We start from the raw sequence: 144,179 nt of genomic DNA on the forward strand, positions 1-144,179 counted from the left end.
ATATGTTCAGTTCTTTAGGATAGAGGATGTTGTATGTATAGAGATGTACTTTGATGGAAATGTCAAAAGCCCTGAATACAGGAGGAAGTTGCTCAAGGTACCATCTCTGTGTTATATATATATATAACCTATATATATTCTTCCTAAGAGTACATTTAGGACTTCATATTAATTTTTTTTTTTTACTTGATAGCATATGGTAAATACAGCTATTTGCAATATTAAAAACGGGTAAAAAAGAAAAGAAAAAAATCAGTATACTGCTACACTGCTACTCTCTGAAAGTGGTGATGAGAAAAAGAACAGCATGTACTTTTTTCATACCCACTGCAAGCAAATAGACAAAACAAAAAACACCTCCCCTCTGGTCAGACAACCAGAGAGATTATTATTCAAAGTGTTTGGTTTGATTTGATCATTTCACTGATTTCTGAGCCTTCATCATTAGGCACCACACATGCTCAGACCGTCTCCGGGGGGGCTCCTCCTGGGAGCCTTCAAAGCTGCCTCCTGCTCCTCATGTTGCCAGGACAGCAGACAGTGAACTAGCAGCACACGAGTCAGTGTCTCATAGCAACAGATTGGCTCTAGAACCCCAATCTGACCAATCAGGAGCCAGGCGCTTGTAGAGGAATCCCTGTTGTTGCTCCTCTCAGATGTGTAGGAGGATAGGGGGAGGAGTCACATGGTGTGTGGTGGTACACAAAGCATCCTTCAGTGCAGAGATGGTAGTAACTTAAAAGATATTGATATCATTCAACAAAAACCTCTGTCGGCTCCTTTCCAGTGATAAATGATTCAATAAATAACAATAAACTTCATCTTACACACAAACAAAACACAGACCAATTTTACCAGGTGCAGTAAATGAATGATGTTGCCTTTTTATGCTATTCATTTTTCTTATAGTGCTAGTTTGGAGTATGCACACATGTGAAAAGGTGGAGGTGGATTTTAAACAATCAAATGACAGAAAAAGAGAGATTTTCAATTTAAAACTTAATTTTTCCTTTGATATATACTATTCCATTAAATGCTCATTCACAAACAGAATACATAACCCCATACATAACTACATACTAACATTCTGACGTACAGAAATCAAGGAAATACATTTTAATCTTTTCAGGAAGGGTATAGGCACATAGGTAAGTCTGCCTAATTTGGCTTGCCGTTTATTTCATAACAGTTTGTTCTCTGTCTGAAGTCAGATTTGAAATCTAAAAGTAGTCAGACAATGTGAAAAATGAGGGAGGAGTGGAAGGAAGAATGAAATGTCCCTCGTCAGATGTTTCTACAGCGTTGGATCGCTTTACTCGCAGTGTCCTTTCACCTAGATGCCAGCTTGTAGTGATGGTGGGGAGGAGCAACTGACTGACAGTTTTCCACAAGTTCAAGTGAGCACACAAAGTTTTCTGGATGCTTGTGTAACAAATGGCCACAAAATTGTGTAAAACACACAGAAATAAGTATACATACTTTTTCAATATCTTCAGCAGTGATCTGAACATTTATTTTGACTTCCTTACAGAAGAAAACACAAAAAAAATTGTTGACAATACCGACCGGTTCACATAGAGCAGAAGATTTCATAACACCACAGCATCCGTCTTTCTGTTGAACTAGGTTGTTCATCTGGTTCTCTGCTGTTTGCTGTCCCAACAACAAATATACAAAATGATGTGACAATGATAAGCACTATGGGGACTTGGTGAATAATCACATCTGTGGCCCTTGTTATGGTGATGATGAGGATGGTTTGTATAGCATCGAATACTCTTCTTGCCACTTTACCTTTAAAAGGTCAGAATATTTAACAATTATCTAATGAAAGGATTCTCAGCTTGAAAGATCGCTTGTCATTTTATCAAAATCAATGCAAACATGTCAGTCATGCATTTGTTTTCCTAAATTATTTCAGACATAAGGGAGTGCTCTTATGTGAATATAAACCAATTTCAAATAAAGAAAATGTATTCAAAAAGCCTAGTGTTGCTCTTCTCAGCAATGGGAAAGACATCTCCAAACTAATAACAATAGAAAACAACATTATGATAAGTATAATGTTGCAGTCTACCTTTTATAATAACATTGTAGAGTTTGAGTAGAGATGCTTCATGTGGAAGTAACACTCGTGTCTACATGACACTGCCTGTGGCTGCCTGTCAGAGCTCTGGGGCTGTTAGTGAAATATAGTCCGTAACCCTGCTGGGGCAACTCCCCCCTTTGCGAGTCCGCTCTTGGAGTTCCTGAGTTGGGGGAGTTGGCCTGACAGGGGAGGTGTGCATGCAGAGGCCCAGATAGGGCCAGTGTAACCTTTCCTCCAGATTCCCTAACTAAGTTGAAGCTGACTGCCCCACTTATATCACAAACAGGCTGCTGTACTTAGGCCCGAGCTGCCTGTCATGCCTGCGTGCTAACTCGTTTTCCCTGTAACTCCTCCTCTTTCTCTCTCTTCTTGCTAACTGCTGGCACTGAGGTTGCACTGCTGCAGCGCTGGGCCCTCATTGCTCCCTGAGGTCATGCTTATGTGAGTCATACTGAGGCACGGCCTTCGATAGAGGCCAGGCGCTGCCAGAGCGAGGCCAACACACCTGCTCCACTCCCTTCTGCTGCAGGCAAGCTGCAAACAAACAACAGTTTTAGAGTGGCACAGGCTTAAGTCTGGTCACATGAGGTTTTATATAAATGAGAAACAGAATATTTCCTATGCGCATTGTAATGACACCAGTCAACCATTATTCTGACCAGAGGATCTTGGCTATATTGAATGAATCAGCCAAGGAGAAATACTGTTAAGCATGCTGTGGCCCCGCTTGTATACCATGGCTCCCAGAAGTTCGTTGGGGCTTCTGACACATTTTTTCCTTTGTCTAAAAGCAGTTGGTGATGTAACAGCAAATGTAGGTCAAGACCATTTTGAATTCACTGACATGCACTTATGGGAATGATCTCATGGAGACAGTCTGATAGTAGGTCACATATGTCACAAATGTACATTAAGATTTATGTTACGTTTAAAGACTGAGTTTAGTGTCACGGGAAAAAAGCATTAAATTCTTTACTTCTCAGGAGAACAGCTTATCAGTGCAGTGTATCTGTAGACTTGAACTACATGGAAAATCTTTGTTTACGGACTTAGTTTGCTCCTAATGTAAATGTAATTATGTCAATCAAAAACTTAATATAACCCATATGGATGTATATGGAGCTCTAAAGTTAACGCCGCCGCAGAATTCCTTAAAAATAGCTACACCCACAGACCATGAGTGGGGTGCACCAGTTCAACTGTTGCCTTTTTCATTTATGTGTACCGTATATCAAGTTTAATAGTTAACCTTGTTTTTATAAAAATCTGAAAACATTACACACTGGAAATCACAGAAATAATAGATATTTTATTACACTTACTCTTACACTACACAGGCTGCAGTGATAACATGGATTTAAAAAAACACTCTTGTGCCATAGCTGGTGAGTTTGCATTTGTGTAATTAAATATGAGATTGTCAACAATTTAAGAACTTCTTTATCTTTTTTTCTGTGAAAAAACTGCACAAATATTTCCAAAAAACAAGACAGAACTCTTCATCTGGCACTCGTGTTGCATTCAGGTGTTATGGGAAAGGTGGGACAAATGACTTTCTCACATTCAAGTTTATCTTGAAAATGTTTTGGATAGACACCATAATTAGGCTACAGGCGATCAAGTCAAAGTAGTATGCCACTCTTTGATTGCTTGAAAATAATAGGGTCATAAAGTGGGACAACCTTGCCTACTTCTTTTGCAAAGTGATAACTACCGTAGACTACATAGGCTACTATGATTGACCTTTTGCGCAGGATGCAAATTCAGACTGCAAGGGAAAGCACAAAATGTTCAATGTAATGCACAAAGTAAATCAATATTTACTTTACTGACTGTTTGATCTAAAGATTACTCAAGTCAACTCAAATAACATTGTGTAGCTCAATAATACATGCATATAGTAGGCTACAATATATGTGGTGGTGGTTGTTACACTGTTGATGGACTACAAATGTGCCATCCTAAAAAATAGTTTCAACTTTGAAATTTAAAAAATAACATTGATAAAAGAAATCATGCATTTTATTAATATCTATTCAATCCTATCCAAAAGTAAGCCAGATCTCTGCTTTTATATGTTTGTGTCTTGAATTTATGATAGTTTGATACTGCTGCTGTGTTGTTCTTTGATATTGGCTTGTGATTTCCCTTCATCAAAATACATTCAGATTATTAGTTCGATGGCGAGTATTGTTTAAGTAGTCATTTTGCCTTTTGAATTATTATAGTATTGGTTTAACTGCGGCATCGAGCTGTCCGTTCTTCCGTTTTCAGCAGCGTGTTCCCACAGCAAGCGAACGCCTCATAGACTGGATCGACCTTTCGCCTAGTTAAGCGGCTGGCAGTTCATCGGGTTTACCCTGACACTGCTGACTCCGCGGCCACGCCCACCAACGGCCACGCACCCTATTTCCTCCAACCGTCCTGCGAGCACGCACTGTTCACGCGCTCTCTGCCCTCCCATTGGCTGCCGCTCTGCACACACTCGATTCTGATTGGTCGAGTGTTGCCACCCGCCAGTGCGTGTTGTGAGTTTTGTTTTTCTTTTTCCTTTTTTTTTCTCCTCCTCCCTATGTTTTACACACACAGCTGAGAGAAAAGGCAGCCAGTCAGTGAAAAAAACCTCCTCAACCCTACCACGGTTCAGGCAGCAGCACTGGCAACCGCCGTGTCTTTGTTCTACACTGGCTTTGACAACAAAAAAGAGTTATTTAACTATTTTATTCCTCAATGCCATCGCGAAAATTCACGGAGATGGACTCCAACGGGGTAAGACAAATTCTTTAAACGAATATTTATTTTGTGTTTACCCTTTCTGTCCAGTGTCAGTCACTTGTTTACTGATAAATTTTAATTTTCAGTGCTCACGTCACTAGCACAATCCATCCTCTCTTTAATCTATTAAAATTGATATTAGTCTGTTTGATGACAGCGTCCAACTGGTGCCAACTCAAACTGATACAATTAATTTGTAAACACCTGACTTGTTTTTAAATTGTGCAATGACATTACAATTTTTTGCATTTGCATTTCATTGACTCTTGAATATGTAACACCCTTATATGACTCCGTCTGTCTGAACTAACAATGTTGTTTTGCACTGGAGCCTGTCAGTGTCATCATGAATCATGAGCTATTGTGGATCAGTGTAATGATTTGTTTACTGTTAAAAAAAATGTATCAAAGTTGTAACGTGATAAGCCTACTTCCTGATGCAAACCCGCTTTATGGGGATTTCACATGGCTCATCTCGGCAGCACGTCACTGTTTGGTCTATATTTGGCAGTGGGAGGTGTCCTGGCGCCAAGCCAGAGCTAGTGCATGCTGGGCTGGGGTGTAGTCACCAACACCCCCCTCTCCCTTATTGGCAGCATCATGCAGTTTGGCCCGGGAACTTTAGATACTGGAACAGTGACTGAACATATGACTGGAAATAAAAAAAAATGTTATTTTTTTGGTCATCCTGGGTAGTGTCATAGGAAGCCCGTCTTTTGTTTGTATTCATGCCAGGGTCAGACCAGAGTTGAGGTTGAATCAACACAGCGTATCACGCACTTGAAATTAACCACGGAAACTAAATGATGTGGCAATATACTTTGCTCTGCCTCCTTTGTCTGATGTTTATTTTATTGTTCCTCTCAGACTGAGTACATGGATCACTGTGTGTCGTACGCAAAGAGAAGGCGACATGACAGCGAGCAGTCTGTCTCGAGTGGAACCTGCGGCCTGGAGTACACGGACCTGGAGGCAGCTGAGGCGCTGGTGTGCATGAGCTCTTGGGGACAGGGCCTCTTCCTCAGCAGCAACAGGCCAAACCCCTGCAAACCCAGACCCCTCACCCCGGCGTCGGACTCTTGCGACTCCCTCCTGCCGCCAGAAATTCCTGAGCCCCCAAAGGACTTTGTGTCTCTTTCCTCCCTGGTAAGACACTCTTTACACTGCATAGGTGTCAGAACATTCGTAGGTATGGGCATTGAAATCACAAGGAGCTGTGAAACCAATGAGATAATTGATGTTTAATTATTAAAACATATTCCTTAATGCCAAAGCTGCTGACATTAAAACCAATTGACTTTCAATGTCATGACCAAAGATAACTGTAGTTTATGACATGAGACGTGGGTTGACCTTCAGATAAAGTTTGTCCTTGCAGATGCAAGTTCATAAAAGTCTCAGCTGATAGCTCAGAGAGATCATTGTTCTAGGTTGCACCTGCACGCCACTGGTGATACTTATCTCTGTAAACACAGTTCTTTAAAAAAAAAAAAGGGTGATTTTAACGCATATGCCTTTATATTTCTATTTTCTTTCTAGTGTATGACCCCTCCTCACAGCCCCAGCTTCGTTGAGACTTCAACATCCAGCACCGGCCTCCAGTCGAGCTCCAGCCTGGCTGTGTCTTCGCAGCGCAGTGGGTCCGGACTTCATCAACCTGTCCAGGCCCCCTCCCTCCCCCTCCCATCACAGTCCTGCAGAGCCATGGTGACCAGCGTCATCCGCCACACCGCAGACAGCTCCCCCTGCCAACACCACATTCCAGTAGCCCCCAGTCCAGAGAAGACTGGAGACTCAGTAATGGCTACGGTGGTCTGCCAGCAGCAACAACAACAACTGCAGCAGCAGCAACAACAACACAACACAAAGACTGAGCAGATCATCACACGTTCATCTAGTCCTGATCCCGTCATTAACTTTAAGACAGAACAACAGCTCAGTCCCATGAAACCCTGTTGGAACAGTGTCTCCACCCCAACTCCTCTCAACGCTCAACTGATACACAGCCCGCTCCCTCCCTCTGTTCCGGCGACCCTGTCCCCACCTCCAGTCACTAGCCCGCAAATCATCTGCCAGATGTTCCCCGTCAGCAGCCAATCAGGGATAATCTCAGCCTTCATCCCCAGCGCCGTTCAGACATCTAGCGGTACGATTCGGACTGCCACCACACCCATCCTCCCCCAGCCCACCTCAGCTAACGCCACGTCTGTCCAGCAGTCCCTCATTGTGGGCTCAGCGGTGCCACAGGGGACGGTGATGCTGGTTCTCCCCCAGTCCTCGGTCTCTCAGGCACCACACTGTCCTCAGACTGTCATGACCCTGGGCAACACCAAGCTGCTACCTCTGGCCCCGGCCCCCGTGTATGTGCCAGCGGGGCCCAGCGGTAGCGCCACAGCCACAAAAATGGACTTTTCCCGTAGGAGAAACTATGTCTGCAACTTTCCTGGCTGCAGGAAGACATACTTCAAGAGCTCCCACCTCAAGGCTCACCTCCGAACACACACAGGTGAGCATTTACGGCACTTACGAAATTGTTTTCATATGAAATCACATGAGGATGGGGAATAAAATGTGTTTACCACAAGAAGAGTGGTGCATCCTGTTTGTAAAGCATTCCCGCTTTGGCCTCTTGATGGGAACAGAGTGAGCTCATTGTTTCATGTCAAACAGAGCACTGTGACGTGTGAAGGTTTTATGACTGCAGTGTGACTCACTTGCTGACTCCCTACTCCATGTTTTTCCTCTCTTTCCCTCTTCTTAGGTGAGAAGCCCTTCAGCTGCAGCTGGGACGGCTGTGATAAGAGGTTTGCCCGCTCTGACGAGCTCTCGCGTCACCGGCGGACACACACCGGGGAGAAGAAATTTGTGTGTCCCGTTTGTGACCGGCGATTCATGCGCAGTGATCACCTCACCAAGCACGCACGACGCCACATGACCACAAAGAAAATTCCCTCCTGGCAGGCCGACGTTAGGAGCTTGAACAAAATGGCTGCTGGCAAAGCTCCTCCCTCAAAACCTGGCCTTGCTACACTAAGCATGCTGGTACCTGCCAGTTCAAAGTAAACAACGAACACTGCCATCCTACCCACTCCCAAGATGCCACAGGGATACAGGGAGCAGCCAAGCACACAAGGCTGCTGCTATTTAACTCATGGGAATGAAAAACAAAACACATGCACTGGACTCTTTCTCCTCTTTACTGCTAATTTGTATGTGTATTTTCCTGTAAAGGATTCTTATGTTTACTTTGATATAAATGATAATATGTATGCACCCTTGCCAAAGCCTTTGTATGAAGTTTGTCTTACACATTTCACCCTTTCCACCCCTCCTACAACACCTTCTGTATTTGTTAATACTATATAGTATATATGTATATATATACACACACATGTATGTGCATATACATATATGTCTTTGTGAATGTACTGTTTTTGTTTTACTATGAAATGCATTTATTTGTCATATTTGGGAATATATTGATACAAAAACAGTGTAAATATGAATATTAATCAGTAATACCATGATTATTACCTTGATTATATCTCCCTGTCTAACTTTTCATATTATTTAATACGTATTTGTAATAAAAAATAAAAAAAAAAGTATCAGATGAGTCATTTGTATTCATTTTATGATTTTCCAGTAACTAAGCCCGGAAAAATAGTGTTGGATCAAAGTATAGGCTGTAATCTTTGGTCATTTCGCACAAATGCAGTATGAGTCTGCCCACATCCTGTGTGCGTCACAGTGACTGCCCCCCACCACCGCCCTCTTCTTGTCAGCTGAAGCTCACTCGTGTCCTTTAAAATGTGCTGACTGGCCTGTGGGTTGCTTCCTGCTGCCTGAATGATTTTTTTTTTTTGGTGTTATAATAGCTCTTCTGGTGAGACCATCTGCAGACGTTTTGTCCTGTTCATTAGCTCAGAGCCAGAATGCTTGATGAGTCAGGGCAGACATAAACAGACAGAGATTTGTTTGCCTTGTATTGGAGTTCATTAACAGATCACTTGAGCCCATTCAGCCCTGTCACATGGGAACAAGAAGGCGGTGGGTGGGTCTGTCGTTGCATAACCACTTACGCTGCTGAATTTTATTCATTCAAAATTATTCTGTTTTCAATCTGGTATATTTATTAATTATTTATTTTATTTGAAAGTTGAAATTAAGATATACAGCTAAAAAAAAATAACAGACTCTCCTTATCCTACCCTGGAGAAATACATGCACTGAGAGAGTGTGGTTTTAGTATTCCACAAGTATTCACACTTCACCTGTATAAATAAACTTTGCAAGTGATTATTTTACAATTTTAACAATAAAACCAAAGTATTAAAGATTAATCTGGACTGAGATGTGCTCTCTGCAGCATCCATCCTTTCTCATACACACATTCATAAGCGGTGGTCCCACACCTAGTAACAGCACACCCCCTCCAATCAGACTGTGAGAAATATGAACTGTTGGGGGTGCGACCAATCACCTCCATCCGCTGCATACCCGCCCCTTTGCCTTACTGACCGACTTTACTCACTGGCCATGTGCCACCTGCGCGCTGGTCTGTAGCGACACCTGCTGTTACAGAAGTGTCACATCACCATCTAACAGTTTATCATACAAAGAGAAAAAACGCTCATAATTGACAATCATTTCCCAGTCACATTTGGTGCTTTGGCCTAAACATAAGAGTTAGTTGTTAACATTTTCGTTTGTTCTTTGCCATTGTTATTTGTAACTAGGGAACTCAAACTTTATATACATTGTTTGTAAAGAAGATGTACTTTTAAGCAACAAATAGGCCTGTTCATGATGTGAATGACATGAATGGATGATTTTGTGACAAGGAGGAATTTCTTTAATGCATTTGTCCTTTTCTTCCTTTTGCCCCAATGAGTTGATTTTGTTGTCACTGTTCTTTATTATCACTTACCACTAATTCATAGGCATGTACTTTTTTGTTTAACATAAACAAAGATTTAAAAAACAAAAACAAACATGGTACAATAAAATGCCAAACATATTATATTATATATATTATATTATCATATTGCCAAGTTGTTCAGGTCAAATGTTGTTAGTGCATAAAATGACAAGCACACATTTTAAAGTGTGAATGTTTGAATTGTAAACAAAATAAAGTACAATTTTAATTCTATATTTGACTTTATTAGGGGAATATTCATTCTAAGTATTTTACGCCTTGTGTTGTGAAAGATTGAATGTTTGGGCATAAAATCACCTACAAGGAAATATGTACAATAGAAATAACCCACCTGTGTAAACAGTAACCTTATATGATTTCTACATGTATTTATGGTTATGTTATTTATTTTAGATAGATTTTGTTTTTCATTTTAAAACCACTGTTTTCATCTTCATCCAACCTGTTTCTCGGGGGAAGTGTTTCCTTGTTGCACCGTTGCGGCGGCCTTCGCGTTGCTATGGTTACGTCCACACAGCAACGGACGCGGTAGTTTTCGGCCGTTTGGAGTTTGTGGTCTCACAACAGGAGCTGAAATACGTAAATTTAGGTAAATGGTGGTAAATACTGCGCACTTTTATTTTTTATCAAGACCGGACTCTAGTTTGTGTGTCAAACTCTTACTTTGCCTCTCAACAGTGTTTCTGGACTGTCAGGAGAGTTGGTGGATAGACTCAAGCGTGAGTTAACATGGAGGTCGGAGAAAAGCTGAAAGAACTGGACATGACAGTGGATGAAATCGAGAGGCTGACAAAAGCTTTCAAAGACGAGAAATTCAGGGAAATGCTGCGCGATTACGCAGAAGAGCTGGCAGACCCAGAGAATAAGAAAAGGTATGAAGAGGAGATCAAGCTTTTGGAGCAGGAGAGAGGAAACAACATCGAGTTCATCCACCCGGAGCCGTTCAAGTCGTTCAAGACGAGCGTGGACGGCAAACAAAAGTGTTTCATCAATATCTGTGCCAATGATAAAATCGGAAGGCCCTCATGTGAGGGTGGAGTGAGCGAGCATGGCCGCAGGGGGCAGCGCTGGTCGCTGCCTCACAGTCTGCATCCAGGAAGACAAGACACAAATCCAAAAGGAAACAAGATTATGATCTATGATGTTATTTTCCACCCTGACACTCTCTACTTAGCGAGCAAAAACAAGAGATTCATGGACATGGTAGACAACACAGCCATTCAGGGGATCCAGACAACTTTCAAAGTGACTCTGGACAAAAACAACGTGCGACAGATGAACTGTAGCTACAAGGGCACCCCACAGCCTTGTGTCATTAGAAAACCCATACCTGGATACAAAGCCCAGGATCCCTCAGATAAGCCTGACCCTCTTGCTTTCCGGTACCCGGATGAAAAAACGCCCACCACATCCTCACAAACGAAACCTACAGATTATCCTGCAACAAACAACAGCAATGATGTCAAACCAGCAAGTTTCCCTATCCAGCCTCAGGAGACCAAAGAGCCAACTAAGCCAACCTACACCATAAAGTATCGATCTTTTATTGACCTGCAGGACTTTAGATGCTCCAGAGACTCAGGCAGGAGCCCCAGGCCCAAAGAGATAGTCGTCACCATCGACACGCCGCTGTTGAAGTCCATCAGAGACACCAGCCTCGAGGTGAACGAGAGAAACCTGCTGCTGGAGTCCAAGAAACCAGCGTACAGGCTGGAGCTGCCTCTGGCCTACCCTGTGGACGAAGACAAAGGAGAGGCCAAGTTCAACAGGCAGAAAGGACAGTTGACAGTCACACTGCCTGTTCTTCCATCTAAAGAGGCTTTTGATTTCGCTTTGGGACCTGCTACGACTGTTAGTGAAGCTCAGGGTGCAGACGATGATGAAGGGGAGGAAAGGGAAGGTGAGGAAGTTAAATGGGAAGAGCAGACGAGAGGAAGCAAGGAAGGTGAGGGGGAGCAGAGAGATGTCGAGGAGGAGAAGGTAGAGGATGGAAGGGAAGCTGAAGAGGAGGATCTGAAGCAGACAGAGGTAGAGAAATGTGAGGACAAGGAAGGAGGTGATCACATGGGGAAAGGGCAGGGAAATAGAAAGGGGGAGGAGGAAAGTGTATGTGAAGGTGAAGAGGAAAAAAGCAGAGAGCAGAAGAGAGAAGGAGAAGCGAGTAAAGAAGTGGAAATTGGTTTGGAGGAGGAGGCAAAATGGCAGAAGCAAGACCAAGACAGTGTGGTGGAGGACGCAAGAGTTGAGGATCAGAAGAGTGACACGAGTTATGAAACAGAAGTAGAAGAGGAGAAATTGAAAGAGGAGAACCAGGAAAACGAGAAAGAAGATGGAGAACTGCCAGAGAGCCAGGACATTTTAATCACTGCTGAACACACAGAGATAAATCTGAACTCACGTTTGGAATCAACACCCGAAATAAATAGTTCAGACATTCAAGAGGAGGCAGAGAAGACAAACAAAAACATCCCAGGAAGCGAGCAGGTGAGATGAACTCTGACAACCTGGTTAAAGGTAAAAGTGTGTGTTCGACCTAATCTGATAAACTTGTTGACTTTTTATATTTCTGTGCTTTAGATGGAAGCAGATGCTGCGTTTCAGCATCACTCATCCTGTGAGGAGGAGTCCTGCGCCCCTGCTGCTGCCACTGCATCTCCTCCATCAGCTGTGGCCAGCGCTGCAAACCACAGCGTTGTAAAGGACTCCTGCGTTTCTGAGGGAACAAAGCAGCCGGCAACAGATGAAGAAAATGAGTCGGGTAGAGTTTCAGATACAGGAAAGCAGCAGGAGGAGGAAGAGGAGGAGGATATGGATGAGGACGACCTACCAGCAGAGCAGATCTTCCAAACCACAGAGCGTGACACCGAGCCAACGCCACTGGCCGCATTGAGGGAAATTGATAAAGATGGAAACGAAACAGTGATCAGTGATCACTCCACTTCTGTTACGCTCACCTTCCAAAACACCCTGATGTACGAGCTGGACTGAGGGACTTCTTGTATTTTCTTGTATTGTAACCGTTTCTTTTTAAACACAATGCCTCATATTACATAATGGTGAATAAACTACTAAAGACACGACAATGGATGCTTTTATTTTATTTAAGTTTTCACATGTATATAAAAAAAGTTGTGGGTCATTTGCACAGTAAAAACCAACTCCCTTTCAGTGGCACTGATGGACCCTGAGGCACTCTGTTCAGGAGATTTATCTCATGTCTTTATTCCCCTGCTTAGTAGAAGTGGGTCAGTAGGGAAACCTGCGTTTTCCTCTTGGAGGCAGAGAAACCAGAAAAAGACTTTGTATGAGAATCTTTTTGTGTCAGTGTTACTGCCCACTATGATTACATACAGTCAGTGCCTCGTACATACAGGCAGAGCAGGTATGAAGGTACTAAAGCTTGTCTCTTCATCCGTCCTTGATATGTGGAAGTGCATTATAAGTTGAATGTAACTGTAAAACAGGCAGCTTGAAGCACTTGTCAAAAAACAAAGCTTAACACTTGTTACTGTCTTATCTGATAACCTTTTACAGTATCTCATAACTTGCAAACTACTGTCGTATCCACAGCAATGTCCAGCTGTTGGTGGGTTTTCAGTAAAAACCAGAGTTTGTCTCCCTCATCTGATTCCTCTCTGGAGGGAGCTGTCTAGGAATTCAGAGTAACACGAGAGGGAGCAGAAGTGCTGCTGCACCGGAGCGTCTGTGCCTCCCATGTCGTCCACCAGCACCACGGTGTGAGAGACCTGGTGCAGGTTCATGCTGACCGCCGTCTTGATGAAGAAATTGATGCAGACGCGGCCGCAGTCGCAGGTCTTGCCGAGTTCAAGGTCCTTACACAAGTGGGCAGGGATGAGGTGAGGTCCGTATGGTATCCTGCGAGGTGAGGGGAACCAGAAAGAGTAAGGATTTCATCAGTTTCATTTAGGGGATATTTCATCATTTTGGCAAATTGGCCCATTGCCATAATCCCTATAGTCATAGCAGTGGGTTCGTTACCTTTAATTGTCGGTGCAAGCTATTTTTAGAACAGCGGAGCAGAGCTGCGAGCTGCTCAGAGCTACGCTACGGAGGCTCATGGAATTTCTTGGTTTCCCTCATCAAACTCATCAAATACACAATCCAACAACTCAAAAACGCTGGATTGTGTATTTGATGAGTTTGATGAGGGAAACCAAGAAACCCCTATAGCCTCCGTAGCTTAGGTCTGAGCAGCTCACAGCTCTGCTCTGCCGTTCAAAAAATAGCTTGCACCGACAAATTAAGGTAACGAATCTACTGCTATGACTATAGGGATTATGGCAATGGGCCAATTTGCCAAAATGTTGAACTATCCCTTTAACAGCAATTCACAGTTTATATAAAAGATGATAGTCTGGGTGTGTTTGCCTCTCACCTGAGGTTGGACACAGCTCTGGAAGCCATCTCTTGGAGTGTGAGGGGGAATGTGAGCTGCATTGTGTGGTCCAGAGGGTTGGGCTGGATAAACGGGTTTCCAAACAAGTCCAGGTTCTCCAGACTCAGCTTGCGGAAGTCGCCCGGCAGCACGGCCAGCTGGTTATGCGCGGCTGACAGGAACCTCAACTTGGAGAGTCTGCCGATGTGGAAGGGCAGACAAACAAGCTCATTGTCGTCCAGTTTGAGGTTCACCAGTTCTCTGAGCTGGCAGAACTGAGCGGGCAGGGAGTGCAGTCGGTTCTGGCTGAGGTCCAGGAGCTGGAGGGTCCGCTGCAGGGTGGACAGGCACAGCGCCTCACTGAAGGCTTCCAGGTGGTTGTTGTGGAGGATGAGTTCAGACAGGCAGCTGAGGTCGCCGATGGTAGCAGGGAGCTTCTTGATGTGATTGTTGCTGAGGTCGAGCTTGCGGAGAGCTGCAAAAAAAAGAGAGAGAGAAAAATGCTACTTAAAAAATATAACTGGGGAGATGTTTTATATGAAACATCCTTAAAGCACTAGATCAGGGCCGCCAAACTCATCTTAGTTCAGGGGCCACATATTTGACCTCAAGTGGACCGGACCAGTAAAATAACAGCATAATAACCTATAAATAATGAGAACTAAAAAATCCCTTTGTTTTAGTGCAAAGGAGTACATTATTAAATGTTTACACCTTTTACAAAATATATTCTTAACAACCTGACATTTTTTGAGAAGAATATGTGCATTTTCAACAAAATTATGCCTCTTTTGTCTTCAATGTAATTTTCACTCTTGGCATATTCATCCCTCGGCCCGGGCTGGACCCTTTAGTGGGCCGGTTTTTGGCCCATGGGCTGCACGTTTGACACCCCTGCACTTGATTGATCATGTTCCATAATAAAAACAATCAAGGTTATTTTCACACCTTGAAAAGCTTTCTCCAGGTTCACAGAAGACTTTATACAACTACTTTGACAGGGTGACGACTGTTAATGATAATGTGTAAAACTATTGGATTACCAATTTAAATCTGAGACATTATGCCATTATCAATGTTCTGTCAACTTGTCTATTAAAAAAAAGGGAGTAAAGTACAGAGACGGTCCAGAATATCATTTTCAATCTAAAGCTGAAAATCTAAATCAACTCCCTTTACCTTTAAGGGACAGCATCCGCATGTCCACACGTGACAGTTTGCAGTAGGAGACCTGGAGCTGCTCCAGGGAGTAGGGGAAATTGGAGGTGAGTGGGTAGTCCTTCTTGGAGACGATGGTGAGTTTCTTCTTGGGTTGCTCTACGTCCCTGGCACGGACAGGAGTGAGCGTGGACAGAGGAAGGCTGCTCGTGTCGCTACCCCTGTCGGCCAAACGAGCGGCTGAGAGGAAGTTTTTCAAGCTGTTTGCATCAGCCTGCAAATATACAGGTAAAAATAAAAAAAGTTGAAGACAGCTCAATAGATGAAACAGGTGACAAAAAAAAGCACAAGAGTTTCAGTTTCTTCTCAGGTGGTTGTGTATGAGCCACTTTGAAATATCTAACCTAAATCCACTAGCCTAGAATATCCTGACATACTTCCTTTGAATGAACATGATGAACTCTTTGCTGTTGGGAATTTAAAACATGTGAATGATTCAGGTTGGAAAGTACAGGGTTTATATGCCATGTCTGAATGCTTGTACAATCCAATACTCAACACAGACATTTTCATTTAAATTGAAATGTACGGACAGGGTTGGAGTCTGTGTGATCTCTGCTGCTGGTATCATGGTGTTTAGAAAACTCTGCAGGGTAACCGAACTTTGTTTTCCTTGTGCACCTGCATCGTATGATATCAGTCGGTTTTCTGGGTGTGTGAGTGCATTTCTGTCAGTGGCACAGGTTAGGATATGGGTGAAAGGTCACCGTTGTTTCAAAACAACCAGAAGAGCTTTACAGCGGGTGGAAACAATGAGGCTGCTATGGTGTCTGTCCAGGCACTGGGCCGCAGTCAAAACAACTGTAAGCGTCTGTCTGGTTGATAAATGAGCGAGCGAACAGCCTGACTTTTGTCTCTGAGCATTGTGTTGCTGCTCTTCTTGTATGATGAAGACTTAGAAAAGAGCAAACACCACAATAAATCAGCGTACATCTTGCACTCGTCAACAAAATGTCTTTCTGTGTAATTTATGAATCACCTGTGATTAACTTATTGAGAAAACAAGACTCAAGTTGCAACATCACAAGTCTGAAAATGATGGTCGTCACTTGTAAACACCTTCGTGCACAGACGGAGATTACAACACGCTGGATGTCATACCTTGCTCAAGCAAATGTCGACCGCAGGTTCCTTCAATCTCACAGTGGCTTTGCCCTCCTCCACAAACCACGTGAAGAACTTCTCTATGTTGTCTTTTAGCTGTAAGAGAAAGTTGGCAAATGTGAGTAAAGGAAGACTCACATTTCACAACAGTAGGATGTGCAATGCGTGACAAGTGTAGACAGGGTTGCTCAAAGCTATTCAACCTTGATGTCATCAAGCTGGTTTAGGCCTTATTCATGAAAGTATGATTCAGTAGTTATTAAAGACAAACCAACAACACTTAATATGGTTTCCAATCTCAGTCTCCTTAAGAACATTGTCAAATAATTATTAAAAAGAAGGTAGATTTAAATTTCTCAGATGATTGAGGGAGCTGAAAAGCGAAATAAATTTAGTCAATACAGGTTGCTGTTTTGCCAGTGCCTGACACAATTGGTTTAAAGGTGAAACAATAACAGAAGATCTGGTTCTGTTACAGTGACTGTCTGACAGAGAAAAAGGCTAAGAGAAATATAGCATGTACCGGTAAATAAGATGGCTTTACAGAAAATGCCATGTCTCCAACTTTGTTACCAAGTTGTGTGACGAGTTATGTGACCAAGAGATTTTGCTTCAGAACCACATCTGTCTCAGACTGTATACATTTCCTTTTTTCCACATTTCACCCACCAGATAAGTAACAACATGACTTCATGTACTAACTTTATATCTGAAAATGAATGAATGACATTAAACACCTAGTTGTCTTGTGTATATATATGCTGGAAAAGGCTTGAGCCCCTGTCAGAGGACTCAGAAGACAGAGGACAGACAGACTTGAAAATGAATGAATCTGTTGCTGAAACACAAACACATGCTACACAGACAGACTCAAAATGAGAAAAGACTGTGACTCATGTGTAGAAAATGTGAAAATAACATAGCTAATACCATGTGTGTTTATTTGTCAGTGATTGTTTGTTTTCATACTCTCAAACCTGCTTCATGATGGCCATTTAAGTTACTCTGCTGTTTTCAGACTTCATTGAAAAGCTCCTCTGTAGTTTAATTTAATATAAAAGCAGCCTATACATACTATAACTAGAAGGATCTTTCAATCAGCCTGATTTGACAACAACAACAGAGGCCACTTACCCCAGAATATAATATGAACTCAACCCTGTTATGACAGCCAGCAGATGTAGACCAGTAGCTATATAACACTAACAACAACAGTAACAGTAACAGCCCCACAGACCTTGTACTTGGACCCTGTTCTGTCTTTCGCTGTGCAGATCATCATGTAGATGTTGCTGCGCTGGCTCGTCTTGTCCAGGTGTCTCCCGATGGACAGCACCGCTCTCGTCCCCTTCCCTCGACTCCTCATCCCAAACGTGGGGAGCATCCGATTCACCACCTCGACATCGCACTGCAGCTTCATCTCAATCAGGTCACCACACGGCTGGAAATATCCGGCTCTACTGCCGCCGAGTCCAAATCCACTCAGGCTCTAAACACATACCAGAGGGGAGGGAAACTTCCGCGAGGAAAAGTAACGTTAGCTTGTAACTTGTCCCGTTGACAGAGTCACGTCATGGATGTCAACAACAGAGCAGCTCTCTCTCTCTCTTTCTTTCTCTCTCTTTCTCTCTCTCCGCCCGTCGACGACACTTCTCTCGCTCCGCAGCGGGGATGTCAGGACTTACGTTTCGACGATTGTTAGGGTTTTGTTGTCAGTTATCGTCACAAACTGTATCATATCCTCCTCCTCAGCAGCAGTTTCCAGGTGTCAGTTGGGCTGTTAGCTGCTGCTGCTGCTGCTGCCGCGCGCTAGCAAGAGCCCGCGCGCGTGGGAAGTGACGTCACACAGAGAGGGAGAGCGAGAGAGCAAGGGAGGCGGCAGCTGCGAGCACATTGGACTACAGCAGCGGGACACGACCGGACAAGACCCTCGCAGGTTACATTAAACATTAAGATGTTTCATTGGGTCCATGCCTATGTTCCCACAGCCCTATGTTCCCATATCCCTATGTTCCCACAGTTCTAAGATCTTTCTCAAAATTAGGCCCTATGTTCCCACTGGACTCTCTCTACCTATCTGGACTCTATCTATCTGGCCTGTCTAGCCTCTACCGGGTCTTTTTTTTTTTTTTTTTTTTAACTAAACTTAACCAACTATTTTCTTCATTGCCTAAACCCAACCAATGGTGGGACCAAAGGGCTGTGGGAACATAGGGCCTAATTTTCAGTGACAACAAAAATTAGAAATGTGGGAACATAAGGCTGTGGGAACATAGGAATGACCCCGTCAATAATTATTAAACACGACCTATAATCAACTTCTGTGGTGGAGAAAGAGAGTTGAGATAGTTGTCAATAGTACAAAAAAAATAAATTTAAAAAAAGGTGGTAAAACTGCTGCAACCAAATACAGTGGCACTAGCAGCAAGCAAAAGTATCATCTTCCACTTTTTTGTTATATTACATTATCTTAACTATCCATTGTTTTTGTCCAACTTCTACAAGTGTCAAATAAATGTAGTGAGGTGGAAATATTAAATTGTAATAATAAAGTGTAAGTAGCCTACTACAGCTTGGAAATGAACCGTTAAGTAGTCCTGCAATTGAGATATTTTTTGTTATAGTTAGAATACTATTTCCAAAGTACTAGTAAACATTGGTTTGATTCATAATAGTTCATTGGGCCACAGAAAAATGAATGAAGATAACCTGTTTTCCTCATAAACCATAGCGATATGGTGACATCTAGTGGTAATTTAGAGAGAAAGCCATTAATACACTACTAATAGCCTACTACTATACATTGACATACATATGATACATTGTGGTAAACTACATGATTATAAAAAGGTAGTTACAGTTACCTGCCAGCTACAGCTGCAACTACCACGTCAATGCATCAGTAACAACAATCCCATAATGTAATATATGCTGAGGACATAACCTTGATTGCTTGAGCTGCTACTGTATACTTCACATTTGACTTTGAATTTGACTTTGCTGATATTAGTTCTTTACTTTTACTTCAGTACATATGGTATATTGAATCGGATTAGTGCTGGTTCCCATGGAGACAAGATGATAGGTTGAAGTTTGTTTTTTACTCATGACATTATGACTTTTTGTCTGTGGTCATCACTGCACCACAGTGGAAACAGTGTAACAAGAAAACTCCTACAATGGGGTTCAAAGAAAAACATTTTAGCAGTGAAGTCTGACAGTGACCTTTTGTTAAATGCTTCACTTTACCTTCGTACCAAGCTCAAGCTTTGTGTACAAATATGGAGTCTCTACGGCCCTCTACCCTTTGCCTCAAGGCCACATTAAAGAGTTGCTGGTAACTGAATATCAGGGTGTTTACTCGAGCAGAATCCTTGTTTCTCCTCCTGTATTTGTACTTGGTACTTTGTACTTAGGACAGCAGGGTCCCAGTGATCCGTGAGTCTGAGTGTTTGACATCGTCTCCTCAGATCAACAAGATCACAGGAGCAACTTCACTCTGATCTATCTTCTCCTCCTTTCTCCCCTCTGTCTCATCTTCAATACTTATGCACACAAGATGTAAGTTTGCTACCTCAAAAAAGGGAATTTACCACACTCATGATTCATTGCATGATTTGCAAGTTTTAATCAACTTATGAGAGAGAGAGAGGGAGAGGGAGAGTGACAGAGAGAAACACAACCCGCAGTTCCACCCTGTTATGTTATCTTTTCCCAAAGGTCTCTATATCATTACTTTCTGTTTCCACTTTGAAAACATTCCTCTCAGTCTGACAGGGTAGAACAAATTCATATACCTTACAAGTTGACATTAAATACTTGTATTCAATTATTCAAAATCTCTCACTGTCATCAATAAAATAATAACAAAAACAAAAAAAGTAGAATACACACGTCTTTGGCTTCACCTTGCTGTCTATTAATAAACTAAAAGACAATAACCTTTGGTAAAAACATGCATTTACTTCTTATTTTCATTATTCTCACATATTCCTTGGCTGGGATGGACCCCCCCCCCCACACACACACATAGAGACAGACATGAGAACAGGTGAAATCTAGTTTCCCTCGATTTTTGAAAAATATAAGTGATGATAACATGTGGAAATGCTCAGATCGTGCAGTGTTATATATCAAATTTATGTATGCACCGTTTATTAGATTTCGACAGCTGTCATACCCACACACACACACACACACACACACACACACACACACACACACACACACACACACACACACACACACACACACACACACACACACACACACACACACACACACACACACACACAAACTGTAGATGACACAGTCTTGCTGCCACAAGGAGAGTATGACAATGCCAAGGTGAAAGTGTCCCAGTGCATTTACGTCATCACACCTGCATCTTTACTTTTGCTTCATATTTACATTGGGATTTTCTGAAGGACCGCACAGCCCCGTCCTTTAACACTGATCACTCAGTGTCTGTTTGTCCTTCACAGAGCCGTCTCCACGCTGGACGACCCTCTGCGTATATAATACCGCCTCACCTCCGCCCCGTCCTCGGTGCCACAGCCCTCGGGCCGATGCACGATGAGAACCGGGAAGAACCGAGCGTCCCTGTAAGTGGGCGGACTGTCGCTGAGGGCCAGCTGGCTGGAGTCGGACCTGCAGCACTGCTCGTCCACGCAGCAGGGGTCCGTCAGGTTGCTGCTGCGGCTCCTCCACAGAGCCACGGTGCGGTGGGAGCCGTACATGCGGCAGAGGGACAGGCGGGACGTGTCCGAGGAGAGGTGGGACTGGAAGAGCGCTCCTCGACAGGAGAAGATGGAGGAGCAGCTGGAGCTGGTGACGGTCCTCCGCCTGCCTCCCCCGTCTCCCCGTCCGCTCAGCTCGTTGCATTGCTCGCAATCGACCTGGCCTTGGAGAGCGCCGTAGCTCTGGGCCGTCTGGCTGCTGTCCAACAGGAAGCAGTTTGAGGACGAGGTGCATTCAGTGTCTTGTAGAGAGTTAGAGTCTGCTGTGCTCATGTTTATCAGCATGGCCTCCGAGTAGCTGGGGATCACCTGGCGGTTGCAGCGGATGTGCCACTCCATTTCGGTGCTGTCCAGCGTGTCTACTCTTGGGACGGAACAAACTATGTTGTTTCTCCCGGGCCCGTCTTCATCCAGAGGCGAGGGGCTGCTGTGGCTGTACTCTAACCCAAATAGTTTCTCTATGCGGTAGTGCACATAAGCTGTGCGGTACTCGATGAGCACTCTGAGAGGCCAGGACAGCATGAAGAGAGCTGCCAGCCAGAAGGCAACCTGGGACGTGTACCACGGCATCCTGTCTGGGTCCACGAAGGCGATCAGGTTTTCTCTGAAGTCCACGTTCTTCAGCTGCATCCCCTCCCTGGCCTCCATGTAATCATCCAGACCCTCGATCTCGGAGAAGAACCTGGCTCTCTGGTTGAGGTAATCGTTTTCCGGGCCGGCCTCCGTGAAGCTGAAACACTTGGTGAAGCGCAGGCGAGTCGCCGGAAACGCCTCCAAGTCTCTGAGGTCACGCGACACGTCTTTCATCCCACAGTGGCCGAAGTCGAACTCCCCCTCCGCCACGTGCGTGTTCACCCTCTCGTGGTACACCTGCGTGGTGGTGTAGGCGTCCCCGTTACGGTATCGGGTGACCTGCCGAGTCCGTCGGACGAAGTGGTAGCTGATGGCCTTCCACCATATGCAGGGCTGGGCCTGCCGCATCCGCAGCACGCGCTCGTACACGCTGTCCACGTCCGCTTTGCACTGCATCTCGCTGCGGGCCCTGCAGTGCCAGCACTCCACCATGTACAGCACATAGAGCACGAGCAGGAACGCCAGGGGGATGTAGATGTAGCCGTCGGAGCAGGGGCTGTCGTGGTAGATCATGGAGTGTCCCCCGACGCCCATCCCGGACGCCCCCCGCAGGGAGGAGGTGAAGGAGGCTGTGAAGGAGGACGTGAGGGCGGGGTTGAAGCTGATCTTGGTGACCCGGGTGAGCTGACACCAGGCCACCGCGCCCATGCAGCTGTACATGAGCAGAGAGAGCAGCAGGCAGCGCCAGTGGGACTCACGGCAGACACAGGCACCCAGGGACTGCTTCACTGGACGCTGCTGCAGAAAGAGAGAGAGAGAGAGAGCAATAAAGAAAAGGCACTTAGAGCGATGAACCCGCTGAAACATGGCCGTGATATCATGACTTGCAGTAGAAATGCAAATGAACTTGGCTGCACTATAAATTACCAAGCTTTTCCATACCTAAGCACAAAGTAAATCAAACTAAAGAAAGCTCAGTGGGATTCAATTAAAGCATGTAGTGTCCCTGTGAGGCAGTGTCAGTGTAGCTGACAGAGAAATATTAACTGAAATGTTTTCACACATCTATCTCTGAAATTAATTTAATGTATAATGCATTAGGGCAAATTTACTCGCTAGAAACGATTTCACATCGATACCACAGTGTAACCACAGCTTATCTACTGTGTAAACAATCCTGAAAGTCTTGGAGATTAAAACGCACTCGGAAACGCAGCCTGAATGACACTAGGGTTTTGCGGCAGATACCAATATTGATATTTGAGTGTTAAAACATTTACAACAAAACATTAGCTAATTTAAGTTTTTGTTTTAAAAAAACATCAACATACATTTTTTTTTGACGAACTCTATATTTTACAGTGTAAAGAGGGTTTGTTTTGCTTTTCTTGGTTGGATGTGGACATGATTTTTGGGCAATAAGTTGGTAACATGTTAATATGCTACTGTACCTTAGGCTTGGGGACACCATTAGAAAACAAATGATAAAGCAATTTATTCGTGATGGAAATAATCAATAGTCATTTGGAGGCCAACATATAATATAATATAATATAATATAATATAATATAATATAATATAATATAATATAATATAATATAATATAATATAATATATAATATAATAATATAACATAACATAACATGTACATCTCAGTTTTACATTTAATCTGCTGGGCACTGGTTAGCTCAGTGCAGACAAACAGAAACAGAAAGTGCTCACCTTTGCAATACTGACCAGAAGTCAAATGATCCCATTCAGCAGAGCCACTGGCCCAGAGCTACCCCATCAGTAACAGTAACAGTAAAAGAAGCTGGAGTGTAACTCGTTATGCATGAAGAGACAGCACCAGGAGTGAAACATTTACTGTTACAAATGTAATTCAGTCTCATTCCATCAGTCACATTCAGGGAGATATTTTTTTGAACGACTTTATGGCGCTTTGTAATATAATGGTTTGTTTTAAGTGGAGACATTTCTCCCTATGAGATCCAGTGTTGTTGTAGACCACCACTGGTGTTTTATGGAGTGAAAGGATTTATGCTGACAACCAGCCATCCATTACTGCACTGACACACGGGTGGAGATGTCACTTTGCTGGTTCCTCCTCAGTTATTTATGGAGCAAACAGTGATTCAGAGAGGAGGGCCTCTTCAGTAGTTGAGGCGTCCTGACTGCAGACATTACATTATATATACAGACTTTACTCATTTACCTCTGTGTTAATAGGCTGGGTGTTGCTGCATCATATATTTTATACTGTACTTATATGCAAGATGTTCAAAGATCTCAATCTAAAAAGTTATTCTGGTATTTAGTTTCTAAATCTAGTCAAGCTTATCCCAGTAAGTAAATGAATAAATGGGCCAAAACCAAGCAACTGAATTAAATCTGTTTCCTGATGATGAATGCGCAAATAGAGTTGGTGAAAAAGTTTACTTTAATCTGCTCCACACAGCACGGGTATATGGACAATAGCTCTATGACAGCTTGTGTCATTTTACTGCCTGTGCATCATGGCTGGCTGCACACCACCACCAATTGCCCAGATGGATGGAGTAATCATGGCAGAAAGAGAGGGTGGTGGAGGAGGAGCAAATGCAGACACATATGCTATATGCACTTCAAGTGGACTTATCAACACTGAGGAGAGGCTTTGCACAAAATACGTAACTCTCTCCAGAGCCAAATATATCCATTTGTTAACGAGAGTACCTTTCCACATGACTGGAGTCCACTGCCACTATGTGAAATGGGCTGTTATGACATTTCAACAAGAAGAGGCTGCAGGTGGAAGCAGCTACTGTATACTGTGATGGCACAGAGAGGATATCAATGGATAGTCTTTATTTTGTAGTGAGCTACTACAGCACTGAAATCAAAACACTGTTTTAAATATTGAGCTACTTAAAAGAACATTTGTGTATTTTAAAGTGAAGTAAAACACATGTTTTAGATTAGTAAACTTGTATCTAATTGTGGCCTTGTGTTATGTTGCAGGAACAGGCAATTGATGGTTCATTGCTTAGCCTACTTGATGTTATTGCATACTTTACTTCAAGTCATTGATTTATGAGACCTGTCAGATGTATAATTTATAACTGATGTATGTGCATATGTGCCTTTTCTAACTTACAGATAAAGAATTGCTTATAGTTACCTACCTCTTCAGGGACATCACTCTCAGCCGGTGAGTCTTCCTCCTCCTCCTCCTCCTCTTGCTCCTGCTCCTCTTCCTCAGCATCATTGGGAGCACTGGTCGTCGTGTCCTCCGCAGCAGAGTCCAGGTCGGAGGAGAGCATGCTGCTGCACTTTTCGCATGTCAGAGAGAAATTATAAACTCATTCCCTCTTATTCGCATGCTCTGCTCTAGATGTCTTCTTCCCGTTTGCTCCCCCGTTTTGTGCCCCATTCAGCCCAACAGCGTCTGGGCCGGAGCCAGCAGACTGCCGCCGCTGCTGCTGCTGCTGCTGCTGCTGCTGCACGGAGGAGCGGGGATCCCGTGGTGGTCCTCCCGACTGGCAGGAGGACGACGGAGGGGGGCGGGGTTGAGGGATTTCACCGCAGCAGAGACAGCAGAGGTTGACCATGGTGCAGTCAGCGATGCTGGTTGTCAGTGACCAATGGTCCGCAGTTTAAATCACCTAATAAAACCATAAATCATAAATAGTAACTTACAACGAACATCACCGCCCCGAGTTCATCATCCGGATACCAGTTGTCCAGTCGCCTGCATCAGGGCGAGAGGAAAGATGCATCCTATCTTAAATATCCGTGGCATCACGCGACATAAATTAGAAATGGTGCTTTAAATGTCTTATAATAATTCAGGTAAATTTTCTAAGCCGCCTAAAGCCTTAAAATTTCTATTTTCTGAAAGAAGGACATCGACGCACCCTCCCCTCTCCGACGGAGCTCTTATTTTGAAGGTGAGGTTTGGTGTTACAGTGAATATCTTCCGTGTGTTCCTGAGTTTCGACGAGTACGGATCCTGCGCTTATCTAAAGGTTAGCCAAACACACAGCTGTAAAATGCGTTAAAACAACAAAAAACAGTCACACCGAGGTAATAATGTGTTGTATAATTTTAAAGCTTGAACTGAATCGTAGCTGACGTTAGGTTTACGTGAACTGTGCGCGTCGTTTATCTCTCCGGTGCGTGTCCGGTGTAAACTTCAGTACACGTGAAAACAACTGAGTTTTATTTAGCTAATATTACATTTGGATTAATTATTTCGTTAATTAGTCTATGTTCGTCACTTGCCGTCCTTGCTAACACTCTTAAATAGCACCTGTTTAGCTAAGTTAACGTTAGCTAACCAAGTTCAACATGAAGTCATGGACAGATGTGAGATATTGCTGAATTCACGTTATAATATTAGATTAAAATGCTTTTTTCCCATTCAGTCGGACAAAGCCATCAGCTAAACGCAGTAAAATGAGCCAGAATTGGCTTGAAAGGATCAGTTAACTTCCGATCTCATGTCATCAGGCACTTAAATGTTGTTTTTTTGGTCACCCAGCAGCTTTGAGCCCCTTTCATCCTCCTCCTCCTCCTCCTCCTCCTCCTCCTCCTCCTCCTCCTCATTATCATCAATAGCTCTAGCAGTCTGGTGCCAAAATCTGCTTCTCCATCAATGTTAGCTGTTATTATAGATGAATGGTTGGACTCAGGCAGGAGGAGACACTTGTGGATGTACAGTGAGAATTCAACACAACTGCCATTAATGTTTTGTTATTGTTGTTTGTTTGTTTGTGTACTTCAGAGGGATGTTGCGGCGTCCCAAGCCAACTGACTCGGAGGCAGACCTCCTGAGGGAGCAGCAACAGTTTCTGACCTCTGGTGCTCCATCTGCTGCCAATGTGGTCCGTCGCCCTGATAAGAGGAGAGGCGAGGCCGGAGGGGGAGGAGGAGGAGGAGGAGGAGGAGAGCCCAACGGAGATGATGAAGGCAGCCAGAGGGACGTGGTCACCATCGAAGGTATGAGAGTTAACTGACTGACTGACTGACAGTCCATAACATTTTCTGGGTCTTCCCCGATTAAACATGAGGCGAAAATTGTTCCTAATTAATGTAATGACCATGACAACAACTATTAGTGGTATATCACTAAGGTAATTAAAGATGGAGACACCAAAAATAATGTCATGTATTCTTTTGTAGATCTTCCAGACCAGCTCCCTTCTCTGACACCAGCCCCCCCGAAGAAGTCTCGGTTTAAAGCCAGTCGTGTCACCTTCGAGGATGAGGATGCGGGGCAGAGGCTGGACGCACACGACACTCACATCAGTGCTGTTCTCTCCAGGATCGTTGTAAGTTCTGGCTGTAAAGGCTGACCAATGTTTTCCTCAAGAATGGGAAGTGTGTATGAACTCCATGAAGTGGCTGATGTTGGCAGTCGGGCCTCTTCGAGTACAACTTCAAGTTATGTGCCACATACTGTACATCTTGTTGTGCATGTTTGTCTCTTTACTTCAAAGTTTGGTTCTTTTTGTATGATACAGTTTTATTTTTTTCACCTAGGAATAATTATTAACATTATTTATTTTTTCAAGGAACGAGACACCAGCTCTACTCCAATATCTCTACCAGCATTTACAGGCATGGCTTTCCCCAAAGTACTACACCGCTCACAAACCAGCAGTCAGGTACAGAGATGCTTATGTTGTGCTTTATAACTTGCAGTAAAACTACCCAAATTTACCATTAAGAGAAATATTTAGTCTATATATATATAGAGCACATATTACCTTAAAAATATATATATTTTTTTTACTGTTCATGCTTATTTGTATGGATTGATGCCGATTTGCGTGCATTGCAATATTTCAAATCAATTACTCCTTTGTAAGCAGGCACCTCTGTCTTCAGCTGGAGGAAAGAAAAGCATCTTTGCTCGTCAGATTGCAGCTCAGAGACTTAAGGAGGGAATGACACCATTACACTGTTCACCTGAAACTGCTCACACAGCTGAACCCAGGCAGCAGAACTTCCCTCCAGAGACCAGTATGGATACAGATCAAACTGATCCTACAGGTAAAAGTATAAATTGCAACTGAAAACAGCTTATTTTTATTTTACTTTTTCACCAAACGCACCCCTTTGTGTATAATTTAATTCTTGTTCCTCTCTAGTTTCAGGTCCCAGGTTGCTGACTGGTCTGGGACTTGTGGGCCCAGATAGCTCAGGAGAGACCTTGAGGATCCACAAGGAGAACCAGGCCAAACTTCAGGGGATGTCCAAGGCTGAGATAGTAGAGGAGCAGAAGAAACTCTTATCTCAGCTCGGTGGGCAGCATTGTTCCTGTTTGAATCTTAACTAGTACATCTGAATCTCTTTTCCCTTTTTTAGGTAGGTACCACAGTTTTTAACACGATTATTTCTGCTTCCCAGATCCGAGATTGGTGGAGTTTGTTAGATCTCGCAAAGCCCAGAGCGTCCCGTCCTCTGCCTCGCCATCCACAAACCCCGAGGGCAGAAGCAGCAAGGAAAATCTTCCTCTTGAAAGCGTGAGCAGAGAGTCAGACTCCTCCAGCGCTGCTGTGCTGTCTCAGAGACCCCAAGAAGTGGAGATGGAAGAAGAGGGCGAGGAGGAGAAACTGTCACCGCCACCTGCTGTGAGGGGTATGATTTAAAAATAAACCCTTTCATCACTTGTACCTCGCCACGTCCTGCTCTCACGATAGAAAATAACCAAGAGGATTGAGGTCATGTGGATGACTAAGCTTTATAACGATCTGACATCATCTCTCAGTTGGCGACATCATAACCCCTTTGCTGATGCTGAGTAATTATTTGATAAGTGCTACATCTCAGCTCACACACCAGCTTCGTCCGCCTGCTGTCTCTCCCTCCTTCCCTGTCTCTTGTCATTCTGATCTTCCTGCTTTTCACTTCCCTTCCTGCTCTCCACTCTGTCAAGCATCAACCCTCTAATGTGGGATGCTGCTGCTGCTGCTGCTGCTGCATGGCTGAAATCCAGACATAAAGCTGATTGTTGACTTCACTTTGTGTGATTAGCAGAAAGGCCAGACAGAGCCAGAAGTAGCCACTCTCTGCAATTAAGTTACTGCAGATCATTCAGAGAATACTCCCAGTGCTGATGAAAGTGTTGCTAATGGATCACATGAAGACAGATCTTACCCATCATTTATACCGTTCTGTTTTAGAAAGAAAAACTAATGAGTAAAGCTGTTTACTCATTGTTGAACATTATTTATTGCCTCCTCTAGCTCCCTTTCCAGAGAAAACAATCAACCTTGTTTTGGGTTGAGGATAATTAGCCAGTCTTTGTCTCATCTTCTTACAGAGCATCTCAAATCATAGTGGGAGGTGATTTTTTTTCTTCCCAATTATATATATATAATATATAACGCACCTCTCTGGTATTGTACTATATTTTGCATTATTATGCCCTGTGAACTTTTATCTATCTGTTAAACCAGGCAGGGTTGGACCCAATTCACACAGTGTGGACTAAATATGAAATAATTTGAATGTTTTCCACCAGCAGCAGCACTTAAAAAAGTGAGGTATTATCATGATGGGCAACATTGTGCTCCCAGTGTTACTACCATACTATCATGACTCAGTTACTCATTGTGTTGTTTTCATCTTCCAATAATGTGCTTTTGTTCAAGTGAATATTCAAGTGTATTTGTTGTTGTGTTTGTGTGTAAAATCAGCGGTGGTTCTCCCGGTGAAACCTCAGAAAGAGTGGGTCCACATGGACAAGCTGGAGCCAGAGAAGCTGGAGTGGATGAGGGACTTGCCTGCACCCAGGAAGAAAGGAACCAAGACGGTGAGAGAAGATGTTTCCTACGACACCAGCCTGAATGAAACATATTGTGTAGCTGTGACGACTCATTCTGCGGTTGTGTTTATCCTGACAGGCCATGCAGGCTCGGTTCGACTTTGCTGGGAGCTTGATCCCCCCCACCGAGGATCTGCCCACTCACCTGGGTCTGCACCATCATGGAGAGGAGCCAGAGGTCAATAAGCAAGAAGTCAACTTGATTTTTATTTTAGTTTTTTTCTCTTTGTGTTTGCATCTCAGAACGCAGATGTTATAAGTGTCATTATGGTGATTTGCTGCTCTTTTATTTACCTTTATCACCCATTTCAGTTCAGTGATTGGAGAGAGTCAAGTTTTTGAATTTTTGAATTTCACAGCCTTAAACACAACCTGCCCTTGACTGAAATGTCTCCTTTAGCCTGGGAGAATGTCATGGCCTTTACATTTTGAGGCCGGAAGCCAGGGTCATGTCATGTCATGTCATGTCATGTTTTTTAGAGGCTCTGGGTCTTTTTTTTTTTTTTCGTTTGTAATGATCTTGACACTGTGAATTTCTCCTTCCAGCGGGCAGGTTACTCCTTGCAGGAGCTCTTCCTGCTGTCTCGGAGTCAGCTCATCCAGCAGAGGAGTCTGGCCCTCGGCACTCTAGCCAACATCCTCTCGAAGGTACACAAACAAACACACACTCGCTCAGCGTCACGCACATTATCTACAGTGCTTGCACTCACTCGTGCTGCGTTTTCTTCTTTTCCCTGTAGGCACGTGCTGGAGAATACAAGTCGGTTCTGAAAGGCAGCGTGACGTCCACTCTGCTCGATGCCGGCCTGCTCTTCCTGCTCCGCTTTTCGTTGGACGACAGTGTGGAGGGAGTGATGTCTGCAGCTGTGCATGCACTTAAATCACTTCTAGTGTGCACAGAGGATGAAGTAAGACAACCTGAAGTGTTGCATGTTATTTCAGGCCCCTTTGAGACCTGGCATTAACATTTGTCTGCGATGATCTGATCACAAAATGACAGCTCTAAGTACCTGATTTCACAGTGTGTCCTCACCTACATCTCGAGTAGCCATTTGTGATCGGATCTCAAACCCTAACAAATAATATGCAAATACTCACATATGTGTTGTTGTTTTAGCCAATCCAACGAGTCCATTGTCAATGTGTGAATCTGAGAGAGTGTGTTTAAGATGCAGTGCGTTCTGCAAGGAGGGGCTGTGCAAATCAATGTACTTGTTATGGCTCAGTGAGAAGTAGGGTCCAGACTAGTGCTCAGGAAGTATTTTAAACATGTGATGAGGGTGCTTTTTGCACAAAGTTACAATAAATAAAATAAATGCAAGGCACTACTCTGGCCTTTATTGAGATGGCTATTTCATTATGAAATGTTTAAAAACAGACTTCTACATGGAAAAAAATGGAGCTTGGATACAACCCACGCGTAGCGGCACACCTTCTTCAGGGTGTAACCCTCAGCACACAGAATCCCCTTAAGTAGGTCATCTCCCCCAATTCCTCCCCCATCTCCCCCAATTTTCTGCCCTGTACAATCTCCATGTGGCACACACCTTTTTTTTAATGCACTACACCCTTAGAAAGGGGGGGAAACATGAAATATGAAACATAAAACAAATCAAATCACACTACAGGACAACTCCCCCCCACTTTGTTTTTAATGCATCACATACACTATGATTTTAATGCACCACACCCCTTATCAGAATTAAGAGATTAAGAAAGAAATAATTATTACAGAAAATAAGGGAAAGTTGTTGTGCATACATTCTCGGGCTTGGGGGGGGGTGGGGGTGGGGCTGCGGGCTGGTCCCCCACAGGCTGATAAGGCCTGGCAGGGCCCCGGGGCATCCCAGAAACTAGAAGTACAGTAAATAAATAAATAAATTTCATATAAGATTTGCTTTTTAGATTCTCCCTCCTCCATCCTCTCTCCATATTGTTATCATCATTACTCTTCATTACTCTTCATCAGTATCATTAATATAGTATTGTTGTTGTTATTAATATTACTATTGTTACGTCACTTTTTTTATTTATTTATTTATTTTTTATTTATTTTTTGTTTTTTTATCCCCCCCCCCCACTCCCTCATGTCTATTATTAATTACTTATCCATTTTATTTCCTTTTTACCTAATTGAAGTATTACTATTATTATTTACCAACCTGTATAGATATCACATGTGCGCACACACACACACTCACACCCACACATACTAACACAAATATTGTTGTTTGTTTCACAATTTCTTCTTGTTATCTTTGTCACATTTTGTTTTTGTCCACTGTACTGTATAATTTCACAATAAAAAAAGTAAAAAAAAAAAAAAAAAAAAGTAAAAAAATAAAAAATAAAAAATAAGTAGGTCAGTGAATCACACACCCCTGAACAGGTAGGCAGAGACCTCACAGGTAGGAGATACCAGGCCTCACCTGTAGATGGCTCTTCAAAAATGAAATAGAGAAGTAAATACATATGATAAGTGAAAAAATATGCACACAAATAAAAGATGCATCTACATCATTGGTGTGTTCAAACCAGTAATCAGAGCTGTCCACTTGTGATTGGATTACCAAAGGTGGATGTTAATACCAGGTCTGAACAGGACCAAAACCCTTTAATATGTGTTATAGGAAACCTAAGGAATGATTAATTGATTATGTGATCAAAGTAAGACTAACCAATTTCACAACAGAACTGAAAACCTGTTTTGTGTAAGATATAATACAGTGTGATTGTCTGTCACTGTCCCTTGGTTAGAGTTTCAGTTTTGTCATTTTATCTCTGCTTTCAGGAGTGTTTGGACTGTACCTTCTCCTGGTTTCGTGGCCAGGCCGCTTTCCCTCTGCTGCCGTCAGCTCAGGAGGAAGAAGATGAGGAGGATGAAGGGCTGGAAGAATGTATGAGGGAGACAGCCAAGGAGAAGGAAGAGAGGAAGAGCGATCATGATGTGGCCAGAGAGGATGTTATCAAGGTAATTTACTCATTCTGTTCATGATTTGCTTGTTTTCTTTCTCAGATTTATGATCTAAATCTAATTTTGAATCCCTCTAAATGAATGATTGTTGTTTTCTTTTTGTAATTCATGTCTGTATTTCAGGGTCTGCTGAAAATGAAACTTCTCCCCAGGTTACGCTACATCCTTGAGGTGTTTCGACCGTCTCCCCGAGTGGTCCAGGACGTCCTGGACATCCTGACTCGCATCGCTAGGCACTCTTCTTCGTCTGCCACACAGGTACCGGTAACCACAGTCACACAATAGATCATTCACTCGAAATCACTGAATTACTATTGCCCGTATTTGTTTTCTAACCGAGTTCAATTGAAATGTATTTCACTCGTAGGTGTTGGACTGTCCTCGCCTGATGGAGACTGTGATGTCTGAGTTTCTTCCTGCTTCGTGGGCGGCACCATCTTTGCCCCTCCCTCGGTCTGTTTATGGACTCCCGCTGGCCAGTGCCATGAAACTCCTAAGAGTTTTAGCGACCTCCGGCAGACATGCCTGCGCCAGACTGGTAAGTATTAAGTTATAATTAAGTTATTGAAAACTATTTGTTGTCTTTAATGCCAGAATGAACTGTGTTGATGACTTAAAAGGATGAAGCAGTATCTGGTCACCTCATTGCAACTATGCTCAATCTGAAAAGTGTCAAAATCTAATTTTTAACACAAATCTGCACAGAATATATATATATATATTTAAAAAAAAGACCCAAATCACCTGTTTGATTAGTAGCCATAAGAGGTGGTGAAGAATAAGTAGTCAAAGTCATTCAGCTGAGATAAATAATGGGAAGTCCTTGTTGGGCTGTTTGGTGTCACCACACTGAACAGGTGCCAAAGAAGGAAATTAAGAAACGTTATCTGACGAGATAAGGAAGAAAATGATAACTAAGCGTGGTCAAGGTAAAAGCTAAAAGACCGATAAGGAACTTGATGTCTGAATGTGGAAAAACATCAGACTCCGCTTTTGAAAAGAGAAACTTAAAAAAGCCAGAGTGGGGGGATTGCTAAAATGTTGATGAGCCACAATGCTGGCAGAAAGTCCTTTGGTAGACAGATGAAACAAGACCAGAGCTTTTTGGTAACTCTCATCTTCCCTGTACTCACAGAATAAAATGATAGAAGTCTCATTAAGAGATACAAGTAGTACTTCATTGCGAGGATTGCCTCAAAAGGGTGTGCTACAAAATATTAGGGTAAGGGTCACAATATGTTTGTACAAGCTACATGCTGCAGCTACAGCTTGGACACCCAAAGGACGTTGTATTAGATATAGTACAGTGATAAGTGAATATTATTTATTTTGGTCAGTTTCAACTTATTTTCTTTTGAAAAGGACAGACACCATATTTATGCTTTAAAATACAAAACCTGAAGAGAAAAAAAAAGATACATACAAACATGAATACCGTATTGATACCCATACAGTTCTATAAATACACTGCTTATTGTACCTACCTCTGTTGTTGTGCATGTGTTATTATGTTCTCCTCTCTCCGCCCCAGTTGAACTCTCTGGGAGTGAGGGAGCGTCTGTCTTGTCTGCTGAGTGCTGAGCCCACTGAGCTGCTGCTGGAGCCCACAGAGACCCTCAGGATCACCACTGAGGCCTACAGGCTTTGGGCTGTAGCTGCTGGCTACGGACAGGCCTGCAACCTGTACATGTGAGCTCACATCTTAAAACTCTGTTTCTAAGCTCTGTTTCTAGTTCTGGTCCTCTGTCTTTGGCTCATAGATGCTTAATTTTCACCCGTGTCTCTCTCTCTCCCTCTCTCTCTGTATTCATCTTTGATTACTGTGGTTGTTTTTCCACAGAGACCTGTACCCAGCCTTGGTGAAGGTGTTGCAGTCTGTGAACCAAGCGCTGAACCCCTCAGACCCCCTGTTGCCTCTGCAGCTCCAGCGAGTCCTGGCTCTGCTCTCTTTGCTCACACAGGTCACACACACTGCTGGATGTCATCAGGAGCTGCAGGCTGGCATGGTCAGGTACAGACGAGTGACTGAAATGGACCGAGAAAACCGTGCTGCTACACGAGTCGACACGAAACACATGGCAACCTCTCTTTTTCTGCCACAGCTCCCAGGGAGAAGAGTGTCCTCCTCCTCCTGAAGTGTCCTGGGGTCACGTCACAGGCCTGCAGACCTCCCTGTTGGGTCATTTGAAGGCCTTTGTGAGGAACCTCGATAGCCCAGTTCAGAGAGACAGCAGCCTCGCTCTGATACCAGCTTACCTCATATACCTAGAGGCTTATTATCATCAGCTCTCCAGACAGGTACCATTTGTCAGTGATACTTTTATTGTTTCTGAAGTGAAGTATCAACCACATTATCATGGTTGATATATCTTCACTTTACAGAGCAAAGAGTTGACATTAGTTCTGGCTACACTTCAATAAAAATGTAAATAACATGTAGATTAATTGCTGAACTCAAATATGTATCTTGTATATTGTAACTTGTCTCCTCAGAATTGTTTCAAGCCAGTGGAGACTCTTCAGGAGCTGGAGCAGCTCACATCTGAAGTTCTCATCCCATTGTTTTCTCACCACGTTGTGCAAAGTTTGATAAACAACCTCAGGTACGCTTAGTTTTCCCTTAAGTTAATTCTGTTCTCAAAATAGTATAAAACATGGCTGTTACGTTACAGAACAGTTTTTTTTATTGTTATTCATTTTTTCCTCACCTTAGTTTCTTGTCACTTTTCCTTGACCAGGTCTTCCTCAGTAGTGTGTAACGTCCCCTCTGGTCATCAGGACCCGGACACCACCGCCTGCCTGCCTGGTCTGGCCTGTCCAGGCTGGAGGGGTCGTCCAGGCCTGGTCGTCCCCAGCTCCCCCTTCCCTCTTCTCACAGGCCTGGGGCTCCTTCTGAAAACAGTCACAGGCATCCACAAAGGTCTAGGCTGTAAGGTACGATGAGTTTGAATGCTTTAGCGAGTATCGTATATCATGATAGGACAGGGACAGGAGGGGGCTGTGGGGTTGTTTTACTGCTTAGCTCATCTCCAGTCAAAGAGGAGGAACTGATGAGTAATTGTCTTTGGCTGAAATTAAATCCAGCTTCTTCAGTCTCAAGCACATAGCTGCCTCTTATACACAGAAATCCTGCCATATTTCTGTTCAGAAGACCCTGCATTATTCTGACTTTGCTTGTTTAGACTAAACGAAACAAAGGCATTGTGTTGCCTCCTCAGTGTGTGACCTTAAAAAGTATCCAGGATCAGAGATGTGACATGTGACACAATGGTGCCAACGTCTGTCCCACCATGCAGACTTTCTTTTTTACACAGAGGTTAATCTAGCTCCCCTCTTGGTTTAAAGGGGACGTATTATGGAAATATCAATTTTTGAAGGGCCTTTTTAATTTTTGTGTTTTTCTTGCCTTCCGGCCCCCAAAATATGAGAATTGACAAAATAATCTGTAATTTGCAGGCTCCCTAGATTGAAATCCATGTGGTTTTATGAGCTGTTCCCTCAGATGTCTTCCAGTAATGTAACTAGTATTCTTTGCATATTATTTATTTATATTATTTTGACCACAGTATGTCACAGACATGTCTTTAAGACACCTGGGAACTATTTTAATTTGTGGAAAAGGGGCATAATATGTCTCCTTTAATGCAGCACAATAAATGCACATCCATTCGAAGGTTCCTCGAATGAATGTGAGGGGGAATAAAGTTTGAGTATTTCCACCTTGAACATACTGTGTAAAACAAGTCACTTTATATAATTCTTATGTTGGTATCACACATAACACTCCTCTTTTTTAATCTTACTTGTTGTTCCTGTTCTGTGTCAGTTCACTGGTCTCATCCTGGCAGAGCCTGTGATTGGTTACCTGCGTCGTTGCAGTCAGGCCACACCCACCGTGTCTCACACCAGAGCCTGGCTTCTCCGACATGAACACCACCTCCTCTACCTGCTGCTGCGGCTGGCACACAGACTGGTAAGCTCCAACACAAATCATCCCCTAATAAACACTCACATGTCAACCACACATACTGTATACAGTACATATATATGAAAGTTATCTGAGTCAGATCCTGTGGCCTTCACAGTCACCAGATGATCTCAACTCATCATGAAGATGTTTGTGTTATTTCGTGTAACTGATTTCATTTTTCTTTTGTCAGGTTTCCATTGAGCCAGAAGTAGCAAGACATGCATCACTGTACCACCAGGTGGCGCTGGTTCTGCTGCCATGGTTATTACCAGGCAGTGAATACTTGGCACATGAATTACTCTCCACCATCCTCTTCAACAAAGACTTTATATCGTAAGTTTACATTATTTCACTGAACCTAATTTGGGGTTAAGTGCCTGGAAGTGCCGACGTAGTCACCACTCTGAACAGCCTGAGATGTTACTTTTGTTTTGATCACTGTGTTTTGATCACTGTGTTCTGTATAATACGTTCTGTGTAAATAATCATTTCATTTATTGCTTGAAAACAAGGTTCATAATTATAATATGATTTGACAAATTAGATTATTTTCAAAATTGCATTTCTTTGGAATTGGATTAAATTAAGAGATGACCCACTTCCACCAACTTGATGCTCGATTTTTCTTTGCTCCCTCTTTGTTCCAGTGTTTCTCAGTTTGTGTGTTTTTTGTGTACCTTCCAGCGAGGGCCACAGCGGAGGGCCAGAGGCCGTGGAGCTGGGGGAGCTGAGGCTCCACGAGGGAACACAACACCACGCCTCTCCCTCCCTCCAGACTGTAGGCACCCTCCTGAGAGAAGCCTGCGTCCAGCTGCCGTCCATCCGGGGCTGCTACCTCACTCACCTGGCACATCTGGAGTCGTCTGTCCTTGTGTCCCAAGATGCACTCCTGGGCCGCAACCCCTGGATCAACTCCCAACTCCTCCCAGAGCTCAACGGTCCCACTCTGCCGTCTGATTGGCCTTTCATCCCACTCATCAGCCTGTATGAGCGAACAGGAGTTTCTGACGGAGGGGGCTTAGCGGTGGAGGAGCTGCCTCAGGGGGCTCTGCAGATGGTGACCCACTGTCTGCAGTGGCTGCTGCTGCTGGAGGTCTGGAGGGAGGAGGCTCTGAAGGTATATGTCACAGTCAAGTTGTTTATAGAGCACTAAATCACAACCTCGCCTTAAAGCTCTTTGTAATCTGTATCATTTATCCTTAGAGGCCTGATATAAATAAGAAAGATGTCCCACAAGAGCATGATGATCTATTTCTGAGGCTCTGTTAGTTTACTTTCAAGCTAAATAAAATGTATGTAATAGTTAGAGCCAAATAATACTGGATTTATGAGGTTGAGTTGTGAGTTTGATACAGGCGGTAACAAAATCAAATTGCATATCATCCATCTTAATGTATAACAGCTGGAACTGAAACAATTACTCAGCTAATGAATTAATAATAAAACAATATGGATAATTGCTTTATGTGGGAAATATTAAGAGTCACAATTGAGATTAGTGAGAGGAGATAAGAGAGTAAAATAAACAAATGGGACACAAATAATCAATCTCTGGCCTAACGTTAAATGCACTTTTATAAATAGTTGTGTTTATTGAAAAGTGCTACGTATTGATTAATTGATTTATATAATGGATGAAAAATAATTTTCACACAAAAGTGCAGAACATCCTCTGGTTCCTGCTTCTATAATGAGGTGATTTGCTGCATCTGTTTTTATATATTGCAGTAAACTGAATATTCCTTGGAGCTACTGTAGAATAACTGGTTTTACTATTAAAGTAGGATGTGGACGTCTCTTTGGGTTCTGAGAGAGTATAAAAGAAAGTGTTAAACTGAGCAATAGCCAAACTAATTGATGATAACATAACCATTAGTTGCAGCCCTACTGGCCGTATTATTATTCTCAAGAAATCACACATTGCAGTTGTTTGTAACATCCACATCATTTTGCCGTGTTGTAGGTCATTCCCTCGGTTGCCAAGTTGGCGCGTCTGTCCTGTGTGTTCCTGTGCTCCAGTGACTTGTTCCTGGAGAGACCTGTACAGAAACTGACCTGGGGTCTGTTTAGACTGCTGACCAGGTCTGATATAACACAGAACATGTTTAATGCCCTAATTCTTGTAATGAAAAGTTTGAGTTGAGCAGAGAGTTGGGCGGCTTTGATCCTGATAAACACAAGATCCTCATTTACAGGCGATCCAGGCTGGACTCTCTGGACCTGAACGCCCCTCCTCCAGGTTTAGCCTCTTTCCAGGACCTGTACTCAGCCCTGTTGGCTCAGTACGAGGCTGTGTCGTTTGGAGACCGGCTGTTTGGCTGTTGGGTCCTCTTACCCCTGCAGAGGAGGTACAGCGCCACCATGAGGCTGGCTGTGTTTGGAGAACACGTGGGGATGCTGAGGTCACTGGGAGTCACTATGGAGCAGGTACCGATGATGATGATGATGATGCTAATGTCTAATTTCTTACATAAATGTTCATACAGCTCATGAAATAAAATCATGCTAATGCGCCTGTTTTGTCACTTGAAGCTGTCCCTCCCTATCGAGCGCTTCACCTCTCCGCCTGAAGACTCCCTCCCTCTCCTCCGTCTCTACTTCCGCTCCTTGGTAACTGGGACGCTGAAGCTCTGCTGGTGTCCGGTCTTGTATGTGGTCGTCTTGTCCCACGTCAACTCCTTCATCTTCTCTCAGGATGCTGCAGCACAGGTAACAGCACAGCATGGTGGTCACGGTAACCTTTAACTGAAGTGTTTCATTTTATTTAGCTTTAACAACAAAAAACAACCAGATAACCAGCTTGTAAAGGAATAGAAATTCAATTCTGACTGTCTCAATACCTCAGTGTATCCTCATGTACCAAATAAGTACAATCGGATGCACGCACCTTATCAAAGGTTTCCTTGGTGGATCTATCGCAAACACAACAAAGCCACTGGCACGCAAAATGTCAATCGGTGTTATAAACCAAAAACTATGAAAATACATAATTTCTCTCAGAGGTCTTATATACACTGTCAAATTTTGCCTCATAGTTCAGGCCGCCAGCAAAAATCTGTCATGTGGTATCGACGGGAAGTGAGGCTTCACACATCATCAGTTACATCATATGTCCACAACGATATGCGTCGATTCGCACTACAAAAGCTCAACTACACACGACACATCGTGAAGCCTCTACCTCTCACGTAACATCACTTCTACGTACATGGCACAGAGCTGAACAAAAACAGCCCTCGGAACAGATGGAAAACATTTGACCTCTTGTCAGCGCTGCCAGTGTTTTCCTGGTTTACAAAAATCGCTCCCCCGAGGGCTTCAAAAATGAATCAGAGCCTCTCTTGTTGTAGTCTGTTGTCCTTCTCCCTCTGAATATTCTAACTGCATTTATGTTAAGACTGCATTTGGTAGCATTTAAATAAATACGGCCACAGTGAAACCTAAGGCAAACGCCACATGTGTAATGATTTATCAAACCCAGAGGGTGCTGCAGCTGCATTGGCTAAGAGGTTGGATTTGTGGGCAGTTCTCTGGAGGCTTTACAGGGATTTACGCACGTATTCTGCGTCAAATATGAGCTCACTGGATGCAAACTCTGTACAATTTTATGAGTCGGAAAAGTAGTTCTCATGTTATTGATAAACAGCCAAATTCATCTTAGCTCTCATGTCCATAAACACTCAGTTTTGAGTTATGGTATGTGGCTGATATTTAACAGCAAGGTCTTGGAGGCAACATCCAAGGATAAGAAACACATTCACCAACTTAATTTTATTTACTTCTCTCAAAAAAAAAGCACTATTTTAGAGCGGCGAAGCTGAAAACATTCATACACGCAGGTGAAGAGTTTCAGTTCAGTTGACACACACACGAGTGCGTCAGTACAGTTCATCAGTGAGCTCTTTGATCTTTAATCTCCTCATCCCTTTCCTTTTCCAGGAGGTTGAGGCAGCTCGACACAGCATGCTGAGGAAAATCTACTACCTGACTGATGAGGTACCCGTCGCCTTTGTTCACCCACTGCTTGTCTTTCCCTCGCTTTGTCCTTCTCTCTGATCTTTATGCGCCGTGAGGTGTTTATTGATCGTTCCCACTTTCCTCCGTGCTTCTCATGTAACTTTCTGATAATCTTTTCTCCACATTCCCCGGACAACCCAGTCAGTTTCTTGGTGTTTTTCTTCTTGTTGACCGCCGTCCAAGACACCGTTGGCCTGCTGGACTGTTTCCTTTTCCATCTATGGTTATTGTAGCTTAGCTTTTATCTCATTTGTCATGAATGTGTGGTAGCTTTGTTTTTTTGTCTGTGGATTAATTGTGTGTGATGAACCTTTCAGCTTTGTTCTTTTTTTATAAAGGAATTTTTTCCTTGTAAGTAATTCTGTCTCTTTAAAATGTCTTTAACAACTAGTTTTTGTTTTTGTTCCGGCTGCAATTTTCAGTAATAACCCAGTTCCCCGAGTTTTATTGAATGAATTTGCAACTTAAACTCCTGCTGTGATATAATTTAGAAGCCTTTTGTGGTTTTTAACAAGCCGAAGGCTTTGTTTATACTAGTGGTTCTGTTTTTGTCTGCTACGCCTCCACAGCTTGCATGTCATGTTCCACATGTTCATATTTAATCTGGATCTGATTTAACACTATTAATTATATATAAGTGGATATTGTTATATCGTATTTTACTATAATTGAAGTGTCATGGTTTAGGTTAGTTTGATCACGTTTGTGTTTGTACTGCTACTAGAGGGTGCAGCTGTTTCAACTGTTTATCAGATACTTATTTATTTAAACTTTCTCAGCAATTTATCAATTGGATTAAATCAAATCAGTATTTCTATTCACTGTTTAAACTTAATAACTAGACAAGTACCTCCTTAGACTAGTTGTCTGGTTGCTTTACACCAGCTCCTCTGCTCTTCTTCTCACCTCTGTCTCCCTGTGTTTATTTTTTTGCCAGGTGTTGAGGAGCCACTTGCTGCTCTTCCGTCTTCCCCAGCAGCACTCAGAGTTGGGCTTTGACATGTATGAGCAGTTGCCTCCCATCAGGGCGAAACGCTTGGAGAGTGTCCTGAGACTGCAGGACAACAGTGATGAAAAAGGAGACTGAGTGAAGGAGAGAGTACAGAAAAACAAAGGTAGTGAGCCAAAAGCAGAAGGTGCAGTTGAAGTGACAGGACAGGTATGAAGTGGAGGGAGACATGAGCATCAGTAGAGGATGCTGGGAAAGTGCAGGTCAGCGGTAGGAGACAAAGTGAGACATTAATTTCAAATACTTAAAGTGTCTCATCAAGATGGAACAAGAACCAACAAGGTCACAAGAAAAATTTCTGTGGCCTCTTTAGTGAAAGGAAACAGAAGCTAAGGTGGACTTACTTGGATAAAGACTGGATAAAGTAGCATTTGCAAATAATTTTTAGACAATGCAGAGCCGTCTCTGGAAATGATCTGAAATCCATTTTGGGGTTTCTAAGTTTACTGTAACCTGTCAGAACCACAATACAGCCACAAACTAAGAACAAATGCTAAAAATTAAAGTGCAGATGCAGTGACGCATGAGTCCCATAAACGTTTCCTCTAAGGGAATGATAGGAATGACATGTTTTTCCTTGTGACACCAGCACTTTGCCAGGGTTACTGTGTCTGTGCGTGCTTTAAAAACAACCTAGACCCATTCTTGGCATCTCAGAGCAAAGACAAATGTCCTGCTTTACAAGTGTCTTTTTTTGTAAATAAAACATGATTTGGAGTATGTCTAAACTTAAGTGTTTTTATTCTTTAATCACTGTATGACTCAGCACTGCAATTACAGCCCATAAAAACAGTACATTCAGATCGGGTCTCGGAAGAACTAAGACAGGGAGAATCCATTGTTCTCTCCCAGTGTTACTGATCAATAGCACTCACTCTGAAGTCCTTTACTGACAGAGGCTCCAATACTTTTCCATTGAAGCTGCTCTAATTGTTGCCAGTGTTAAATCAGATTTGGAAAATGCCCATAAGGTGCTGGTGAGTTTGCTGTGCATGTGCTTTTCCACCCCCTGTTTTTGCACGGTTAGATCACAGTGTAACATTGACAATTTATCATTAACTGGTGAAGTTTAGGTCTTTTGACCTAATCTATTAAACAGCATACATTATAGCAAGCATTTTGGTTTTGGTGAAGAATTAATTTATAATCGTTTTTGAATTGAAATCATTTAAGAGTTTGAAAACTTGAAAAAGGTAGATCTGTTTTCCAGAAAATCTTTTAAGTTAGATTTAGGTGATTTAAAAAAAGAAAAAAGAAGAAAGAAGCATTTTCAATCATTAAAATTCCAACACATCCCAGGGATGTCTAGGTCTCCTGCATTTTTAGTTTAGCCATACATAACGTCACATCTGTGTTCAATATTTTACATTCACCTCAATTCACCTCACCTCAACCTCCTGTTTAAGCTCCTGTCCTTTTCATGATTGTGTTGTCTTACAGTATAAAGCTTTAGACAAAACACAGTTCTAGTTCAGAAGATGATAAATTGCTTTTTCTCTTGATAAATGACCCCTTTTAAAATACAACCTTAACCGTAATACAAAATAACATAAAGGTAGAATTGAAAATAATTGAAATATTCAGTGGTTAAAAAAAAAACAACCTCTGGGTCTCATAAAAAATTGCAGAACCAAAGCTGGAGCAAACTCTCTCCAATAACTGACACAGTCCTCATCATCTGATAAAATGAACGTGACCATGAATCCCCTCAGATGAAATGAGGTGGAACTGGGAACTGGAATCTTTATTTGTGGTTTTGGTGCAAAAGTGCTTCCAAAATGATGATGATACCACAAAATATTAAGAAAACAGATTCTGGATAATAACATTTCCCTGCTGAAATGTAGAGCTTTTCTAATGCGTGATAGCAACACGTCTCATTATGGTTTTACTGAAGCTGTAAAATTCAACCTCCACCTTCCTTTGTAAACATGTGAAATGTTTCTCAAGTGAGATCAGTCCATTCCTGGAATAAAAGGCTCTCACAAAATTCACGGCCTACTATTTAATGCATACTCAGATTGTCTCCCTACAGCCAATTTACCAGGTTTTAATGTCAAATGAAAATTATTCACAGTGGCTCTAATTATGCCAAGTGTCATGTGGCTCATATTTTCATTGAGTCCACCTCTCTCAGCACCAGCAGGATGTTTTCCCTTAAACACCAAACTCCTGCAGCCTCCAGGGAGAAAACCAATTCCTTATGGCTTTATTTAAAAAATAAACATTCAGCAAACTGATACTTTAAACGCCCCACCTCAAAATCACAACCAAATATATAAATACCTCATGAAACATTCAACTTGTGCCTTTGAACACACTCTGTTTGCCTTATGTCCATCATGCGTTAATTAGGTTGCGGAGGTGAATTTCTGTTTCTGATTAAACTGATTTTTCAGTTTCAGCAATGTCCACGTTTTCACATGAAGTGTCAGAGTGCAGATTGGCACCGGTCAGCTTGATGTAATGTTGTTTATTCGTTCCTTAGTTTCTTCTGAACTGACCTGACATTTTGTTTAAGAGATCTTTTCTTTTGAAAGACAAAAAGTCTACAGATTTTTTGGCTGCTTTAGATTCTTGTTCCCAGTTAAATTCCTTGGCATGTTCTTAGCCGGTGAAAGACAATGGCACCTCCTGTGGGTACTAACTGGTCACACGGTTCACTCCACATCTGGTCTGTATTTGGTCTCATTTGTGGGGAAATTTGCAGAATTGTTTGGCTACAAAAGCAAACAGGACAACCTTCATAAATTGAAAAATTGACCAGTGTTATTCAAAAGTAAGTGGAGTCTCCTGGGACTGTACACTTGAAGGTTTATCTCAGCTAATTGCCTAATAGTTCTCAATTAACCTCTTTTAACCTTTTTTAAATTATTTATAGTATTAGCATCATTAGACCACCCTCTGTGTTGATTGTTTTGAATGATTTATAAATGAGCTATGAAGTACTGTGTGTAAGAAAAGGGAGATAATACAAATGCATCAAGCCTTTTGGAGCCTAAAAGCTGTAGTGTGTCACTTTTACATGTCCGATAAATGTTATAAGGCTACATACAACACAACACTGATTAAACTGACCAGCCCTACAAATCTCTTGTAGTATTTTACAGAATTTGTAGTTTTGAATTTCCCGTCAACCGGGGACATTCCCGCACTCCGCACAGGAAATGACGCATTTACCTTGGCCTAAGGAGGGGAGAGGAAGGAGGAGCATTACCTCAAGCATTCCTTGTTTCTTGTGTTTGACAATTACCTTGTACACTGCACTGTGTAAATAAAATGGAAAAAAAAGGAAGCAGGAGCAGTGAGTCTCCTAGTAACAGGTAGAAATATTGCAGAGAAGCCAAAGAAACGTCCCCGGACACGGCCCAGAAGTGGATTGTACAACAAAGACAGAGACACAGATGTCGCTTTACTGCTGTCATGAATAGGATGGGCTGCTATTACATGTAGTGTACCTAGACTCTATTATTGTCTTGGAAATGATGCAATGAATGTCATGAAATGTTGAACATGGTGGTGTGACCAATGGTTGCGGACCGGTGGCCTTTAGGGGGACATGTTTGTGGGGGGCCTGCACAGCATTTTCCTCCCTTTTCCAAAGTCACATATAGAGACGATGCCTGGCATTTTGATAAGCTCTAGGTTTGTTTGCTTTTTAAAAATTAGCTCTAGTTTTCAGGACACCACTGCAAGACTGACATTTTTATAAAATCTCATTCTAATGGCTGTGAAGAAAGTGTGAGTGATGTTATGTTAATCAGTCAGGAGGACATGCAGTCAAAGACTGATACAGTTGAAGTGCAGGTTAGCCGGTCTCTCTCTTCATCTGTCCCTCCTTGGTTGGAAACCTGACAAATCTTTAATTATGGAGGCCACTACGATGTAAAATCGATGCTACAGATTGAAAAAAAAGGGAAGCTGGGTAAAGCCAGGATACTCAAAGAAAACCTTTTTTTCCTCTTTTCTTTTTTTTTTGTCTTCTCTGCCAGACTGCTTTCTACCCCCAATGGCACTCCCAAGATTTCTGAGAAAATGTCCTATTTTGTAATGCAATCTTACATTTGGAGGATGGAAGCCACAGTTGTGTAACCTAAAGTCTCTATTCATTTATTTATTTATTTTTAATTTTGATTAACATTTTTTGACTCTCTCTCATTGGTAATGGTAAAATGGCCTTTGTCCCACATTGTTTTTTGGGGTAGGCTATCTGTTCACACTACCTCTCAGTGAAAATGCAGAGGTTTCATGTGTTTGTGGAGCAACTGGCGCCAATAGTATGAATGGAAAGTTAGTGAGTGTGCTGGAGTTTTTTTTTTCAAGCAGAAGAAATTTCAATACAAAATACATTTTGAAACTGAGCTAAACAGGTCAGCATTCCAATAAAAGTTTAACACAGTAACAGATGGATCAGGAAAGCCATGAAATTAAAAAAGAGTGTGCTGGAGTTTCTGAGAGTTTCTACGCCGTGAAGAACCCGGAAGTTGCCGGGGCCGCACGTGGAGCACCACCAGCGCAGGTGCGACAGATTACGTAAACAGGGCACGCAAGGACAAGCTACGTGCTAAGCTAACCCGCTCATGATAGCAGTTACTACATTCGTGTTAGCAAATGTTCCCTGCCTCGTCAACAAAGTGGATAAAATTACACCAGAGCTTCTCGATGCAGTGTGAAGAACTGCCGTGTTTCTCTTCCCATGGAAAACCAGAGCACCGCCAGCAGCCTGAGATCCACCTGGAGGGACTGATGCTTCATGGCGCCGACAGAGTAACTTGGCTAGCCGGTAAGCTAAGCTGTTTTCAATGATCAAACCCAAAGAAAAAAAAGATAATGATGATAATAATAACAGCAATAACCCCAATCCAAACTTTCCCTCGAGTGTAGTCTTCACAATAAACTAAGCTAACGAGCTGCTGGACTGAAAAACAGATATAAGTTGCACTGAACTAAATAAGAAACACATTTCCTCTCTGTCTGCCTCCACCCTTACCCATCATGACCACTCAGTCTACACGTCCGTCCCACAAAAGCTGCAGAAAATCTGCAGTAGCCAGGATGACAAAGCCCTGCTGGGCCTGGTTTTCTGCAAACAGCTCTGACTCGATGACGTCTCAATCTTCTGTCAGCTAATAACATTTTTTATAAGACTTAAAGGACATTGAATACTGCGTAATAGTACTTCAACACATCCTGCTCCTGAAAGTTAAACTCCTCCAAGCTGTTGTCTCCCACTCAGCAGCTTTAACCAGCTAGGAAATTAAAAAGAATTAAGGGGCAATTATATGAATACTGCTGAGATTAAACCTTTAAATAAAACATTTCAGTAATTGGCAAATAATTGGGTGCTTTGGTTTTATTCCTCCTTTGAGACAAGTGTAAACCATTTGCCACAGAGGAGAGGTGTAATTATTATTCCTCTCATAAAAGCCTCACTTTGAAATTCTTCCCAGGTAGCAGAGACAGAGCCAGTGAATGCACAAAAAAGATTTTAAACCAATATTTTCCCACTAATCTTGCATAGTCTAGTCACTGCCTACAAAGATGGCCAGCTCTGTACAATTTGTCTAGGTGCATTGTACCACACAAGTAGCACAAGTAGGCTAAAGGTAATCTCAGAGATTGTGGGACGTGAAAAAAAGGGAGGCTGGTGGATTCAGTGTGTGGTGTTTGACCACAACCATCAGATTGGTGTCACCCTTTGCTAAGGCGAGTGCCACATTGGGAATCCCCTCAGATCTCAGACTTGACAAAGGACTCAGTTCAAGGATTAGGCTATGTGGTGGAAAAGCAGAGTTAGACACGTTGGGTACAAGGAGTCTCTCCAACATACATGCGTGAGTGCAATGAGCAAAAATACTTTCAAGTCTAGACAGTGAAAATGAAACTAGCTGTTGTGAGAGTGTATTGACAATGCAACTGATTGTTTAGCTCTGATTTATTCCGACAACATTCCTACTATCATTGCTTGGCAGGCTGCTAATGGCCGCTTTATTGTGAGGGCTGATTTGGGCTGCTCTTTCTGATTTGCAGTCAATTCATTTTATAAACATGGGAGTGACAAATCCATCTGAAATGTCGTTATTTGTTTATTGACTTTAAATAAAATCACATTATGATCATGATTACATCATGTTGTTATTATTCCACAAGTGTTTGTAGTACTTTGCATGAAAAAACATGGTCTCCCACAGTCAAAGCTCTGAGTACCACTGAGAATTACTGTATTATGATTTATTAATTGATATCAGAAAATATCCTCATTACTCGGTGCTGCACTTACCCGTTCTCTTGTATACATTTCTCCCATTTTTATCACTATTTTTGCACATTTAACAGAACAATGCACATATAAAGTTATATTCTTATCTTTTCACTTTGTATACTTTAGTCGTATATGCTGCATTAATTTGTTGTACAGTGTGTCTTTTTATGTCTGCAAACTTACTGTTGAAACATAAGACTTTCCCAGTTCAGGATTAACAAAGTATACCTATATTGATAATAAACAACCAAAATCCTGTAACACTCTATTGTGGTATAGCTACCACAATAACTGCTAACTGTACTATATTTACCTAAACTCACAATAATCTTCTGTATGAACAATAAGACAAATTAAAATAGATTAAAAGAAATCTGTTCTGAGACAAGAAACTGCCTCAATGGCTTTCATGAATTCCTCTAATTAATCTAATTTGGTTGATGGAGAGAGGGGAGTCAAATTCAAATCAAAATCAAATTTGAGTGAGATTTTGAATTAACGTTAAATATTTCTGACCTAAATGACTGAGACAGCGTGCCTTTGCTATCTGCAAATTATTTACTGTATGACCACTGCATTGCCTTTCTAAATGACTCAGCTGCATAAGTAGAATAATTGGCTCCTCTGAGCTCACTGCATCATCATTCACTCTGTTCTTTTAGTTTTTCATGTCAAATGAAACGAGCTTTGAAAATGAATAATAACCTTTTCTAATGTTGCGTGCAGCTCATTCGCATGTGCTACAGAATCACATACAAAGCATCTTCAAAGGGCCATGCATACCATGTTTAACATGCTGAAGCATGAACACTTTGTACAGTCAGTGTGTTGTCATCAGGAATCATCAGGAGGAATGAGACAGAGGCTGAACTCAGGTCTAAGGGAATGATGTTAGGAATTTACTCAAACTTCTTTTTGGAATGTTTTTAATCTAAAAAGGGTGATTACCGTATATGACCAAATAGTCGCCCGCGTGCTCTAAAAGCTGCCGGGGGTCTGACCTCATTCAGCATATTAAACGCCCGGGCGTTTAATTAATTACACTGGTATTTGCATCTGCGATATTGAAGCATTCAGGGCTTCAAATTGCAAGGAACAGCCAGAGGAAGCTTGAGCACAGGGGAACTTTAAAAAAGTCACGCCCACTCTTGAATAACCATAAGCACTTGTATGTGTGCCTGTGTGTGTTCGTGTGTCCATGTGTGTGTCCATGTGGTTGTGTGTGTGTGTCCGTGTGTGTTCATGTGTCCGTGTGTGTGTGTTGATTGTGTGCTGATTGCTGTTTATTGGTATCCCAGGTGTGTGGGCTGACGGTGGCAGCTGATGGCAGTGAAGACGACAGTTGTGTTACAGTGGGTAACACGGTTGTGTTGTGTACAGTGTGTTAGTTTTGTTCCAGTAGTGCTACACTGACCTCCTTGTTCTTTGCAAATAATGGTCTGGCGCTGGTGATTGCAAAAATAAATAGTTGCCTGTTGCAAATTCCCACCTGGGTCTTATAAACGCCTCGGCTCCAAGTTGATTTAGCATATTAATTGCCCGGGCTACTAAATGGTCATGTACAGTATGTTAAACCAGACCAAATATCTCTTTTTGACTCCCTTTATTTGTTGGCACTTATTTCTAGAGAGATTTAAAAATATAAAGTGTTATAATTGTTGAGGCTACAGTTTTATAGTTGCTGCTTAGAGTTGATTGACTGAAAATTATTCTAACAATTGATTCATTGTTTAAGTCACTGAGTATTTCTCTGGGCATGGTTGATCCAGACTGAAATGTCTCAACATCAACTGAGTGGATTACCATGAAATTTGGTGCAGTCATTCATGGGCCCCAGAGGATGAAACTGATTATTTCTCTTGACTTTTCCCTCCAGCCCTGCCAGCAGTTTCCACCTCTCCAATGAAAAATCTTAGAGACAGATTGGGATAAAACCTTGTACTCAGTCAGGGCTCAATGACACTGAATCCTAATCACCTTGGTGACCTCCTTTCCTCTTTTCCTTTTCCTCCAGCACCATCATAATGCTGACTTTTTCAGGTTTCAGTGAATGTTTGCTGTTTGCTGCATTTAGCATGTTAAACTACAATTGTGTAAGCATGGCAGCTATAAGATCTGTATACTGGGTAGCTCAAAACATCGCTGTCCCTCGACTGTTAGTGTTCAAGCAGAAATGCCAAACATCTGATGGTTCCAGATTATTAAAATGCAAAAGGGATGTGCTGTGAATTAAGTCTAAATTGCTATGGGAAATTCCCACTTTTATTTAAACTAAATGATTAATAATGTGTGGCGACAGAGGAAGCACATTTATTCCTGTCTCTCTTAGAGTTGTGATTTGAATTGACAAACGTGTTGATTCAGAATATGGTTAAATTTAATTCAACTCCTTAAAAATTTCCCCACAGACAGATTCTTGTGGCAAAAGATTCAGCGGACACCTCATGTCAAAATAAGAGACCCTCATTGAAGACTTTAGAGTATGATTACTATGCTCAAGAAATCTTTGGTGTGAAAATAATCCTTATTGCAATTCTGCTCTCTCACCGAGAAGAGATGCTATTTGTCACTCTTTCAGCTCTCTGCTCCAACTTTCCAAAGTCTGAGACATGCAGGGGCTTAATGGGCTAAATGAGTGTCACCAGGTCCTAATGCATTAGGCACTGTTGTAATTCACTGAAACTGATTATATTAGGGGAAGGACATGATGCTCTCACGATGTCCAGCTAACAAAGCCTGCCTTCAGGCCACAGCCACTCTTATGGCAGGTTGAAAAACAAGAAAAGAGGAAAAGAAAAAGAGGCAAATGCAATTTTACAGAGCAGCTGGTGTTAAACTCTTAAAAAGCCTGGCGTATGCAGTTTGCATTTCCAAAAAGCTCAGCATGTATACATTTGCCGGGGTTAATGCACGTTTATTTGTGTCTGACGATGTATGTAAATTACCTTAATTTATTAAAATTCCACCCAAATGCTTTATTAATGAATATTCATCTCTTCCAATGAGCTTCTTTGAGTTCAGTGACTGAAAAAGAACACAATGAATATATGAATGCTAATGCTGAGGAGTTGGTGTGTTCACTGTGGTTTGTGTGTGTAAAATGCCAATGGACTACTCACACTTGGCCATTCATTAAAAAAACTAAGAAACAAACCAGACAGAAATGGGGCATAACATATTTATCAGTGGCTACATTTGCACGTACAGTATAATGTTTTTTTTCTTTTCAGTAAAACAGACTTCATGGATACTAACGTCCTCAAACTACGTCATCTGCTGCGTATGTGTTGTATATGTCGCCTGCCTGTATCTTGTTCTTTTTTGTCCACTTGCCTCTCTCTTTCTCAGTAGTTGAGTTGAATATTAAATATTGAACACCCAGCTAACAAGGGCCGAGCCTCTCGAGCTGGGCAGAGATGTGTAAAGTTGAAAGGGCTGTGTGCCCGGCATGAAAGTGAGGGAGTAGGATTCACAAGATTACTCTTTTCAAAGGCTCAGATTCAAGGGATGGGTTTAGGCCTGGGACGATAATCAATAAATCAATTAATCGCACGATAAATGAAAATGAACTCGATAGTTTTTCCGGCCTCGATAAATCGCCATGTGCGCACGTATTTGTTTTCCTGGTCTCTGGCTTCCAACCAGGCTGGATGACAAGAGGCTTCACTCTGTGCATCTGTCTCAGCACCAGGCCGTTTGTTTTGCAGAATGAAAGGAGTGAACCCTCTTCTCAGTCATCCAGGATCTTTGTTTCCCAGAATGCATTTGGCAGCAACCGGCAGCGCTAGCTGTAAAGCTAAGCAGCTAAAAGCTATTTTACGTAATTCTTGCTGCGGCGCTGTTAACACGTCACTTTTTAAAGTTTTAATATTTTTTCATGCCAGAAAGTCACAGTTTAGATCCCCAGTCTGTGGTCAGTTTATCCACATATCGCCTGTTGGGAGTTTTCCTCCGACGTTTTTGGAGCTAATGTGGTAGCAGCGAGCAGGAGGAGCGGGGCTTCCCACAGTCTGCAGCCGTCTGCAGCAGCTCACGGGCCGGTGTCTGGTCAACCTCCGTCATTGGGGGAGAAAACGACTAAGAAAACTTATCAGCAGGTTTTTAGAGGTTTACCACCGGCTGGTTTAATACTTTTTAGGAGATAAATGCTAGTCTCATTGATGAAATCTTACATCTGTGGAAGTCACATTAGTTTGTTTGAATGAGAAGTGGAGCTTCAGGTGTATAATGTTATTGGACAGAAGAGCTGCACTGCACTGTTTATTATTTTTTGTTTATTTTATTTATTTAGGATAGTAGCTATATAAGTTCTTGTCATTCCAATTACAATGGTTAAAAAAAATACTCATGAGAAATAAAAGTTTATCGCATTTAAAAGGGTCTACTCGCATTATTATGAAATATTATTATTATATTAGTGGTTAATTTGTTCTAAAAAAAAGTGTCAATAATATCGTTTATCGTCAATAATTTGTTGGACAATATATCGTCCAGCAAAATTTATTATCGTCCCAGGCCTAGATGGGTTCCTTAAACTCGAAGTCACCCGGGAATTCTTCCACTTCCGCTGTCTCTAATATGTGTGTATGCAAAGGGATAGGTGTGTGTTGAAGAAAGGGAAAACAGTACTACAGTTGGAGGAAGCAGAGAGGAAAAAAAGGAAAGTGTTTCATTGGAGCGATCTGGATTTGAGTCTGGGTTATGTAACTCCACTGTCCTTATTTGCCTTGTCAGGTGTTTTTGAATCCAAATGACAAATGCCAGACACAGTAAGGGAAGGCCAGCAAAAACAGAATGAGCATTATATGCTGTACATGTCAGCCTGCAGATTTAAAAAAAATAGATCGCACAAATAGTTCTTTCCTGCTTATACTGGAGTGTAATTATCATTCATATTGCACAATAAAGCTACTGTAATGAAATGTATAATGTAAAAAATATCGCCTGAAGTAACAGAATTCTACAGTGTTTTACAACTTGCACCTTTTACTGACATGGTTCATTCCAACCAGGCTCCCAAAAGTCATTTTCAGTGGTGGTGAGCAGCTGAGTAAAAGCTCTAAAAACCCACAACAAGTAGAAGATATTGATTGATTGATTTGGAAAAAAAACATGACCAAAATTAATGCTGATAATGATGGATGTAGGTAACCAACAGTTTACTGTTACGATTCATAGGACATTAATATGTCAATGTTGTGTTTACAGCTTGATGTTTTGGCCACTTGGTGTTTACAGAGAAACCTGACAACCCATCATCATCTTACAAACTTGTCACAGTGAGTATTATCAAACATGAGAATTGTCTCTTTTTACCTGCTAAATGTTCGACTATGTCCATGAGACAGTGGGTAATTTTGTTGATCTGCTGTTTGCTGCTGGATAGGTATAGGTACATGAAGTCGATCAAATCTGAAACACACTTTAAGTAATCTCAAAAGATTTCACCTGAGTAAACTACCTTTGATCACTAGTTGCTCTGTGGGTTTTCTTGTTGGTGATTAAGCCTATTGATGTCAGCATTACAACATTCATATATTTCTATGAACTTGGTGTCAGAAGAATTTTTGTATTAAATTGCTGCTAATTCAAATGGAATATTTCATACAGGTTCATACTGCAGCTTCACACTACAACAATACACAGACATATTTTATCTTTTTTTTTTTTCCCTCACATTGACGGAAAACATTTTTTTGAGGACATCTTTATTCAAATGTGTTAATCACCAAATTAACCAGGACTAAAATATTGTCACTATTAGTGTGATTGCTTTTTAATATCATGGATGCAAACAGCGCGCCGAAAAGCGAAACTCGCTTTTTTCATGACCAATTAGGTGACTTGTGTGAATCGTTCAGATCCGAAGAGTTTTTGTTTTGAGGGGGAGGGGGGGGGGGTCTCAGCGTCTCAGCTCGGGTCAGTAAAATGTTTTTCTAACAGGCTGACAGTGACAATCACGTGAAACTGAGGCGAACTCATTCATGGTTGTCTCTGATTATACTGATAACAGCCTACCTCCAATGTAGACGCGCGACATGCGCGCTCATTAAAGCGGCGCGTATCCGCGTACATCGGTGCGACAGCGACGCCCCCGTGCATGTCCGTGGAGCTGTGATGTCCGTGGAGCTGTGCGCCGCGGACATGCACGGTTCCCTACGTTGCTGTGTCAGGCAGGTGTCTCCACGGAGCTCTGCCCCGTTTCAGAGCTGAAGGAAGCCCTGAGTGGAAAGATGTCGCCTCCGCGATGTAGAATGTGTTCAATTAAAGTGAAACTAACACATTATATAGGCCTATATGTCCATTACACACTGAATGAAACATCCCATGTCTTTATTTATTCAGTTTATTTTAATAGTAATAATTATGACTAACATTCAGTGAAGACCTAAAAATCAGTATCTCCAAAATGGAAATATTGCAAAGGTTTTTTTTTTTTTTAAAGCATTTTTAATATAGAAATGTTGACCTTCTGAAAACTATGTCCATCTATATGCACTCAATACTTGGTTGGGGTTGAACTACTGGAAATTGCCTTTCCGTGATATTGTAATGTACTTATTTGTTAATGGTGAGCACCCCCCCCCGGGAAATTCCTCTCTTTTTTGGTCCTGACCCGTTTGCATCCCTGTAATATATATTTTGAAGAAATACTAGTGCAGCCTTAGAAACTTAATTACACCACTGAATCTTCCATCAACAGCCCACATGCAGCCTTTATTTCTTCTGTGGTGATACGTCATGTTGTCTGTGGATCTAAGCAGTCTGTGGATTCCTTTTTAAAAAAACATTAAAGCAGAAGTAAGCGGAATGTTTGTGTTAATATAAGTCTTAAATAGTTATATCTTCCGACGGCAATCACTTATATAGAGTGTTTGGTCCGAAACACGGGTCTGTCAGTCACTCTGCTCTGCTGTAAGCCGAGGAGAAAACTTTCCTTGTATCCTACAACCTTTATCCAATGAGGAGAGAGAACGGCATAAAGGGGCGGTCCTCTCTGTGTGTGCAGCCAAGGGATGCGCGTGAATGTGGTGACGTAGGGACGAGGGCGGGGACTGCTAACTCCATCGGCTGACAAGAAGTTAGCCAAAATGACCGGATCGCTTACTTCTGCTTTAATTGAATAGTCTTCAGGGTTCATGAGGGTGGCTTGACGGACTGGTCGTTCGATTTAGTGTGCCCACATTCATACATGATGATTGATCAGCCCTCTCTGAAATGAGGTGATTCGCAGCAGTGTGTTGTCCTGGTCTTTGTGTGTGTACATCATGTTCATCAAGATATGCATTTGAATTTAGTAAATTACAGCAGATGGATTAGTAGTCATTTCTAAGGATCTTAATTCTCTTCCTCTGTTCTCAAACACTTCTACTTGAAAGAGCAAAATATTTTGATGGTTTTTGACAAATCTGCATGTCTGGCCACGGCTGATTGCGCCTCTTTGCGAATCGTTTTTATTGTCTTTTAAGTGGTGATTTAGAAACTGCTTCAAACTCACCTCACTTTCAAACACGACTAACATCCAACCGTTCCTATAACTCAAGAAACATTGAAGAGCATGCCTCACAGTCCGTCACTTTTGTGTGTCACTGGAAACTCTTTCATTGTGTTGTGAAGTTTTGCAGTTCATTTACGTATGTGAGGAGCAGGCACGCACGCACACACAGTGTGTATTTGCAAAAGAGATCAGTTAAGTTAAATAGAAAGCAGTTTATTTAACAAATTTGATTTTCAGGCAATCATGTTCTACATTACATAAAAACAAGAATAAAATAGTGGCTATTATGGCTGTGGTACAGTGGTCCTCTAGCAGACTGGGATAACTTACTGTAAAGGTCAACACTTTTATGACATTCAAGCCACATTTTCACATTTGAACATTTAATATATTGACGTGTAAATTCAACTTTGAATTTTGAAAAATAATTTTCTATGAACAGTTGTAAGAAAAACATTTGTAGAAAAAGATACAGTAATACTAATAATACTTTAATCAATTTCCGCTAATACTAAGTGAAACAAGTAAATGTATTCAAAAATATGTACACATGTTTACAGTACAGCAAATATTTGGATTACTATTTTGCAGTTTGGTAACAACATGGCAATGATGATCACTGTCTGTCTTCCTTTGCATTGTCAATATTAATTCATAGTATGTATATCAAAGAAAAACACCCCAACATAGGAATATTTCACATCATTGTTCTGAGCTGCTAATCTATCAAAATGTCATGTAGACCATGAAGTCATCACTTTTTCTCATCTCAGAGATGTTTACTCTATGTCACACAAAGTCACAGAGCCTTTCTTAAACCAGAAACCTGGGAAGAGCGGTTTGGTGAATTTGGCAGTGAAGGTGTGTATGAGTGTCAGCTCTCCTGATGAGACTGTGTAATAACTCAGAGAGCCACCTTCCCAATCCAGAAACACTGCTATTCTTTGGCAAGTGGGCTGTTTAATCTGTTTGGATGTCTTTCCATGTATGGCAGTATATCCAGTCTCTGAGCAGAGCAGACTCCAGGACATGTCATTGCATCCTAGGCCACCTCTTCTGTCCCATCTCCTTCCCACCTCTGCGTATGACACTGCGATACCAACCACTCCTTTCCACTCCACCTCCCAGTAGCAGAGGTCTTTCAGACCCTCCTGACAAAACACCTGAGTCCTCTTGAACCTTTTTTCATTTTCAGGTCGTGCGACCTTCTCCTCCACCTTGCGTACAGTTTTGACTTTTCTGTTCCCTTCACAGAGAATAAGTCTCTTGCTTGCTGTATCTTCATTGAACGTCGGGTGTGCAAAATCTGACAAAGCAAACAGAGTTCAGTTTGTTGATGTTTATGTGCACTTCGATGCCATGGACTATCCATCCATACAAAATGGCATCTAAATATGGTTTTTGATTGTACTTGTTAATTTGTTTGAAAACTTATAACTATTTACAAAAAAAGTATCAGATGACACATACTATCTTATTGCAATCCAGACTTACCTGTAAGTTTGGTGACAGGATAATCTCACCCTCATTTCAAAATTGTCAGCCTATATTGAAATTACAATACACTTGAAATTAGCTTCAGAGAAAGACTTACATTTCTTCAGTCCTGGTTTTAACCGATGTGCACAACAATGGTCCAAACTGTACAAAAAGAAGATATTAGTACTGTCAGGAACAGGAAATATCAATATCAGGAATTCAAGTTTGGAGAAACCTCAGGGTGAGCAACAGAGGAGGGATGCCTCACCCAGGACGTGCAGACATGCAATAGATGTTGTATACAGAGAAGAAAGCAGTTTATAATGCAGTATATGCAAAAACATGGAAATTATTAACAAGAATGAAGGCAGCTTCTGGTGGGAGGGATGCATGGAGAGCAGGCCAGCTTAATGGTAGGGTTAGAGATTCTGGAAAAATGGTTCTAGCAGGCCACATTTTGAAAGTACACATGTCAAAAGTCCCAGCCCCTTTCCTCAGACTGCTCTCTGAAGCCACACCTTCACTTTTCCGCGGACGTGGGTGAAGACACCCAACGCACATTGCCAGAGCTACACTGCCACCCACCAGACTGGAGTCTCTGATCATGCAAGCGGGAGGAGGGAGAGGGGGAGAGAGACGGCACCTTAATTGGGCGTAGGCAGAACTAGACATGAAGGCATCTGATTGGTTTTTTGCTCTTGGAGTGAAAAGCATGGATTGGTCAGAGTTTGTCAGTTCTGCAGCTTCCACAGAGGTCTGATTATTTTCGTTCCTTTTTCTGAATTCATAATGTATTGACTACTCTCAGGATAGAAGGACCATTTCACCCAGTAGTTGTTGTTCTGAACAGGATTACCAACTATAACTTTAATGGGGGTAGTGGATGGCAGACTGATTCATGAGAAGGGAGGGCAGGCCGGTTTAACAGCAGGGGAAAGGGGAGGGGGGGCGATGCAGGCAGCGGTTGGTGCACCGCTGCTTGCAGAGACAAAGGTTGCCATTATCTGAACAAAGCAGCAGTGGACCTCATAACCACCTAGTCAAGTAGAAAACCCTCCAGATGAAGAAAATCAACAACAAAGCATAAAATACATAGGCCTTCTTTATAGTCTTTACAGGTAGTGATAATATTCTAGATCAGAGGTCTTCAACAGGGGGTCCGCGACCCCTAGGGGGTCCACAGAGGTGCTGCAGGGGGGTCGCGAAAGTTTTGGTTGAGGGGAAAAAAAATATGAAAAAAGATATGGAAGTTATGAAAAAAAGATCCACTGTGAATATAGCGGTGTTCCCTGCTGCTGAACATCGGATTTTTACATACAAGTCCTTTGTTTTCCTATAATATAGCCTACAGTGGGTACTAGTTTCAAATGGACGTTTCCCTCACGGAAAGCGTGATTCACGCGTTGCGTGAAATTGTAGGTCACACTGTAGCCACTAGGTGGAAGCATCGTACTGAGATGCAGCTCAAAAGATTTTGGGATAATTACACGTTTGACCACAACGTAGCTGCAATGGAGAGTGGCGCTGTTCATAGGCCATAGGCTACTTAGTTTGCAGCTGTGGTCGAGAGAGCTAAAAGGTAAAGGTAAAAGGTACTTTATTTGTCACATATACAGCTAGTACAGTGAAATTCTTTCTCTGCATTTAACCCATCCCTGAGGAGCAGTGGGCAGCCACTGTGCGGCGCCTGGGGACCAACTCCAGATTATGAGCCAGTGCCTTTGGTCAGTGGCGCTGACTGGCGCTAGAGAGTGAATGGAGAGAGGGACCGCTACGCCGGTCAATCAGATCAATGTTGTTTTTTTTTTTTATTGTTTCACAGTGGTTACAGTACGTTCAATTGATAGCTTTCATGTGACGTCACGGCCCGTATGGAACGCCCCCCTGGCGGTCAAAACAATCCACTTCCCCGCTGTCCGCGGATTAGGACAAGGCAGAAAAACACACACTGCTCCCTGCTGCTTCAAAAATACCGGTGTTATGGCCCAACTGGTGTCTGATTTAACTGGTTACCGAACCGAACAACAGCTGTGCTGCACTTCCGTCCGCAGATTTGTCACAAATTCACAAATAAAGCCGCAGTTCACATGTTACTGCAGCCAATATGCGTCTGTGAGTGAACCTGTTCCGCCAATCTACAGACATCAGCGCCACACTACTCTCACTAGTCTGCACAACACTGCACAGTATGACAAAGCCTGTCATGTTAAAGTTACGAACTAATGGAAAACACTCTGAAAATACGCTAAACAACACCGGTCATCGTCCTCGCCGCGCCGCGGTCGGTCCCGACCCTCGTTACCGTGTCGCTGCCGCCGCGGGCGGTGCTGTTGCCGTGTCCGGTGGCGGGCGGTCCCGCCGGGTTACCATCGCCGCCGCCGCCGCCGGTCCTGCTGCTATCGGACCGCCGTCATCGTTGCCGTCGGTAGCGGTGCGTAGCAAAGCTCCGGGGGGTAAAGGGGGGGCAGCTGGTCACCATGCAGCCCAGCTAAGGGCTCTGGTTTGTGGGTGAGAGGAGCAGGGAGCCTGGGCTCAGTGGGCTGGAGCTCAGCTGTGGAGCCCAGCGGAGCTGCGGTACCAGGACGGTGTTCCCGTACAGGAAAGTTACAGGTACATTTCTACCACTTCAACGAGTTCAGAAACATTATTTTAAGATTAAAAAAAACTACAAAATGGGGCTTTTAATCAGAAACCAGTTGAGCCATAACACCGGAGGTATTGGTTGCAAGCGGTGGAGGATGATGGATTCTCCACCAGGTAATAAACATCGCCCAACTGGAGCTTCGGCAGGGAACTGGTCATTTTAAACAGCTCGTATACAGCAGCTGGTGTTGAATATGGGTCACAAGTGCCCAAAACTTCAAAAATGTTTTTATATCTTTCTTTCTCGGCCGCTGACAGATGATTTAAGTCATTACTCGGTTGTTTGTCCATAGAAAGTCCATTGCGGGGCCACTTTGGAATGTTGCTTTTTGACCGCCAGGTCCCTGGGAAGTGACGTCAGTGAAAGCTATCAATAGGATCAGTGGTTCTCATGGGGGTCCTGGACCCCTCCGTATTTTTGATCTCTCCTGTAGCCTGGCCGGGTCTGGCTCCAAGTTTGAGCAAATTGTCTCACATCTATTTTCTGCAAGTTCTCATGAATGTAACAATCCACTCATAGCCCATGATCGCTCGTTTAAACAGTTTCTAAGCTGCTTCGTCCGTGCCAGCAGCCTGGACCCGATGCGACTGGACTCACGAGCGGAGCATTAATACACATCTGTCAGCAGCTGCTCCAAACACACAATTTGAAGGGACAGATTAGATGTTGATTTTGATAACAGTGACTTTGTTGATACTACTTTAATCGTAGAATGGAACGACAACGGGCTGATTTCAGCCAAGAGCAGCAGGTTGTTTGAATGGAAAGTAGGCTACGAGTGATACAAAAAAGCTGATCACAGCCTGAAGCAACAGTGTTGCTGCAAATATAACAAGAGGAAGCTGAACATTGCGCTTTTAAATATAAAGCTTATCCAAACAAAAAATTAGAGCAACAACAACTGTCATTGTTTAAATTTGTGTTTTATATTGTTTTCATATATTTTACTGATTGTAATAGAATGCGAGTGTGTTTTACTGAAAGCGACACTGGGTGTGTGTATGAAAATCGCTACAGTGAACCGGTGCTTTGGTTTTTAGGTGCTCTACAATCTCATAGTTTTAAAGAAAACGGATTGATTGATTTTTACCTAACGAAATGGAACGAAAACAATATAGGCCAGGCCTATATTACATTACTATATTGTTGCAACTTTAGAAAATATAATCCAGGGGAAAAAAGGAAACATGGACCAAAACGGCTCAGTAATACACACAAAAATCCAAAAGAAACGAAAATGAACTAAAAAAACAACAACTAAACATCATGAAGTGGTCTCAATCTGTGTTTTACGCATGCCTCTGTGCGTCTGGCACATGTGTCTTGGAGTTCTGAATGGAGGCTGTATGTTCAGCTCCCCTTGCATGTGAAATGTATGACACGACGAAATTTCTTCACTTAGCCTATGAACTGAAAAGTGTGAGGAGAGCTACTGTAGGAACCGGTTTTTCTGTTCAAAGCAAACAGCTGTGTGAAGTACTGTGGGGGGCAGGACTTTTGTCTGACAACTTGAGTGAAGTATCCACAAACACACCCATTGGTCAGAGATAAAGAGGATGCTAATGTGTTACATTCAGGGCCGCCGCAAGGGGGGTGCAAACAAGGCGACCGCCTCGGGCCTCACGCTGTGGAGGCCTCGCGCCAGGAGAGGGGAAAAAACGGTCCGTAATTTCTCCAGTTTATCTCCCGATTTTGAAGGAAACCAGTAAGGGGGATATTTGCCACAGTATCTGGCAACCCTGGTCTGCCTGTGCCTCGCACCTCTGTCACTCGCTAGAGGCAGCGATGCGCCAAGTTACAGGCAGAGTTGACAGTCCACCTCCGTGATTTTGGCCGCCGCCTTGATCAAAGCGTGTGGGGCTGTTACCGGAGCTTTATTTTAAAACAACAACAACAACAACAACCTTTGTCATGGTGGAGCTGAGAACAGCTGAGTGTTCCTCTCCTACAGCTGACATGTGGTCTGTCACAGTGTCACAGTGAGTGCACCGTTCATTCAGTGGTTCTCAACCTTTTTTGAACCAACGCCCCCCTGACCATACCATGATCCTCTGACCCCCCCCCCCCCCAAAAAAAACAATGTTACAAAATTTCGCTTTAAACTTGTTTTCTACACTTATCTGTTACTTTATTCATATTTCACTGCTTTTGTGAAGCTAAGAACATATTTCAAGCACCAAAACAGTTTGTCCTCATGACGAAGGTGTGTTTTCACAAGGGATTTGAACATTTTCAAAAAGCGGACTTCAAATTTCCAGCATTTGACCTAAATTATTTATTTTTTACAGGTCTCTAGAACAAAAACGGCTCATGATGATGGTAATGAGGACGGAGCTGTCCATGGTTACTTAACCAAAAGTCTCTTGACATATCAAACAAAGAAAACTATGGACTATGGAAGTTTTAAGGCTCAAAATACAAACAATATCATGACGTAAACCCTATGTTGCGTTAAATTAGAATGTCCTATTGCGTGAGCAAAAAATTTTTGAGGATGCCCTCAAATCACTTATTTTGGGCACTAACTGGGGACCGAAAAGTTGGTAAACTGAATTTCGGAAACATTATCTTGGCTAACAATGTGGAACAATAAGGTGGATGTATAAAAAACTTATTTCTCCACTCCATATATTGATTTTTCGTGGCTTCATTGTAAACAAATGCACTTTCAGCTTCATTGTAAACAAATGCACATGGCCAGGGACTGCTAGCAAAACAGCGGAAAAGCGAGCGGACTTCCATAGTTCCTCTTTGATTAAACATTCGAAATCCCTAGTTTAATGTTACCCTGCTCTCACATTTCCATTGAAGGTAGCTCCCCTCCCCAAGCACAGACTTTTTTATTTTTATTTTTTACCCCAAGCACAGATTGACGCAGGCAAGGTGCGCGTGTTTGAGTCAGGGCGGAAGAGACCACATCCATCAGAAAGGAGGGGGGTTGTGATTTTTGGAAAAAGGCAATGATGTATTTCTGAGATGGACTATGACATTATTTGTAATACATTTCACTCAATATGACCACTGATCATAGCTAGATGGTAAAATAATAAGTAAGGTAATGTAAAAAAAAAAAAAAAAAAAATCATCCCTCGGTTTCTATTGACATGACGCCGCGGGGTGTTTGTGCAAGACGCTATATCTGAAGACCCCACATGCACCCTGTAACTATTAAGGTGGCGGCCAAAAATCACCTTAGATCGGCAGGAAAACCCTGTCGGGTAAAGTCGGGCGGACATGTGCGTATGCACATGTAAAGACTGCGCCGCTAAAAAAAAAAAAAAAAGATGGCTCGGGTCACCTGCTCCTCGCAGGGACGAGCAGTCAGCTGCTCCTCTCTCTTCAGCCTGTAGCCTACACTAATGTTTGGCTGTACTTGGTATAAAAAATCCATCTAACTTCATTCAGTAGCATGGGTAAACTATACAAAGACGTGTGTGTGTGTCATTTAAGTCAGACGGTCTGACGCAGCGCTCCTGTAATGCGCACTATGGTTGGTTTGAAACGTGTGCGGGAATTTCTCGCATTATGAGTGATATATTTGCGGGTTAAATCAGTTGAAAAGTAGGTTATTTATGTCGGTTATTTGCACTTAAAAAGTTGGGAAACCATTAAAGTTGAAAAAGTAGAGCTCAAATGAACTTTGTAGGAGCCAAGTTGTGGCGCCCCCCATTTTTGCCTGAGCGCCCTCCTCTCAGCCCTCACGCTCCCAGCGCCCCCCACAAAGTTCAGAACGCCCCCGTTGAGAAACCCTAGAAACTTCATCCTCCAATCTCTCTGTCCTTTGACTGTCCGGACCCTGAACATCACACAGGGACAACATGGAGCTGCTTGTTGTGCTGGTTATTGAGTTTTATTAATGTTTACATCAGGCTGAGTTCAACAGTATAGGCTACTACTGTGATTTAAGTAGTAAATATAATGAAATGTAATTCATATCATAATAGTGTAGTGGCAATTCCCCAAATATTGTGTTGGTCATGAAATCCCCAGAACAAGTTACTGCTTGAACTATTTCTATGTAGCTACAGTAGGCTATGACCCATTCTGAGTCACATTAGAAGTCTGAAGTTTGTACGTCTGTACACCACAACTTTGTTTTTGTTTTTTTCTTTTTCCTTTTTTGTTTTTTTTCCCTTTTTCTCTTTTCTAAATTAATTTATGTGATTCAGTATCTATACTTTTTGTGTTAGTTTTATGCTTGTTTAGTCTGATGTTTTTCATTGTGTTGTGTTTTTTTTTTTTTTTCTTTTTCTTTTTCTCACACTTTTTAATCTATATAAATTGAAAAATGTATCGGTAAATTATGATAAATTTGATTGTGATTCATTATTTCTGACTTCCTGGTTGCCAATAAAAAAAAATTTAAAGCAAAAAAAAGAAGTCTGAAGTTTTACAGTTCTCAAATGTAGAAATTTGCTATGCAACCACCTTATTATTTAGCCTTCTGGTAGTCATTTCAACAATTAAAACTGCAAATTTTTTTTATTGTCCTCAATGTTACCATTGGCAAATGTAGATGTGATGGGCCGGGGAGCGCTACTTCGCCTTGGGCCTCGCATATCTCCCAGTCGGCCCTGGTTACATTGTGTCTAGCTGTCGTCACAGCAATTATTACAAGCACACCTATTGGTCATTGCTAATACTGTATGTCTATTAAGCTCATTACTTTCAATAGAGCCGAGAAGGTGGAACATAGTAAAATATTTTTCATTCTAGTTATATATATATATATATATATATATATATATATATATATATATATATATATATATATATATATATATATATATATATATATATATATATATATATATATATATATATGTGTGTGTATGTATATATATATATATATGTGTATGTAGCCGAGAAGGTGGAACATAGTAAAATATTTTTCATTCTAGTTATATATATATATATATATATATATATATATATATATATATATATATATATATATATATATATATATATATATATATATATATATATATATATATGTGTATATGTTTACGTTTATTTAGAAGAAGTTTAATTGGTGCTGATTAAACTTGTAAATGAATGCTGCTCTGGATCGATCAAATTCGTTCCTCATATTCTGATTATTTTTAAACAGTGGCCAAACAACAGAACCATTTTATTATATTAGACCAGTGGTTCCCAAAGTGTGGTACGCGTACCCCTAGGGGTACGTGAGCACATTGCAGGGGTACGTAGAAACATTTATTTATTTATTTATTACCAAGATGATAATTAGATATTCCGAGTCACTTCAGAAGCCCATTACTGAAATGGTACGTTTGCCACAACTAGTTCCCCCCAGAAGACAACAACCTGTAGCACAGCTTTGTATAGTTGTCAAAAGTATCGATGCAAAACGGCGCATCTGGATACAAGACTGATTTCTAAAAGTATCCATATTAATAGTGCGCTCCCACAGCGCCCGACGCGCGTACTTGACAGGCAGAGCAGAGCAGAGGTGAGCAGGCAGCGTCCAGAGCGTTTGGACCTGAGTAACTGAGTTACACAGAACTAGACACACGTAGGGTGAATTTAGCTGTAAGAGTTTAAAACGGCGAAATTAACGGCAACACTCCTCTGTCGTCTCCTCTCTTTTTCTCCGCTGTCTGCGTGCACGTGTGTGTGTGTGTGTTGTGAGAGAGGAGGGAGGGGGGAGCCCCGCCCGTCAGAGGAGATGCATGAATGTAATGAAACAATAGCAAAACGCTGGAATTACACAACTCTTAGTTAGCTTTTCATTTAATAATAATAATAATTAAAAAAAACATCTGTTATAAGTCCTTTTGATTATGATAAAAAATAAAATAATGGAACAATAATAAGCTGGGAGGCACTGCTGCTGTATTGAATATGATGTCATATTCAATATTTTCCTGGGTATTGGCATTGAGTTTGAAATTGACATCCTACAACTCTGTGAAGACACATTTGACCACAACAAACACCAAAACAGCCAGAAACAACTAAAATGCAGGAGAATATGTGTAAAATGTCTTTGTACAAATTGAAGAGAGAAATTGAAATGATTTTCGTTTCATTATCAGTTGTGTTACGTTCTATATGACCACTTTTGGAGAATCATCAACACGTATGAGGGAGGGGGTACTTGTGGTATGGCAAAAAGGCTCTGGGGGTACGCAAGACAAAAAAGTTTGGGAACCACTGTATTAGACTATATATTTTCCATTTTTGCTGAGCATAAGGTTTGTTCTAAATTAAATAAAAGCCTGTCCCATACAGACACGTGTAGGGCTGCCCCCAAATAGTCGACCAAGCACTGGTCGACCAAAAAATCATTAGCCGACCAAAATTTCATTGGTCGATTGGTCGCAGGAAAAAAAAAAAAACATTTGGAGCCGTGTCTTGTCAAAATTAAGCCAACATCAATGACTGAACTGTATAGGAAAGGTTATGGGGCTTTTATTTTGAAGGGCCAGATACAGGAAGTCGTGACGTGACACTTTTTTTTTTTTTTTTTTTACACGGCACGGCCGTCTCTCTCACCGCTGTCACCATTAGCGGGTGCTGTGTCTGAGACCCGGTCCCGTCCCACAGCGCTCACCGGCGGTCAGTCTCAGTGTCACGGAGCGGATCCATGATAGTCCCCGCTGCAGTCAGAGACCCGCACCCATAGACACATGTCTATGCCCGCACCGCTCCACGCCGCGGACCCCCACCCCCGCACCCCGTCACACAGCCTGAGCTCAGTAACTGTTTACCCTCCTCATCTACTGTGTTTATTGGTGATAAACGGGCATTCTGCCGGTAATAACGGTGAAACACGACCGGCTTGTTGTTAAATCTCGGACCCAACACGGCCGGAGTCACGAGCATTAATTAATTCATTCTCAACCTGACCGCGGGCAAAAAAAAAAAAAAATTATAAAATTTTTTTTTTTTTTTTTTTTTTTTTTTTAATTTTTTTTTCCCCTCAAGGTGGGGGGTCGATTAGTCGACTAATCGCCATAAGTGACGACTACTGGTCGACCAACAAAATCTTTGGTCGGGGGCAGCCCTAGACACGTGTCTCTCTAAACGGGTCCGCTCGGCACACACAGAAACATGGATGAATGAAACCTATCAACTTTGTATCGGCCGCGTCTTGTAGCCTATTTCTATCGAGGAAAAGTTATTTCAGGATATGTTTTATCGCCCAGCCCGAAAGTGACACAGGCTATTGCCCGTTCATTCACGAGAAATCATCCAGCAACACTCTCAATCAAACAAGGTGGGGAGTGAGAAATCTGCGGCACTACTGTACAGTAGTTCGCTCATTTTAAAAACACAGACGGGTGTGTTTGGAGCTGACGAGACTGAGGACTGAAAAATGAGAGTGAGACGTAGCTGCCGTCGTTACATTTGTCTCATTGAAAAACTATAGGCTACTGTATTATTATTATTATATTGCATTCGTGTTCACTGCTCCGTGCTGCTGTCTTATGGAGGCGTCTTCCTGCTCACAGATGCCACCTGGCAGTTGTTTGGGCACATTGCAGCTTCTGGTGAAAACACAATTACTCCTCCACAAAAATCAGCCCGATCGTGGGCGCGCGCGCGCACACACACACACCACTGTCACCACACCGGCTGTCAGTGGAAAGCTTTACAGATTCTGCTTATTTTTTCTTTTCAACATCTACAGTCTATTTGATTGAATTTGCCACTGGAGACATTTAGTGATCTTGTGGATTCTTTGGATGCAGGATCTTGGCTTGCTAGGTCCTAACCTGAATTCTGGTGATTCGATTTGATTTCTGCTTCTGCAGATTAGGCATTTGTGTTCATTGTCCCAAACTATGGAACAACCTCCCACTGCACATCAGACAAGCCCCCTCACTGTCCATCTTTAAAACTCGTCTTAAAACCCATTTTTATGGCTTTCAACCCAGCATGAGGCTCTGCTCTTGTTTGAGTGTTTTGTATTAGGGCCCGAGCGGACAACGTCCCGCAAGGGACTTATTGTAATCGTAATGTTTATTATTCTTTGTCCGAAGTGATTGCATTTTTGGAGCCTTTCCCCCTAGTGCGGGGGAGACTTTTTTTTAGGATAAAAAAAAACATTTACCCAGGCATGCAGCTTGTTTGGTACAGTCCCCCTCTCAAAAAATGTTCCGCGGCGCGACGTTCCGCCGCTCTGTGTTCCCAACGTTTTGTACGCTACACTCACCGGTATTGGGGTATATGAAAAATGCATATCATAAAAAAAAAAATCACCGGTATTCGGTATGAACCGGTATACCGCCCAGCCCTACCCACTTTTATAGAATTCAAACCAAGATTTTTTTTTTAAAAACTCATTTTGCTCTTTACTGAGCAAAGTGCATTTCAGAGCACATGAATGAAACTGAGGAGGATCATGGCAACTGCATGTACGGAAGTGAATAAAAAAATATCAAACTGCACAAAATGGAGACCAACAAAATGATATATTTGACTTCTAATGCATCTCTGCATTCAGAGCATATTCACAAAAGTGAATAAATATCAAATTGCACAAAATAAAGACCCACAAGATAAGGTATTTTCACTGCATTCAGGCCACATTAATAAGAAACTGATATCTTTGCATTCAGAGCAAATGGAGCCAATAATAAGAAACTGAGGAGGACCATTACAACTGCATGTGTTCACATGTCTCGTGTGCCTTTCAAAATAAGTTATTTTTCAAATGTCCAACATCAGATGTGCATTAAATATTATTTACGTTTTTGACCAGCTGTCCGCGACCCATCCAGAACGGGTCCGCGACTAGGGCTGGGTATCAATCAAAATTTTTCGATACCGGTACCGATACCGATACCTTCACTTCGATACCGGTTCCTGAACGATACTTTTTTCGATACCAATTTGATAATATCAGTTCTAAAAAAAAATAAAAATTACATTTCACATTACGGTACAAATCTTGAGCTGTATTTTTCTATTTCAACCAGCAGCTTTTCTAAGGGTCAACAGGTAGATCATTGCAGTCACTATATTTAGATGAATATTGCAACCTGAAAATTACTACTTTCATACATATTTTTTGTAGTTGACATATTTTTTAAATAGGCTATGGGTTTCTGATTTGTTGAGGGAAAATGCAAAAAGTGTTACAACTGTTCCTGCTCTCCCCTAAACATTGCTGTCAGGTAGGCCTATGTAAAAAAAAAAACTAAAAAAAAAACTGTGACGTGGTGGCCGCCGGCCGTGTTGTGATCCTCCAGAACACAGAGATGTCCAGTCCGCCCCTGTGTACAGCTACACTTGCGCTCCAGCATTTTGCGAGGAGAGGCAACGCTGCTCTGATGTCTGCTCCCTCTGTATGTGCGCGTCACGGAGCCGCACATACAGAGGCGACAGAAAGAGGCAGGAGGGACTGATAACATGAAATAGCCGAATCATAATCTGTTATGTGCATCCTCAAAAACTTCATTTCAATTCTAAAACATGCAGAATTAGTCTGTTGAACTCAATTATAAATGCTGTGAAGCTACGAGTAATGGCGACTATCAATCTCTCGCCAAGAAAATACGTTTAGCTTTTTGATGTCTTTAATGAATTCGTATCATCATGAAAATCGATACACAGGTCAAGAATGACAAGGTCTCTGATCTGATAGGGGCGATGCCCATGGGCGGGACTTAATGCCTCTATGGCGCCCGTCGGAATTTTAAAAGACCCCTTCCCATAGGGCTTTTTTTGGACTAGGCACATGAAATTAGGTACACATGTGTAAGTTTACCAGACGAAGAAAAAGGTCTCTTGCACCAATCATCTACTCCAAACAGGAAGTCGGCCATTTTGATTTTGGCTCGTCATTTTGGCGTGATTACCACATTATCATAGATCATCCAGAGACCATGCTGACCCTTCCGCCCCTGTGTACAGCTACACTTGCGCTCCAGCATTTTGCGAGGAGAGGCAACGCTGCTCTGATGTCTGCTCCCTCTGTATGTGCGCGTCACGGAGCCGCACATACAGAGGCGACAGAAAGAGGCAGGAGGGACTGATAACATGAAATAGCCGAATCATAATCTGTTATGTGCATCCTCAAAAACTTCATTTCAATTCTAAAACATGCAGAATTAGTCTGTTGAACTCAATTATAAATGCTGTGAAGCTACGAGTAATGGCGACTATCAATCCCTCGCCAAGAAAATACGTTTAGCTTTTTGATGTCTTTAATGAATTCGTATCATCATGAAAATCGATACACAGGTCAAGAATGACAAGGTCTCTGATCTGATAGGGGCGATGCCCATGGGCGGGACTTAATGCCTCTATGGCGCCCGTCGGAATTTTAAAGGTCTCTGATCTGATAGGTCTTTAAAGGTCTTTGACCTGCATGTCTGTAAGTCAAAGGGTGTGGCTGCTACATGCTACCATAATGGAACCATCGCCATGCATATTCAGGCAGCTCTCTCTCCCACATACTTCATCCCAACTGCTTCAAATTGTATGTACATGATAACAGTCCCACTCTCTACGCCTCCATATGCTCAAAGGCAATCTTGAACATGCTGCCCCCTTATGGAAACAGGAAGTGCCGTATTTTACATCAACATTGTCCGACTTGCTCAAAACTTCACATGTGATGACCATCCACACCTTAGCTCACCTGGCCACATCTGGTTAACGCCCCCTGGTGGATGAACGGAGAATTGCATTTTTTTGCTCCTTCCAGGTTTTCTCTCACTTCTCACGCCACAGCCACAAGTGGCATGGGGGAGCAAGGGCCCGATCATCGCCACTTGCGTCTTTAATTGTTTTTATTGTTTTAACATTTTTATTGTTTTATTCTTTTTATATTGTCTTTATCTTTTATGTCTTACGTTCTATTCTTATGTACAGCATTTTGTTCTTGTTGTTTTTAAAGTGCTTTATAAATGAAGATGAGTTCAGTTGAATTGTTATATAGAAGTTTCAGGGTGAAACCTGTTTTAGGAGAATCTGCTACAGCAGGGGTTCTCAACTAGTCTCACTCTGGGACCCACATTTTCCCATGGTCATTAAGTCGCGACCCACTTTTAGAGCTGGGCGGTATGACCAAAAATTTATATCACGGTATTTTTCATAATTATATCGGTTTCACGGTATTTGACGGTATTTTTTTTTTTCATGTATGACTGGGTGTTAACCCCATTTTCTAATAATTTAGAGAATAATTACTGCAGTAAATTGGTTTAGAATGACCTATTTTACTGTCACAAGGAGTGAAACTTGTAGAAGAACATTAGTATCCAGACTAGTATTAACACGGGTTTGAATGGTCCCACAAAATGCTGCTGTTCACAAAGAGGTGGCAGTGGCTCATAACTGTAATGAGGTGAAGGAATCAGAATGCATGACTGTTGCAGTCAAAATACAGAACCCTTTATTAATATAATACAGACTAAAAAAATAATCAACTGGATTATATAGAAAGATTTTTGCACATGAGAATAATCATCAATCTAAAATACTATCTAATAAATATCTGTTCCCAAAATGAATTCATGACATCAATTATGAATTAACATTTCTTCACACACACAAAAAAGCCCAGACAGTAGGGCTACTGCTTTGCAAGTCAATCTGTGTCCTGCAACACGGTGGCATGGAGGGGCTGTGCTCAATCAGAGGTGTGGCTTCAGATCATAACAACAGGTTGAGAGCCAGAGGACTTCTCTCTGTCTGTGTTAACTGAGGCAGTGAAACACACCTGCATTAGTGGCCTTGACTTTATGAAGTTGATCGCTTTGATGCTGTCGTTTAAAATCTCTTGTAACACCAACCTGAATTCATAAAGTTTCCTCATGAAGCAGTCAGGAGGCTCACCGACATGACGTGCATGTTTTGTGTTGAGATGCGTCTGGAGATGAGCCAGCTTTATGCCACTGTTTGCTAACTTCTCCCCACAGAAGAAAAAAAAAAACACGATGGCTCAAGTGGGTTGCAACTCGTGGACGTAAATCCCTTCATCACAAATTCTTCTGAATACTGTCGGGACTTTACCGGCGCTGGTTTCGCCTTTTTTAAAAAATGTTTATGACTTATCCCTCCTGTTTCAGCAGCGCTGCTGCTACACATCAACCGCGACTCCGTTATTTGATTGACAGGCGATGCCGTGCTGCAAATGTCAGGTTCTGTCTAGTGCGGGGGAGACTTTTTTTTAGGATAAAAAAAAACATTTACCCAGGCATGCAGCTTGTTTGGTACAGTCCCCCTCTCAAAAAATGTGCCGCGGCGCGACGTTCCGCCGCTCTGTGTTCCCAACGTTTTGTACGCTACACTCACCGGTATTGGGGTATATGAAAAATGCATATCATAAAAAAAAAAATCACCGGTATTCGGTATGAACCGGTATACCGCCCAGCCCTACCCACTTTTATAGAATTCAAACCAAGAATTTTTTTTTAAAAACTCATTTTGCTCTTTACTGAGCAAAGTGCATTTCAGAGCACATGAATGAAACTGAGGAGGATCATGGCAACTGCATGTACGGAAGTGAATAAAAAAATATCAAACTGCACAAAATGGAGACCAACAAAATGATATATTTGACTTCTAATGCATCTCTGCATTCAGAGCATATTCACAAAAGTGAATAAATATCAAATTGCACAAAATAAAGACCCACAAGATAAGGTATTTTCACTGCATTCAGGCCACATTAATAAGAAACTGATATCTTTGCATTCAGAGCAAATGGAGCCAATAATAAGAAACTGAGGAGGACCATTACAACTGCATGTGTTCACATGTCTCGTGTGCCTTTCAAAATAAGTTATTTTTCAAATGTCCAACATCAGATGTGCATTAAATATTATTTACGTTTTTGACCAGCTGTCCGCGACCCATCCAGAACGGGTCCGCGACTAGGGCTGGGTATCAATCAAAATTTTTCGATACCGGTACAGATACCGATACCTTCACTTCGATACCGGTTCCTGAACGATACTTTTTTCGATACCAATTTGATAATATCAGTTCTAAAAAAAAATAAAAATTACATTTCACATTACGGTACAAATCTTGAGCTGTATTTTTCTATTTCAACCAGCAGCTTTTCTAAGGGTCAACAGGTAGATCATTGCAGTCACTATATTTAGATGAATATTGCAACCTGAAAATTACTACTTTCATACATATTTTTTGTAGTTGACATATTTTTTAAATAGGCTATGGGTTTCTGATTTGTTGAGGGAAAATGCAAAAAGTGTTACAACTGTTCCTGCTCTCCCCTAAACATTGCTGTCAGGTAGGCCTATGTAAAAAAAAAAACTGTGACGTGGTGGCCGCCGGCCGTGTTGTGATCCTCCAGAACACAGAGATGTCCAGTCCGCCCCTGTGTACAGCTACACTTGCGCTCCAGCATTTTGCGAGGAGAGGCAACGCTGCTCTGATGTCTGCTCCCTCTGTATGTGCGCGTCACGGAGCCGCACATACAGAGGCGACAGAAAGAGGCAGGAGGGACTGATAACATGAAATAGCCGAATCATAATCTGTTATGTGCGCGTCGCGGAGCCGCACAGAGAGACGCAACGAAATACCGGAGCATTCTGTGCAAAGCGCCAGTCAATTTAAGCACATGAAAAACAATGAAAACCGGACGTTTTCATGAATTTATATTTTTAAAAAAAACAAACAAACCCGGACGCCCTGGACAGGACGTAAAAGACATGTGCGGGTAAAAGAGGACGTTCACCCTGCATGCGCCAACCACGTAATGTTACAGCTGATCACCGTCAGCATTATCAGATCTTGATCACGTGATTAACGTCTGGGTACCGAAACTTGGCACCGAAAAACGAGGCATGTTTTGATACTCGGTACTACCGAAACGTTTCGGTCGGTGCCACAAAAGAACCGAAGTTCGGTACCCAGCCCTATCCGCGACCCACTTTTGGGTCCCGACCCACCAGTTGAGAACCACTGTGCTACAGTACATCGCCACAAATGTACACATGTATTTATCCAGACATCGTAACATACCATAGTGTCTCCAGCTCCTTATTTGGATCCTCACGTATGGCACAGAGCTCGCGTTCCCCACCCTCTGCTGGGTGATTGTAGCTCAGATCCAGATGTTTCAAACTAGAAGTTGCGTTGAACCTAATAGCTGAGGCTAGGGCGGAGCAGCCTTTCTCTGTCACCTGACAACCTGACAGCCTACACACACACACACACACACACACACACACAAAGATTTTATCAGGAGTAATATGTGAAATTATCATTATGATCACGCAACTCTATCTCACATGCAGTCAAGACATTCACAAAGTTGCATTTCCACTGCAGGAACTTTGGGGTCATTTTACAGGGCCGGGCTTGCACTATTATGCGACGACTGAAACTGCAATTAAAGAGGAACTATGCAAGTCCTCCCGCTTTTCCGCTGTTCTGGTTACGCTGCTCTCAGCCATGTGCATTTGTTTACAACGAAGCCAGCGAAAAATCAATAAATTGAGCGTGGATAATGTTAGATAACATCAGGGCCGGCCCCTGGCATAAACACTCTATGCGGTTGTTTAGGGCCACAGCCGTTAGGTGGGGGGCCACATGATCAGAAAGGTACCGGGGTTCATTCAAGTCATTTAAACATCCTGAGGTCTGCACACACGCTATGAGCTTTATATGTAATTTGAAGTCAATATTCAGCTTCTTTTATCTCACATTTGAGACATTTGGTGAAAATAGAATGGCAGAATGACAACATTTGTGCTCAAAAAGCAATCTTACAAAATTTCATTTTAGACTTGTTTTCTACACTTATCTATTACTGTATTTATATCCTATTTCAAGCACCAAAAAACAGTTCATTCTCATGACTGAAGGTGTGTTTTCACAAGGGATTTGAAATTTTTCAAAAAGCAGACCTCAAATTTCCAGCATTTGGCCTAAATTATTTCTTTATACAGTGTTCTAGGAAAAACTGGCCTCAGTGTGCTTACAACGGAGGTTCTAATATTTAGACATAAAACACTTGAGTATTGTTACATCTGGAAGTATCTTAAAAAGATACATTTAAGAAAATATGTTAAATTCGAGAAAATGGCCTCAAACCTCAGAGGGCATAAACATGTCTGTATTCAGTTTTAACCAGTGATTTGGTGTTTGCGCTTAGAGTGGGCCACAAACAAAAATCTTGTTTAGGGCCACCAAAATCCTAGGGCAGGCCCTGGATAACATAAATGATGTCACGGCGTGTGTGTTTGTGTAGTCTTAACCGTCATCAACAAAAGATTACAGTACAGAGGTTACAGAGCGCGTTTGTGTCGCGGGGTGCAGAGACGAGAGCTGGGACACCGGGGCGGCGACCGAGTAACTTACACTGAGGCAGAGAGCCTCCGTTCTCACTCGTAAAACCCCTGCTTTTTTTTTTTTCAAGAAAGCGTCTGCACTGCCGGATAAAACAACAAAAGCAGTAAAAAAAAAAAAAAAAAATGCACAACAACTGCACGATGATCGAAACCCCCACGGGTCCTGGTCTGCAGTGGAGAGGGAAGAGTGAGAGGATGGTTCCTGTAAAAGATCCCACCCGCTCCCTTTACCAGGAACCCCTGCAGTGGAAACGCGCTTAATTATAAGACTGGCCCTTGTTGCAGTCCAGGCTGCCAAAAAATAGGAATAGCAGAAAGAGGAATTTACTTTAAATGTAATTGACGAAACTCATGATTTTTATCCAGAGTTTCTACGTATGTTGTGGATGCAAATTTACCTGACCAAACTGTTTACTTACTTGAGAGTCTCCAGTTTACAGTGTACACTCTTTAGGCCATCACCAAGTAGCTCTATACCTGAATCCAGCAGGTCATTATGACTCAGGTCCAGTTTTGTGAGGTTAGACGATGCACATGTGAGGACTGAGGATGTTAAGCCTTTGCAGGACTCCTCAGTGAGCTTGCACCAACTCAACCTGTGAAAGAATTAGTAATCAGAAATTCCCAAGAAGCATCAATTACAGTATGCACTAGGGGTGTAACGGTACACACAAGTCACGGTTCGGTACGTACCTCGGTTCAGGAGTCACGGTTCAATACGGTTTCGGTACAACAGACACTAATTGAATGTAAAACTAAAGTCTATAAAAAAATATATATATATAAAATTAAAAAAGTGCATTAGGAGTGTTATAATGCCATTCATTAATTCTAGAGGAAAAAAAAACTTGCACTTGACAACTGGCAACTATTATTAAAAAAACAAAAACAAGGAACTAACAGCAATGTTGGTTTACGCAGTTAATTTAGACCAGATGCCAGTTGCTTTGGTGATGTTTCTGGTCCTGTCTGTGTTCATGTCAAGAGGCTTAAAAGCAGCGGGATAAGTTGTTATACACATGTTGTCTTTTTCCTTGCACCAGTGATTGACGTGTGTGTGTGTGTGTGTGTGTGTGTGTGTGTGTGTGTGGGGGGGGGGGGTTAGATGCGTTTCTAGCGACGCAGCACGCACCAGTGAAATAGCGCCGAGTCGCCAACGGACTTTGTCCGGTCGACTAGTCCCGAGCTGCTGCAGTCTATGGTCACGAGCCGCCGCCGTTGTGTTTCATTGAGAAGCCACACGGTGACATAAATGAGGCAGGCGGCTCTCTAACTTCACACTCTCATCACTTCTCTTCTTCGTCTGTTATGACGGTTGTGGCAGCTTTGAGGCTCATTACCGCAACCTAGATTGGAGTGAGGACTGGACTTTTTTTTTTTTTTTTTTTTAATATTCATTCAGACGTATTCGTCGTGTGACTGTGTGCACTGAACCATGACCCCCGTACCGTGACGGCACGGGACGAATACATATACCGTTACACCCCTAGTATGCACTATAGCAATGACTGAATGTGTGTAATTATTTGGCTCAGTGCTAGTGTTGCCCTTTTTGCCTATGGTCTGTAATTACATTATATGTAAGTTTACATGGGCCCAACTTATAGCTTGCCTGAGTTGGCAGAAAAAAATGGGACTTCCAGGTACACAGTCACAGTGACTGGCTAAGTAGTGGACAAACATCAGAAGAAGGCAGTGGTGATAGATGTAACAATCCCAAGTGACAGCAAGAAGAAGGAACAGGTATGCAAGGCATGAGAAATGCCAAAGGGTGAAGGAAGAGCTAGAAAAGATGTGGGAAATGATGATTACAGTGATCCTTCCTTATTTGGAAGACAGGGAAAAGATTTTTGTATGGGAAACCTATAAATTACACTGCCCATCATGCCGATCAGGACAAGAAGAAAGCCATGCCACCTATTAGACAGCTCAATAGATTTATGACAGCAAAGCCTCATATCACAAGAATGCTGAAATAAGATGACTTACATTTTACATGCTGACCAACTCATACTAGCAAGAACAAGTACTTACAAAGTTGTTTTGGAGACTTTGACCACTGGTAACATTCCCAGAAAAACTTTCTCTGATTTCAGGTACTTTTTCAGATCAAACACATCAAGATTTTCGTCTGACATTAGCAGCACAAAGGTCAGAGCCGACCACTGGGAGGCAGAAAAGGTTTCAAATGGCAGCTTTTTTGACTTCAGGTCCTTTTTGATATCTTCAACCAGAGAATGGTCATTCAGCTCATTCAGACAGTGGAAAAGACTGATATTTTTATCTGGATCGCTTTTCTCTTGGTTGATCTTGCTCTTGATGTACTCAATTGTTTTCTTGTTTATCTCCTTGCTGTTCTTAGTCTCTTTCAGCACATCTCTCAGTAGATTTTGATTTGTCTCCAGAGAGAGACCAAGCAGGAAACGTAGAAACATATCCCAGTCTCCTGTTTTGCTATCTAAAGCCTTGTCCACTGCTGTCTTGTAGAGGTCTGATGCAGGAGAGTCTGAAAGCAGGTTTTTACCGTTGTTACTGAATGCATGTGTCGCATGAAAAGCTGCCAGAAACTCTTGAATGCTCAAGTGGACAAAACAAAAAAATGTCTTCTGATCCGTTCCAGAACCCTCTCGTTTGACCTGAGTGAATAACCCTGAAAAAACTGCTGTTTTTTCTATGTCAATACCACAGTCTTCAAGGTTTTCTTCAGTGAAGAGAAGGTTTCCTTTCTTTAGCTCCTCAAAAGCCAGTTTTCCTAAAGACAGGACTGTTTCCTTGTTCCTTTCATTCCAGCATGAATCTGCATCAGAGCTCTGACTTGTCCCTTCTCCTCCATACTTCGCATTGGCCTGTTGGCATTGCAGCAAAAGAAAGTGTATGTACATGTCTGTTAGGGTCTTGGGCATTTTCTCATCCTTCTCTTCTTTTTTCTCTTCTTCATTTTTATGGGGTGACTTCAGTAACTCCCCCAGAACTTGTGAAGTGATCCAACAGAAAACTGGGATGTGACACATGATATAAAGGCTCCTTGATTTCTTGACATGTGACAAGATTTTCTCTGCCAAATCCTTATCACTGAATCTCTTCCTGAAGTACTCCTCCTTCTGGTCGTCATTGAATCCTCTGACCTCTGTGACCCGGTCGACTTTATCAGCAGGGATCTTATTGGATGCTGCAGGTCGGGAGGTGATCCAGATTTGAGCTTTAGGAAGCAAGTTTCCTCTGATAAGATTTACTAGCAGAGCATTTACTGAAGTTGCCTTTCTCACATCTCTGCAGTCCACACATTCACTGAAGTTAGGATCAAGGCGACATTCATCAAAACCATCCAGGACAATCAGAATTTGGTACTTGTCATAGTCATTTATTTCAGATTTCTTCATAGCGGGAAAGAACTGATGAAGAAGTTCCTCAAAACTGTGTTCTCCCTCTTTTCTCAAATTCAGCTCACGGAATGGAAGTGGAAATGTAAAAAATGTGTCTTCGTTGACTGTACCGTCCACCCAGTCCAGCATGTACTTCATGGATGCAAATGTTTTTCCAATGCCTGCCATTCCAATTGTTAGCACAGTCCTCATGTTTTCTCCAGATGCAGGTTTGAAGATATCGTGATATTTGATGGGTTTTTCTTCTCTTGGTTTGAATTTTGCATCCTGAATCTGTCGGGCCTCATGCTGAAGATTGACCTCTCCCCTCTCCCCCTCTATGATGTACAGATCTGTGTAGATTTCATTCAGAAGAGCAGAGGTTTTCTGCTTATCAATTCCCTCAGACACGTGGGCAAATTGCTTCTTTAGCTGAGATTTGAGTTTCTTTTGACTTGTGATGTCAGGCTTTTCTGTAAGAAAATATTTGTTATTGGATTACATACATGTATACATACATACACCTGAACAAAATGCTAAGACCGGGGGAAAACTTACAAGAATTTGCATTTCACACTGGTGGATGATGGTTGTGCTTCAAAAATGCAAAATGAAGGAACTGGAGCAAGAGACAAAAAAACAGAGAGTAGGCAATTTATTGAAAACTGCATTTAAACTTAAACAGGCTGTTCATCAGATGATCAAAAGTTTAAGACCAAAGCCCCCTAAAAAACAAAAAACTAGGGCTGTCAGGCGATTAAAAAAATGTATCTAATTAATTATAAAAGTTGTAATTAATTAATCTCTTTTAATCGCATTTTAATCTTATATCTGCTAAAGGTACCCAAATAAAGAATTCAAATTCTAGGATGTTACAAAATTGTATTGCATGACTAATCAATTGAATACACTTAGAAGAGAAGATTTGAAATCCACATTTTTATTGGCGAAGTGCATTTCATAAATGAAATTTAAAAGAAAATGATCAAGCACATCCCAGCAAACCAATTAGGCCAGGTGAGGAACCAAAGCGCAGCGCCCTGGAGCGGAGGCAGTTTCTGATCGGCGCCCATGTTAACTGGTCTGCCTGGCCGCACATCTTGGGTTGCGGAGCGCCGCTGCAGCGCTTCAGTTCTACAGTATTTTTCACACGAGCGCCATTGTCAAGCTGGATAGACCAGATCGTACCAGACAGGAAGTCAGGCTCAGAAAAGACGAGAGAATCCGGTCAATTTTCAAAATAAAATAATTAAAGGATGATTAATTAAGTTGTTGCTTTTCCGTCTATTTGTCAGTTGCGTCTGCACGCGAGACACACACATCCATTCATACAGAGCTAGAAACAGACCTGTGTGTGTGGAAAACCGAATACAGACGGGTATAGATGCGAGTGTAGTCGATGTTTGACCAGGCGTGGAGAGAGCAGGAGAAGCAGCTCCCTGTGCAGCCAGCCAAGCGCCTGTGAGGACGCGCTGCTCCCGCTCCGCTTCCGCGGGCAGTGCGTCCGGGCTGTGAGTCGCGTCCATGTCGGTCAGTCTGTTGTCACCCTGCTTTGACCAGGGACGCAGGTGGGAAGTGACCAACACGTCCGGACAAGTTCCTCGGTGCTATGCTACCGTGACGTGCCACTGCCAAGTAGCCAGGGTCATTCAATGGGCCAAATTTAAAGTGCTCGCGCATTGAATTGCCACTCAGAATTAATTGCATTAATTTTTCTAACGCGCTAATTTGCAGTGTAATTAATTCATCTAATTAACGCATTAAACTGACGGCCCTACAAAAAACAGAACTAAAAGTGCCAAAAAAGAACTCAGTATATATACTAAGCACCCCAGACCGTCTTATGGTTCTTGTGCTGCAGTCAGCATCAGTAAGGGCCTTAAAGCAACATTGCGGAGTTTCAGCGCAGTGCTTCCACCATCTGGTTGAGAAGCGCTATCGTCTGGGGGGGAAAACGAAAACGAAACTTAACAGCGAGCGCATCCAGCGTTTATTCCCATTAATAAACGACAGTATTTCCCACATGTTTGCAATGAGACTGTGTGGCGGGTGGTCGGGGGAGGGGGGGAGGGGGTGTGTGGGGTGGGGGGGCGGCGGCGGCGGCGGCGGCGGCGGCGACAACGGCGACGACGACCGGAGGAGAACCGTAGTTTCGCTTTTACCCACCACGTCTCTCCCTCGACGCAGAGGGGAGGAGGGAGGGGGGGGGGCAGTGTTTCGTACCCGTGCAGGGAAGTTACATAGTGCAGTTTCAGCCGACGCGACCCGGCTCAGGCTGCGGCGGCAGCACCATTCATCCTATTAACGATTTTTCTACCATTGCAGTGAGTCTGGAAACATTATTTTAAGGCCGAAAAACTCAAAACGCAATGTTACTTTAATTTGGGTCGAGTATTGGCCTGTGTCTTCACCGACAGCCCGTAGAACCCTCTGGCTCAGTGCAGGTGAATTTTTTTTGGGGTCTACCACTTGACTTTTTTGTCCCATAACACTCAGGATCTCTAAAGAAATTTAAAATGGCTGTTTTACTGCGTCCAACCTACAGTAGGCAGCGATGGCGTGTTGCAAGAGGCTGTGCAACTCAACAATCCTGCCACGTTCAGGTCAGAAAGCCTTTTTGCCTTTGCCATCAGGAGGTCATGACAGTACAAATGCATGAAAGAAAATGACATGAAAGCCAAATTTTTGCACAGAGTCAGACATTGACTTTTTAAGGCCATGGTCTTAAACTTTTGATCAGCTGATGAACAACCTGTTTGAGTTTAAATATAGTTTTCAATAAATTGCCAACTCTTTGTTTTTTGTCTCTTGCTCCTCTTTTTGCACTTTGAAGCACAACTTAGAACCTGGTTACGATCTACCAGTGCAAAATGTGAATTCTTGTAATTTTCCCCCCAGTCTACATATTTTGTTCAGGAGTGTATAATTTACATTTGTTTGAATATACAGTCAACAACAAACAAGCAACGTTTGTCCAAATAGTAAGCCATGGTAGTAGTCACACATCTACATCTTTGTAGCATTGTTCATCCTTCCATCCAGTTTCTGGTGTTGAGATACTTCTTTTAGCCACTGGCTCACAAGTCACTCGCATGCAAGCTTGCAGCTGAGAGCTCACTTGTGCTGGTGATATTAACTTACTTATTTACTAATTTTAGTGGTTTAGAGAAGCACTGTGTTCTGTGTTGTGTAGTCCTGCCCACTACCTTCTTAAAATGTGTCAATGCATGACAGGCCGCCAAAATAATGCACCATGTCGGTCATGTAAAACTGTGTGAGACGGATAAAATGTACACCATGAGCAAAGCATGCCAAAAATCATCAGTATCAACCACGGATCAGCCCATTACAGTCATAGATAATCACTACTGTCTGATACTACAAAAAAGTATTTGGAACATCACTTATGTGAACATGCTTGAGTGTGACTCTGCCCTTAGCCTACTAAAGTCTTAATGAGCTTACCTCGTATTTCTGTCACCCTGTCAAATAAGTGATCAGGCAACTGTTTAGCAGTTGAAGGTCTGCAGGTTATCCAGATCTGGGCAGAAGGAAGCAGGTTTCCTTTGATGAGGTTTGTCAGTAGTACATCCATTGAGGCTGGCTCTCTGACATCAGTCAAGATGTTGGTGTTGTTAAAGTCAAGAGCAAGGTTAGAAATGTCCAGTCCATCCAAGACAAATAAAACTCTGAACTGTTCATAGTTAGATACGACATATTCTTTGGTTTCCTTGAAGAAATGATTGAGAATTCCCACCAGACTGACTTTTTCCTCTTTTATCATCTCAAGCTTTGAGAATGTAAGTGAAAATATAAGTTCTTCTTTGCCCATGTGGGCATTTGCTGAGTCTTTCCACCAAGTGAAGAAGGAGCTCTCTTTGTTACTTTTAGCCCATGTTTGTATTAATTTCTGCAGATGGAAGGATTTTCCTATATTGGCTTTTCCACGAGTCAGCACAGCTCTGATGGGTTTTCCTTGTTCCTCTTTGAAGATTTCCGATATCTGACTCACCTTTTTTGGTGATTTTGGCACAGTTGGCTGATCTTTCTTTTCATCACTGTTAGCATCCATTATGACTTTTCTGATGATATGTTCTGTGGTCTGTTGATTAGGATGATTGGTGTCTTCAACTTGAGTGAATTCATTCTTTAATATATTCTTCAGGATGGATACTAGCTGCTGTCTGCGCTTCAAGGTCTCTGTACAAATAGAAAATGTTTTTTTTTTTTTACTTGTTTTAAAACTCATTGAATAAAATTTCAAACAAGATAATTTAAACTACTTACCTCGACATTCTGTCTCTCTCTCAATATATTCACAAGGTATCTTGTCAACTCCTGAAGGTCGAGAGATGATCCAGAGACGAGCAGAGGGAAGTAACTTTCCCTTGATGAGGTTTGTTAGCAGCTGATCCATGGAGGCTCGCTCTTTTATGTCAGTCAGCTCCTTGTTGTTTTCAGAGTCAAGAGGAAGTTTAATTTGTTCCAGGTCATCAAGGATGACAGTTATTTTATATTTATCATAGTCGGGAACTCTTGGGTTTGTGACCTTGGCAAAGAAATGATTAAGCAGATCTTCCATACTTAGATCTTCATTTCCTCTCGAGTTCAGCTCACTGAAGTGCAGTGGCACTATCAAGTCTGTGTCTTTGTTGGATTTGTCCTGTGCCCAGTCGACCATGAACTTCCTTGTTTTAAATGTTTTACCAATCCCAGCCACTCCCTTCAGTAGCACTGTTCGCACATTGTTTTGTGAAGATCTAAATATTTCATCAAAGCCATTTAGAAGCGTTTGTTGATCTTTTTTGTCTGGGACACTTTTTATCTCATAGAGCTCTGTGTAACTTTCCGGTTGACTCTTCTCAGCTTTGTAATCTTCAGAGAATCTCTTCTTCAGGTAATCTCTGAGTCTCTGTTTGATGACCTCTTCTTTCTCTAAAGTGAGAGAATATGGTAGAGATTATGTAAATATGCACACAATAAGGGGATATTCCTCTACCTGTCACGCCAAATATTGTTTTTGGTAATGGCTTAAAACTGATCTACTTCAAATAAACAGCAGAAAGTGCCACTTTTCCCCTAATGAAATAAAATATTTTAAATAAAACAAATCCACTTTGATAGCTACTTGACCCTCATTCTGCTTCACATGTGACGGGAGCGTGCGCGCATGCTGACAGGCAACAGAGTCAAGAGATCTGTCCGGGCTCCCTGCAGTCTAGGTGATGGTGCGCTGTTGATGACGAGTCTGGCTCCGCAAAAAGGGCAAAACCACGGGCAAAACAGGTGGATGCAATGGTTGCATTCTTCGTAGAGGACCGCGGACATGCACGGAAGAAAAAAAAGAAACCGAATGCGTGCTGCCTCGTCCGCTCGTGCCGACAGCGGCGTTAATAAACCATAACAAAAGCACGTGTAGCATCCTCAATAAACATGATCAAAGCCTGGTGTCAGCACGTTTTTTGGTCTCAACCGATAGTTTCTACCCCCGCACACACTCTGAGGGGGGTGAATTTTCTTTTACTCAACCATTTTACTATTACTAGGTTTAAAATTCTAGCCAATTAAGGCATGGAAACGTTGAGTGACAGGTCCGGAGACAGCTGCTTCGAGGCCAGTGGGCGGGTTCTCGGCCGGTAAATCCAACATGGCGCTGTTCAGGCCGCCATATTTGAGTCACAGAAACGACTCCCCAAGACCAATGGGTGACGTCACGGATGCTACGTCCATATTTTTTACAGGCTATGCTAACGGTGGCACAGTGGTTAGCACTGTTGCCTCACAGCAAGAAGGTCCTGGGTTCGAATCCCCGGCCGCCCAGGTCCTTTCTGTGTGGAGTTTGCATGTTCTCCCCGTGTCTGCGTGGGTTTCCTCCGGGTGCTCCGGTTTCCCCCACCACTAAAAACATGCCAGCTAGCCTGATCCTCCAGTCAGCGCCCCTGACCAAAGGCACTGGCTCATAATCTGGAGTTGGTCCCCGGGCGCTGCACCGTGGCTGCCCACTGCTCCTCAGGGATGGGTTAAATGCAGAGAACGAATTTCACTGTACTAGCTGTATATGTGACAAATAAAGTACCTTTAAAATCCTGAGTAACAGAGAAGGCTTCAGTTTGGGAGGATGACATGAGTTCATTTTCATGTTCACTGAGAGTGAGACGGGCCACAGTTTGGTTTGATTTGCATTGTTGTTTTCCTATAACTCTCCAGAAACACCATTCTGTCCATTTCATTTTAAAGAATATTAATATTTTATTTTTATTTTACTCATATTTCTTTTATTCTAATATTTTCATTATAAAGTATAATGTTCATGCCTCTTTGTTCAATGTTAGACTGCATTAGTTAGGACTAGGCTACCTGCAGTGAGAGGGATAGGCAGCTGTACATCTACTACATCTGTTATTTTGGTAAAATAGGATCTCCTTCTATGGATCTTGACGAATATTTAGCTTTCTTACTCTTAAAGTTTTATTGCTCTGACTCACAGGTGATCTGCAGGTTATTGTTTCACTTCACTGTTCCGACGCTCCTGTGTGTGCGTGTGTCTGTGTACAGTGCTGACACAGACACAGACACTATAACCCTGCATCTACAAGAGCCTGTTCTTCACGCCGTAGACCAGTCAACATATGAGACGTGTTACCGCAGAATAAACGACACAAGCAGCTTTGTGTTTCCACAGTCAGAGTTTTTTCCTCCACTTTCTTACCGGAGTATCATCACGTTGCTCTGACTGCACTCTGCTCCTCACAGCAGCAGACATGAAGCTGCTGGAGCCTCCTCTGTCTCCTCACTGGCCTGCTGCTCCACTGGACACTCAACACTCCGCCTCCGACACTAATGAGAGTAGGCCTACTTTGACAGCTGACACAGGCGAATGGACTGTGCCGGACTGAACCGTTCCACACGTTCACCGTCACTTTAGCTGCCACTTCTAGTTGCTCCACTTCTAGTTGCTCCACTTCCACTCTTTTCCAACTTTCACTGTTTCCTTCTTCACTTTAGCTTTACTGTAGCTGCTGCAGCTCAAATGACAGCGTTCACACCGGGCGCAAGTAAAATATTCGCCTCGCTCTACTCGCTCGAGTGCGTTCACAGCGCCCGACGGTAGACTGACAGGCTGCTGTTGCATTTATTTCTGCCGTGTGATCAAGGAAACATGTCCATAGCCGATAATCGTAATCGCGGTCCAGATTGGAGCCTTGTGTGTTCAGTGATTTTGTCAGATGGGGTTGCAGTTATGAAATCTGGATTCAACAAGAGTTGATTTCTCAGAAACGACACTTTGCTTTAAGAAGGCCTTGGTAAAAGGGGGCAAATAGATCATGGAGACATGACTACATAGAGACATTAAGATTCAAACGAATTAACATTTTTCTGAAATATCACATTCTTGATGACTTAATTCGCAATATATTTCAGCAGGCATATTATAATACTTGGGCCATCTGCAAGGCCGTCATTGTGAGGCATATTCAAAAAGTAAAAACCCCTATTAATCCCGTTTGAGTCTTCACACAAATTCATCTACCTGTTTTTAGTCTAATGTGCAGGTGGATGCTAGTTTCTTTTTTTCTTTTATTATAAAAAGTTGATCCAATTGTTCCTAAAATATTTGGAAGATCTGAAAGGGCCACTTGATTCAAATTATTTAACCCCACCCCTGTGTGAAGGAGTCAACAGGAAGTCAACCAGTCTGTGCTGACACTGTATAAATAGATAAATAAATAATAAATACATTTCTTCTACTTCTCCTCTTACAAAAACTTAGTTTCTATAATCAGCATTTCGCTCATCATGAAAAAAACAAAAACAAACCCAAATATCTAAATTTATTAAATCAAGTCAAAATACCCCAGAACTTCCTTGAAGATGCTTGGCTGTGACCTCCTGTCCTTACTTACCTCGGATTTCGGTCACCTGATCAAAAAAGTGATCGGGCAGCTGTTCAGCAGATGAAGGTCTACAGGTTATCCAGATCTTGGCAGAAGGAAGCAGGTTTCCTTTGATGAGGTTCGTCAGTAGTGCATCCACAGAGGCTGGTTCTCTGACATTGGTCAAGTCATCACTGTTGTTGAAGTCAAGAGCAAGTTTAGACGTGTCCAGTCCATCCAAGACAAATAAAACTCTGAACTGTTCATAGTTAGATATGACATATTCTTTGATTTTCTTGAAGAAATGATTGAGAAGTTCCACCAGACTGATTTTTTCCTCTTTTATCATCTCAAGCTTTGAGAAGGTAAGCACAAATATAAGTTCTTCTTTGCCCATGTGGGCATTTGCTGAGTCTTTCCACCAAGTGGAGAAGGAGCTCTCTTCGTTACTTTTGGTCCATGTTTGTATGAAGTTTTTCACATGGAAGGATTTTCCAATACCAGCTTCTCCAATAGTCAGAAAAGCTCTGATTGGTTTTCCTTGTTTGTCTTTGAAGATTTCAGATATTTCTTTCACTGATTTTGTCACAGTCTCTCCATCTCTGTCTTCATAATTGGCTTCATCTGATTTGACTTTTTTGATGTGTTCTGTGTTCCTCTGATTAGGATGGTTGGCATCTTTAACTTGAGTGATTTCATCCTTTAATATATTCTTCAGGATGGATACCAGCTGTTTTCGGCGATTCAAGGTCTCTGTACAAATAGGAAATGTTCAAAATATTACACAAGTTTTTTTTAACTTGTTTTAAAACTCATTGAAATGAAAATAATGAAATTTCACACAAAATAGTTTAAACTGTTTACCTCGACATTCTGTCTCTCTCTCAATATATTCATGAGGTATCTTGGTATAAAAGTTAAAATTCTTAATATAACTAAAATAATGACATACAGTTCACACAAGATAGTTTAAACTATTTACCTCGGCACTCTGTCACTCTGTCAATATATTGAAGAAGACTTTTGTCAACTCCTGAAGGTCGAGAGATGATCCAGAGACGAGCAGAGGGAAGTAAATTCCCTTTGATGAGGTTTGTTAGCAGCTCATTGATGGAGGCTTGCTCTTTTATGTCAGTCAGCTCCTTGTTGTTTTCAAAGTCAAGAGAGTCAAGTTCACATTGTTCCAGGCCATCAAGGATGAAAGTTATGCTATACTTGTTATAGGTAGGAACTCCTTGTTGTTTGACATCATTAAAGAAATCATTAAGCAGATCTTCTATACTAACTTTGTCTCTTCTTGAGTTCAGTTCACTGAAATGAAGTGGCACAATCAAGTCTGTGTCTTTGTTGGAATTTCCTTTTGCCCAGTCAACCATGAACTTTCTTGTTTTGAATGTTTTACCAATACCAGCCACTCCCTTCATCAGCACTGTTCGCACTTTGGTTTCCTCTGAAGATCCAAATATTTCTTCATCGCTTTTTAGAAGTGTTTCTTGATCTTTTTGATCTGGGATAGTTTTGATCTCGTAGAGCACTGTGTGACTTTCACGTTTATCATCTTTGTTGAATCTCTCCTCCAGATAATCTCTGAGTCTCTGTTTGGCATCTTTTCCTAAAGTGAGAAATTACAGTAGAAATTACTTAAAATTTCCCAACAAAGTAGTCATGTTGTAATAGGATTTTCTTTTTACTCTGGAGAGAAGTAAGGGCATCTCTGTGATGCATTAAGAATGTGTTGCCTTGCAAAATATTTCCCACATTTTCAAAAATTTCAGAGGGACACTACAAATGTGGATTATTTTTTTGTTTGTAAAATGACAGTCAGTGCTCTAAAGTTAGATGCATTTTTTCACTGATGATCAAAAACTCAAGAAATGTACTTTGGAATTCACAACTTTTTTCGTGATTACATTTTTCATTGTTGAAATTTTTTATTCTGACTTGAGACTAATCATTGTCCTTCAGACATGCTGTGCAGTGGAATTTCTTAAAAATCTCAATATTGATGAACTAAACTACTGATATAGGAAATGATATGTTGTAATTACTGTAAGTATCAGTCTATAATGAGTCCTACTCTATATGAAGGTTCTGAAGCAGTTGAAACTAGGTGTATATAAATGGGACTATGTCCTTTAGATCACATTTGGATCATGAATAAGAAAAACCTTTAGGTCAGAAAATTCAGAAGACTCCTCTGGCTCGTTCGTCCTCTAGCATGACAATTGCTTTTGATCCCCTCAACAGAAGATAAGTGGCCAAATGCTTGATGGAGTTTTCTTTGAGAATTGAAGGCCAAAATTAGGGATGTAAATTATCGAGTAATTCATTTATCGATAGTTGATAGACCTTATCGATCGATGATCGATTAACTGATAAGCGGCGATTTTCCTGAGAACCTAAATTTAAGGGGAAAATTTAAACTCAACATTCCTAATAGGACTTTACACCAGTATTTGTTAGTTTATTTTAAGAGCACAGCACAATGAAAAATGTTTAAGCAACACATTATTTAACCTTTAAATAATGTTGAGGGTCCAATGTGACCCATTTTTATATTTAGGAACAGTAAAAACACCCTAAACATTTTTCCTCTGACTTTAAGTTGAACTTGTTCTTGACCAATAACAATAAAGATTAAATGGTCTTTCCTGCCACTACACTATGATTACTGTATTTAACTAAATCACAGTAGCATAAACTGATTTGTTTAACTTAACCTGATGTAAACATTAATAAAACTCACACAGGCAGCTCCATGTTGTCCCTGTGTGATGTTCAGGGACAGGTCAGGACAGTCTGAGGTAGGGCTGTCACTTTTTATTCGACATTCGAATATCCGCCCGCATATCGAGCAGGTCATTACTGCTCGAATACGAACTTTTCCCCCCACATTCGAATATTCGTTCGAATGTGGGGGGAAAAGTTCGTATTCGAGCAGTAATGACCTGCTCGATATGCGGGCTGCAGCAAAGATACTCTATTTACCGTCTTTGGCTGCAGTGCCCAGTGCCTGCATAGCGCCGCGGAACGTCCACCGGACGCGGAAGGGCCGCGAACAGCCGAGAAGCGGAGCCAGTTTACTTTCTGTGCCCATATTAACCGCTGGTGTGGTGTCGCGGCATGCACCTCTGCGGCCGGCTCGCGCCGTGCAGCGTCTGGTCTATTTTGTGCCGCGAGCATTCGCGTCAAGCTGGGCAGGAAGTCAAACATGAAACAACGAGAGTATCCGGTCAATTTTCAAAATAAAACACCGCGACTGTGTGTGACGCGGCGGGGGGGGGGGGTTAATATTCGAATATATCCGAACGAATTACGGGTCATTCAATATTCGTTCGAACCTCATTTTAATAAAAACTGACAGCCCTAGTCTGAGGACAGACAGCTCTGAGGTTGAAGTCCTATCATAATGAGATGAGATGAGAGACACCTGTGACTGTGACAGGTCTATAGCTACGTCTTGACCACATGTCAGCTGTTCAGCTGCAGCAGAGGAAACACTGCTGTTCTTTGCGCCACCACGACGAGCGTTTTTTTAAAAATTTAATTTAATTTTTTTAATTAAGCTCCGGTAGCGAACGGCTTTCTACGGGAGGATACTGTAAACTGTAAACTGTGTTTATCAAAGCTTGGTCGCCGTGCTGAGGCACCGGGTTGGTTTGAGCTGCGTTCAGGCTAGGGATGGGACTATTTGTCGACAAATCAACAAAAAATCGACACATGCTCCCCTCGACAAAGAAAATGGAGTGTCGAAATGTCGAGGGGGCGGGGCTTGTGGGATTTCCATGTGTAAATTGCATTTTGTCTTTCAATATTTCCTATTCAAATTAACAGCAGAAAGTGCCACTTTTCCCCTAATGAAATAAAATATTTTAAATAAAACAAATCCACCTTTTCTAAATGGGATAGCTACTTGACCCTCATTCTGCTTCACATGTGACGGGAGCGTGCGTGCATGCTGACAGGCCACAGAGTCAAGAGATCAGCTGTCCGGGCTCCCTGCAGTCTAGGTGATGGTGCGCTGTTGATGACGAGTCCGGGTCCGCAAAGAGGGCAAAATCATCGGCAAAACAGGTGGATGCAATGGTTGCATTCTCCGTAGAGGACGCGGACATGCACGGAAGAAAAAAAAAAGAAAAAGAAACCGAATGCGCGCTGCCTAGTCCGCTCGTGCCGACAGCGGCGTTAATAAACCACAACAAAAGCACGTGTACCCCCCCCCCCCCCCCCCCCCCATCCGCATATCTGCTGCTGCTGTCAGCAAAAAAAAAAGGGCCGACAAATCGACAAATAGTCGACACATGGGCCTCGACAATCGACAATCCAAATCCTGTGTCGTTCCCATCCCTAGTTCAGGCTACTCCTCAGGCAGCTCAGTGTCGGCGGCTTTTTGACTCGTTACTCACTGGTCGTCTGTGTGTTAGCGATGGAGTCCCCTATGCTATTGAGAGTGAGGAGTCACGTGCTGATTTGGTCTGATCTGGGCGGGGTTTGAGCCATGGGTTTGAGCCGGTCGGCCATGATGGAAGGAGACAACTCCTCACTCTCAATAGCTACAACTAGGTAGCAGTGTTGTCTCTTTTCACCTCCTCTCTCCCTTGTGTGCTGCAGTCATATAGCCTAATAATACATCCATGGCTGCAGTGCGCTGCACACGTTTACACAGAGATCCGCTACATTATGTCGGCTTTGCTTGTTTACATTTCACAGTAAAACTCCCATTGAAAAGGATTGATTAATTGCAATTACGGTAATTTAATTTAATTGATTAAATTCTTATCGACAATTAGTCGATAGTCAATTAATTGTTTACATCCCTAGCCAAAATCAAAGGATAAAGTAAGTGATGTGAAGGGGGATGACACAGACTTTAAGGATATTTATCTACCTGGCAGCACAAATATTGACCTTATTAATAACTTAAAGGTATATTGTGTAAGAATTACTCCCATCTAGCAGTGCAGTTGTATATCGCAAATAACTCAGTCCTATTTTTCATGCTGCATGTCGCTACCCGATTTGCGACACTACCCGATCTGTGACAGCCACGTACGGCAACTCCACTTGGACAAACTTAGTTGAATTGACTTAGGATCACTGCCCTATGTGCGTCGCCAGAGACGGTTTATCTTTTTATTTATTTTTTTAAATACTTTATTAGTAATGTAAATTGAGGGTAGGTTGTGGTGGTCTGGATCTTGATGCTCAGAAAACAGGAACAGAGGCGGACTTTTAATGTTTACTGTCCTCTTTTCTCGCTGGCCTCATCACCATGACAACCACAAACAATCACAACTACCACAACACTCACTGAATAAACGAGTCTGCCGCGGCTGTCTTATGACGGACCTCCGCGGTTTTTATTTTATTCTATTCTATTTTTTAATCATTTTCACAGTACCGTATTTTAAATTCACAGAACTTTAAGCATGTACGCAAATCGGGCAGTGCCCAAATGAAGTTTGTCCAAGTGGAGTTGCCGTAGGCAGCTGTCCAAGATGGCGGCCGGTCTGCGCATGCGCAGACCAGTTTTGTCACAGATCGGGTAGCGTCGCAAATCGGGTAGTGACACTGCATTCACGTGAAATCGGTTAGATGGCAGACGGACAACAGCTGCTGCAGGTAACGGCTTAAACAAGCGTCTATTTAAACTAGGGATGCACCGATTATTCGGTAACCGAATATATTCGGCCGAATATTGCAAAAAAAAGCAACATTCGGCCTTCGGTGGAATGAGCGCAAAGCAAGGCCGAATATTAAATTTTTTTTAAAAAGTCTGATAAATACGCGATCGCGACGATCGAAACGGCAGCTTAAACCCCAGCTTTATTAGTGACTCCTACTGCTGGAAAAACAACAGCAACAAGAGCAGTGGGGGGAAAGCTGCACAGCGACCGCGCGCACCGTTGCTCGCGCTCCAAGAGCCGGTGCGTCCTGTCTGCAGCGGAGACACGGCCACTGAGAGGACTGAGTGAGGGGACCGTACCTGTAGGACCGCGCCTTTTAATAAATCATTTAAAAACCAAACACCCTGAACAGCATGCTGAGTACGAGAGGGAGAGACTGCAGCAGTTAAAACGAAAGTTCCTCGTCCCAGCATGTCGCCCACTCCGTCCTTGGCCGACGTCTTTTAAAACAGTGTTTCCCAACCTTGGGGTCGGGACCCCATGTGGGGTCACCTGAAATTCAAATGAGGTCGCCTGAAATGTCTAGTAGCCTAATTGATGAATTAAAAAAAATCTGACCAAGAAAGGTTAGGAACCACTGTTTTAAAAGACACTTGGGTTTTTTTGGAATGTACTTGCATAGATCTTTCAGCACTCACAATGGGCCGATATAGGCCTAAATGAAAAACTTCATGTAACTTGTTGTGCTTTTTTGATGAGCAACGGCAACTGGAATATTCAAAAACTGTCAGAATAGTCAATAAACATTTACTTTCTTTGAAAATTAAGTTTAAAAAAATATTTTATTTAAAAACTTTATAACCACTTTCGGCCAAGCGTTTTGACTTTATTCGGTATTCGGCTTCGGCCAAAAAAATGCCATTCGGTGCACCCCTAATTTAAACAAGTGGCCCGTCAGCACGAGGCAAAACAATACACGTGACAATATACCGTATGATGTCATATTGTTTACCTGACCCACGTTTTACCGGCTTTCTCTCCACTTCTGTGACTAAAATGACATCTGGTTTGTTACCGACGGACGTTTTTCCGACTGCACCTGAATGCAGCATTCACGTGCAGTCCTCACAGTACTCACTGCACCGCGGTGACTTTTCACAGACGCCACCTCGACCTGAGCGGACAGCTTCGGCGTCTCCGCTGAGTTTCCGAGGTTTCCTACCGTCACGCTGCCACTGAACGTAAAAACATGGTGGCACGACATGGCAGCTACCAAAAATTCAGAGCTTACACTTCAGTTTGTTGATGGGGGTAATTATTGATGAATGAAAAACATACTTTTGAACGAAATAATCGATTTTCGTGAATAGACAACAGGAGAACTTACACAATGTACCTTTAAAGTGATCCACTACTGTATGAACAAAACTATCTACTATTAAAGCAGAAGTAAGTGATATATTTGTGTTAATATAAGTCTTAAATAGTTATATCTTCCGACAGCAATCACTTACATAGAGTGTTTGGACCGAAACACGGGTCTGTCAGTCACTCTGCTCTGCTCTGAGTCGAGGAGAAAACATTTATCGTATCCTACAGTTTTTATCCAATGAGGAGAGAGAACGGCATGCAGGGCTGTGTGTGCAGCCAAGGGACGCCGTGAATGTGGCGACGTAGGGACGAGGACTGTTATGGTGCGTTCAAGGAAACTCGTATTTTTCCGACCGTGAAGTCGTACCAGTTCGATCTGGTACGAGTTCACCGGTCGGAAGTTACGAGTGGCCGTTATAGTGACTTTCACCGGTAAAACAGGTCGGAAAAACACGAGTGGGTTGCCTGGAACGCTACAAAGTCGTAAGTTGTGACTTGAAGCTGTAATTTACGATTTCAAAAGCCTGCCTGGAACGCAGCATTAGCGAAAACGACCGGACCACTTACTTCTGCTTTAATAAAGCTATCCATTAAGACTTCAGACTAATTTAAAATGCCTTATCACTCAGTGGTAGTGTAAATCATCTTAATCTTATTGTTATGTTTTTGAGTTTCCAAAGGGATTAAATGGCATATATAATTATATATATTATCCGGATATTGTAGTCTACTATCATGCTGCACAACATCTCAGCGAAAGGATGTGGCTAATGAATGGATTAGCCTAATTATTAATGTGTATTAGTACGATAAAGTTAACAATAATTATAATATATAAGCATTCTACTTATTGTTCAAATTCATCAAATTAAGCAGTGGAGTTAAGCAGTTTTCTAAACAAACTTGGGTGAGACTTGTCCTTTATGTAGTCTTAATGAACTTACCTCTTATTTCTGTCACCCTGTCAAATAAGTCATCAGGCAGCTGTTCAGCAGTTGAAGGTCTGCAGGTTAACCAGATCTGGGCAGAAGGAAACAGGTTTCCTTTGATGAGGTTTGTCAGTAGTACATCCACAGAGGCTGGTTCTCTGATATCTGTCAAGATGTCACTGTTGTTGAAGTCAAGAGGAAGTTGAGAGGTGTCGAGTCCATCCAAGACAAATAAAACTCTGAACTGTTCATAGTTGGAGATGTCATATTCTTTGATTTCCTCAAATAAGTGATTGAACAGTCCCACCAGGCTGACTTTTTTCTCTTCTTTCATATTAAGTACAGAGCAATTCAGTGGAAATATGATAAGTCCCTCATCTTTGGTTTTGCTAAACCAACCTACCAAACTAGTTAATATTGAACTCTTATTTTCAGCCCACGCTTTGATGAATTTGTTCACATGGAAGGATTTTCCAATACCAGCTTCTCCAATAGTCAGCACAGTTCTGATGGGTTTTCCTTGTTTCTCTTTGAAGATATCAGATATTTCTTTCACTTTTGTCACAATATTGACCTCATCTGTTTTGACTTTTCTAATGTGTTCTGTGTATTTCTGATTAGGATGGTTGGTGTCCTCATCTTCAGTGATATTTTTCTTTAATATATTCCTCAAGGTTGATACCAGGTGCTTCGAGGACTCTGTATAGATAGAAAATGTTCAATATTTTACACAAGTTTTATTTTCTAATAAAAGTTAAAATTCTTAAAGCAGAAGTAAGTGGAATGTTTGTGTTTATATAAGTCTTAAATAGTTATATCTTCCGACCGCTATAGAGTGTTTGGTCTGAAACACAGGTCTGTCAGTCGCTCTGCTGTAAGCCGAGGAGAAAACTTTCCTTGTATCCTACAACCTTTATCCAATGAGGAGAGAGAACGGCATAAAGGGGCGGGGATGCGCGTGAATGTGGTGACGTAGGGACGAGGGCGGGGACTGCTAACTCCATCGGCTGACAAGAAGTTAGCCAAAACGACCGGATCGCTTACTTCTGCTTTAATATAACTAAAATAATGACATACAGTTCACACAAGATAGTTTAAGCTATTCACCTCGACACTCTGTCACTCTGTCAATATATTGAAGAGGAATCTTGTCAACTTCTGAAGGTTGAGAGATGATCCAGAGACAAGCAGAGGGAAGTAACTTCCCCTTGATGAGGTTTGTTAGCAGCTCATCCATGGAGGCTCGCTCTTTTATGTCAGTCAGCTTCTTGTTGTTTTCAAAGTTAAGAGGAAGTTTACATTGTTCCAGGCCATCAAGGATGAATGTTATTTTATACTTGTTATAGGTAGGAACTCCTTGTTGTTTGACATCATTAAAGAAATCATTAAGCAGATCTTCCATACTAACTTTGCCTCTTCTCAAGTTCAGTTCACTGAAATGAAGTGGCACTATCAAGTCTATGTCTTTGTTGGATTCTCCTTTTGCCCAGTTGACCATGAACATCTTAGTTTTGAATGTTTTACCAATACCAGCCACTCCTTTCATCAGCACTGTTCGCACTTTGTTTCTCATCATGCTTTTAAAAACAGATGTTGCAAATATTTCCTCGTAGCTTCCAATAACTGTTTGTTTCTCGTTTGTGACTTCCGTGTGACTCTCATGTTGACTCTGTTCATCTTTGTAATCTTTGAGGAATTTCTTCTTCAGGTGTTCTCTGAGTTCATCTTTGGCATCTTCTTCTAACATGAGAAAATACAATAGAAATCATATGAGACATGAGATTGTTATAACTTCTGTGGATGGAAGGGGAAATAGCATTATGTTACAATCTGTATCCAGTGTTATGAAATTTGTTGAAGTACTTGGATCTTTTGAAGTTGTGGAGTGAGATGGGTCACCATCATTCTGGATCTGTTTCGGGGATCGCCTACAACACAGACAGAACATTTTAACATTTAGTGCTAAGTTTGTCAGTGGTGTTTCAACATGATAAAATAAGTAAATGATGCCCCAGCGCCTATTCCCACAGCTCAACGTATCCTGGCTGTTTAAAGCTATGGTCTATGATCTGAAAGACGATGAGAACAATTTAAAAAAAAGCACCCCCCCACACAGACACACCCCTCCCCTCCGAGCGCGTATGGCCCTCCCCTCCGAACCTCCTCGTGACACGCCCCCCCAGAGCTGAGGAGAGCAGAGCAACAACAAGCCTGCTGCCAGCAGAAAGTTACCAAACACGGCTTTGAATGCGGAGTAAAATGTCGGATTCACAGTCACGACTTCCACAATAAAACCAAAGATTACCTGTTCAACATAAACTCCGCTGTATCAGATTCAGCACTGCTGCAGCCTGACCGGGGTCTCTCTGCACTGCGGCGCAGCGGAGTTACAGGCCCCGGTCTTCCTGCTCCTCTCCCACACATACAGTGCCCTGTGTTGGGTCACCCGGCGCAAGCAGTCTCCCTGTAGCTCTGGAGCTGTGCTCGGCGCCGCTAATTGCGGCTGCGCCAGTACCCCATTGCCGCCGCTGTGCACCAGCTGCCGGTAATGAGGCTGCCGTCGTCGCCGTCGTCGCCGTCGGTAGCCTCAGTGGCGGCAACGGGACCACGGCGACCGCCGGTACGGGCACCGAGCACAGCTCCAGAGCTACAGGGAGACTGCTTGCGCCGGGCGACCCAACACAGGCGCTCCGCTGTGTGGCTGTGTGTCAGGGAGAGGAGCAGGGAGACTCGGCGCGGAACCGGTACCGGTAAAAACGGTGGCAACACATTCTGTGCTTCTGTACTGTGCTACTCTGGATCCTAGTGGGGCTTTCAGCGGCAGACCGGTCGGGGGTGGGGGGCCAGCAGGCGCTGAATTCATGGGTTCATGTGTCTGTGGCTGAGCAGCTTAGAGCAGTTACAACTACTTGTAGTTTCTAAGCAGAAGGGGGTGGGGACGAGGCGGGTCGAGTCAGGACGAGGAGGAGAAGGGGAGACAAGAGGATTGGATGGAGCGTACAAGCCTTATATTCCACTATTGAAAAGGAAAGACTTGCCCTGCTATTTGCTCTCCAGCACTTTGAGGTTTATGTGGGATCCAGTCCAATACCAGTTGTAGTCTACACTGACCATAACTCACTCATCGACCTGGCGCACATTGTACAACCAAAACCAGCATCTCATGCGGTGTGCCTTGATAGTGCAGGATTACAACTTAGCGATCAAACACAATAGGGGTGCTGAAAATGTGGTGGCCGATGCTTTTTCCAGGGTGCAGTATTGGTTAGCTGTGGTGTTCGATTGTTGTGTGTTTATGTCTTCAGGGGGTGTGTTATGGCCCTTGGCCGATGCGCCTCTTCCCACTCCATGCTCTGCCCCTTCAGTGCTGTTCCCTGCAGGTGTTTCGCCTTGGGTCTGCTCGCCTGCTTGTCCCCTCATCCTGATTGGTACAGCCACCAGTGAACTGCCGGATCAATCGCCGTGGAGCACTGGGGGTGGAGCACGAGCACCCATAAAAGAGGAACTGCACCTGGTGTCCAAAACAGGCAGCAGCATCGAGCTCCAATAGTTTAACAATCCACCATGCTGTTCCAGTTTACGTCTAGTCCCTGGTCAGCGTGTTTCATCCATTTACATTGTGTGGACCACAGGTCCAGACAGCCCGTGACACACTGCGTCTGAACTGAGCAGTGGTCCGTCTTCAGGTGGAAGAAGACCGGGGGTAACCAATGTAGACAAAGTAGAGCCGGTTGATCAGAAACACGGCTGTTGCCGCCGCTAAAAAACTAGATTTTTCCACACACAATGCAAATGGATGAAACATGATGACCGCGAGGAATGAGATGTGAATGGGAATAATATCGGTGGATTATTAAACAGTTGGTGCTGGATGACTGCTGCTGCTGACTGTTTTAGACACCAGAGGTAAGAAATGTTTCCCGAGGTTTGATCAGCTGTGTCTCTGCTCAGATGTGTGGCAGACTGAGATCAGGTAGTCTTTTTGTTTTTTACGGTTATTTTCCGTCCTTTATTTTATGGCTGATCTCCCGTGTGTCTGGTTGCGTGGATGAGTGGAGGCTGTTTGGTCGGACAGGTGTGTTAATGAGGGAGAGTCTGGTCAAAGACGATGTTTACGTCGCTGCTCTGTGTGTGTGTGTGTGTGTGTGTGAGGTTGTGAACAATCCTTGGTGTGTGACCGGAGGTTTCAGCCTCTTTCGCGGTGACTGAATGTTTATCACGGTGTGAATACGTGGGCCGGTCGGAGGAGGATGGGCTGTAGGCAGCGAAACTGAAAACTGACGGAGTAACGTCAGGTTGTTGTCGGTTGATCCGGTGAACGATCAGCTTTCCAGATTCAAAGTTTCCTCTGGATGTAAACATGTTGTAAGATATTATCACACAGACCCTGGAGCCGAACTCAGCAGACAAGTCTCTGCTTTTAGCTTAGCAAGCCGCCGCAGCCGAGTGGCTCCTTTTTAGTGGTAGTGGAAATAGACTCTATGTTTTTAGCACTGTAAACTCGTTGTTATATGAAGGAATAAGACAGTAGTGGTCTCCCCTGTTTGTAAACATGAATTACGTTTAGTAAGCTGGCTATTTCACTTTCCCTTTAAGCTATTGGGCCCTAGTTTCCTAGACCGAGCGAAGTCTAAGCGCAGGGCAGCTTCGCCACACCAACGAGGCGTGTCCAGGTCCATTTTGCAAGTTTGGTGGGCAGCGCAGTCCGACTCAGGCCAGCGCAGGCCCTCCCCTCCTCCCTCCTACCGGCGCAAACGGCAAAGAGGGAGGAGACAGGGCGGGAGGGAGACAGGAGGAGGAGAGAAAGGCGTGAAGTGGGATTAACACAGCCGATTCGGATCTTCACCAATCAAATGAGCTCCTCTCCTCACCTTTAACTGCGCCGCGGGCAATGCGCACTGCAAGTTTGTCATTTTATACTTTGACATGGACGGAGGAGTTTACTAATATCCTTAATCAGGTTTGATCTGATACACTGAGAACCGCTGCCCAGTGTAAAAAACAACAACTAATAAACTAGAAAAAGCATTTCCAAGAATGGAAATGGTGTGAATGCTGAAAGCAGCTGAACACTGTTGCAGAATTAGCAAACAGTGCAAGCAGTGATCACCATACAAATGTTTGAACGAGGTAGGAATCGAACCCACAACCTCATGGTCAGTAGACTTCCACTCTGCCTCAAAGCCACAGTATACACACAGTTACAGAGACTGTTGTCTGCTGATGACCTGCACTCTGTCTCACTCTGAAGTTAACGAGCCCAAAGCTGCACCTGTTGGAAACACAGTGTGTCAACACCAAGAGAGCTTGAGAGTCAAGCTTGAATGACTTAGAATGAAAATTTCTGTGAATTTCAGGCTGAGAGCAGCAGTTTCAACATGAAGCAAGTTATCAGAAGTCAACAGAGGACGACTGGGAAAATAATTCACTATAATTGTTGTTGAGGCAAGATTTGAACCAGGAATTGAACCCACAACCTCATAATCACTAAACCTTTACTCTGCCGCTTTGCCACAGAGAGCACAGACATAAGCATGTTGCCATTGTAATGTGATGATGTGCTGCAAACTGTGGCACTAGGAATTAATGCGTCGCTTAACGAACACCTGTAACCAATTGAGGGTGGGGGAGGGGAGCAGAATTCAACATAACATAAAAAGAGTGCTCCTCTTGGATTCGAACCAGTGACCTTGGGGTTGGCAAGCAGCCACCTTACCCACTGGACTACAGACAGAGTTGTGGAGAGGAGAGGTTGAGACTTTCATGAATGTGAGATTTTTCAATGATGCTTAAAAAAAGCAGAAAATAGTATAAATGAGCCACAACAAGTAAGTAGAGGACTTTTTTGTGACCTGTGACTATTTTTTGGTGAATTAAAATGAATTAAAAAGCCCTTAACAGCAAGTTACAAAGTTGAGCTCCTTCTCCTGCTGCTGTGAAAAAAATGCATTGGGCTGAATGAGAGCAGAGAGCTCCCTGGCTGCATTTAAAAAATATTTTTAAATTATTCTCTGAGTTTCAGTGCATTTTTGACGGCATTGTGAGACAGAAGACAAGCGTGGCTACAAACTGTTTCCAAAATCATGAGTGTAGACTAGAGTGTCATTTGTAGCTTTGCTGGCAGTTTCAGAAGAAAAGTTCCAGTCGCTTTTTTGGATCTCCTGCACTCTACGACGACGTCACCCACTCTGACCCAACCCCATACACACTCATTGAAAAGTGTGAAATTTGTCAGAAATCCTCATGTGCTTTTAAAGGATTTATCTCAAAAACGGTACAAGCTATGAAAAAGTTGTAAATACAGGATGAATACATTAGAAGTTTGTCTACAGCTCAGAATTTGAATGAAGTCTCTAGCTGAAAGTATGTGGACGCTTTAAAGGCTGAAAGAAGTAAGAAGATTTGAAGTGTGAATGCTTCCAGCATTCACACTATTGTTATTCGGTTCGGCCATTTTCTGCCTTTCTTCGTCATGTAACTAGTCCTTCATACTTTGTGCTATTTCAACAATTCAAATATCAAAATGTTCAGCCTTTTCGGGACAGGTGTGCTATGTCTTTTCTCTTTTCAACTATTCATACTTATTGCAATATTCAACTATTTCTGATTTTTTTTTCCCCATAGAGAATGCATTGGAACAGTCTTGAAACTCTTCAAATCTTCTTACTTCTTTCAGCCTTTAAAGTGTCCACATACTTTCAGCTAGAGACTTCATTCAAATTCTGAGCTGTAGACAAACTTTTTAAGTATTCCTCTATGACTCAGCTTATTGATATCTTCAACAGTTTCTGATATTTGGCTGCTTTAAAATCATTAAGTTTTTTGACAAAATCCAGCTTTATAATGGGTGTGTGTTGCGTCTAACGAGCAGGGCTTAGAGTGAGTGACATCATCGCTAGAGTGAGAGGGATCGAAAAAACATTCAGGATTTTTTCTGGATAAATTGCCAGCACGGCCACAAATTAAACTCTAGACACATGATTTCCTCACTGGTTTGTACCACACTTGTCGTCTCTCATTTGATGTGCTCAAAACAGCAGACAGACTTACAGAATTGTCTCTATGAGCCTAATTGTGCAGCTAGACCCGCTCCAGTGGCTCATCCACTTCAATATAAAATTAGGAGCTGATTTTTTTAGAAAAACAGAAATGCCCCCCTTTTCTACCTTGCGACCCTGAGAAAAGTTTTTGCCCTACAAACATTTAATGCACATCAATGTGCTCAGGAAGGTCTCCTTGCCCCAGTAGTCATGGCCACATTCTGATAAGAGGTACGGTTCTCTTTTACTGGGCTGTTTTCGGAAGCTGCTCAGAGCACAAATCTCTCTGCTCTGCTCTGCTCTGTGTAGTACAGTGGCAGCTGTTGGGGCCAGCTCGTTATCAAAGTCTATAAATAGAACAGTGCAGGTGCAGCCTGGCCGCTCGTTAAGATGTTTTTAAACACAGCCCCACACAGACACATGATAAACCAGACTGACAGAGGATGTCCACGCACAAACACAGGCATCACACTCACACAGACAGACACTCACACACAGTCACACATGCACACATACACAAACACACAAACACACAAACACAACACTGTTCCACACAGTAAAATGTAAGCAGTTAGTTGAGTCGCCATGGTAACTTCTGAGGGCAGGCTGCCAATCAATCAGATCATTAGGGAGAGAGGAGTTCTGTGGCTTTCTGCACATGTACACGCAGACAGAGAGACCGTCAGACACACACACACACACACACACACACACACACACACACACACACACACACACACACACACACACACACACACACACACACACACAGGTTTTCAGCTCACATTCATCAACCTCTCAATTATTTTATACTTTTGATGTAAACATCTCCAACAATTTATATTTTTCTCATGAATTTAAGTTCAGACGTTTAGTCTTTCCAACTCTATTAATAGTAGTACAATTACAGGTGGAGCCTGGGACATAGGACGCAGCTTTTAACATCTATCTATCTATCTATCTATCTATCTATCTATCTATCTATCTATCTATCTATCTATCTATCTATCTATCTATCTATCTATCTATCTATCTATCTATCTATCTATCTATCTATCTATCTATCTATCTATCTATCTATCTATCTATCTATCTATCTTTATACAACAGTTAGTTCCGACCGGTCCCAACCGAGCAATTTGATTGGACAACGAGACATTCCATAGTGCTGATATACAGTATAACAGCACTGGGACTTTTCACAGACATAATCACTCCGCTGTTCAGCTGGACAGGAGCTAAGTCAGAGCTACGCTCCCCATACAGGAGCTGCTCCATCTCTCTGCTGCTGCTGCTGCTACAGTTATAAACGGACCTGAACATTAAAACCTGGACCTAGGCTGACCTGGTCAGTCTAATTGGAGATAAATCTCTACTAAACCCGGCTGGGAAAAAAATCGCCGCGGGGGCAACTACGTTTTGACGGTGATGTGTTTTGATATTAGCATTAGCAGTTGTTAGCCACGTAGCTCAGCTACTTAGCTTCAACTGTGTTTATATTGATTACATAGATGATAAACAAATGTAATACGGTATCGATAACGTCTCTGTATCTTCACGCTGGTCCTGTTGCTGCGGTGCTAATCAGACACGGGCTCCGAACCAGAACCAGCACTGGAAGCAGCTCGGTGGAGAAGCTTGTAGCTAGTAGCAAGCTAGTATGAAATGTTTATGTGTTGCCTGGCAACAGCCTTATCTCCCTTCCAGTTGCGGAACTATTTCTGTTGGCGGAGCCAAATAAATGATTAAATAAACAAACAAATCATAATCTCTTGTAGTTTATTACTGTTCTAAAATGTGCTCGTAGCACTGTTGTATAAAAGCAATATCACACTCGAGGTCGTGCTGTTGTACTGTATATCAGCACGGTGTGATTATCTGCGGCACTCGGCCTACGGCCTCGTGCCTACGACCGAATCACAGCCGTGCTGATATACAGTACAACAGCACTCCCTCTCGTGTGATATTGCTTAAATCTATCTATCTATCTATCTATCTATCTATCTACCCTTTGTCTCTTTTTTTCTCTCTTTTTCTTTCTTTCTTTTACTCCTTCATTTGTATTTTACATAACTTCTTTCTATCTTTCCCTCCCTATCCACCCATCCATCTACCTCTTTCTATCTATCATCCCCCTCTCTCTTTTTCTTCTTTCTTTCTTTCTTTCACCCCATTTCTTTTTACTTCTTTGTTTCTTTCTGTTTTTCTTTCTACTCCTTTTCTCTTTCTATGTTTCTACCCCATTTCTTTCTTTCTTTCTACTGCTCTCTGTATATCTCTCTCTTTCATTTATCCACCCCAATTTCTTTCCTTCTTTCTTACTACCCCTCTGTCTCTTTCATTCATTCTCTATTCTCTTTATGTTCTATTATTCTGTTTTTCTTACCCTCTTCTTTCTCTATCTACCCTTCTCTCTGTGTCTTCTTTCTTTCTGTCCTTTTGTTCTTTCTTTCTTTCTCCATCTACTAGGGATGCAAACAATTAATCGACTATCGATTAATTGTCGATAAGAATTTAATCGATTAAATTAAATTACTTGCAATTAATCGTTCCTTTTCAATGGGAGTTTTACTGTGAAATGTAAACAAGCAAAGCCGACATAATGTAGCGGATCTCTGTGTAAACGTGTGCAGCGCACTGCAGCACACAAGGGAGAGGAGGTGAAAAGAGACAACACTGTTACCTGTTGTAGCTATACGGGACTCAGGCTGTACCATCGCTAACACACAGACGACCAGTGAGTAACGAGTCAAAAAGCCGCCGACACGGAGCTGCCTGAGGAGTTGTAATGCAGCCTGACCGCAGCTCAAACCGACCCGGTGCCTCAGCACGGCAACCAAGCTTTGATAAACACACCGGATCCGCGCTGGTTTACAGTATCCTTCCGTAGTTTAGCCGGTCGCTACCGGAGCTTAATTAAAAAAAAAAAAAAAAGCGCTCGTTGCGGTGCCGCGGAGAACAGCGCGTGTGTCCACGCTGTGTTGGTTTATGTAACTTGAGGGGGCAAATGAACCACATGTTTATTGTCATGCATTGCTGACCTGGGCATTGTTTCTCATTAAAGTAGAAAACCCTTTCCTATCATTCCCCTTTTTCCGTGCATGGTTGAAGGAAATTTGGCTCGCATCCACACTCCCACTCCCTCCTGCGCCGAAATGTCACCTTAAGTCACATAAACCTGTACGGGTGTGTGGACACAACCACCTACATTGTTGTCAGCGCCTCATCACCGCTGGTGTTAAAAGGCTCCGTTCTTTCGGCAGTCAGGTTAAAGCGCACATCCGCCGTGTTGGTAAACAAATAGTCCCTCTATATCAACGGAGGAAACCGTGCTTGCAGGCTTGGGTTGGAGGTGGTGTAAGTGCGGGCCAGCGGGGGAGAGAGAGGGGGGGGGGGCATTCGGGCTTCAGCACGGTATAGAACAACGCCACACGGGCTTTGCCTTTCAGCAATCAAGCGCTGTTTTTGTCAATGTTAAAAACAATAACAGCAACAGCTGTCGGCAGCTGAGATCGCTGTGCCGTCACCATAGAAACGCAAGACGCATTACGGCTCAGTAGCAAAATACCTTTCAATGGAAACACCCGCAAATGGCAATTGCACTTTTTCGAAGTTTCAGAAATATCGCTTTTATTTTGCGAAAATCTTTAATGGAAACGCAGCGGTGTCTCTCATCTCATCTCATTATGATAGGACTTCAACCTCAGAGCTCTCTGTCCCAATAACGTGCTACTTAAACATTTTCATTGTGCTGTGCTCTTAAAATAAATTAACAAATACTAGTGTAAAGTCCATAAGGAATGTTGATCTTAAATTTTCCCCTTAAATTTAGGTTCTCAGGAAAATCGCCGCTTATCAATTAATCGATCATCGATCGATAAGGTCTATCAACTATCGATTAATGAATTACTCGATAATTTGCATCCCTACCATCTACCCTTCCCATTTTCTTTCTTTCCTTCTGTCCTTTTCTTCTTTCTTTCTTTCTTCAGCTCATTCAGCATTGTTTCAACAATTTATTCAGCTCATTCAGCATTGCTTTCAGCATTCACACCATTTCCATTCTTGGAAATGTTTTTTCTAGTTAATAAAGAAACTCACATTTATTCAAACCCTGTGTAAGAAAGATGAGAGGTGTACACTAATCACAACATAAACAAACACCATGCGTAACAGGGATGGAATCAGGGTAAAGGACGCTCGCTCTCTCTCTCTCTCTCTCTCTCTCTCTCTCTCTCTCTCTCTCTCTCTCTCTCTCTCTCTCTCTCTCTCTCTCTCTCTCTGTGTCTGTCTGTCCGTCTCTCTTTTTTTTCACAGACATTTTTTTTTAACAGTGTCAAAGATGAGCGTCTTAAACACCCTCAATATTATATTTGAGACATAAGATGTAATCCATAGTATGTGTTTTCTTATCAACTGCATAAAACACTGTATTTATTACCAAAACATCTTACCCTGGTTCTCCTTCTTTGAAGTTGAGAGGGTTGTCCCTGGACCTGTCATTTCTTATGGAGACATCGCTGGGTGTAGGAGATACTGATCTGTCTTTTTCAAGTGGACTTTAAAACAGATTAAAAAGGTTTTACAGTGTTAGTAACTTTCACATCTTCAAGATGACTTTCTAGTGTCAAGATGTAATTTACAATTTATTCTCTATTTAAAGCAACCCTTACTACCTTTCCGGCGTTTCACACGGCACGGCACAAAAATTTTGAACATCAACAACTCCACCTCCCTCCAAAGTCCCACCCACCTCTTCTCCTGCCTTACCTCCACTCACCTCTCCTGCTTGGGAAGGTAATGGTTAACCTTTTAATTGTAATAACCTTAGAGGGATAGCAGCATTTTTTTAAAGTGGGGTTGTATGATCTACAAATAGCCCCTAAGTACTTTACCTCTTTTAGGCCACGAAAATAGGCCATTTCTTTGGGTCTGTTCACAACACTGTATGTTGTAAATCTCTGGGCAGGGCTATGGGCTGGCGTTGCTAACGGGAGGAGTGTAGAGAGTCTTCTACTGCAATTAAAGTACTTAGGGGCTATTTGTAGATCATACAACCCCACTTTAAAAAAATGTTACTATCCCTTTAACATAATAACCACACCCAGCAATAAATGTTTTTGGAACGATTAAGTGTATAAATCTGATTTATTCAAGGACTTTCAAATTGAAACATCTTGCTAATGCAATTTTTCAATATAAATAATATTAAGAAATAAATCACTTGGTATCAAGTGGCTGTTCCTGCACTTCCACCTAATATTAGACCAACCTGTCGCCTTCCCCTGTCTGTCCTGATTCTTTCTCTCTCTTCTTCTCTTCTTTTTCTCCATCCTCCACCTGAATGAAAGGAAGTTAGTGTCAAATAGAGCAGTCTCAATTCATTCTGGTAAATATCAGAGTGATGACATGAAGCAGCCTAAGAAGACTTGAATACACATAAAATGCAGTATGGTCCCACATGGAGATAATTTACTCATTTCTAGGCCTAGATGTTTTAAGTGACATATATCACAGCCAAACCACAAACAAAAACCTATGCAATGTATGCATATGAAACTTATAAGGTTCCAAAACTATAGCAGCCAAACAACATAGAAAAAACATATGGAATTTTAATAAACAATAAACTAACCACAAACATCTTTCTTGTTATGACCTGTTATACTGATCAGTGCACAGTTACAAGACCACAGTAACCTGTCGTTTTACTAGTAGCTTTAGCTAACCTGAATATTTACAAGCCTCCACACACAGAAGCTCACACTTGACATAACTTACTGTCTTTCAACCACTTAAAATGTTATCTTTAATCCCTACAACATCTTTCTCCCTCTTTTCTACTTTGAGCCCCTGAGATCTTTCTTTTCTGTTTGTCCATCTTTAGCTCCCTGTCATCAGATGACAACAAGATTCAAATTAAAACACTTGTGCTCCTTGATCGTATCATTTACACATGCACAAAATCTCTTCAATTAAAAAAAAAGGCCTATACTCTAAATAATTTCCCCCCATCTCTTTGGCGCCCCCTATAGTGCAGTGGCCCTATGCGCTGTATATAGTGAATACCCACTTTTTGCTCGACTGTTGGTTCCTCTTTATTGACATTTGTGGGGTTGTCCTTGGACCTGTCACTTCTTATGGAGGCATCGCTGGGTGTAGGAGATACAGATCTGTCTTTATCAAGAGGGCTTTAAAAGTGGTTGTTAAATTTTTTTTTACAATGTCAAAGACGAGAAAATTAAAGACCCTCAATATTTTATTTAAGATACAAGATGTAATCCATAGTATGTGTTTTCTTATCAACTGCATAAAACACTGTATTTATTACCAAAACATCTTACCCTGGTTGTCCTTCTTTGAAGTTGAGAGGGTTGTCCCTGGACCTGTCACTTCTTATGGAGACATCGCTGGGTGTAGGAGATACTGATCTGTCTTTTTCAAGTGGGCTTTAAAACAGATTAAAAATGTTTTACGGTGTTAGTAACTTTCACATCTTCAAGATGACTTTCTAGTGTCAAGATGTAATTTACAATTTATTTTCTATTTAAAGCAACCCGTACTACCTTTCCGGCGTTTCACACGACACGGCACAAAAATTTGAACATCAACAACTCATCCTCCCTCCAAAGTCCCACCCACCTCTTCTCCTGCCTTACCTCCACGCACCTCTCCTGCTTGGGAAGGTAATGGTTAACCTTTTAATTGTAATAACCTTAACATAATAACCACCCCCCAGCAATAAACGTTTTTGGAACGATTAACTGTATAAATCTGATTTATTCAAGGACTTTCAAATTGAAACATCTTGCTAATGCAATTTTTCAATATAAATAATATTAAGAAATGAATCACTTGGTATCAAGTGGCTGTTCCTACACTTCCACCTAATATTAGACCAACCTGTCGCCTTCCCCTGTCTGTCCTGATTCTTTCTCTCTCTTCTTCTCTTCTTTTTCTCCATCCTCCACCTGAATGAAAGGAACTTAGTGTTAAATAGAGCAGTCTCAATTCATTCTGGTAAATATCAGAGTGATGACATAAAGCAGCCTAAGAAGACTTGAATACACATAAAATGCAGTATGGTCCCACAAGGAGATAATTTACTCATTTCTAGGCCTAGATGTTTTAAGTGACATATATCACAGCCAAACCACAAACAAAAACCTATGCAATGTATGCATATGAAACTTATAAGGTTCCAAAACTATAGCAGCCAAACAACATAGAAAAAACATATGGAATTTTAATAAACAATAAACTAACCACAAACATCTTTCTTGTTATGACCTGTTATACTGATCAGTGCACAGTTACAAGACCACAGTAACCTGTCGTTTTACTAGTAGCTTTAGCTAACCTGAATATTTACAAGCCTCCACACACAGAAGCTCACACTTGACATAACTTACTGTCTTTCAACCACTTAAAATGTTATCTTTAATCCCTACACAATCTTTCTCCCTCTTTTCTACTTTGAGCCCCTGAGATCTTTCTTTTCTGTTTGTCCATCTTTAGCTCCCTGTCATCAGATGACAACAAGATTCAAATTAAAACACTTGTGCTCCAGTGCTAATCAGTAACGTGCCTCTGTTATTGATCGTATCATTTACACATGCACAAAATCTGTAAAAAAAAAAAGGCCTATACTCGAAATAATTTCCCCCCATCACTTTGGCGCCCCCTATAGTGCAGCAGCCCTATGCGCTGTATATAGTGAATACCCACTTTTTGCTCGACTGTTGGTTCCTCTTTATTGACATTTGTGGGGTTGTCCTTGGACCTGTCACTTCTTATGGAGGCATCGCTGGGTGTAGGAGATACAGATCTGTCTTTATCAAGAGGGCTTTAAAAGTGGTTGTTAATTTTTTTTTTTTACAGTGACAAAGACGAGAAAATTAAAGACCCTCATTATTATATTTAAGATACAAGATATAATCCATAGTATGTGTTTTCTTATCAACTGCATAAAACACTGTATTTATTACCAAAACATCTTACCCTGGTTGTCCTTCTTTGAAGTTGAGAGGGTTGTCCCTGGACCTGTCACTTCTTATGGAGACATCGCTGGGTGTAGGAGATACTGATCTGTCTTTTTCAAGTGGGCTTTAAAACAGATTAAAAATGTTTTACAGTGTTAGTAACTTTCACATCTTCAAGATTACTTTCTAGTGTCAAGATGTAATTTACAATTTATTCTCTATTTAAAGCAACCCTTACTACCTTTCCAGTGTTTCACAGGACACGGCACAAAAATTTGAACATCAACAACTCCACCTCCCTCCAAAGTCCCACCCACCTCTTCTCCTGCCTTACCTCCACGCACCTCTCCTGCTTGGGAAGGTAATGGTTAACCTTTTAATTGTAATAACCTTAAAATAATAACCACCCCCCCCCCCAAGCAATAAACGTTTTTGGAACGATTAAGTGTATAAGAGGGCTTTAAAACTGGTTGTTAAAGGGACAACGAGGAGTTTCTCCATCGGCAGAACGAAAAATCCCGCGACAATAAAAAAGTCTCATATTAATGTGGATGAATCTACGTTACCCACACTTGTTAATGGGCCCATTTTCGATAAATATATCGTTTTGTCTCTATCATTATTTTGTTATTATAATTAGTGATGGAAATGCTGGGCGAGCCGACCAGCGTTTCCTTACTTTCGGTTTCGCGGACACTGCCTGGCGAGTCATGAGAATAACACCGCCGAATCGCCGTTTATGGTTGGAACTACGACAGTATCTGATTGTCTTCAAACCTCTGACTTTAATTCTTGATGAATGAAAACATGAGTCTGTCTTGCGCCGGTCAAATAATTTCACGGTGCGCACGGAGGCTCATAAATGTAATGTGAAAACACTTCGCTTTTCCAAAACTCCTCGTTGTCCCTTTAAAAAATTTTTTACAGTGTCAAAGACGAGAAAATTAAACACCCTCAATATTATATTTAAGATACAAGATGTAATCCATAGGATGTGTTTTCTTATCAACTGCATAAAACACTGTATTTATTACCAAAACATCTTACCCTGGTTGTCCTTCTTTGAAGTTGAGAGGGTTGTCCCTGGACCTGTCACTTCTTATGGAGACATCGCTGGGTGTAGGAGATACTGATCTGTCTTTTTCAAGTGGGCTTTAAAACAGATTAAAAATGTTTTACAGTGTTAGTAACTTTCACATCTTCAAGATGACTTTCTAGTGTCAAGATGTAATTTACAATTTATTCTCTATTTAAAGCAACCCTTACTACCTTTCCGGCGTTTCACACGACACGGCACAAAAATTTGTACATCAACAACTCCACCTCCCTCCAAAGTCCCACCCACCTCTTCTCCTGCCTTACCTCCACGCACCTCTCCTGCTTGGGAAGGTAATGGTAAACCTTTTAATTGTAATAACCTTAACATAATAACCACCCCCCAGCAATAAACGTTTTTGGAACGATTAAGTGTATAAATCTGATTTATTCAAGGACTTTCAAATTGAAACATCTTGCTAATGCAATTTTTCCAATATAAATAATATTAAGAAATGAATCACTTGGTATCAAGTGGCTGTTCCTACACTTCCACCTAATATTAGACCAACCTGTCGCCTTCCCCTGTCTGTCCTGATTCTTTCTCTCTCTTCTTCTCTTCTTTTTCTCCATCCTCCACCTGAATGAAAGGAACTTAGTGTTAAATAGAGCAGTCTCAATTCATTCTGGTAAATATCAGAGTGATGACATAAAGCAGCCTAAGAAGACTTGAATACACATAAAATGCGGTATGGTCCCACATGGAGATAATTTACTCATTTCTAGGCCTAGATGTTTTAAGTGACATATATCACAGCCAAACCACAAACAAAAACCTATGCAATGTATGCATATGAAACTTATAAGGTTCCAAAACTATAGCAGCCAAACAACATAGAAAAAACATATGGAATTTTAATAAACAATAAACTAACCACAAACATCTTTCTTGTTATGACCTGTTATACTGATCAGTGCACAGTTACAAGACCACAGTAACCTGTCGTTTTACTAGTAGCTTTAGCTAACCTGAATATTTACAAGCCTCCACACACAGAAGCTCACACTTGACATAACTTACTGTCTTTCAACCACTTAAAATGTTATCTTTAATCCCTACACAATCTTTCTCCCTCTTTTCTACTTTGAGCCCCTGAGATCTTTCTTTTCTGTTTGTCCATCTTTAGCTCCCTGTCATCAGGTGACAACAAGATTCAAATTAAAACACTTGTGCTCCAGTGCTAATCAGTAACGTGCCTCTGTTATTGATCGTATCATTTACACATGCACAAAATCTGTTAAATTTTTAAAAAAGGCCTATACTCGAAATAATTTCCATCCATCACTTTGGCGCCCCCTATAGTGCAGCGGCCCTATGCGCTGTATATAGTGAATACCCACTTTTTGCTCCACTGTTGGTTCCTCTTTATTGACATTTGTGGGGTTGTCCTTGGACCTGTCACTTCTTATGGAGGCATCGCTGGGTGTAGGAGATACAGATCTGTCTTTATCAAGAGGGCTTTAAAACTGGCTGTTAAATTTTTTTTTTTTTACAGTGTCAAAGACGAGAAAATTAAAGACCCTCATTATTATATTTAAGATACAAGATGTAATCCATAGTATGTGTTTTCTTATCAACTGTATAAAACACTGTATTTATTACCAAAACATCTTACCCTGGTTGCCCTTCTTTGAAGTTGAGAGGGTTGTCCCTGGACCTGTCACTTCTTATGGAGACATCGCTGGGTGTAGGAGATACTGATCTGTCTTTTTCAAGTGGGCTTTAAAACAGATTAAAAATGTTTTACAGTGTTAGTAACTTTCACATCTTCAAGATGACTTTCTAGTGTCAAGATGTAATTTACAATTTATTCTCTATTTAAAGCAACCCGTACTACCTTTCCAGCGTTTCACATGACACGGCACAAAAAATTTGAACATCAACAACTCCACCTCCCTCCAAAGTCCCACCCACCTCTTCTCCTGCCTTACCTCCACGCACCTCTCCTGCTTGTGTTGGCAAGGTGTTACGGTAAACCTTTTAATTGTAATAACCTTAACAAAATGAAAAAATAACTCTACTATTCAGTGTATCAAAGTCCCAACCTTCCTAAAATATCTCACCTTGCGTTTTCCTTACGTTTTCTGAACAATCAAGTGTATAGATCTGACACTGGTCTATCTTTCTGTAAAGGACTTTAAAACAGATTAAGAAGGGTTTAGTGTCAAATCTTAATACCTTTATCATCTTCAACATTATTTTTTATATTCAAGATTAAATTTACAGTTTGTTTTGTTATCAGCTCAATATCACTCCGCACAAAAACTACCACAATACTCAAAATATCTTACACTAGTTCTCCTTCGCTTTGGTCATCCTTGGACTGGTCAATTCTCACATTACTGGGTGCAGAAGACATTGGTCTTTCTTTTTCAAGAGGGCTTTAAAACAGAACAGGGATTTATGCTGTCAATCCTTACTTTTAACATTTTTAACCTTATTATTGAGAACAGTTGGGTTCAATTTAAGACTGGCAATCTTTACATAAAATGTAATTATGTCGGGTTTAAAAGTGGGTGAGTCTCCTCTCAATGGTAACTCTATCAACAACTGATACTTTGCTCCTCTTGGCTCACTGTAGGGAGGCCATTAGAGAGATAATTAATCCTTGCTTTGATGCAGAATAACATAATTCTCACACCACCAATACAATATGCTCTTACATGCACAGTCATGCTTTTGTTTTTTTACTTTCATATTCTCATGCACACAACACTTTTTTTCTCTTGCACAAAGAACTCATATTTGTGCATTATATGCTTGCACGATTGGCTCTTTAAAAGATGATAACACAAAATAACTTCTACTTGATAGACATTAACGACTGAGTGAAGATTAGTGGAAAAAACAGGGCTGGATACATCGAGAGCATGGATCATCTCCAGGTATCTGTAGTTGATTGTCTACCAAAAATAACAATCCAGTAAACATCAACAGCAACATCAAGCAACAGCTTGAGATGACAGGAGCACATGTGTCCAGATGCAGATGTGTATCAACAGTACAGGCGCCTGTGCCGTAGGTGCGACAGGTGGTGCTGTCACTCAATCTACCCCCTCACCTTCAACCCATTCCAACCCCAGCACTAGGACTAACACTACTAAAAATTAATTCTTATTTTTAACACTTACAGAACTGCTAACAACTTGAAACAATGTAATTAACACATGGCAGTCTGGGAGACTGCTGTGGCGGTTATAGGGGGGGATTAGTAGGCTCAGAGTTCTTACTCTGTCTGACCAAAGAGGGTACAACAACACGTATCTCCCCCCTGGGATAAAAAAAAAGAATGACCAGGGGGGTGGCATCAAAAGTAGAGAGGGGGGGGGGGGATCTTCTCCATTCCCTCCTGGCACGTTTGATACAGTATAACATTAATAGAACTCATTTATTCATGTTTTGACCAATGACATGAACAGCCAAGTTGGGTTGATGCACAGAAAGGAGTAGCAGCTGGTAGTAGTACAGTACACGATAATGTTTGGGCTACTACAGGCAACAGTTACCCACAGCTGCTACCCCTAACAAAGCCATTGCTGATCAGGAGTACTGTGGAATTAAATCAGATCTGCCAATAGTATATATAATATTCTCTCATACATATTGCAGAGCATACAGTATATGTACTACCATGAGTGCATGCATACTTGTTACAAAGTGTGAGACGTGTGTACAGTATGTAGTTATCTTAGATTTGCCCAACAACTGTTTCAGACTTTTATATTCACTTCGGCTTTTATTGCCTGCTAAAATCTCTAACTGTATCTGTCTTTTTAAATCTCTTTACATTCTTTTCATGCATTTGTTGCTTCTCTACAGATTTATTGTTACTTTTCTTTTTTCTTTTTTTTATGTAACACATTTTGAATTGCCTTGCTTAAAGAATTCATGCTCAGTACATTCACCAGTGAATCAACAACAGCTTTCTAGTATCAATATCTGCATCTATACTACTGTACATCTTTATGCACTATGGAAAGACATAATGTAATTAAATAAATTAGAATGTAAACATTACTCAGTATGAAGAGTGAAGGATGCACAGCCATGTGATTTTTCAAGTTCCACTTACTTGTCAGTTGTCGTGGCCATGGTCTGTTCCTCAGACATGTTGGTTGGACAAGGCACTCACATTCACAGTGAGGCTGAATGCAGTGGCTCTATCCTGGTCCTTTATCAGAGATTTACATTATTTCCAGTTTGTGTTTTCTAGATATGCTTCCTTTTAACAAACACGTTACATATCACTTTCTCTCTCCTTACTATGCACATTGCAAGATCCTCTTCCTCGCTTGATACAAATAAAAATGAAAGCATATACCTGAAAAATAAAGTAATAATTAATTCAGTTTCTGTGATGTCTGTATATCAAGGTGAATGGGAGCCTTGTGACTTCTCAGAAAATGATCATGTCAGGACAAAGTCAGTGGTTTATGATTAATCAACTGTAATATAAAGACTTTGACCTTAGTGTAGCTTGATACACAACTGACTGACATTGTCAGCACCTTTTTTCCCCCCCTAACCCTACCCACCATAAAAAAAAATAAGTATTGCACATCCATAAGGTTGATTCATATGAGACAAATTAAAAAACAATGGTCAGAATTAATGGTACACAGAGTTTGTGATATACTTACTTTAAAGTCATTACTTCAGTATTGACAGTTTTAAATGTTTTTTGTGTGTAAATCACTTTTAAGCACCCTTAGTGTGACACACACACACATCTGCACAACACACAACAATAGAAGTATCACTGTGTCTCATGGTCACACTGACTTTTACCACCAAAATCTGTTAATTTCCAAATCCATACTGACGTCTGTTATTTTTCAGTATCTTAGGCATTAACATTTTCTTCATCTGCCTGTTTTTTTTTCTGTTATGGCAACACACACATACACATACAAACATGCATTATTTCCATGTTTCCTCGAAGAGCAACAGATTACACATGCACTTGCGCAGGCTGCAGACAGCTAATGCTGTCGGTACATTAGGGAAATGTGGAATTTCACCTCCTTTCCCCCTGATGCAGCTATTTAGCTCTCACATGGTTTGATGACATGGTTTGATGTGATTCGTTATAAGAATTAAATCTAGTTTCAGTTTGAAAGAGCTCAAACCATGGCTCAGATTGATGTACAGTACCAGGAAAAGGGATCTTTTAGGTGATGATGTAGCAGTAGGCTGTCTCCACTTCTCGCTTGCATCCAGCTGGCAGGTCAAAACACACTCATTCATTCTTGTGTGTGTGTGTGTCCGTGTGTGTCCGTGTGCCTGTGTGCCCGTGTGTCCGTGTGCGTGTGTGGACATTCCATATGTGCAGGCGGCCATAGCGTTCCTGGCTCTGTGAGGACCACATCATTTTCGCCCTGCAGAGCCAATAAGCTTCACAGCTTTTTTGAGAGAAACGCTCTTCACATCAGTCGGAATAAACGGTTCTCAGAACAGATTCATGTGTAATTTGCAGCTGAATGTTTGATGGTATGTTTGTTTCTGAGCGGTGTTTGTGGATGGAAAAGAGCATGCTGGTGGTCAATAGGAAGCTTGGTAACGTGATGGAAAAATGTAAACAGACTAGAGATGAGATGCCACAGCACTGTGAACATGTCAAACATTACAACTTTAATTTTTCCAAAAATGTGTTCGCCTCTTTTTTAGTTACTTTTGAACATCTACAAAATCTAAACAGTGGTATCTCCCACACCACAGCTTTTATACTGATGTAAAAAATACTCAAGTAAAAGCTGAGACTTGGCCCTTAAAGCAGAAGTGAGTGGTCCGGTCGTTTTCGCTAATGCTGCGTTCCAGGCAGGCTTTTGAAATCGTAAATTACAGCTTCAAGTCACAACTTACGACTTTGTAGCGTTTCAGGCAACCCACTCGTGTTTTTCCGACCTGTTTTACCGGTGAAAGTCACTATAACGGCCACTCGTAACTTCCGACCGGTGAACTCGTACCAGATTGAACTGGTACCACTTCACGGTCGGAAAAATACGAGTTTCCTTGAACGCACCATAACAGTCCTCGTCCCTACGTCGCCACATTCACGGCGTTCCTTGGCTGCACACACAGCCCTGCATGCCGTTCTCTCTCCTCATTGGATAAAAACTGTAGAATACGATAAATGTTTTCTCCTCGGCTCAGAGCAGAGCAGAGTGACTGACAGACCCGTGTTTCAGACCAAACACTCTATGTAAGTGATTGCTGTCGGAAGATATAACTATTTAAGACTTATATTAACACAAATATATCACTCACTTCTGCTTTAAATGTCGTATCCATTGTCACTCTTTCATTTCATATTAAATGTGATGAACCTCAGAGCTCGAGGGAACAAAAACAAATTGCAATTGTAATTGTGCAAATATTTACAGTCAGGACTGTACATCATCAACCACTGTTTATTCAAGAAAGACTGAATGTTAAGCTATTTTACAGTAATTTCTGAATTTACATTCACAGGCTAGAGGATATAACATATGATAGTGCATTACTAACAATAAGATGATGGAAAGGTCAATTAGAACTTACTATTAGCCATGTCTGGTGAGAATAGTATACAGCAACATTAAAACAGAGAAAATAGTGACCAAAAACCATAAATTTCACCCATATCTGTGCATCGAACAAAGCAGGAATAGAAGTCCCGAAACAAATGTACTTTTCAGAAAACAAATGATTAAGAAACTGACACTTTTTGGAGTTGAACCGGAAGTGATAATGTGAGCAGCCAATATGAGTTGTTGTCGTTAATGGAGTTCATAGCATCCATGGTTCATGGTGGCCCAAGATGGACAGCGATGGCACCGGTAGCGGTAATATTACGGCACAACATAGGCCGTTGAGAGATTATAAATTTAATTTGACGTAACTTCAAGCAAAAGGTAATTTTAGGACAAGAAAAGATATTGACAGGGTCATGAGTTATGGCTGACTTTATTTAAAATGATACATGTCCGAAAGTGTTTGGCCTGTGTTCTTCTCAACAATTTGAATTGTTCTCATTGATGACTTTTCCAGAAACAAAGCGATCATAAATTAATTAGTATCTAAAACATGATCTCCAAACTCTGTGCTTTGAGTGGCAGGATGGACCTAAAGAAGAATTACTGTGTACTTACTCATAACTGTAATCATCCATCATCCCCAGACACACACCAGACAATGAAATGCACATTGGGGATTTAATAACACCAGCTGCAGCATTACTGTCAGGCCCACGTAAGTAAAGCCAAAGATATTTTCTTAAAAAGGCCCAGTGCAAGTTCTCATCTCAGGGGAACTGGGGGTGAGACCTTCCCCCACCTACTCAGATGAAGCTGACCCAGTGAGGCCTACTCCATGCTGCATGTTTATACAGCTTGTCTTGTCAGATTAACCAGCTACTGTCGGAGCAGTAAATACATTTCCTGGGATTTGTTTTCTCTCCACTGGATATGTAAATACTGTAAATGTGGAGTCTGGGATTAGACCTCTGCATGCAGTGGAGTTCAGGTTGTGAAAAGCTGTGTGAATGTATTCTTTAAATCAGCTGCATGTGCACAGCACATATGGAGAGACTCCCTTGAGCTTTGAGTTGCCTCTCTTGGCTTCAGCTCAGTCAATTTGTTGTGGAATTTTCCTATTTCCTCTGGAGTGAGGAAGGTGTCCCACTTTTTCAATGTAGCCATGAGGACTGGATTTATGGGTGTAACCTGAGGTTTGATGGGATGAGTGACTGGAGCATGTTGCATATGCTATATTTCCAAGTGTGTTCCTCACCCATCCATTGCCATTATTCTCCAACCAGCAAGAAAGGGATGTTGAAGGCTGTAAAACATTACTTGCAATTACAGTTTCAAAGATTACATCTACTAATCCCAGTGGCGCTCCATTACTTTGACACTTTGGGGTCGGCTTTTTTTCTGTCCTATTGGGAGTTACTGTAGATGCAGGACTGATCAGTCTCATCTCTGTGCTGAGGACAAAACGATACCCCTTCCAATTTGAGACTTCAGCACTTTGAACATTACTCTGTTATTTGTTCATACAGGTTTATAGCAGAAAAGTCTAAATGCTACTTTTTACTTCATCTCAAACTCCAACAAAGGTATTTTTGCTTAAAGGGATAGTTCACCCTAGAATGATATTTCGCTCATTATCTACTCACCCTCATGTTGACTAAGGGCTGGAAGAATTATCAGAGTCCACCGTCCCTTCTCTTAGTTACAGGGGGTCTCGGCGTAGCAGTGAATTTCAATGCAACGGTTGCAAAGGGACACCGGAGCTCTTCGTAAAAAAACACACACAAAAAAACATCCAAATACCTCCATGATGCTCGTATGTAATGTCCGTCTTGTGCTGAAGCCCCAAATTGCGTAATTGTCCCGAAAAAAATTAAATAAGTCTATATTTTAAGCTTGTTTCTTCTTCTTCTTCTTCTTCTTCCTGGTCCGTCCAAATATCGCGTGATTCGCAGTAACCGCACTGACGCCGGCGCAAATCACGCGATATTTGGACGGACCAGGAAGAGGAGCTTCGAGAAGCTTCCGCTACAAACAAGCTTAAAATATAGACTTATTTAATTTTTTTCGGGACAATTACGCAATTTGGGGCTTCAGCACAAGACGGACATTACATACGAGCATCATGGAGGTATTTGGATGTTTTTTTGTGTGTGTTTTTTTACGAAGAGCTCCGGTGTCCCTTTGCAACCGTTGCATTGAAATTCACTGCTACGCCGAGACCCCCTGTAACTCAGAGAAGGGACGGTGGACTCTGATAATTCTTCCAGCCCTTAGTCAACATGAGGGTGAGTAGATAATGAGCGAAATATCATTCTAGGGTGAACTATCCCTTTAATTATAACTCCTTGGTGTGATCATTCTCTTATCAAATCAAAATCTCTGTTTAAATTCAACATTTACACAGACTGTATTTCTCCCAGTTTAATCTCTCACAAACCAATGCTGAGCACTGAGGTCAAATAGGAGGCTAATCTACTTCCTAGTTGAAACTGTTGGTAAATATGTAACACTTACAGTAGACCATAAAGTATTTTCTTAAATCTTTATACATTTTTGGATAAATATTAACTGAATTTTGTGGACACCAGGACTTTGGAATCCCTTTATAACACCTTTAAACAGAGCAATAAAGTCCAATAAACAAATTATCTTGTTCAGTGAAGTAACTTTTTTTCTTATGAGTAGTAGTTTAATTATTAATGGGCATTTCCAGTCGTAATCAATGTTTACCTCAGATATCAGGTCATCTATGATCAGTTCATTTCATACCATCCATACATAAAGCGAATTCTAAAATTTAAATGATGGTCAAAAGGACGTTACTTGCGACCACAGAACAATTTTAAAATTAGTCTGGAGCCCAGAACAAAAACGAATATAAAAGTCCACACGGTGCAGTTGGGAGTATGGATGGTATGAAATGAACTGATCATAGCAGGTGACCTGATACAGTATCTGAGATAAACATTGATTATGACTGGAAATGCCTTTTAACTTTATTCCAATGGGTAATTGATTAATCAATCAATCAAATCTTTATTGCAGACACAATAACCGGTCCATATCAACAAAATAAATGTAGCTTCCCTAAATAGATGTTAGAAAATGTAATTAATACACTGACTGTTGAAGACACAAATAATGCTATGTCATGTTAATCAAATGCATCTCACTTACATGACTCAAGCTGCATTTGAAAACTTGTTAAAGCTAGTTAGCTCTAGTAAACAGAGAGACCGAAATGGAAACGTCTTGCAAGTGGTCATACTATTGAATAATGGAGAATACTTTTACCTTGATCCAGGATAAGTATGAATAATGAACACCTAAAGGTCAGTACTTGCGTCATGTGGAAGATAATGATGTAGGGGTATTTGAGAGACAAATAAGATCCAACTACTTTCCAAGTGCAACATTATCCTTCATGAGACCGGAGATTACAAATGTTTTCTGTTGCATTTAATCTTTTCTGTTATTGTTTCACTGTTGCTCATTTCTAATCACTGATTATTTCTTTCTTGTATAACATGCAGATCAGTGTGCAGTTGTCAATACCTGTTGCCAGCAGCTGTTTATGAGTGAATATTGATTGCAAATTCATACACTCCACATGTTGGGGATTTAAGACATGTGGGAAGCAAAGAATACCATGAGGTTTCAGGACTTGCTGTCTGATTAACAGGATGGAAAATAAGTGGGTAGCCAGAAAAACAACAGTACAGGAGAAACATTTTCTTTGGAGGAGAGAGCAATAAAAAAAACTGTACAGTTTAAAGCAAAAACGTGAGATCATTAGCATGTTAATACAAAAAAGGAGAGGGAAGAGTTTCTTTATCCTCAGGTCATCTCAGCTTTAAGTTAAACTGGTTATACAAAAAATGTGATGACAGATTCAAAATGTGAAAAACAATATTCGGACCAGTTGGGCCCTTTATTTCCAGCATCTGCTCTGTGGTAACGGTATAAACACACCACATCAAACAGAAAACTTCAGTTGGCCCCGCAAAACAAAACAAATGATTAACATGCATCTGTCTTGTATGACATAGTTTATAGGTCACAGAACTGTAACAAATTTGGTTTTGGGGGGTATAATTGATCCAGTATGAATGGAGGGAAAATGTCCATGGCAGCAACTGCGGTGCTCGGTGCTTGCGTGAAATATATTCAAACAGGATCTGACCACATGCTGTGTCAAACACAAATTTGAAGCATGAATTAGTACTTACCCTGCAGATCTCTGCGGTATGCACACAGGCACATACACTCACCTACACACACACACACACTGAGCAGAGTTAATGTTGACTCAGGAGAATCAGCAGCAGCAGCATCAACAGCGTGGTCGATCACTTAAATCAGATTTTTACTGCTTCTGCTCTGTTCAAAAGCCAAAAGAAGAAAAGAGGTTGACAAGGTGAAGGACGCACAGGTCGCTGTCAGCGCCATCATTACTATTCTTCTTACCTCATCTGTTTCCTTTAATGGAAAGAAAACAGGCAGTCAGCATTTCTGAAGTATAGTCACACAGCACTCTTTTGGCTCCTAGTTAAGTAAAGTAGGACATTTTAATTCTGCTGTCAAAATAAAAGAGAGCCCCTATACATAGATTTATATATTGATTGGACGATATCTATCTATCTATCTATCTATCTATCTATCTATCTATCTAGAGATAGATAGATAGATAATACTTTATTCATCCCTAGCAGGGAAATTCACGTTAGTCCAGTAGCTCATACAACAATGACAAAAAAGATGAACACAAAAATACATTTTAACAAGTGTTATATAAAACGATTGCAGCAGGAACAAATGATCTCTTAAATCTTTCTGTTCTGCAGGTCAGGGAGATGAGCCTTTTGCTTCGGCTGCTCCTCTGACCTGAGAGGGTTTTGTGTAGAGGGTGTTGGGGGTCACCCAGGATGGTCTTCAACTTACACCCCATCCTCCACTTCACCACAGCCTCTACCAGCTCCGCTCCCTCCCCCATCACAGAGCTACATTTTTTGATGAGCCTGTCTAATCTGTTCCTGTCCCTGACCTTGATGTTGTTACCCCAGCAGACAATAGCAAAGAATGTAACACTTGCAATGACAGACTGATAAAACATACGCAGCATTACATTACATACATCAAAAGACCTGAGTCTTCTTAAAAAGAAGAGCCTGCTTTGTGTCCTTTTGTAAACATAATTTGTGTGTACGGACCAGTCCAGCCTGTCATCAAGGTGTACTCCAAGGTACTTGTATGACTGAACCCTCTCAATGTCCACCCCATCCACAGTCACAGGCCGTAAGGATCTTTTGGACCTGCCAAAGTCAATAATCATTTCTTTGGTCTTTGATGTATTAAGCAACAAGTTGTTGTTGTTGCACCAGACTGTGAACGCCCCCACCAGGTCCCTGTATTCATCTTCCTGTCCCTTCTTCACACATGCCACTATCTATCTATCTATCTATCTATCTATCTATCTATCTATCTATCTATCTATCTATGCAAAAGAGGGCCAATGAAAATACAGTATGTTGCCTGAAACTGTTCAATATTTCATTTCAAAATAAAAGCCAAACCCTAATGGTCTAAAGTACTCGTAGCATGTTCATGAACTACGCATTGGTTTGAACAACAGTGGCCTAATTGTTAACATGCTTTTCCTTTCAGCTGTTTGCTCCCAGTCAATAAAACATTGAGAGCAGTTTGACTACAGTTTAAGGGCAGATAATTAGTCATCAATGACCCCAGTGAGGAAACATTAGACTAACATTGCAGCCCTCCAGAGGTTTTTAGTTTTGTTTTTAGTGGTGGTTAGGATATTAGTGGTGTTCATGTTGTCTGTTGAAATGTTGTCATCTCAAGTCTGTTTTGTATCACACTACGACACTGATACACAGCAACATCTCTAATATTTTTTTAATTCTATTTTTAGTTCACTGCCCCTGTGTTTTCAAATCCTCAAAAGCACAAGATAACATTTTTCGTTACTCACTGTTTGTGTTGGTGTATGTCAGTAACTACAGAAATATTTAAGTAATTGGAACAACGAATCAGTCCACGGCCGTACTAGCTGCAGCTCTGTGAGGTTATAATCAGGCACTACTTTGAGCTAAAAACGCTAACATGCTCATAGTGACAGCAGGCATGTTCGTCAGGTTTAGAAAACTTCCTATTTGGTGTTTTGCACTTAACATAAAATACAGCTGAAACTGCAGGGGAGGTCAATTGATTATCATCTGCCTACAGCCATGCCTCTAGCACAGTAAATAACTTTCATCAGGCTGGTAATGCACAGCCAAAGCCACGCTGCAGTGGTCAGAGAAGCCCTAATGAAGCAGCGAAGTGCCGTCACGGCTTCCCATCGATGTTTTAATGGAACTGTTTGTTGCAAATTGCAGAGGTTCTCACAGGTCAGCAAGTTTATTTGACCTGTTTTTAATTATGCCAATTACGTCACAGGCAGACTGTGAGCAGCAGTGGGTTTCCTATTGACCATGAGGCACATTGTCACTATGTGAATGTGGTAAACAGGATATTCAAGTCCGCAGAGAGATACAAGCATGAACTCAAAACAGATACTTAAGGTATAAGCAGAATAAGTGCTTATTTGTGTGTGAGATGTGATGTGATCTCAAAATATGTAGAAATGTCAAACATTTTTTTACATGTGAAAGCCAACATGTATTTTTTATTTTTCAAATCAGCATTATAATTCTTGTAACATTATAAATGAACATCAGATTATCCATTCATAATTTAGTTAATTTATTGATCAATTGGTTAGCCAAAGAAATTGTGAAACTGTAAATAATGTAAGTCTTTCCCATGGAATATTTTGACATGTTACAACAGGAAACACATGTGTAGAGGTTCACTGTCACACTCTCATGGATTCTGGGGAGTATTGGGGCTATTATGAGTAAGGAAAAAAATGCCACTTATGAGATGTTGGTAATGTTGACATAATTGCAAAAAAAAAAAAAAAAAGTGCAACCAGAAGTAATAATAAGACAAGCCATATGACTGAGTGATGAGGTTTCACTTTATATGGTGGCTTCTATATTGGTTGTATCTTTTGAGGTCCAGCTGACACTCAGCTGAGTGAAATTAGCAGTCATATACTAGGCCTCGGCCCAGTCCAAGGGGCCTTTTTTGACTAATAGGGGTTTGCTCTGCAGAGAAAGCCTTAAATATGGATTGTGTTTTCTGAAAATCCAGTGGATGAGGTAATGATTTAGCAATATAATTTGTTTTACAGTCTGAGCCATGCGTCATAACATTTGAAAAGTTTTAAATTGCCACTGACACACACAGAGTATATTACTCTACAATTTAGAGTCATTCAAAACTGCCTCTGCCACTTTGAGGATTGTACAGCATGTCCAGGATTACTTTTCATTTTGGATTTTAGGCTGACATACACCATGACATCTTTCCTCTGAGCCCAAGTGTCAGTTCATGTTTGTTATTGGTTGTTATGTGGATTTCTGTAGAGGATGTCATGGTGGGAAAGACACTTATGTCTGCTAAGAACTGTAGTTTAAGTGCAGGTAGTAAACACATGTGCACTTTGATCCAGTATATTGCTCTGCTTTACGCTTGTGATGGATGTTACACTGCTTGTGCCTCTGCCAAGGCCTTCCTCTGTACTGTACTGTTTCAATAGAAATGGAGGTATGAGGCAGTGCAGCCAACAGGAATATGTCTTTATACTCATAGACTGTCTGTCTCTGTGAACACAGAGAGAAGAGATGTGACTTTCAACTGATCCCCGTCCAGAAAAGAAGATCATTAGTGTATTTCTGAGTGATCTAATATTGTGATTTCCTTCTATGGAAATTCAGACTCGTGAAAATATTCCGTGCTGAGCTCAACAGTCCTGCTTCTCTTACCTCTAAAGGTTGTGGGCAGTGTGATTAGTTGTGCAGCGGAGTCAGCAGCCAGAAGTAACATTAACAGGCACGTGATTGTGGTCTTGGACTTGACCGTGAATAAACAATGAAAAGTACCAGGAACCCATCCGTCTGGGTCATCCCAATGTTGTAAAAAAGGGAGTAGTGTTCCCTTAATTTGCTTTCCTGCTGAGAGTTCGATGACATGATTGATAGCTCACATCTGTCTGTATGAGGCTATTTCTTTTGGGTTGTCCTCCTCTTTTGCTTTTGTTATTTCTTTTAGTATAATCACAGGATAAACCTCTTGAATATTTCAGTATGTGATGCAAACTTAAGACTTTTCTGATATTCATCTATCGCCTTTATTCTTTTCTTCATCATTTCCAGTAACCTCTGCTCTGCTCATCTCCAGTTACTATACTTCTACTACAGCTCTCTTTGAATACTCAGGTTTTTTCCATTTGTGCAGATCATCACCCCATTGTTTGCTCTGCAACAAGTTCCTCAAAGGGGCTTCCAACAATTTTTAACATTTGCCTCAGGAATTGATGTTTTGCCACAGGGAAGGAAATTAAATCCAGTCAGATTTTATCTCTCATGCCAACACTTTCAGCAGTAAAACCAACCTCTTCTCTTTTTCTTTTCTTTCTTTCTTTTTACTGAAAATTCCAGTTATTTTTTATTTTTTATTTTTTTTTTACAAAATATGTACTGTAATATCTCTGCCTCACACACAGAAGGAGATTAAATCAAATGACCTTTAGCTAAAGTGCACAAAATCAACTTGGAAATGTGATAGCTATTGCCTTAGATGGGGATCCTGTGCAAACCTGCAAAGACAAGGAATGTGATCTGCTTGGTCTTAACTGTTCTGTTGACATGTCCAACAGTTTGGGCCAGTGAGGCAGGGAACAAGAAGAAAAGAGGGAGCTCATTTATCCACTTCTGTTAGAGTTAGTGGATGATGATATATACTCTAAGTACATTTTGATTCATAATCTGTCATTTCAATCCTGTGGGTTCATGACTGTGCTTACAGTAACAATACAGCTTTGTGAGCTACTGTATGGGGAAAGTTGTTTACACTAACAGGGATACAATAAATTAGGAGACACTTCCTTATTGGCCCCTGATAAGACACACACATGCACGCACGCATGCCTGCACACACACAAAAGGAATGGAGGGAAAACATCCTGATAGACCCAGACAGCTTCATATTTCACATTTATTAGATTAGACATCAAGAGCAAGTCGTTTCCTGCTGGCTGTGGGGATAAACAACATGTTCACTAGTCCACGACAACATCTGTCAATACATATGTCTGTTAGGTAGGCTACTTAAGTTATAAAGTGGTGGAGTCAGAGCTCAACATATTGTACATTTAAAAATGTGGCAAGTGAATAGAAAACACATGCATCAATAAATCAAGATTTTGCTGCAGTTTTAAAGGTCATCCTTGTGGTTTCAGCCCGTCCTTTTTTATGACAAGTTTAGATTAAGGGCAAAACAGAGGCAAGAGGCAGAATGTCAATCGTCATGTAAAAGAAAAATATACAAACTAGGATGAATTGTTTTTTTAAAGACCCACTCCCGTGAAAATTGTGTTTTTTGAGCTTTTCACATGTTCCTGTGGCATTTTTCTTGTGTTAGAGCACATATCAGCAGAAAAGGAAGTGCAAAATTGCATTTCTGAGTTTTTCTGCCTTCAAACTGCTGTGAACCAATGGCAGACGCAAACTGGCAGTTTCAGGGAGACTGGAGTTGAGGGTGTCACAGCTCCAGGGGAGGGCACTAGTGCTACAAGCTCCCGCCCCGCTCTGCATCTGGCTCGGAGGTGAAAGCCTTGGCAGCTCGGTGTAGCTGTCAAGGTGTAACAGGTACTACAGCTCACCTGGTAGAGTAGCTGGCACTGTGAGCAAGGACTATGCTCCAGTCTGGGATTGAATCCCAGTGCGGAGTTTTTCGCTAAACGCACTGAATAAAAAATTGTACAATGTTCAGCTGTCAGCAAGCGGGGGGTGGGGTGCGAGGAGGTGGCTGGGCGGGTGCAAAGCAGCGCAGTCTCCGCCCACCCTCCAGAGGCGCATTGCTAATGTGCATGGGTAATGAGCTGGTTTTAAAATGACCAAAAAGGGTCGCGGGAGTGGGACTTTAAGTAATATTGTACGTGTCATGGCGGCACTTATACAGTACATCCGGGAGTTGGAGAGACCATTGAGAGGGTTTGCGTGCTAAGACTGCAAAAACGACCAAATGACTTAACTTTTGTTGCCGCATAGTGCATGAGTACTGGATTCAATTAATGAATAAACTGTGAACTAAGACTGCGCAGGGATTTTTTTTATTAGATTATAATTTCATGTTTTTTTGTTTTTTCTCAAGAGGAAGGTTTTTAGTTGTTTAAGGACCAAGAAAGGACTCTTTTGTCATGAATGTGTCCGTTTAAAACCTGGAGTCATTTGTGTTTAGTAGGGATGGGCATTTGAAGAAATCTTTTTGATCGATCATCGGGGAAATTAACGATCAATTATCGATTTAATCGTTAATATTAATATTCATATTAATTTTCAATTTAATAACAGAATGCGTGCGGCTATGGCGTGTGCCAGTAATCCAGGGCAGTCCCCGTTTAGGAAGGTCAGACAACAACGTACACGGATGTCTGTGTGCTTGTGCTTCACCTGTAGGGACGGTGCCGACACCGGCATTAAAAAAAGAAGAAGAAAAAAAGCACCGTCGCTGCCTGGCTCACCTGCAGCTGAGCCGTCAGAGCAGCTCTGCTGTCGCTCTCTCTTCAGCCTCGTGTTTGGCTGCACTTGTACGAAATAAATCGCAAGCACTTTCAAAATGTGAAAGCGTGTAGCCTATTTTATTGTTTTTTTCTGTGGCCAACACACCGCGGAGCGGCGCTCTGATCAGAGCGGCACAGAAAAGAGAAACTAACTCTGCAGGATATTTACCTTAATTTTCATTTTAACCGTCGTTAAACAGCTTCGGACTAATCGTGATGTTAGATAAATGACTTGTAGCTTGTAACTTACAGAGAGAGTGGAGGCTCCTTCCACACCGCTGCTGAAAACCAAACCTGCTGATCAGAGCGGGCGGAGCCGCGGTGTCACAGTTCACGTCTCCGCTGCACCGAGTCCGCGACACAAGCGCCCTGTCATATTTAATGAATGATTTCACTCTTAAACCATGTAATAATAATAATTTATAATAATAATATAGAGTTTATTGGTTGTTATGAAAAAAAAAATTTCTATCTAACATCTGCCCTCTACATGATCCCTTATAAATCGATAAAAAATGTACGTGATCGATAAAATTCTTAACGATCAATAATCGATCATCGATTAATCATGCCCATCCCTAGTGTTTAGTCACGTTGGAAAATGTCTTTGCAATAGTTGTATTCAGTAAATGGAAATTGTTTAAATAATAGCCTTTACTTTTGAGTATGCATCCTCTTGTTTTAAACAAAATATTTTGTGTAATTATCTTGTCAAGACAAAGCACCTGGCTCACACCCCTAGACTACCTAACTACCAGTACCAGACTAACTAACTAAATGTTGTAATGTGTAATGCTGTAAATGTGACTTTGGTAAAAACATTTCTTTAATACTTGCCCTTTCGTATTGTCTCAATCTGTGAGACGCCTTTCTGGATATTTACAGTACTGTATATGCCGCATCTTAAATTGTGTAGTAAGCACCAACTAGCAGGTGAAACAAGTCCTGTGCAGGTGATGGGATTATTCTTGTCACATGACCTGTGGTGTGATTACTGCGTTTGAAGAAGTAGAGATTCTTCCATCTCTGTACACAACAGATACACAGAACCCAGTCTGACTCTGAAGATCGAAAGGTTGTTACGATGTTGTGTGAACCTGAAATGTAGCATATCTGACTAAAGAGGGTGTGCTTTCCAAAGTTTCTATTGAGGCTTTTCCTCAGTACTTACAGTACATGTAGATGAAGCTTCCTAGTGGATTCCTTCTTTGTAATATCAAACATGGCAGTGGTCCTATACAGAAAAGACTTTGATGAAGTGTCTACGAACTGGTGAGGCTCAGGCATGTTGGCTGAAGGCACTGAAACCACGCCTGGAGTCAGGAACCTTTTGGCATCCCTAAAGCAAACATAACTTCATCCAGCACTGCAGCCATATAGACAAAATACAGCCATACATGTTCTAGCCATCAGAGCCAGAGTTATATTCAGAGTGCAATGGATTGGTATGTTTTTGTGGTACACGATGTAGGCAGAGCAGCAAGTGGAAAGTCCTGGAAGGGGATAGTTGGTTTGGCTCCATTCTTCAGCCTGTTATCAGTGAATCCCATTGTTTTTGGAGGCCAATTTTAAAACACTGTCCTGAAGAATGCTGACTACAAAGGTGGCTTTAGGCAGTGAGCTTCTTTTCCATTCCATCTCAGCATTTTACAAAAGCAATCTGTTCCCAACAAATATGCCCATTTGTGGGCCCCGTTACTGGCATGAAATGTGGGACACATGTGGGCCACATATTTCCCACTTTCATTTCAAAATTAAAGCTATGCAAATTTATAGACCTCTATTTTACATTTAGAAATGTTGCCCAACAACATTTAATCACTATTTCAATGTGGCGTTGCAGTGATGAGCATTTTTGCCCCATAGCAAGAAGGTTCTTGAAAAACAATGCATCACCAAGTGGGTTTTCCATGGCCAACCAAGTCTTTCCCACAGAAAGCTCATGCTGTTAGGCAACAGTGCTAACATCATGTCACCCCTATATTTAAATAGTGATTAAAAGTTGTGGAGCATTTATCTAGCAAACAGGCCCTTTTTAGGGCCCATGTATAGCCACTACAGGCAGCCGACTCCCACTGTGGGACCCATGAACATGAAATGGGAGGCATGTGTGGGCTCCACATTTTGTGTCTGACAGCTGTTGCTCCCCATTGGCAAGCCCACACTCAGGAGAATGGGGATGAAATTGTTGCTGATGAATTTGTCTTTGGTGTTTGTCTTTGTTTCTTATTCTCTCCGATTATTTCTTTTTTGTGTGAGTCTTGATCAACTGTGTTGTCCCTCATTGTGGAGAAAGATGTTCTTGCATTTGTTTGGGCATTTCTAGCATTTTGAGGTGTACTGTACACAGGTACTAACCTCAGTATTCTCAGTTTATTCTTCAGACATCTACATCAGCTTCTGTCTCTGCAGTCTGCCTGAAATTTAAATAAACACACTTTTGGCCTTGTCCCGAACTATACAAATTCTGATCAGAAGGTCTGTGCCTTTCTAAAATATACCAACTGTAATTTTATACTGGACCCACCACATATTTCTTTTTTTTTTTAAAGTATATATTTTTCGGCTTTTTTTGCCTTTATTTGATAGTGATGACAGTAGAGATAGACAGGAAATGGGGAGGCAGAGAGAGGGGGAATGACACGCAGGAAAGGTCTGCCCGACGCGGGATTCGAACCGGGGACGCCTGCGGCGAGGACTGTAGCCTCTACATGGGGCGGCCGCTCTACCCACTGCGCCACGCACCGCCCCGCCCACCACATATTTCTATGAGGCATGACACTCAAACCCTCTTGCAACAAAAGACAATAGAATATAGCCTAATGTAGTCAATGCAAGCTACTTTTAGAACGGCGGAACAAGTTGTTTTTGAGGTGAATTCATGCAAAACGGCAGATAACAACTCTGTCTGGTAACGTTCCGTTATTATCTCATAGCGTGGTGAATGTGCAGGTCACAACTTGTCCACCAGAGCGTTTTGGAGTTGTTGGATTGTGTATTTGATGAGTTTGATGAGGAAAACCAAGAAATTCCATGAGCCTCCGTAGCGTAGCTCTGAGCAGCTCGCGGCTCTGCTCCGCCGTTCTAAAAATAGATTGCACCGACAATTAAAGGTAACGAACCTACTCCTAAAACTATGGGGATTATGGCAAAGGGCCAATTTGCCAAAATGTTTCTTATATCAAAAGATGACTAGTGTCAAGTAGTCTGAGTGATGAAGGAAAATGTAAAAGAAAAACTGTTTCAGTTGCCCCTGGCCTCCCCTATTAGATGTTTAAGCAATCTTCACAATCAGCTGCACAAGCAGAAAACATTTCTGAACAGCTCAAATCAGAGGTAATGTAGGAAGTCTGGCAATGAAATTTCCCTTCAAGCCGTGTAAAATTAACCAGATGTACTGTAGTGAACATTTATCTGGCCGCAGCCCTGAAGTCATAGGATCAAGTGGTTGACTCTGTGGATTTCTATTGTGTCTGAATGGTCCTTGAGCAACACATACAACTCCCACACGCTCCACAAAAGGTGCAATTGACCCAAAACTTTGACCTCCATTCAGTAGAGGGCATGTAAAATAAAATAACATATGCCAAACAATAAGAGTCATAATGATGTTTCATGGAGAGGCTTATCACAAAAGCTGTGAACAAAAAAATAAATAAAAACTTGTTTCAATCAGTTTGTTCTTTTTTTGGCGAGTGATAGTTTCTTCCAAATGCACAAATGGTCAAAATCCTTCCAGATTCATGATGTGTTTCCAGAAATCTTATCCAAATTTTTCTTGTATATGGAATAACAAGAACAACATGTCATATCAGTGTCCTTCAGGCTAATGAGATGTGACTCACAGAAAAGTTGGAAACCAAATGCTAGTAGTGTAATGCAACATTTGCTTCAAATTAACACACTCATACAAGTTGTTTGTTTTACATTACAGGTTTTTTTTTTCTTTTTTACACAAGTAAAAGCAACCCTTAACACTATCATGCTGTCCAATTTAAAGTATGAGTGTGGGACTTTTATATATATCATTCAAGCCCTTGCTGACACTGATTAAGCCTATCAGCAACAGGAAATCTCTTTAAATCTAGTGTGTATGGTGCAAAAACCATAGTGTGTGTGTGTGTGTGTGTGTGTGTGTGTGTGTGTGTGTGTGTGTGTGTGTGTGTGTGTGTGTGTGTGTGTGTGTGTGTGTGTGTGTGTGTGTGTGTGTGTGTGTGTGTGTGTGTGTGTGTGTGTGTGTGTGTGTGTGTGTGTGTGTGTGTCCAAGAAAAATTTGAAGAAACTTGGCGTGTGGAGGAAAAATCACTTTCTAAAACAAGAGCGATCAACAGCAAGGACAAACATGGATCACCATCAGTGTGGCTCTCCTTTGATGGAAAGCGCTGAACTAAGAGAGGCGACAGTGGATTCTGGGTACACAAACCAACGCCAACTATGGTTGATCAGTCATAAATCATAATCAGAAGTCATTAAGTCACCGACAACACATTACTCTAGGTTGCTGCTTGCTAAAGTTCAAGCATGGCTCACTCAATTTTGTGTAATTTTTCTTGGTACCATAGGGGGGAGACAAAACCTCTGCACTTTGGGCTCAATTTTAACAGTCTAACAGCATGGTGCAGTTGTATTTTGTGCATCTAAATCCATTTTTGGTATTTTAATGGTACAAAAAATGGTCAATGTGCCAGGCTACACAGATCCAAATGGTTGTACTCACCGCATAGTTAATCATAGGAAAAAAAACAATCAGGTTTCCATCTCCCATTCCCTTTGAAAGCCAGACGGGCTTGAATTTTGGTGCAATAACTATGTGCATAGAATCAGTCTCTATCTGCCAAATTGATTAAACATCATTTATTGGCAGAGAATCTAGTCTCTGCACACTGCGCACAGCTCCAGCAGCAACAGCACAAATCACAACATTATTTTTGATATAATGAGAAGTCAAAATAATTTTTAAAATACTGCACCACTGACTTCAGATCAGCTTGAAAATATTAGCCATTTAAAGCACAAGAGTGATAGGCATTGAGAACTATGTTGGTCTCATTGTAGCAAAGAAACTTGCATTTTGTTTTGTGCCAGATGAGACTTGTGGTCCTTCAGGATGGATACCTTTTTCACAGAGTCACATCAGAAACATTGATCATGGTGAATATGATCATTAAAAACGTCTAAAGATTATTTCAAAGGGAACCTTAAAAACACACCATGATATGCCTGGCAGCTGTCAGATAGATCATACTTTTCCAATGAGATGAAAGGTTTCTGACCCTGACTTCTCAAAATGAAGAACCCCCGTTTTCATGCCTCTCTCCCTATCTCATCCTTCATCACCTATCTTCCTGCCAACAAACCAGACTGCGTCAGAAGAAATGTCATTTAATGAGACCAGAGACAAATCCTTACTTCTCCAGGCGATTCAAAGTAATGAGGTTCTTCTAATTAAATTACATGATTAGATTTGAGATCATCCTGAGAGACGGTGTACGTAGTCAAACAAAAGGCAGGGGAATGTGCTGAGAGAGAGAGCGATGACAACTAGGTATCTTAATGCTGGATGACCTCAGCTCGGTTACTCGTACAGTAGTTGGAAAATGTTGTAGGAGGAATAAGACTTAATGCCCACAGTGCAGACATAAAGTAAACGATCATAATGCCCTGAGCAAGAGACCCCAGATGGGCCTCACAGTGTACAAAGATACCACTGATGGGTGTCGGTGAGGGAGACTCTACACAACTCTCAGTTCAAGACACTATAAGGTCAAAGAAACAACCCAGGATACTGAAGATACTGAAGTGAATCTGCAAAAACAGACTTTTAGGGAAACAGACACTTGCTAACATGTACTTAACATTTACATTCATTTGGCAAAAGAATAAGTCGCTTATTTACACATCTAGCAGTTATGGGGCATCATAATCATTCATTTGGGTTTCACATCTGTATCCACCTGACAAATCTTTTTTGACCTCCACTAACCCCTTAGGTAAAGATGCTCCTTGCTCTATTGCAGCTAAATGCTCCACTGTCAGTCCTAACCAGTTAGCTAGCTTTGCCATGTGAGGGTAGTGTACAATGGGTTTATGGGTTTTTTTGTTTTGTTTTGTGTGTTTTATCAAAGACAGCTGCATTACTTGGCCTAGAACGGTGAAATCAAGGGTCACAAAAACACGAAACCAAAACACTGAGCTAAATGAGGAACTGCACAGTGGGTGATAACTGCTTGTGGGGCAACAGTGTTCATATTGAACATAGTTCAGTCAGAGCATATAGGTATTCTTGAGCATGGCTGCAGCAGATTTGTCACTGGGCTCTGTTAGTTATTCATTCCCTGAATAATAATCTGCTTGATAGACATTACAGGGAATGACAGCAGGGCCCCGCAGGCGATCATAGAGACAGAGCCCACAGGTGGATGCTAGGAGGTTTGCAAAACCTCATCGGCAGCAGGAGCAGCAGCAAAGTGATGGTAAGCAGCAGCAACAGCAGCAGCAGCAGCGGCATAGCCAGGGATGAGCAAGCTGTGGGTTTAAATAACCCGCCCTATTTGGATGAGGAGAGCATGTGACTCAGCTGCTGATCATGCGTGCAGCTTGAGTTGTTTGCCTTAACTAGCTTTGCATCATTTAATTGATACAAAAAAATCTAATTGCAACAAAGAGACAGATTCAGAAAGACTTGGCAGTTTGAGTAAGTAATGAATGTAGAGGCTTTACACCTGCTGCTTGTAACACAGTTTGATGTCTCAAGGTCGTCCACTTACAGTAAAGAAGATAAATTAATAGAGCAGTGGCCTGCGGTCTGATGTTCAGATTACGTGTGTGTATTAGCCTACACACCTTACCAGACACCTCCTGGTCTACTGGTGGTTGTTTGGCAGAGATGAAACAGAAACCTCAGCAATGGAAGTACTGTAATCTGTTTTTGTGTTTCCCAGGTAACCAGAGAAATAATATAAATCTTAACTACAGGGATATTTATTAGTGTCAGTGTGGTGTCCTGACTCTGTAAAACTCAGAGGCTTTAATGATACTGTAGGCCTGAGTGGAAGTTTATTGCATTAGTGCATGAAAACATTCTTTCATAACCTCCTTAAATGATGATAATAATAATCATGATAATATTATCTTTAGACCTTTATTCCTTGCACATGATATATGAATATGAGACAGCATGTAGCACGAGATAACATTTTGTATTAGTTTTGCATTGGGTTAATATTGTTTCTGGTTATTATATTCCTCTATGTTCTGCTATGTTAAAGTATTCTGTGTGTTCTTTCCAGCAGGGGGGTTATCCATAGGTCTGATATATGTGAGGCTGAGTGCTTCCAGATATCAGCTATAAATCTGTCATCAGTTACAAGCACCTAAACTGACACGACAAGGTTTCCTTTGTTCTCTTGAAAGGTATAAAAAAAACAACAGTTGTTCAGGGGAATCTCTTCTGACATTTCTGCTTGTGTAAGTTTAAACCGTCATCCATATTAAACTATGTGTATACATATATATTCTACTTCAGTGTTTCATATGTTTATGATTGATGATATTTCCAGGTCCTAAGTAAAAAGAACCAGTTACAGTTGTTCCCTCTTTGGTGCAATATAAAATACTGTATGTCACCTGCCACTTTAGTTATATTAGTATTCACTCTTTACCTCTGGGATTTTGCTTTCTTCTGGGTATTGCTCATGTTGTTTGATCCTCTTGGTTTGTTGGGTTTTTCAATTTCTTTTTTTTTTGTTCTTCATCCCTCTTCAGTGAGTTATCTACACAAGCCTCTGTATTCAGGGCATCACTGTTATCAAAAAAAGCTTTAAAATGCTATGGATGGATTTGTCCCTCCCTCTGTCCCTCTGTCATATTAAACTGAAATTCCAACTAGAGGGTACTATTTCAATGCTTTAAGCTAAATAAAAATGTGCAATTATTAGAACATAAAAAATGAGGTTTTGTCAGAATAGGTATAGCACAATGTCAGCTTATATTGCATACATTATGTATTGTACATTGAATTTGTTTTCAGTATTTGATTTTAATATGTATTACAACCGTAAGCTAATTATATAATACAAATATATATAATTTATTATTAAAATAAAAAAACACCTGGCTGCAGCCATATATGTCAATCATTTTCAAACATAATGCCAAACATTTCTTACTATCTGTGGGCATTTTAAAGACTAGATTGGTCTAGTCTGTTCTAGAGAGTAGAATGAAGAGACTGGCAGATGAAATAATATTTTGTCTCAGCTTCAGAGTAATGAATCTCTTTTTACTCAGTGACAGGCTGCTCCTCTGAGACACATGAATTTCTATTCATTGATTTCAGCCACTTGACTCCTGAAAGTGAATGAACTCCTCATCCTCTCTCTCTGTAGATGATGAAATTTCCTTCTCTTTTCCTCCTCTTTTAAGTTCTTTTGAGCCACTGTGTTATTCATAGCCGGTTTTGGAACAGGTGGTTCTGTATCACTTACATCAAACTAAAAAAAGAAGAAGACAGGATCACATCTTAAATCTCCTCTGGTGTTTCTTTTTCACTGTCTGAAAATGTTAATGGTGTTTTCGCTTGTCTATAACGGTAACTGGTGCATGATTTACGCAGCGGGGTTGCAGCTCCACTGACAGCAGAATGCGTTTCCTCTTCCCAAACATAGATGTCAAATTATCATTCTTTGGCATAAGTGGAGAAAGAAAACCACAGGTTCAAGCATCATCTTGAGCTCAATGGATTCACTGCATGTGTTTAGTCTCTAGTGTCCTTTTTGAGATGCAGCTGACTGACGTGATGGGTTCCTGGACTGCACCAGAAACCAATTTATTGACTAAATCTGACGCCAGTTTCTTGTATTTGACTTGGAGTTTGAATGTGATTCTGCAGATGTGATGACAACAGCCCACTGACGTGCACAGGTGGGAGCCTGAGTATTAGCTTTGGCCAGTTTTCACAGCCTTGTTAGGATCCATTTCTGTAGGTGAACCACACTGTGTAGCTGCAGCAGCATGGGAGCTTGTCCAGTGGTGTTTAAGTTGGATATAGATTCAAAGACAAAAGAATGTGGAGACACAGGAGGTTGAAATGCAATCACGGCTATCCTAATTCGAACATGGGGAGTTCTCCTTTACAACAGCAGATGTGCGCGAGGGGCAGTTTGAGGGGATTCTCTGGTCAGGTTCGACTGCAGCTTTGTCGGTTTGGTAGACAGAATAGAAATCAGACTGTCACAGTCAGTGGTTTGCACTGACTGGGCTCTGAAGAAATCGCTGTACTCAGATCACCCCTGTGGAAATAATTTGTACTTTCTTTCTCTCTCTCTCGCTCTCTCTCACACTACCTTTTTTTTGACAAATTAATGATGGCAAAAGGATCCCACAGAGTAAATGAGGAAATTTGGCATTCAGGATACTTTTGGGTGTGTGCTTACTGAAACTCAACAGGTCACATCTGCTACTTTAAAAATGGTTCAGCTTCCTAATTTATTGCTATTCAATGCCAAAGGGGATAACACACATCAAATGCACATATATCATAGCAGGGAGAGGGATACATTTTCCAACAAGTCCTTCAAATTACATGACAAATGTTGCATGTTCATGCCTGCTATAACAACACGTAGGAGGGTTTTCTGAACAGATGCCCATATATTAGCAGGATAACATAATTCCTCTGTGCCAACAACTCTAATCTATTAAAAGATATATATGTTATATGATGTGTTAAAAGCACAGTTAAGGTTTGGTTAGGTTAAGTTTGAAATGAATATTTCATCAAGGTTAAAGCAGGACATGACTCACATTTTCCATATAAGCTTTCAACTTTAAATTCACAGCCTTTTAGATAAAACACACTTACATACACAATACCTTTCAGAGTGAATTTAAAAGTCAATAAAAACATCAGTTTGCATATTTGTTCAACCAGTAAACAGATGTCACATTACATTTTAAAGCCGGTGGACTAGTTTGTTCCCTTGTTTAAAAGGCTTTTTATGTAAAGGTTAAAAATCCTCTTCTCAATCTTTTAAATATTTATAGCAGGAACCACAGACAAACAACTGAAACAGTCTTTTAATGATGAAGTATGTCCGTCTCAATCAGTCTAAAAACCAAGTACTGTATATGAAGAGATAAACAGCATCCACAGCTGTTTCCTCTCATCAGCCTTTGAAGGAAAGACGTCGGCCAATGATGTCCACATTTCTGCTACAAACTTGTGAGACAGGTATGTTTGAATTTGAGAACAGCCTCATGATGCTCATATGTTTTAGTAACCTTTGCCCTAATCTTACAGCATCATACACTTTAATGTGCATTACATCAGCCATGGGGTGGTCTCATTTACCTTTTATTTGCTCATTAATATTTCTTGGTTTCTTTAAGAATCTGATCAGCAACAGTAATTCATCGCTTGTTGTTCACCTGCATAACAATGATTGGACATCACCAGCCAACTGATCACCATCACCATGTGGTGAGTGAGCGAAGATTGTAAATCATGAACCCGCTGATAGTAAACATGACTTACTGTAAGTGCTCTGTCAGAACTAACATAATTCATTTAACATGAATAAAAAATCCTGCAAAAATACAAGCCAGAATACATTTCTGTTGTAAACCATGTGTCCTATATAATCTTCTGAACATATGTGACTGTGCAAAGGGGAGAGACTCTTTTACAAACTGAGAGGCTGAGGTGAGTGAGTTCATCTCAGAGGCTTCTTATTTCTCTCTTGTGAGAGGCTTATTCTCTGTGATAGGTCCTCTAAATGTAAGGACAAAAATGTTCCTGGTCTTGGTTAAAATAAACCAGCGAAAACTGATGGTGAGAAAATTTTAATTGTATATTACCTCATTATCGGTTCTCTAATTCAAGTGCATTTCCTGTGTCATTCCACTTGAGAGCATCTGTGATAAATTCTCAGGAGTAATTCAGTGGCACGATTCTGTAGTGCAGGCAGCATGCTCAATGAGATATCAGTATCATCCACTGTTCAAGATGTATCAGATCTCCCATAGTCCAAGATTGTCCCTTGGGGTCTTTGAGAGGATGACCCTTTAAAATCAGTCTTTGGTGCTGCAGTGACAACAGTGACATTTTACAGTGTTATTATTCTCGTCCGATCTCTCTGTGTTCTTCTACCCTGAAGCTATTTTCTTCCCACTCCACAGTAGTGCTGCAGATCTGCACTGTGAAATACACTGAAGAGTGAAAAACCCTTTCTTCAAACTGCTGGTGATTGGCAGGTTTACAGATGAACATGAAGGTGCTCTTTCATAGGGCTGATGAATGAAACCTTGTATGATTGAAGCAACAGTGTCTGTTTGAAGAACGCAACAATTGAGTCCGTATAGAGCAGAGAGCGCTCAACAAACACACTTGATGAAGATAGGCCAACTAGAAAGGGAAATAATTCAAATGAGATTTTCTATATGGAACGGTTTTGTTAGGGAAAACCTGTCAGCTTGTTTTAGATCAGTTTTCTTCCTCAGACGTGAGACAAACAACAACAAAAAACAGATCTGATAATTTCACATTTGTGATCCTTCCATCATTTTTATCAGTAAGTAATTATTTTTTCCACAATCCCATCAAACCTCAGAACTGAATGTTTGTTTTGATGAATGAATATGAAAGGCAGCATGACGCCATCTCATATTCTGCCTGTTGTAGACTCATATGTTTACTTAACATGCTTTTATTATTCTGTATGGTTAAAAAAATAATCAAGACAGCATGGAAGATTGTACATCCTGTAAGATGTTGTTACATAATAGGCTTTAATAATGCATCCCCCTATACCACCAGTGATTTATATACATTACATCAATGCAACATCTTTACTCCTGCATCATAGTTTTCACATGTGTAGCACTGGAATAGTCGACTTTGATCTTTGCTCATCAAGAGGGGAAGAAAAAAAAACTAGAGGTGATGGTTGTTTGTGTGAGTTAAAGTAGTTGATGAGAAACACATGGCAGCGCATATGTGAATGGAAACAACATGGTTGAGGTAAAGAACAGCAGCACTTTATCCTACAAAAAGCAGCACAGATTTTGCTGTGGTGGTTATTGGATATGGACATTTTTTTTGGTCCTGTATGAACTTTACATTTTCATATGACAGAGCTGTGGTGGAAAGTTATGTAACTCACAAAGTTACTCACATACAGTACTCTACTTTGAAGGTATTATGTTACATCGTGCATTTGCCTCACTGCATGTATCTGACATTTATCTTGTAAGTTACTGTGTAGATTTTGATTTAAAACATCGTTTAATATTTCAATGTGCATTCTTTATAGATTAAAGTAACTCTAATGCAAACACAAGCGCACAGAGAGACAGCAGATACTCTGGGAACCACATGGGAGCAGAGCTAACAGATGATGTGACAAAGAACAAGGGAAGGAAACTGGTGTGTATATAAAACCCAAGGTTGAATGAACAAACTGAATGAAGTGCAGGTGTAGAGAGCTCAAGTCGACTGATGAGTGGAGGCTGGTGTATGTCACAGTCCGCCCCAGCGCTTCCCCTCAGCCTCCGTCTCCAACCTCCTACTCATGTTCCTCCCCTCACCTGCCCAGACCTGCCTGTCCGTTCACCCATTAGATGTCCTCTCCCTGTTCCCATTCACCTTGTGTCCCCGCCCATCCACACCTGTTTCCATGCTTAACCTACAATTTACCCTAAAATACATAATGCATGTTGGCCTACAGTAAGTAAAGGCTTTTTACCTATAAATGTTATGTTTACACAGTGGCATTTGCTAAGTTGGTTAATTGATCTGTTGTCTGTGGCTTGTGGATAGTTCAGGTCATTTGATGTAGGATTGAGTGTACAGTCGTTACCCTGCAGTAGACTTATGAGAAGAAATGTTCTAGACTGAAGCAATCCCATGTATGTTTAGAGGTAGCCTACATTGTGTAAGTTCTCCTGTTATCTATTCACGAAAATCGATTATTTCGTTCAAAAGTGCGTTTTTCATTCATCAATAATCACCCCCATCAACAAACTGAAGTGTTCCGGTAAGCTCTGAATTCCCCGTTCATATCATTCATATATACATCGAGCGGGTAAGCTCGGTTGGTAGCTGCCATGTCGTGTCGCCATGTTTTTACGTTCAGTGGCAGCGTGACCGTAGGAAACCACGGAAACTCAGTGGAGACACCGGAGCTGTCGGCTCAGGTCGAGGTGGTGTCTGTGAAAAGTCACCGCGGTAACGCAGTGAGGATTGTGAGGGCTGTGCAGTCGGAAGTACGGCCGTCGGTAACAAACCCGATGTCATTTTAGTCACAGAAGTCGAGAGAAATCCGGTAAAACGTGGGTCAGGTCAACAATATGACATCGCCATGACAACATATTGTCACGTGTATTGTTTTGCCTCGTGCTGACGGGCCACTTGTTTACATAGAGGCTTGTTTAAGCCGTTACCTGCAGTGGCTGTTGTCTGTCTGCCATCTAACCGATTTCACGTGAATGCAGCATGAAAAATGCCACTGAGTTGCTTGCGATCTACAACCGCACCACTAGATGGGAGTAATTCTTACACAATGTAGCCTACCTTTAATTGTATAGGCTACTTGATTTAAGATATGATCAGCGTGTGTGAAGTTTAGCTCTCTCTGATTCACCCAGGTGAGCTGCAGGTGATACAGTGCACCACTTGTAGGAACACGGTAGCTCAGTGGTTGAGAATAATGTAGTTGCAAAGGAAAGGGCTGTTTTGATGAGACGATAACCGACTGAAAATATTCTAGATGGTGCACATAAAAGCACATCACACTGCTAATGTAGCCTACCAAATATGCCCAAATCACACAACTCCAATGTCAAATAAACTCAACTATCCATTCAAAAAAACAAAAGACTCAATAAAACAGCATATTTCTTTTCTTTTCTTTTTTTCCTCCAAATTAGTTGAACCACGTTTTTTTGGTGTCACCAGCTGCAGCACAAAGCACATAGGTAAAGTAGTTATAAAAACATCCTGGCAGCAGACTCCACTCAGCCCGCTCCTGCTGCCAGGACCAAGAGCCTAGACTGGTGACTAACACACACACACACACACACACACACACACACACACACACACACACACACACACACAGAGAGAGAGAGAGAGAGAGAGAGAGAGAGAGAGAGAGAGAGAGAGAGAGAGAGAGAGAGAGAGAGAGAGAGAGAGAGAGAGAGAGAGAGAGGAGGGGAGCGGAAGAAGAGGGGTGGATGAGGGGGGTTGGGGGGGGGTTGTCGTCACTGGGAGCTGCAGCAGCATCAGCATCACCGGAATGAGTAACAGTGCGCAACTTGGAGAAACAACTACACTGTCCGGGAGAGCGCGCGTGTATGTGTGTAGCTACGTGTGTGTGTCCGTCAACTCCGCGCTTCACGAGCCTGTTTGTCACGGTCTCTTCAGCGTATTCATGAGGACCTAAAGGGGCCAAAAGAAAAACCCCACACGGAGTCTCCGAGGAGCTGCCGACATTTAAAAAAAAAGGGAGCCATGGATTATATAAGAAACCAACACTCTTATCTTTCCATCCTCATTTTGATAAGTAAGTCGAATAATTCACTTTTATCTCAATTAGTCTGTTTCTGCAGTAACTCGAAGCGTTTAACCACAGTAAAACTTTTGCTTCCTCGGGGTTTTATCACTTTTCTTTTTCTCTAAATGGTTGTATGAACCAATTTGTCAACAATGTGTGAAATGAATATACTGTACTGCTGCTGCAGCTGATCCCCCCGTGTCTCACCGTCTACCACCGTGTCACATGTTGAGCACTATTTCGACTGTATTTAGACAGAGCCTGTTGCAGTTAGACTTCACTTCTTTGAAACGCATTTACATCTTTCTCTCTGTCTCTTCCCCTCTCTCTTTCTCTCACTCATCCAAAGGTGTGTGTTCACATCCACTTTCCACTTTGAAAAACAGCATCAGTCAAGATGTCATAGCTGCTCTCTTGAGGCACACTTGTGAGAATGTGATTTACATTCACTTTACACTGCAGCATGAGGACAAGACTTGGCAAGAAATGGGCTCTGCAACCGGTCTCATTCCACTCAGTGGGTTTGCAGAGTGTTGTATATGAAAATTCTGTAATGCATCTAATGAAATGTAGATGTTCAGTTTACTCCTTCATGGTTTAACCAGTGGCCTGTAACTGAAGAGGATAAAAACAAGTGTGAAAACAGTTCTTGGCGCTTTAAAATGGCTGAATTATTTACAGGCCGTGTTCTGTTTCTGTTCACTTTTAAAACCATCAATCAAAATTAATCTATTAAGAGATGGATTCATTTATTTATTGTTTTGGCAATGATCGAAATTTTATTGTGAACCGGTGGAAAACATGTTTATCTGAGCTCCTTGTTTCCCAGATCCTACCAGGCTTAATGTCATATGAATGGAGTGAGTGTTCAGGGCCAGCAGAGGCATGTCATGTGGGCATAGAAATTGTGATGAGCTCACTTGGATCCATCATAGCTGGCTTATTAGCATCGCTGCCTGCGACTCCATCTGCCTTTAAATGTTTCCCGTGGAGCACATTAGTTCACCTTTTACATGTTAAAGGCCAGATTTAGGTCACCTGCTTATCTTTAAGTTTTCATTTGCCACTGCTTGTTGTTCCAGGACTTGTGTGTCATATGGTTTATGAGTTGGCGCCACATGCTTTGCACTCGCAGTCTTGTATGTACTAGATTTGTGTGTACTGATCCAGTCACGATGAGCCTATAAGATGGCGGGGGAGAGCTCACTCCAATTTAATTTTCTTCTGCAAAAGTCAGACACAGGAGTGGTGAGGCGCTTGGCTCGTCCCCTTTTTGGCTTTGGTTGCCACAGCGGACTTGACCAGTTTAAGTGGCTTTTACTGCAGTCGGCCCCAGTGTAAGGAGAATCTCTGGATGAACTTTGCCAAATCTCCAAACTCCCCTTCCTGCCTCGGTACCTGAGTCATATCCAGAGCAGCACTTTTTGTTGAGAAGCTGGAGAGGAGCAGTTCACCCAGAGCAGCAGCCCAGTCTGGTCAAAATCATGTTTATTTACCACTAATGTACACAACAAAGAAATACCATCCTGTACAGTAAGCTAAATGATCTGCTTGCATTTTTTTTTTAGCCAAAGCGTGAGGAAATATTCATTAAATGTATCTGTAAAGACACAAAATACTGAATCCAGAAAATGTCTTTCAGTAGTTCCACAGTTCAGTTTTATAGTTAGGCTATATCAAAACAGTTTATTAAAATTAGCAAAGATACAAAAAAGAAAGACAGTAGTCTCTGGGTTATGATCCTATAATAACTTTAAGTTATTACGTGGTTATAACTGAAAAAGTTGTAACCCAACATTTTTTTAAAGGAATATTTCTCTAAATCCACAATCTGTTCTCTAAAGTTTGCATACTGACCAGCCACCTGTGACCGACCAGAGCACAACAACCCCTTCTGCTGAAATATAAATCACCAATCACCATTTCCCGCAACACATATTTGGCTAATTAAATTAGTATAATTATAGGAAACATGTGACATTCGTTCAGGACTCAGGACAGACTCACTCAGGCAGTGGACATGATTGTAATCAGAAGGGAACTATTTTTCCTCAGTAAGCGTTTTATCTTAGTCGGAGTAGTTGTTGTAGAATGTTAATTTGTGTCCTGTAAAATGTGTTTCATCACACTTGCTTTGTACATTTCACATTTGTTTCCCAGTGTCTAATGTTTTTTCTTTGTATTGTTACCACATCTAAGGGTTTCATTCAGTTTTAGTATTTTAGAATTTTAAGTAATATTTTTTGGCAACTAATTCATATAACACAATTACAGTGTTACAGTGTTACAGTCTGGCTGTATTAGAAAGCACTACCATCATATTTTAGGAAGTAGCTT

General features: G+C 41.7%; 6 protein-coding genes across 7 annotated transcripts; 3 read left to right on the plus strand and 3 right to left on the minus strand.

Moving 5' to 3' along the window:
• Positions 1–4,675: 4,675 nt before the first annotated feature.
• klf11b (Kruppel like factor 11b) lies at positions 4,676–8,413 on the plus strand. Its single transcript, XM_083998176.1, has 4 exons — positions 4,676–4,858; positions 5,732–6,010; positions 6,404–7,370; positions 7,626–8,413. The coding sequence occupies exons 1-4, from the start codon at positions 4,820–4,822 to the stop codon at positions 7,925–7,927; spliced, it is 1,587 nt and encodes a 528-aa protein (XP_083854302.1). The 5' UTR covers positions 4,676–4,819; the 3' UTR covers positions 7,928–8,413.
• A 2,122-nt stretch (positions 8,414–10,535) lies between these two features.
• dnaaf2 (dynein axonemal assembly factor 2) lies at positions 10,536–12,794 on the plus strand (the record flags this gene model as incomplete). Its single annotated transcript, XM_083998591.1, has 2 exons — positions 10,536–11,834; positions 12,384–12,794. 2 exons carry the CDS (start codon positions 10,536–10,538, stop codon positions 12,792–12,794), a joined length of 1,710 nt encoding a protein of 569 aa, XP_083854717.1.
• Positions 12,795–13,028: 234 nt separating this feature from the next.
• lrr1 (leucine rich repeat protein 1) lies at positions 13,029–18,315 on the minus strand. The gene is made up of 5 exons (XM_083998017.1): positions 17,762–18,315; positions 16,522–16,620; positions 15,382–15,634; positions 14,203–14,677; positions 13,029–13,682 (listed from the first exon to the last, which is right to left on the minus strand). Exons 1-5 carry the CDS (start codon positions 17,942–17,944, stop codon positions 13,427–13,429), a joined length of 1,266 nt encoding a protein of 421 aa, XP_083854143.1. The 5' UTR covers positions 17,945–18,315; the 3' UTR covers positions 13,029–13,426.
• Positions 18,316–21,002: 2,687 nt separating this feature from the next.
• Positions 21,003–25,200, minus strand: LOC311006190 (transmembrane protein 151B; the record flags this gene model as incomplete). Its single annotated transcript, XM_083998920.1, has 2 exons — positions 25,001–25,200; positions 21,003–22,634 (listed from the first exon to the last, which is right to left on the minus strand). The coding sequence occupies exons 1-2, from the start codon at positions 25,136–25,138 to the stop codon at positions 21,003–21,005; spliced, it is 1,770 nt and encodes a 589-aa protein (XP_083855046.1). The 5' UTR covers positions 25,139–25,200.
• Positions 25,201–25,789: 589 nt separating this feature from the next.
• Positions 25,790–42,347, plus strand: rpap1 (RNA polymerase II associated protein 1). 2 transcript variants are annotated; one of them, XM_083998327.1, is made up of 27 exons: positions 25,790–25,843; positions 26,602–26,816; positions 27,000–27,148; positions 27,392–27,484; positions 27,689–27,872; positions 27,971–28,123; positions 28,230–28,460; positions 29,522–29,637; positions 29,729–29,827; positions 30,196–30,297; positions 30,390–30,557; positions 32,441–32,620; positions 32,747–32,881; positions 32,991–33,161; positions 34,155–34,312; positions 34,464–34,634; positions 34,726–34,921; positions 35,117–35,226; positions 35,362–35,557; positions 36,450–36,596; positions 36,784–36,926; positions 37,278–37,710; positions 38,557–38,675; positions 38,789–39,020; positions 39,126–39,302; positions 40,533–40,589; positions 41,548–42,347. In XM_083998327.1, exons 2-27 carry the CDS (start codon positions 26,606–26,608, stop codon positions 41,695–41,697), a joined length of 4,281 nt encoding a protein of 1,426 aa, XP_083854453.1. In that variant the 5' UTR covers positions 25,790–25,843; positions 26,602–26,605; the 3' UTR covers positions 41,698–42,347. The 2 variants fall into 2 exon arrangements, with proteins under 2 accessions (XP_083854453.1, XP_083854454.1); XM_083998328.1 differs by having other exon boundaries at positions 27,692–27,872.
• Positions 42,348–56,101: 13,754 nt separating this feature from the next.
• Positions 56,102–96,833, minus strand: LOC311005992 (NLR family CARD domain-containing protein 3-like; the record flags this gene model as incomplete). The annotated part of the gene is made up of 9 exons (XM_083998592.1): positions 56,102–56,685; positions 56,974–57,020; positions 73,477–73,653; positions 75,227–75,403; positions 76,842–78,648; positions 95,495–95,710; positions 95,834–95,898; positions 96,486–96,671; positions 96,757–96,833. 9 exons carry the CDS (start codon positions 96,831–96,833, stop codon positions 56,159–56,161), a joined length of 3,279 nt encoding a protein of 1,092 aa, XP_083854718.1. The 3' UTR covers positions 56,102–56,158.
• Positions 96,834–144,179: the final 47,346 nt, after the last annotated feature.

The sequence above is a fragment of the Trachurus trachurus genome (genome assembly GCF_905171665.1).
Source record: "Trachurus trachurus genome assembly, chromosome: 22".
NCBI lineage: Eukaryota > Metazoa > Chordata > Actinopteri > Carangiformes > Carangidae > Trachurus > Trachurus trachurus.

Coding starts and splice junctions, on each gene's coding strand:
- klf11b (XM_083998176.1), top strand. CDS start 4,820: ATGCCATCGCGAAAATTCACGGAGATGGACTCCAACGGG. Junction 4,859..5,731: donor CGGAGATGGACTCCAACGGG/GTAAGACAAATT, acceptor TGTTCCTCTCAG/ACTGAGTACATGGATCACTG. Junction 7,371..7,625: donor TCACCTCCGAACACACACAG/GTGAGCATTTAC, acceptor CCCTCTTCTTAG/GTGAGAAGCCCTTCAGCTGC.
- lrr1 (XM_083998017.1), bottom strand. CDS start 17,944: ATGAAGCTGCAGTGCGATGTCGAGGTGGTGAATCGGATGCTCCCCACG. Junction 15,635..16,521: donor TCGACATTTGCTTGAGCAAG/GTATGACATCCA, acceptor GTATATTTGCAG/GCTGATGCAAACAGCTTGAA. Junction 14,678..15,381: donor GCGGATGCTGTCCCTTAAAG/GTAAAGGGAGTT, acceptor TTTTTTTTGCAG/CTCTCCGCAAGCTCGACCTC.
- rpap1 (XM_083998327.1), top strand. CDS start 26,606: ATGTTGCGGCGTCCCAAGCCAACTGACTCGGAGGCAGACCTCCTGAGG. Junction 27,149..27,391: donor CTGTTCTCTCCAGGATCGTT/GTAAGTTCTGGC, acceptor TATTTTTTCAAG/GAACGAGACACCAGCTCTAC. Junction 38,676..38,788: donor CTGTTTAGACTGCTGACCAG/GTCTGATATAAC, acceptor CCTCATTTACAG/GCGATCCAGGCTGGACTCTC.